Source organism: Rattus rattus, chromosome 11, assembly GCF_011064425.1.
Source record: "Rattus rattus isolate New Zealand chromosome 11, Rrattus_CSIRO_v1, whole genome shotgun sequence".
Lineage (NCBI taxonomy): Eukaryota > Metazoa > Chordata > Mammalia > Rodentia > Muridae > Rattus > Rattus rattus.
In genome coordinates, this window is record NC_046164.1 from 7918200 (window position 1) to 8062378 (window position 144179).

The 144179-nt window shown below is 41.9% G+C and overlaps 1 protein-coding gene across 1 annotated transcript; it reads right to left on the reverse strand.

Annotated features, from left to right (window-relative positions):
• Positions 1 to 64480: 64480 nt before the first annotated feature.
• Mrpl1 (mitochondrial ribosomal protein L1) lies at positions 64481 to 120184 on the reverse strand. Its single transcript, XM_032916260.1, has 9 exons — positions 120060 to 120184; positions 114766 to 114892; positions 102882 to 103143; positions 100874 to 100957; positions 99694 to 99765; positions 95010 to 95121; positions 87621 to 87727; positions 66662 to 66743; positions 64481 to 64696 (listed from the first exon to the last, which is right to left on the reverse strand). Exons 1-9 carry the CDS (start codon positions 120088 to 120090, stop codon positions 64575 to 64577), a joined length of 999 nt encoding a protein of 332 aa, XP_032772151.1. The 5' UTR covers positions 120091 to 120184; the 3' UTR covers positions 64481 to 64574.
• Positions 120185 to 144179: the final 23995 nt, after the last annotated feature.

Here is a 144179-nt window from a genome sequence, read left to right on the forward strand (position 1 = left end):
CGAGCATGAGCCACAGTCTGGTGTTTGAAAGAACTTGTTTCCGAAAATAAAATTATGGATTGAGAAAACGCTTACAAGTGGCATATTTAATTAAGAAATTGTATCCAGGATATATAAGGAAATCTGGTAACTAACCAATGAGAAAATAGACATCCTAATTTTAAAATAACCAAAACATTTAAACAGAAACTTCAAAACTTATTTGACCATGGTAATTTCATAGGTAGATATTTAACGATATATGTCACCGGGAAAATCCATAGTAAACCTCAGTGAAGTAAACTATGCCCTGACTAGAGCGGTTTAAATTAAAGCCTGAAAAAGTCCGTTGCCAAAGACAGTGTGCGGCCCCTGGAGCCCTCACACAGTGCTTGGCGGAGTCTTAAGCACAACCTCTTTAAAAACGCTTTACGTTTTCTTTCCAAGTTAAATCTTTACTCCACAAATAACCTACAAACCCCACTCCTGATGTTTTCCCAGGGTTAGAGAGGATGCAGTGTCACAAAGATTTTCCCAGATATTTATAGCACCAGAATAAATGAGAGCCCAAAGTCACGAACGATACAAATCTTGAACTAGTAAATGGGTCATACTAGCAAATTGAAATCTATCCATAAAATGGAACACTGCTCAGTAATTAGACAAACAAACCAACCAACCTCGGGCTGTGGAGACCGTCAATAAAGGACCTGTCTTAGTCATGGTTATGGTGCCTATGATGAGACACCATGAACAAAGTAACTTGGGGAGGGAAGAGTTTATTGGCTTATTACACTTCCACATTGCTGTTCATCTTTGAAGGAAGTTAGGACAGGAACTCAGACTGGTCAGGAACCTGGAGGCAGGAGCTGAGTCAGAGGCCATGGAGGGTGCTGCTTGTTCATCATGGCCAACCCAGGGATAGCACCATCCACAATGGGCTGGGCCCACCCCATTGATCACTAATTAAGAAGATTAAAATTAAGACTAATTAAGATCCTGCATCGGGATCTTACGGAGACATTTTCTCAGTTGAGAACCGCTCCTTTCAGATAGCTCTAGCTTGAGTCAAGATGACAAAAGGAGCCAGCAGAGGGCTTGAGGGCCGGAGTCCAGAACCCCAGCACCCTTGTGAAAAACCGTGCACAAAGGCGTGAGTCTGTCATCTCAGTGTGAGGGAGGCGAAGTCAGGTGGCTCCCAGGTGCTCATTGGTCAGCAGCACACTCGAATTGATGAGCTTAGACTCTGTGAAAGCAGAGAAAATGGAAAACACAGATATTGATCTCCAGCTTCGATATATGGACTCACAGATACATGTGTATGCACTTTATATGCATAAATCTATACATCACACACACATGTGTGCACGTACACACACACACACAAACTGAAGTACCAATATCGTGAGTACACCTCCATAGCACAATACTAAGCTGAGAGGAAGAATCCTCTTACATCTACATCTATCTTATATGATTTAACTTCTATGGAAGAGCAAATCTATAGGAACCGCAGTCAGAACAAAATCTGGTGCTAGGAGGATGGGACTCACTGAAAGGTGTGTGTGAAAGAATTTACTGGAAAGCCGAGTGAAAATATATCTTATTTGTCAAAGCTCATTGAGAGATGTACTTCGGAAGCCTGAATTTTACTGTGTGAAAAAAGAAAAAAACCCTCTGAGATGCCTCGAACAGGTTTATCTAGTCAAACAAAAATATACAACCATCCCATTTGGCTTCCGGAAGACGTAAATTGTCCGTAGTAAAAAGAGAGAGGGAAGAGAGGAAAGTGGAGGTGAAATTTCACAGTTTGGGTTTTTGGAGCAGACTTTGATGCGGAGTTTGCTACACGTCCTATTATTAGGAGGATATGGGGGAGAAAGCTGAGCTGTAGTGTGACTCTCCACTCTGTGCGGTCTTGTGAAGCACTCTGTAGAAGAGTCCTCTGCCCGCCTGAGATGAACAGTCTTTCAGTCCCCAGCAAACGAAGCTGGTGATTACTGCAGCTACTATGCGCCTGCCCCTGACCCTCTGCGCTCACATGGGGCTGGATAAGGGCATAGAGTGGCCGTGTGGGCTGTGGCTTAACCCGCATCATCAGTGTGCTGTGCTAGAATCTACTGAACTACAAGTTCCTGATTGGTACCGGGGCAGTGCAACCCACAAATTTCATGGTCGTGAGCTGACTCCTGCGCCTTCTGTACTGATGGGGAGCGGGGGTGCTCCCCTGGTCTTGTGCAGTGTCGAAATGCCTTCCTGGTGAGCTGAAACTTCGTAAACTCTCTGATCGCCTCACTGATTAAAATCTGTGAGCAGAAAGCATGTATCAGCCCCCATAATACTTGGTGTTTCCTGTTAAAACAAACGCCTGGCTCTTCCAGTGAAGAAAGAGACTGATACTCAACTCACACCAAATGACTGCCTAATCTCCTTGAAGAACAGTGACATACATATTGGGGACTTACCATTCCTTTCCCTCACTGGCAGTGACAACCACCTCGTGTTATCACACAGGAACGAAGCTGTCACCTCTCTCACCCTGACCACTCCAGGAGCCCATCTGCTGATGTCAAATGGCCAAGTAGTTTTACCTACTCATTTGTACCTCTTCCATGATGAATGCTCTTTGATGAGTAGTGTGCATGCGTGTGTGTGTGTGTGTGTGTGTGTGTGATCCCAAGCCTCTTCATCAGACAAGATGCACAAAGAGCTTCTCTGCCCAAACCCCTATCCTTGCTACCTTTCAACTCCTGTCTTGCACACCCAGCTATGACACTTCATTGGCTGAAAAGCATCTCACAGGCAACTATAGGGATGAATGGAAGGAAGGTCACTGGAATTAGGGTAGTGGGTGTCGCTGGGTCCTGGTGTACTTGTTTATGAAGATTATGAAGGTTATGTCCACAGGTCCTGGTGCACTTGTTTACGAAGGTTTTGCGCACAAGCTCACCCTCCTTCCTGTATGCACTATTGTTTCCTACAACAAATCCCTACGGAGCCTACCTTACCCTATAGTTCAGTAAAGCAGAACTTGGTCCAAAAATGTAATTGGTGGCTAGAGCAATGGCTCAGAGGCTAAGACACTTTTTCTTGCAGAAGACCCAGGTTCAATTCCAAGCACACACCTAGACATGCAAGTGGTACACAGACATACTTGCAGGCAAAACACTTCATAAACATAAAATAATAAAACAAAGATAATTTAAAAAGGAAGCGTAGTTGGAATTACTTGGTCTCTCATGGTACTAGACACTTCATCTCGACCAAAACCCAACTGTTAGCCTCAGAACCGTCCACGGACAGCCAGAAGCTGTTTACAGTCAGCTTCAGAACGCAGCGACAATGTCATCCCTAGATGACAACGACCCTTCTGCGTCTGTTACCATGGCACCCCCTGCGCATGCGTCGCTGCGTTAGTTACCTGTGTCACCTGCATTACTACGTCACGGCCTGGATAAAAGACATGACCCTGACCCACTTCTTCCCCTCACTCCCCTTCAGAGGCGTCTCTGTCAATAAAGACCTCTCACAGGAGATCTGTGCTGGCTTGGTGTGATTTGTCCAGGAATGCGCTGCCCCATCTGCATAGCAGGAGTCGATTTTCAGAAGGCGCGTTATTCTCCACAGAGGCTCCGTCTGCCTCCATTGCCCCAAGGGCCTGCATTTTTTTCCCACCACAGTGGGTTGACCAGAAGCTCCACTCAGCTTCGGTTTCCCCCACTTAGCCATCTCTAAAATCATAGACTTGCCAGATCGCTTGGTCTCAGCAACAGGAACGCCTCCTTGCAGTGGGGACCTACTGTACAGTTCTTTCTTGTTCTAGACCTACTCAGTGATGGCGGCTTTGGGAGTAGTGTTCCCAGGTATAGAACATGCTACCTCTTGTAACTCAGAGAGGGCTTTGGGTATTGTTTTTCCTTCCCCATGATAGAGGGCGCAAGATTCAGTACTTTGTTTTTTGTTTTGAAGGGATATGTTGGCCCATCCTGACTATTGAGTTTTCGAAAATTGTTTCCAATGTAATATACTCCTGAGACTTGGTAAAGTTTGTCTTTGGCCTCAAGCACATACATGCTTTGCCAAGACCCCCTAGATGCCACTCCGGTCACTCCTCAAAGCACAGTAGGTCAGTTCGTTGTTTGGAAGCCAAAACAGTACAATGCAGTCTCTTCAGAACATATTATGATGCATCATCCTCTGAAAGATCACAGTAAATTTTAAATAGCCCTGATTAAAAACTGTAAATATACATGTTCACATTCTGTGTGAATGCTCACAAAATCCGAATTTTTCCTACAGTTGGATTAACAGAGAATACATTTAGCAAGTCGGTGACATCTTCCGTGTTGTGAGACCATGCTAATTTGTTAGCGAAGTGGTGTCACATTTGGCTCGACAGCTGAAAGAGTGGCTGCTAGCTGGTGGGGTTTGCCCTCTTCTTCAGAAATCCTCTAGGAGCCATCTGGTTTCTTTGGTGGCCAGATTTACAAATTAAGTGGATGCAGATTCTCGTATATGTTCATTTCCTACCTCTTTTATAGCAAACTCACAGAAACTTTGTTGAGAACACAACACACATGTGTTTACATAGTTGCAGAAGTGGCCATCTAAAAATAGACTTTGCTGGGCCCACAACAGAGTCGTTGTTTCTTCTGGAGAGTCTAGGGAAGGAACCATCTCCTTGCCTTCTCTACCTCCTAGACATTGCCCACATTCCCTCAGCTCATTGCCCCTTCTGTCCTGGAAGCCAATGGAGCTGGTGAACTCCATATCCTGATACAATATAGTCTGATACTATTATTATCATTGTTGTTATTGTTATTATTGTTGTTGTTGTTATTGCTATTGTTATTATTGTTGTTGCTATTATTATTATTATTATTATTATTATTATTATTATTATTATTTTACTCTGGGCATAACCCAAACTACTACTAAACTACTTCTTTTTTTGTTTTGTGAGGTTGAGATGACGTTGTGTGTAGTCCAGGCTATCCTCAAACTCAGAATGTATTGGATAATGAATTGCTCCTTCAGACCCCACCTTCCAAGTGTTGAAATTATAGGCCTGAACCAACACACTAAGCCACTCGTCTCTTTACCTTAAAGTGTGCTGATTAACTACTTGCTACAACCTGACTGTGTCTTCCAAATTGATACTGTGAAGTTTAATGGCCAGTGTGATAATATTAAGAGGAGGGAGCCTGGCAGTTTCCTCTGAATTAAAACATTCCCTGCAGGATGGAGGGAAAGGTTCTAGAGAGGAAGGTTTCTGAACCTTCCTAATGCCGAGACCTTTTAAAGCAGTTAGTCATGTAGTGGTGACCCCCCCCAGCCATAAAAATATTTTTGTTGTTGCTTCAAAACTAATTTTGACGTTGTACATCGTAATGTAAGTATTCGATATGCAGGATATCCGGTATGCAACCCTGTAAAAAGGTTTGACCTCCAAGAGGTCTCCACCCCACAGATTGAGAACCCCTGTTCTAGAGACAAGATGGCACAAGAGAGAACGAAACCTTAGAATTTTCTCAGGACCCCAGTTTATGGAAAGGAGGAAGTCTGCTAGGAGAGAAGGAGTCTTAGACTGTCCCCTGATGAGCTGCATGCGGGCTGTGCAGAGAGCTGGGGGTTGAACTGTCATCAGTTGCAGGTGGGCTCTTAGTGATGCGGCTGCTTTTGAGTTGTCCCTGCTCCATTTAAGTAACCCCTCATCCAGATCCCAGTTAGTAACGACAATAAAAACCCATCGGCTCACCCAGCTGAATAGTGGTCTAGTTGTTACTATCTCTCATAGATTCTACTTCTGGAGTGACTAGTGGTGTGTGTGTGTGTGTGTGTGTGTGTGTGTGTGTGTGTGTGTGTGTATGTGTGTGTGGTGAGTGAGTGTGTGTGTTTCTGTGTGGTCTAAGTGTGTGTGGTATGTGCTTATGTGGTGTTTGTATGTAGGTCTGTGTGTTGGTGTGTGTTGTTTGTATGTGTATATGTGTGGTGTTTGTGTATATGTGGGGTGTGTGTTTGTGTGTGTGTGTGTGTGTGTGTGTGTGTGTGTGTGTGTGTGTGTGTCGTGAGCACCTGGATCCCCATCTCCAGAGCAGCAAGTGGTCTTCCCCAAACACCAATCTGCTGGTATTTTGATCTTGGATTTCTCAGCTCCCAACTGTGAGGAATGAATTCCTACTGTGTATAAGTGGCCCGGTTTGTACTGTTTTGCTAGTTCAGCAGGAATGGACTAAGATAAGTGCTTTGGCATGAGACAGAATACAGTTATGGCTTTGCCTATAGGAACTCCTCTTTCCCAGAATAGACTCTTGAATATCCATGAATCTTCAGAGAAGGATTGGGAGGGCTACTATAACAGTAATTGTCATGAGGTGGCAAGAGCCATCTTCCCGTGGATCCAGCCTTGTCTTCAGGCAATGGGCTCCTGGTCTAAAAGCTGGTTCGGTCTGGATTTGGACAAAGGATTATTGCTTTTTATTATAGTCCTTGCCCACAGCCTTCTGATGACTCATTCTCAGTCTGCTAAGACTGCACAAACTAAGTAGTTCCCATGTTGGCTTTCATCTGCTTTGCCCGTGGGGTAGGTAACCTGTTCAATTAGCCGTCTAGATAACCCTCTTTGGGTCAAGTCCCCACGGCTGTCATTCCAGACTCGTGGTTCATTATGATAATTGCATCCACCTGGCTTCTAGAAGTCAAGGGCTGCCACCTGGCCTCTGTTATTCTGGGTTCTGATCAGCCTGTAATAGCCTCGCTGCCTTCCATCCTGGCTTGCAGAGCTGAGGCACAACTAAGCATTTTCCATGCAGCTGGTGACCTCTCACCAGAGTGTTCTCTGCAGCCTTGGTAGGTGAGGGGCACTGGGGTGCCCCTGAGGGAGATGATTCTCCAGGGATCTCCCAGACTTCTGTTTGGACATTCCTCACAGGGTATACCTCATGGCTTCTCCTGTACCTAAGACAGCCACCAACTGTGAGTGACTGCAGACACTTTGGCTCTGTGCTCTACTGCATCTGAACTCTTAAAGAATGTGTTCGTGTGTCACTTGAATGACTTTAAATTAATTTATAAAATAATAAAAGGGAAAAACAACAAGGACATTTTTTTCTTCAGGCCAAGAAATCATAGTATCTTTACACTTTAATGACAGAAAATATAGTTAAGAATACTCTGGTAATGAGTCAGCCAGATAGCTCAGAGGGTATAAAGCTGCTTGGAACCAGGTGATAGAAACCCATCTACCTAGTTTGCTGTGGCACGTGTGTGTGTGTGTGTGTGTGTGTGTGTGTGTGTGTGTGTGTGTGTGAGAGAGAGAGAGAGAGAGAGAGAGAGAGAGAGAGAGAGAGAGAGAGAGAGAGAATAAAGAACATTCAGATAAGGACTGATAGCTTTAGAAATAAATTCCTCTTTTACAGATCCCAAATAGCCACAACTCGGATTTAGACTTTCCATCTTCATTGCTGAAAAGCAATGAATTCTAAAGGAAACTTATTTTGAAGCTAATACTCCATACAAATTTCACACAAATGCATATAACTACCAGACGATAAGACGAATGAAGATTTGTTTTTATTTAACTGGAGATTCATAAAATTTACTTCTTATTCAATCTCAAAACCTCTAAAATATATTCCTATGGATTCTGATTAGTATAAAGAAATAATAATATAAGACTTGAGAATCATGACAATGGAAAAATTTAATGCAATTAAAATTAAGGAACTGATAAATTTGAGGTAAAGGATTAACTAAATATTATTATATGAGTAATAAGTTATTATGTAATGTTTAGGGGTACCCAAACACCTCACAATGTACTCCATAAGGAAACGCCATTGTTATCTGACAAAAATAAATGTTAAAATAAAAGCTGAAATAAAATTGCTTTGGGGAAACTGGTGGTTTTTAGGAGAATAGACACAAACTGAAGGTGGTGCCATGCTGGGGAAGCCATGGCCACTCTGACAGGATGGGAGAGCCTTAGCAGGAACGAGCCCCTCCTCAGCCAGCCTTCACCACCAGACAGTTAAGTGCTCCAGGTAACCAGCCTGAGTTCACTGACCTGTCCATTTCTTCAGCAGTGGATGTATGGACACCATGCGTAAACTGCACATGGAGTCCGGAAAGATGTTTGCTAACGACAGAGAAAGAAAGGAAAGAAAGAAAGAAAAGAGAGAGAGGAAGGAAGGAAGGAAGGAAGGAAGGAAAAGAAAAGAAAAGAGCCATTTCAGGTAGCCAAAATACTCAAGTATCCCAGACCACCACAAATGGGACAAGTCACTAAGAGCAAGAGACAAGAAATAAAGTCAGTGAATACTGGAGAAGGCGATATAAATAAATAAATAAATAAATAAATAAATAAATAAATAAATAAATGGACCTCACAAATACAAAGTGCAGTCTCTCCTGTGCCTTTTGCCAAGACTGAGTGTAGAGGAAGCATAAAGCAAAATGGTCAGAAGAAAATCAAGACATTAATTAAGGCCCTGTGTTTGATTCCTAGCAGTGCAAAAGGGAATCACAATAGATACAAATGGATAGAGCTTCCTTTTTTAAAAAAAAAATGACTTCAGCTGTGTCCTACATATTAGTTATACCTACTATAAAATAACCACAAAAAGGGCACAATAAAAAAGCAAATAGCCATGGCAAGAACATCCCACCAAGGATTTGGAGTGGTAATAACACAAAATTTAAAAGGACAAAAGATTAACATTAACCAGAGAAGAGGAGCAGTGTATGCTGATAAACAGTGAAAGGTGTGAGTGTGCAGTTCTGTTGGCCAAGCAGCAGAACACGAAAAGGCATAAAGGAAAACAAACAAACAAACAAACGAACAAACAGTGTAAATACTCTTAATTTTAAAAAAGAAAGGACAAACCACATGGTTTTCAGTTCATCATTGTAATTCTTTATATATGATTAAACCAAGTGAAAAGAGGGATAAAGAGATGGTATTTGTTTATTAAGAGATGTGCACCTAAAGTGTGTGCTTCTCATAATCATTAAAGTGAAATTTGAAACAAATCGAAGTTCTGTTATCACTCAGAAGGCCTTCAGGGCTAGAGAGACAACTTGGCGTCGAAAGAATTAGATTCTCTCCAAGCCCTGAATTCAGTTCCCGGCACACACGCTGGCCAAACTACAACTGCCTGTAACTCCAGTTCCAGGACACCAACTTGTGGCCTCCTCAGCACACATATGTATGTGCATATACAGGCACACACACACATATATAAATATCCACATGAATAAAAAAGGAGATAAATCTAAAAAAAAATTTAAGTGAGTAAAATTAAAATAAGAGCCCTGACTGAAAGCCATTTATGAGTTGTAAAACTGCCTTTGAGAGCACACGTGTGAACAGAAAAGGGGCTTATGACGTTTATTATTCTTTATCTTCGCTCATTGCTTTTAGCTCAGGCTGTAAGACGTGCTTACACCTTCGTACGGAACAGGGTGAATGAGTGATAGGTAAATGGTAAGTAGGTAGAGAGACGATTGATTGGGCGTTGAGACTCCATTCTAAAATAATTACATCATTCTTTCCTACACCTACTGTCAGTATTGAGAAAGTTTGCTGCGAATATCAACATAACATTTTATGAGCATCTCTTGCTTATGATCTCTTTTACAATTTACTTAATGAATCTGAGTTTGAGTAAAAATAATATTCTAGATAAATAAATTTGAACCGAGATTGATTCTGTGAGCCTTAAAGACTTAGTTTGCAAGTCACACAAATTAGTAAGCATAGTGTCCATAATTTCACTTTCTGTGGTTGCAATTGCACAGAGAGAGAAAGAGAGAGAGAGAGAGAGAGAGAGAGAGAGAGAGAGAGAGAGAATTTTTATTACAGTAGATTCTTATAATTGTTTTGCTTTATTGGTCACTAATCTCTCGCTGCTTAGAAACAGTAATAGATTAGGATGGTAACTTAAATTTTATTATAGATATATGTATATACCAAAGTAATGCAGTATGCATCTGAATATATATGGCTGGTGTTTTCAGGGATCTTCTGGGGGCCTTGAAATATTCTGTGTGATGGAGAGAACCACTGGAGAGAAACCAAGCAGAAGGAACTTGATCATGAAAGGAGTCATGCTCTCACCATGGAAATTTCCAGTACCATTAGGATTTGTGCTCTTCTTTTGGGTTCAGAACATCCATGTGATTTAGACACATGTGATTTAGACACAGCACAGCATGTGCTGTGAAGAAGAGTGTTCACAAAGATGTAAAAATGACACCATACAGAGAGCTTAAGCCATAGCTCACAAGGATGACATTAAAGTCCCCTTCTAGTTATATGATGTGGGCTCTGGTTTAGTGGTAGAGCATTTGTTGAGTATGTGCAAGGCCTTGGCTTCAATTCCCAGCCCTGTAAAAATAAACAGTGAAATAATTAAAAGTTACCTAAAACCAAGATCTAAGCAATAGCTTCTCTCCAGAAAGTTCCTGTCCACACACACACACAATGCTCTGCTCTACTGTTAGTTTAAGGCTTGAGAGGTTGATACAGTGGGAGTTTAATACAGTGAGAGGTTGATACAGTGAAAGGTTGATACAGTGAGAGGTTGATACAGTGAGAGGTTGATACAGTGAGAGGTTGATACAGTGAAAGGTTGATACAGTGAGAGGTTGATACAGTGGGAGTTTGATACAGTATACCATCCTCAGCTTGTCCTGAGGAGCCTAGTGAGGAGGATGGACAGGTGCAAATGAGAAGAGACTGAAGCACAAAGAAAGCAGAGGGACAGTGAGGAGGGAGGGGGACAGTCTCAGGAAGGAGAGGCTGCAGTGCTCATGGGAAGTCTAGCAACAACCATCAGCTGTGTGCAAAATGGCTCTGGGCAAGCATTTAAGAGACTCCTATGAGGATTAAGGGTTAATTAGTTAAAGCTTAATATAGCTTAGAAATCTGTTTACACAAATAAACATGAGAGGCCCCAGGGAGTGGGGTGAGACATCCTCTTGGAGACGAGGAAGGAGGTTTGGGATGAGACACAGTCAGAGGGCAGACCAGGAGGGGGATAACCAATGGAGTGTAAAAAAGATTAAATAATAATAATAATAATAATAATAATAATAATAATAATTAATAATAATAATAATTACTATAGACCATGAAGTGGGCAAAGAAACATTTTAAATGGTAAATTGTTTTTAAGCCAGGCCCTAAACCTAATCAGCCACCTCTGTTGTAAAGGAAAGATTTGGTTCATGGTTTGGGGATGGGAAAGTGAAAACAGGATACATAAAGTCAGCACTGGAGGCCTGCCCAGTGCTACTGCTCTCCTGTCTGGCACTGCTCCTCTTTACTATATCGATCTAACATTTCTATAACAGACCAATACCTTTGCATGTAACACAGATTAGGGGTGGGCTGTAAGCGTGCCAATCATGAGGGTACACATCTGTTAGCACCTGAACTTCTAAAATACACACTACTTCCTGTGTGTATTGATAATATCTTGTTATCCTCTGAGCATATTGATAATCTCTTGTGCTATGGCTCTTGCTTAGAAATTCCATTTTCTTTATCATTTTCTACTCTATTTCCGTTGACTAATTTTTTTCTTTATGATATGGGCCACATCTCATTTCTTCCTAAGTGTAATTTATTTTTGATTAGATTTGGGACGCTGAGCGCCGTATAGCAAAAAATCAGAGCCTCGCTCCTTTGGTTTAGGGTTGAACTTTGGGTCTAGCATCCTCTTGAGTTACTAGGTTAGAGAGAGCTGTTGCTGCAGATCGTCTCCATCTCGCTGGGGTTTCTCGTGGGTCTAGAGCAACCAACATAAAGAAGTTTCCAGAGAGTTTCCACTGAGGACAGAAGGCCCACGACACAGGGTGGTGTCCCATACTGAACAAAAAGAGACGATAACCAAGATCTCGGCATGGGCATTCCCCTTCCTGTGCTTCATTTTTGGCACCAAAGATCAAGTCACTTGCTCCACCTTGCCTTCCCCGACAATGGTAAACTATGTTCCTCTCTGAGCCAAATACCGCTCCCCACCCGCCCACCCCAAAACTGCTTTGACTCATTTATTCTATCACAGCAAATGAGAATAACAATATATTATGTAGCCCAAACTGGCCTCAATCTTGAGACTTTCCTGCCTTAGTCTCTCAAGTTCTAGAATTATACATGGTCCCATCACTCACACACACACACACACACACACACACACACACACACACACACACACACACACTGGCATCAAGGCCTCTCCATTCAGATAATGTGATTCCAGTGCCTCCCAAGTGAATGTGAAATCTGTGTACCCTTGGGCTTCCCACCACACCCTTCTTCTAGTTCTTCATTTGCCCTCAAGGAGCCATTGTTCATTAACATACAATTGGCCATTCAAGCGCTAACCCAAGGAGGGAGAGCCTGTTCACATTTGTAGCCATTTTGGTGAAGTAGCTCTCTTTTCTCTACCATTGGACTACAAGTTCCAGATGCCTCTGTTGCCTGCAGTTCTTGAACCCAGCCAGATCACAGCTTTCCCTGCTTTCTCTCAGAATACTTCAAGTTCTAGAAAAGACTCCCAAGTAGAAACTCCTGGCTTAAGAGCCCATTTGTCTGATTCCTCCTCTTGAGAATACGTTGTTGTACAATGTCTAGCCATACTTCCATGTGTGTGTTTGTTGAGAGTTTTAACTATTCGAGCAGGATTGTGTGGTTCTCCCTTATTCCCCTCAGTCCAGAGATGGAAGTCTATATAATGTGTTGTAAAGAAAAGCTTCTGGTATTAAATTTTAATATAACTAAATTCTCAAAGTTGTGTTATTGGCTCTCTGGGTTCCATATTTGTAATATTTGTTTTGTAGTTTGCATTCCATGCTGTTTGCTGGTTACTTTGGTGACTCATCTAGATTTTTATCCTCATTTAAAGCCCACTGTTGCCTTTCTCTGCCCCGAAATGCCTCTGCTTATCTCACTTCGATTCATCTTAAACTCCTCTGGGTAGAATTAGACCATTTTTAATACTATAACGTTGAATCACAATGATAGCTTCATGATCTTCTTTTAGGAAATTGCCCACAAGGGAGGCTGACTTTTGTTAATCTGAAGGGTATCATCCTAGAGTCATGAGAGCCCTTTCATAGCATCTATCACAATCCCCTAATTTTACTCATAAGGATATTGTGGGCCGTGAAAGTTCGGTAATTCACCTCGAATTATCCAGCAACTGCTTAGCGGGATTAGGAGCTACATTTTTCCACTTAAATTTGTTTTTGTTGTTTCTTTTTCCTCCTCAGTGTGATTATTTTACTTCACGATGATGTCCTGCTCAGAAATGGTAATTTTAAAAATCATCTTTATTTACAGAAGTCAGAGTTGTCGAGGACACCAGGAGAACATGGCCCACTGAGTCAACTAATCCGGCAGCACAGGGACTCTGACTGAAGCAGCAACACGGGTCCTCCACAGATCTGCACCAGGTCCTCTGCATATGTGTGTGGCTGTTAGCTTGGTGGCATTGTAGAACTCTGTCTTACTTAGGGCTTCTATTGCTGCAATGAAACAAAAAGCAAGTTGGGAAGGAAAGAGTTTATTTGGCATACATTTCCACATTGCTGTTTATCAGTGAAGGAAGTCAGGACAGGCACTCAAACAGGGCAGGAACCTGGAGGCAGGAACCATGGAGGGATGTTGCTTACTGGCTTGCTTTCCATGGCTTTGTCAGCCTGATTTCTTATAGAACCCAGGACCAGGACCACCTGCCCAGGGATGGTACCACCTACCCCAGGCTGGACCCTCCCATATTGATCACTAAGTGAGAGAAAGCCTTACAGCTGGATCTCATGGAGACATTTCCTCAGCTGAAGCTCCTTCCTCTCTGATGACTCCAGCTTATGTCTAGTTAACACCCAAAACCAACCAACTGCAGACTGACTGGGAGTGGGTGCGGCTCTGACTCTCTGCCTGCCCCTGGGACTCTTTCCCACCTGTCGGGTTGCCTTGTACTGCTTTGGTATGAGGGATTTTTGCCCCATCTTATTTTGCTTTGTTTCATCATGTTTGGTTGTTGTCTTTTGAAGGCCTGCTCTTTTCTAGTGGGAGACAAAAGAGGAGTGGATCTGGAGAGAGGGAAAGTGTGGGGGAGGTGGGAGGAGTAAGGGATGGGAAACTGGTTGAGATGTATTGTATGAGAGAAGAATTATTATATATATATATTATATATAATATATATGTCCCAATTTACTTTATTTGCTTAATAAGATTAAAGGCACTGCAGACCAACCATGGTGGCATACACCTGTACTCTCTACTCCAAGAAGCTGAAGGCCCTGTTGGAGCACACAGAGAGACCATGCTTCAAACATAAATTGTTGCCCTTCCTAATTCTTTATATGCTTTGTTGTTAAGACATAGAGATGCAGCTCCCAGGCAGGGTCAAGTAAGGACTGGTGACAGGTGCCAGTAGGGGCTGGAATGCTGCCCTTGAGAAGAAAATGTTTTTCTCACTTGGCTTTAAACCATGTTCTGCTGTGTCCTGTTTCTGTGGAGGCGGTCCTCACGCTCTCTTGGTAATGGCGAGTGTACTTTGATAATAAGAACAGGGGTGATTTGTTATGTAAATATTTTGAGAAGAAACCTTTGTTTAGTCATATTTCTTTGTTTAGTCTTGCCTCAGTTGTTCCTGGTATCATGGGAATAATGATCTCATGGTATCTTGCCAAAATGGAAATTGTAGTAATGCATATTCATATCTATATAAGGATTAATAAAGCTTGCAGCTGTGTGCAGTTGCTTCTGCCTTTGCTCTGCATCCCCTGTGTCCTGGTTGTGTGAAACCCCACCCAGGGCCCCCAACGCACTAGACATTGACACTTTGTAAGGTTTTATTACAGCTAAAACTTCTTTTTTGTTTGTTTTGTAAATGAGTCCAAGCCCCGATACCAGGTAAAGCATCGTACTCCCCCTGCTGGAAGAAAACGTAAGTACAGGCAGTAAAAAAGAATCCTTCCCGGTACTTTCCTGTCAAAGAAGAAAACACAGAGGAAATCTCGGAGGCAGGAGAGGTAATGCACAGTTGTAGACCCAATACTTGGGATCCTGAGGCGGAAGGGTTGCCACAGTTTGCAGTCAGCCGGGACTACCCAGTGAGACTCTATTTCAGAAAAGACAAAACTAAATAAACAAAACGAAATGAATGGGGTGACCAGCAGGACACAGAAAATATGTAGAATACACCATGGGAATCAACATGTAAGTGAGACCAAAAACCTTTGCTGTCGTTCCAGAGCAGGTATTTGACTCTGGGAGGGGGGGACAAAAACAAAACAACAAACAAACAAACAACAAAAAGCTAAGCTGTGATCTCCAAGACTCAGGGAACAGCAGGGTAGAAGAGGCCGAAGGAGGCAAGAGCTGGCAGATGGGAAGAAGATATGAAATTCCTATTTCTAGATATGGTTTAGCTATTGCACACATTAACTAAGGGCAACTGTGGTTGCTCGAATAAGGCCCTCAGCAGATCAAACCATTTAAAGATTCCAGCAGAACCTATGAACAAGACCATGGTAACGCATATAAGACCTGGACAGGTTCAAGCCAGATGTGACCCAGCACTGACGGAAGGAAGGGAACACAGGGTGTCATCCCTAACCAGAAGCTCTCTGCAACTGATAACCACTAGCAAAGGGAAAATCAATTTTCTCCAATAGAGCGTCACTCGGTATCAACCACACTCCAGGGCAGGCCCCAGGCCCATTCAGGAGTAGTTGGGCCAACACAAAAGGAACCCAGTGATATTTTTGTTGAGTTTTTGTTTCCTTTTGCTTTGCTTGGGCTTTTAAAATTTTTGCTCTTGTAGGATCTTTGTTTTTCTTTTTGTTTCTTGCTTGTTTTGTTTTTTCTTTTGAGAGTGAGGAAGGACGTCAAGTTGAGTAGGTAGGGACATGGCGAAGGTCTGGGATGAATTGAAGTAGATAATTGAAATATACTATATGAGCTTTGTTCAAAAAGTATAGAACTGGGAGGGATTCCTGCTCTAGCTGAAGAACCATTGGCAGTCGATGACTGCTAGAGGCGGGGAGGGAAGGACTCACTTTTCATTTGGACAGTTACCCATGTCTCCCCATTGGAAGACTCCATACACTGATGCAAATATAGGTAGCATTCATTGAACTCTGGGGGGTTTTGTTGTTGTTGTTGTTTTGTTTGTATGTTTTTTCGAAGGAGAAGGAGGAGGAGAAGGGGGATGGGGAGGAGGAGAAGGGGAAGAGGAATGAGGAGGAGGAGGAGGAGGAGTCATGATGTTGAAAGGGAGATATATTGGTGAAAGTCAGAAGGAATTGGAGGGGTGGGGTAGGGCGGACATTAAGACACATTGTATTTCCTAGGAGATTTTCAAAGAACAGCTAAAAATTCCTTGTGAGGAGGCCAGTGGTGTATGTTGCTCAACAGGAGAGCTCTTACCTAGCTGGGTGTAATCCACAGCTCTGGTGGAAAAGGGGGAAAAGGGAAGGCCGGGAAAAAAAGAAGTGCAAAATACGGTCAGGCATGTGACTGACACGCACGGCCCTCTTGGAAGCTGAAACTTAGAATGTGGTTTATTCCTGCAACATCCTGGAGAACCACTTACCAAGAAAATAAGGTCTGCACTGCTGACCGCCACTCACAGCACAGCATCCATATGTTACACCCTCACGAACTGTTCCCACCAAGCAGGGGCTCGCCCTTGTCCTGATGCCTCCTACGTTACGTCCAGAGTTCACTTGGTTCCTTTGGGGATGTTAGCACAGGTACATGCTTACAAGTGTGTGTGTTTTTCCTTAACTCTCGATGTAGACAGCTTAAGTCATTTTCAAGACACACTAATGAGAAAAGTTCCACAAGAATTAAAAGTGTACTGCCTTCTGTTTGGTTAATAATTGGTTTCCTAACATCAACAACGGGCAGGGAATTACTAAAGGTATCCCACAAACAAACCCTTGAAGGTAATGTCCTTGTTAACAAGACATAAAAGTGACACTCACTTGTTTACAAGGTCATATAGGAAAGAATAAATACTTTATTAAGGTTCCCAGAATTACTTATCGACTGTCTTTCCCTTTCTCTCCTTATAATTATGTGGCATTGCTAATAAAATAAATCAAGTGCTACACAGCCATTTATAGTCCTTACCCCAGATTTACTTGGCTCACCCTGAAAGCCAAGATATAGTCCTTGATTTTGTTTGGTTACAATCTAACTAGACTTTATGAGGTAGGGTGGGGAGGAACATTTTTAGAATTACAGATGGTATCAAATAACATTGAGCACAGCTTGCACATAAGTCGCTGTGCTAAACACTTCTATTTTATCTTAGGCAATTGTCACAGAAACCCCACGAGATGGGTACTGTTATTATTATTACCCCCTATTTATATAACGAGAAAACTGAGACCAGGAGGGAAAATAACCCACTCAACATTGCAGAGCTGGTAAATGGTGGAGACCTGGCCTCAGCCTGCGTGATTTAAAGCCTGGGACACAGCCATGTTCTCAGCAGGAACTGTAGTGCTGTTCTGTAGACAAACTCCTGTCTGACTCTTCAGCTGGTAGGAAGTCTCTAGACAGTTTTTAAAAGACCAAGATGGGCTCTTACCCAGATCCAACAGGAAATAGACAATGCAGTCCAATCAATAGCAGACATTGTTGTTTAGTTTCCTAAATATCAGTTACTCTTCACGCTTTTGTACATAAGTGTGTGTGTGTGTGTGTGTGTAAATGTATGTGTGTGTGGTGTGTTAGAGTGTGTGCAGGTGTGCGTGTATGTGTGTGAGCACGCACCCTTCCCGTAGGCCAGCCAGAGATTGACCTCAGGTGCTCTCCTTAGTTGCGCTCTCTTTTACTGACGCTGGAGTTTCCTGATTTGACTAAGCTAGCTGGCCAATGAGCTCCAGTCACCCTCCTGTCTCTGCCCCACGACACCCTGGTTACAGATCCATGCTGACTCACATGGTTTTTCTGCAGGTGCCAGGGAACAGAACTCAGTTCCTCATGCTTGTGTGGAAAGGCCATTACTGAATGAGCCATCTCTCCAACCCCTCATAGGTGTTTCTTATATAAAAGAAGGCATGGATGAAGGCAAAGAGCTGAGAGTGGTCGTATTTAGAAGAAACCATGGATTGTGGGATAGATGGCTCACTGCTTTCTGTGCATGTGTAAGGAACTGAGCTCAGATTGCCAACAGCTCTGTAACAACTGGGTGTAGCTGTATGGACTTGTAACCCCATTCCAGTTACAGGCTGGAAACAGGCAGATCCTTCTTGACCAGTCAGCCTAGCCAAAGTGGTGAATTTTGGGTTCAATGAGAAACCTCATTTCAAGGGAATAGGATGGGGAGCAAAGGAGAAAGACACCAGATATCCGCCTCTGGCCTCTGTCTGAATGTGCATATATGTATGAAGTATGAGGCACACAAGTATACATACAATACATGCTACCCACATGATCAAAAATAAGTACCTGAATCTTAAAATCCATAAAACTTCTCCTGACTTAATTTTAAAAAGCAATTTTGCTGGAAATGTTAATATATTTATTTATTTTACTTAAAATTACTTTGTACATTTACTAATTATGATATATCACAGCGTCTATCTCTTGAGAAAACTAGCTCAAAGGGTTACTGAATATCATTCAAGCCATCATAGTATTTAGATGTCTGAAATCCTGGGTTGTCAAGTCCTGTTTTCCGGATAAAGGTGTGAAGGACCTTGAATAAGCTACTTATAATACTGATGGCCACACCAGAGTGACTTGGTGTGCTGATTAGATGTGATAACCAACATGTAAGCCCTCCAACATGGAGTTCCAAGTTGTAAGGGTAAAGGTATGGTGTACAGTGATCCTCTGAGGGGACGGTAATTTAAGGTCCTCCTTGTGGTTTGTCTTTTGCTCCATACTACTGATGAGACCCATGGGACTAGAGAACAGATGGTTGTGGACTGGAGAAAGAGCTCCATGCTTGGTGATGCCTGCTGCTCTTGAGGAGGGTCTGCATCAGGTGCCTGGCAGCCTCTTGTAACTCCAGCTCTGCAGGTCCAGCGCCCTGTTCAGGACTCCATGGTCACTTGCATGCACATGCACATACACACACATAGACACAATAATAAATAAGTATCTTTGGTTAAAAGAAGGAGGAGGAGGAGGAGGAGGAGGAGGAGGAGGAGGAGAACAAGAACAACAAGAAGAGGAGGAGGACAAGAACATGAAGAAGGAGGAGGAGGAGGAAGAGGAGGAGGAAGAGGAGGAGGAAGAGGAGGAAGGAGGAGGAAGGAGGAGAAGAAGAAGAAGAAGAACAAGAACAAGAAGAAGAACAAGAACAAGAACAAGAACAAGAACAAGAAGAACAAGAACAAGAAGAACAAGAACAAGAAGAACAAGAAGAACAAGAAGAACAAGAACAAGAACAAGAAGAACAAGAAGAAGAACAAGAAGAAGACGAACTAGAAGAAGAAGAACTAGAAGAAGAAGAACAAGAAGAAGAAGAACAAGAAGAAGAAGAACAAGAAGAACAAGAAGAGGAGGAGGAGGAGAACAAGAACACGAAGAAGGAGAAGAAGAACAAGAACCAAGCGCAAGACCCTGGGTTCGGTCCCCAGTTCTGAAAAAAAGAAAAGGAAAAAAGAAGAAGAAGAAGAAGAAGAAGAAGAAGAAGAAGAAGAAGAAGAAGAAGAAGAAGAAGAAGAAGAACAACAACAACAACAACAACAACAACAACAAGAACTAGAAGAAGAAGAACAAGAAGAACAAGAACAAGAAGAACAAGAAGAACAAGAACAAGAAGATTCAGTAAACACTGGGGAAAACTCACAGGAAATTTGCTTTGGAGTCACATCAACAAGATACAGGACCCAGTCTTTTGTCGTAGCAAAGGCAGGTGTAAAAACTGGGAAGATAAGACTGTCTTAGTGTTGGAGGTTAGGAGGGAGTCAGAGGAAGTTTTACTCGAGTTCAAATCTATCACTGAGACGTTTGTTAAGTCCTGTACTTCACTGTTTCCTCAAGTATTACAGTTGATAAATAATTCCTATTTTCAGAGTCAAGGGAAAGGCATACAAATATTTGTGGGCTTAAAAGAATTCCTGAAACAGGAATAGGAACCGAACAATTGCAGACAGAATCTCTTGAAACATGTAAGTCGTGGATTTATGAATAATTGGTGAGAACCACATTCTCACCTCATTCACAGACACTGACACAAAAACCTCACCATGACAGAATAATCCTGATGAGTAAATTCCTACTGATTAAAGTCCTATGTAAACGCCAGACATGCTGCCTCAGACCTATAACCCTAATTGGACACAGAGGTAGGAGGGTTAGCAGTTCAAGGTTATCCTTGGCTACATAGAGAACTCAAGACCAGCCTGGCTTACATGAGACCTTGTCTCCAACAACGATGACGACGACCGACGACGGCAACAACAACAACAACAAAGCATAAAACAAAAAAACTTAAAACCCAAACCCAAACCCACTGTTATCCTATAAAAATTTCATTGATAAAAAAATACAATCCAGCCAATCTTTGTATTTTAACTATAAACCTAGGACAGTATTGGTTACTGCCAGAACCATCCCTGAGTGTGGCTTTTTGGTTCAATCTCCTTTCCCCCTAAGCGTTTCCAAGTGCGGATGGCAGTGACTCTGCCCTTTTTCATCTAGAAACTCTTCTTCTCTGGGACTCTCTGTTGAATTTTCATTCTTTCTTTAGCAAAGTAAGATGGTCTGCCTCCAAGTTTAATATAACTGAATGGACTCGTGGCTATCAAGTAAGCATATTAAAAATATACCCATGGCCTTCTGGGAATATCCGGCGCTGGTCATTAAGTCGCCATCTTACAACTCACGGTGCCCAGAAATAGCACGTTGTATCTTATTACCTGAAGGGATTGAAGCAGAGCTATAGATCCGAACGTCGTTCTGGGTTGGGGTTGGAAGGTTTCTGCAGTTTTAAATAACCTAAAACCCCTTCCAACTCAGCTAAGAGGGATCAAAGTTTTGGCGCGGTGGCTTTGAATATCAGGTGAATTGCCCCCGTTCAGTCGGCTTGATGGCTTTTCTGTAGCTTGATTGTTTCTCTCTATCACCTTGTGCATTAACAGAGAAATTAATCTTTGAAGTCCTAATGGCTCAGCGTTTTCAATTATTCATCTCAGCCGAGGAATTTTTTTTTTTTTTAAAGAAAAGCTCAGTGTTCTCAGTTACGATAAGCCTGCGGGCAGACACCGATACCCACCCCGCACTACCACTCCCGAGAAGCATCTTTTGCACAGAGAAATTTTCCGAGGATTTTAAAAAGAAAATCTCTTTTACTGCTTATTTCCTGTCTTAGAGTCCGAATTCATAAGCAGCCTAAAGCATAAAAATGCTTAATAAGCATCCTTAGCATTTTTTTCCCCTAAAGACATTTTCAGAAGGGAAAGGGTAGGCACAAGGAGAAAGTGTGAAAAGGTAATGCCACAGTCATCACTCTGTTCGAGCGAGGCTGGTGCCAGCAAAGCCTCAGACATCAAATCCAAAGACCTCTGCCATCCAGGGTAGCATTTGATCACAGCCTGTACCTGTCCTCCTAGACTTTTTAAAATATATATTTTTTAATTTATATTTTAAATTTATATTTTAAAATTATTTTAAATGTTTTCATTTAATTTGTTTACGAGGCCCCCATATAGCACCTCGATGTATGCATATATGTCATGATTAGATCAAGGTAATTGGCGTATTTGTTACAGCAAACAGTTGCCATTTCTTTGTCCTGCATAGACTGGGAGTCCTCCCTGCTAACTGGTCTAAGAAGTGCAACTCACTTCTGTCAACTGGAGTTACTCTACTATGCTATAGAGTGCATAATGCTAAAAACGACTCCTCCTATCCAGCTCCATCCCCACCCAGAAATCCTCCTGCCTCCGTCCCTTTCCCATGCTATATACTTTCCACTCACCTGTTCACTACTTGTAATACATGATGCAAGGTATATGCAATGCAAATGGTGATCATATTGCACTGTCTAGGAAATAACCAGACGAAAGTCTATACATGTTCTGTATAATAAAAGCAACTGCTTTTTAAGAATATTCAACCTGTTGGTTGAACGTGTGTATGTGGGAGACACAGACACAGAACTCCTACTGATGGGCTCCACGGTCTTCTTAGGACTAGTACCACTAGCCCTGTGACCTCAAATATGCCACACTGACACACTGCCCTAAATTTTGACTGGTTATACCTTAGGAATGCATTAGGTACTTCCAGCTGGAGAGCAAGGCTCAGGAAATTCTCGTTCCTACCAGCTCCTTCCCTGGACCGGTCTGAGCTTTCTTCGTTGTATTGAATAACTCTTTCTGCTAATTATCATCCTACTTTGATGAGAGGTTAAGGTCCTGTTATCCCATTAGCCCTTATTGGCGTCCTTTAACAAAAGGACTGTCGATGTGTAAATAAAGTGGTGGTGGTGGCATTACTGATCTAACTCCGGGAGGCATCGATACTGTTCTGCTGACTTTGTCAAGGCCGGGATGCCCTTTGGCTTCACTACACTATACTTGCAGTTTTCATGTTTTAAAAATAAAGATTAGATTATTTTTATTTTATGCGTACGGATGTTTTGCCTGTGCGCGTGTCGGTGCTCCATATGCACACGTGGTTAGCCATAGAGAAAAGGACGTAAGATCCCCTGGAACTAGATATGGTTTCAGAGTATCTTTGGGTATTCGCCGTTGTGAGCCCCTGTGTGGGTGCTGGGGATGAAACCTGGGTCCTCCGCAAGATCAGCAAGTGCGCTAGCCATTGAGCCATCTCCCCACCGGACTCCTTTAAGAGCGATTACTAAGTGAAAATTGAACGTTCCCTTGAGCTGTTTATTAATTCGAGACATATGTGGCTTCTAAAAGGCATGTCGCTACTGCAAGACCCTTCAGAAACAACCAGCAATAAGTTTTTAAACACCTCTATGGTGATGGTTATATATGGAAGGTGTAAAACCTTCAGAATATATTAAGGAAAAGGATCCGCTAACCAGTTTGAGAGATTTCTCATTTAAAAGTCCTGTTTCTGCAACCCTGGCCAGCTTCTCACAGGCTGCAGTAATGCTAGCATAATCTTCTAGTTATAATTCATTTGAGTAGTGCACACAGTGGCAAGGACTTCAATCTCCAGGGACCTGTCTTAATTCCAGGTTGGGGAAGACTGGAGGTGCTGGGAAGACTTTCCCTGTGGTCCAGCTTAATGCTTGCAGTAGTAAGGCCATTTCTCCTCCGGGTCCACATGAAATGACAACAATCCACACAGGTTTTCCCTACCTCTCCTCTCTAGCACCATGTCACATTACTTTCTATTCGTCCCCCTCCCCCATCCCTTAGCGCAGAGCATTCGTCAAGACGTGTAGGTACGGCAACGTGTTTATTGATAGTCCTAACCCATTAGACTGCAAGCTCCTGAGAGGAAGTCAATGGTCGCCTTCTCCAGTTCATTGTCCCAGGGGCCATTTGTATGAGGATCAAATGAGTTCGTATTTGCATGTTATTGAAATGAATGAGAAAGGAAAGCATGAAAATGCTCTGCTTCCTGCTCACTTCCTTTGATCCGGATCACTGTCGGAAACCCTGTCTTCTATCCCACAATGTCCTTCTTCTGAGATACACTGAGCACGCTTCCTTCTCCCAGAAGTTTGTCTGTTGTTTGAGGGTTTTTGCTTTTAATGTGTATTCACGTGGGGGAGTGTACCCGTTTGTGTGTGGGTGCATGTACATCTAGAAACCAGCAGTTGGCAGAGGGGGGCCTTCTTTAGTTGCTCTTCGCTCTAGATTTTTAAACAGGGTCTCCCACCGACCCTGGAGTCCCCTGGTTTGGTTAGGCTCCTCTCTGTTTTCCCAGCACCAGAATTACAGGTCTAAGCTGCTGCTGTTCCCAGCTTCTTTTTCCCCACCAACCTCCCCATCGTAATGTCAGTTCTGGGGATCCAACTCAGGCATTCATGGTCGGCAGGCATCACAAATGGAGCTATCTCCCCATCCATATTTTAGGTACGCGAGTTGTTTCCCCTCGATTAACAGTTAGTACATGCTCATTTGGAGGAGAAGCTAGGCTATACAAAAATAAACTTGGAGCCTGGCGATACCGCTCAGTGGCAGAATGCTTGCAGACTGTATACGAGGCCCTAGTTCCAATCCCCAGCATTTGTACGCACACACACTCAGGTAAGGCTAGGGGCAGAGCATGTGTGACCTGCTCTGACATATGTGAGGATCTAGATTTGATACCTATTGCTTAAGAAAAAGAAAAGAAAAAATGGCTTGGTGTGATCAACCACTCCAGTTTATCCAATATGGGGGAGGATTCAGGAAAAGGCCGGATGAGCTGTCTCCTGTACATTTCACCTTTGACACAATAGTTAACGTTCCAATTTAATCTACTTTCTTCCAGTATTTTATGTATATCATGCAGAGTTCAGAGTTCTGTCACACAGGCGATTTATTTTTAATTGTTGAGGTTTCTATTTATTTAAATTATTTTTTCATGTGATTATTTTATGTATGTGTTTATGTGTGCCTTGGTTGTATGTGTGCCCACAAAGGCCAGAGGAGAGCACCAAGTCCCCTGAAATGGAGTTGCTGCCCGACGTGGGTACTAGGAAACAAACCCTACAAGGGCAACAAGTGCTCTTAACCACGGAGCCAGAAGAGTATCCCTCTTAGGAACCGGAGTTATTGATAGTTGTAAACTAACATGTGGCTGCTAGGAATCAAACCTGGGTCCTCTGAAACGTGCCCAGTGATTTAACTACTGAGCCAAGTCTCAAGCCCCAACTTGTCCCAACGAATAGATAATATTAAGTTCAGTCTTTCCTCATTTTATATCATGACCATTTCCCAATAATGATAGAGAGACTGCTTCCGACCACTTTCAAACTTGCTTCACAATTTACATTATACTTCAGAAGTATTGTAATACAATATTTAAGGCCCTATGCCCTCGAGTCAGACCTCAGGGTTCAAGTTCCACTTTCCTGTGGGTAGACACTTGGTCCTTTCTGTGCCTTGGTTTCCATTTCTCCAGTATGGGAGTGAAGAAGGTATGAACGTAAGTTTGATTTTTAAAATGTACATTATACAGGGCTATTGTGACAGTTAACTGGGGACTCGGCTGAACGCTATTAACACCGTCGATTGATTTTTCTTGCCAGATGGCCATGTTGTATGACAGAGAGCATCTGCAAACTATCTCCATTCTTGACAGACAGTGCTTCTTCCCTCCTTTATCTTTCAAGGCCACTGCTACGAAATATCTTCCTACCTTTCAGGAAGAGCCAACCAATACAAAGGTTTTGCTGACTTGACATGGAAGGAGCCATTAACTCATTTTAAATATAGTGCTTTGCTTACAGTCGAGCATTTATTTCATGCTTTCTCTAGTGTCTGAAACAGCCTTCCTGTGAACTCTTCTTCTTTGAAAGTTTTCCTACAGGCGTCTTAATCTTTTCCTTATCTATTTGTATCAGCTCTCTATAGAGAGACGCTATTAGCCCATTGGGCTTAGCTGGGTTTTCATACTCAGAAGGTTTGTCCTGTTGCATAAGCAGATAATGAACAGTTTATAATTTTCATCTCTGCTCTGGTGCCAAGGGGACACACTCTCTTCCAGCGACCAGTCACTTTCAGTCTCTGTTTGTTAAAAATTTATACGTAGTCCTTTGGAGTAAATATTCACATATCATAAGCTGGAAATCCAAATTGATTTTTTTTCCTCTTACCACATCTCCCCAGACCATTTAGTGGACAATCTTGACCTCTTGGATTGATTGGTCATGTCTTCCAACATTGTCCATTAAAATTGTATAGATGCTTGGTTCCCTTCCTGGTCTGTGAGTTTGTGTTTCTGCTGTACTTTGTGCTTGCTAAATGACTGTAGTTTTATTATCTGTTTTAATCTTTGCTGTGTTGAGTCTCCATCAATAAACTTTCCAGCCTTCTGTGCTTTTTCCAAAATGCAGTTATGGTACTTTAAATTGTGCCCATGCAGGGTCACTTTATCTTTCTCTTACTGTCCCAAGATTAGAAATATGTTCTTGCTGAGGCGAGTGGAGATGGTAATACAGGGGAACTCATAAAGTCTCTCCATAAATGGGGACGAGCTAATTTTGTGAAGCAGAGCTGCTCGAAACGCCATACAAATGTGATTAGAATGACCTCCTTCGCCTGGAAAGGAGCCCGCCAGCTTTATCTGTCTGTGCGGTGCAGAGCAACCTCACAGTCTCTGGTGGAGGATATACTAGTAGCATTCCATAACCCCAGGGAAGTGTATTCCTCATGGCTATGTGAAGCAATATTTTATGGGGAATTGTGCAGCCAGAGGCTCTGCCTGCTCTCAGTGGAAGGCAATAGTCATATGGACAGAAAGGGGTATGGGAAGAATATGATGAACAAGACTTGTTTGGTGACCTCTGTTACCTCTGAGACCATCCTTTCAATAATTCTGGCCAACATGAGTCCTGGATGGGGGAAGGGACAGAAAGTAGAAATGACAGCATGAGCTATAGGCAGTAGAGTGCCAGCCAGCAACTCCTGCAGGATTCCTCCTTGGTCTCCCTCAGCATAAATACTGCTAAGGAAGACGAGGAGGTCTAAGAGCTTGAAAGAACTTTAGAATTCCTTTCCACCAATGTCCTCTTTAGCTGTCCGTGATTGTGCTTTGGTCACAATGTCACTTAGGGTGTAATTACGGCTTTGCGCTGTTGCGCTGTAATCAGGATTTTCTGCAACCGAGATTTCCTTCACCTCTGTGGCAGGAGGGAATGAGTCATTCTCCACTTCACCTTTTTTTTAATTTTATTTATTTTTTGTTACTACTGGTTCTGTGTGTCTTTGAAATGAACTTAAAATAATTAAATACCTTTAATTCACTGAGGTGGACACATAGGAAAAGGAAAAAATGGGCAAGAAACTCAACAAGAAGGGGAAAAACGTGTAGCTGAGGCTTGTGTGTGTGAAGTAGACTCTAAAGACTCGGTACATTAGGGTTCTCCAGGGAAACAGGAAAATAGAATATCATGGGTGCATGAGATGAAATTTAGCATGACTATTGACCCACCCAATTATGGAAGCCAAGACCGCCTACCACCAGCTGTCCACAAGCTGGAGAACCAGGGAAGCTGTCGGTGTGCTACTGTCCAAGTCTGAAGTCTGAGGAGAGAGCAGGATAACTTCCAAGAACCAAGGCCTAATGACCCAGAGCCCCAATGTCTGAGACTGGGGATAAAATAGATATTCCAGCTCAAAAGACAAACTAAATGTGCTATTGTGTAACCAGCCTGGCCAAAATGAACATAGTCTAGGGAGATACTCCGTGTCTCTGAATCTGACAATCAGGCTGTTGGCACAACACATCCCCACTGTGAGAACTTCCCTCCCAGAGTCTTATGCTGGGAGAAGGAAAAGGGGCTATTCAAAGGGGACCTTGTCTCCCCCAAGAGATGTCACACAGTCCTAACAGTTTGTCAAAGCAACTTATAGAACAAGACTGTAAATAATGATGGGTTGAAGTAGGGGACCACATCTTTTCTATGAACTGATGTACATATATATATATATACATATATATATATCATATACATATACATCATGTACATATAGGTATATGTATATACACATATATCCTGAGCCCTTTATCTAAATTTTAGCATCACTTCAGAGCCCCCAAGGCAGAATTAGGTAAATTCCCGGATCTTTTTGTCCCTCTCCTTAATGTGGCTACATTGATCAATCTCCATATTCTTTCTACTATTCTTTTGGCTATCACCTAGCTTTCTGATGGTCAGCAACTAAGCCTGGTCTGGGGAATACTCTGTAACCCACTGCAAGTGCAGTAGCAGTCACTCCAATGCTGTTCTGTTCTGGCCCTCAGCAGATTGGATGGTGTTCACTCATGGGCAAGAGTGATCCTCTTTATTGTTTACCTTTCCAAGGCTACCTCTTCCTGCAACACCCAGAAATGATGTCTTTACAACTACACTATCTAGGCATCCGTTAGTACGGTGAAGTCAACAGAGTAATTAACCACCACGCTATGGGGTTTCCTTTAAATCATCAGTTTTGGCCCAGACTTAGTTCGAGAAGACTATGAAGAAACTCCTTTTGAGAGGATCGATGCCTGCCTTTCTGGTTATGGGGTCTTCTAGCCCCACAGATGTTGAGTATTGGCAGGCTACCTGTAAAGCTGAGCTTCAAAGCCACCTTTCAGAATAGTCCAGGAAGTGCAGTGCTAAACGCCAAGCTAGATCAAGATCGGCGAATTATTTGGTGGGGGATAGTGTGGTCCCAGCCACCATCAACCCATTATCAGTCTCATTCTGTAAGGTGGTCTGACAAGCTGTTAGAAATGAGTGAAATCTTTTTTAGAGAGAAAAGTTACTCCTCTGAATGGTGCCCTTTCCTTCTCCCAGCGTGACGTTTCCGGGGATAATTGTTCTAATGACATATAAAACTAGTTCAGAGATAAAAGGATAGCCCAGTTGGTAATGTGCTGCTATGCAAGCATGAGGACTAGAGTTCAACTCCACAGAACCTTAGCTTTAGAAAGATGAGTCGATGGCAAACATTTGTAGCCTCATGCTGGGGAGGAGGAGAGAGGCCAATCTCTGAGGGTTACTGGACAGAAAGCCTAGTCCCAGGCCAGTGAGAGACTCTATCTCAAAAATCTAGGAGAATAATAACTGCAGAAAAATGGTACCCAAGGCTGTTGTCTGGCCTTCATGCACACACACATTGTTTACATGAACACACACACACACACACACACACACACACACACACACACACACACACACACAACTCTTAGAAGTCATAAAACATCATCTCACATTCAGACTAGATAATAAAATCCAGGATCAAAATTATAAATATTGCTTAGAATGGAGAGGCATAGAAGCCCTGGGTAAAGACACTGTTTTTGAAAAATGAAACCATGTCATTCCAGAAGGCATAAATTAGCACATTAACTCAACACATGGATCCTGTGGTCACACAGGCCCAGATCTGAATTTGCTACCCTCGAGCTCTGAGACAAGCGGTCTCTTCATCTGTGAAGTGGAAATGTTGGTATCACTTACCTCACCAGCCTGTCACAGAAGTTTCGTGACGCATGCCCAGAAGATGGTCCACCGCAGGTGTTCTGTAAACAGCAGCTATTCTTTGTACTGTTCTTATTGCTCAACATCCACCAGACACCAGAAGATGCTGGGAAGGAGTTGCTGCTAATTGGGTCACATTTAAATACTTGTAGAAAACAGAGTATGTTCCTCTCCTATTTTATTTTGTCTAAGATTTATTTGTTTGTTTGTTTGTTTGTTTATTATGTATGCAGTGTTCTGCCTGCATGTATACCTGCACACCAGAAAAGGGCACCAGATCTCTTTATCAATGGTTGTGAGCCACCATGCGGTTGCTAGGAATTGAACTCAGGACCTCTAGAAAAGCAGCCAGAGCTCTCAAACTGCTGAGCCACCTCTCTCTCCCTCCTGTCCTATTTTCGGTTAAACATTGGAAAAGGAGAGAGCATGACTACCCATACCAAGTCTGTTTTGCTCAGAAGCGTTCTCTAGATTTTCTGGAAACCCCTCCTATTCAACCCAAACCTTTATGCTTTCCTTAGGGACCTGCTCGGTATCACTCTTGGCAAAGTTACAGCTGGGCTCTCTGCTCCACTTCTGCTCATGCACCCAACCCAGGTCCAAAGCTAATTTCTCTACCGCTGTCAACTCTGGGAGGGAACAAGGGAAACGATATATTTATGATTTGGATTCCGGTTTGCTGTAAGAAAAGTCCGCCATCCTAAATCCCAGAGAGTGACACCCAGATCTGTTTCCTGTACATCAAAGAACGGCTGTGGACCAAGAACAGCAGCAAAGTCGAGCATCCAAACCACAGTAATGGATCACGCACCAGAAAAATCAGACACCAGAGGAAGCTAAAGTCGTGACAGAGTGGCCAGGGCTGAGCAGAAGAAAGGTTTTGATGAAGAGCTTGATTAACTTGAGAGTCAGTGTCTAGGCTGCCCAGATGGCTGTGAAGAAACATCCGAGGGTGGTAGTTTATCAGGCTCTTCCCCGTAGTTCGAGAGTCTGAGAAGTCCAACATCCAGGGCCCAGAAGATTGGGTATCTGGTAAGAGTCTTCCCTGCTTCTTCAGTGATTGTGCCTTCTTGCTGTCTACTGATGAAGGGAGAAGCCTTAGCCTAGAGAGAGAAGAGAGGGGTTACATGCCTGTAAGAACTGGTGGCTCAGTGGTTGAGAGCACTGACCGCTCTTCCAGAGGTCCTGGGTTCAATTCCCACCAACCACATGGTGGCCCACAACCATTGTAATGGGATCTGATGCCTTCTTCTGGTGTGTCTGAAGACAGCTACAGTGTACTCATACACATAAAATAAATAAATAAATCTTTAAAAAAAAAAACTGGGGGACCAATGGCCAGCAGCTAACTAAGGAGGGGCACAGGAACAAAGAGAACGGGGGCACTGAGCTGCGACACTGCAAGCAGGGGACGGAAGCATGGGTCTAGGAAAGCCCATCTCCCAGCTCTCGTGTGTGTGTGTGTGTGTGTGTGTGTGTGTGTGTGTGTGTGTGTGTGTGTGCCTGCATGCATGCGTATGTGAACATGTGTTGAGGTGCACAAGTATGTGTGGTGTGCACACTTGCACACCCACATATCCACCCGGGGAAGCCAGAGGTCAATGTCCTGTATCTTCTCTCCACCTTGTTTTTGACACAGGGTTTCCAGGAATCCTCAGGCTCCGCCTGTGTCCACCACCCTGGGACTACAGGCATAAGGCTGTTATGTGGCTGCTGGGGGCTGGAACATGGGTCCTCCAGTTTGCACAGCAAGCAGGTCACTCATGAGTCATCTCCACAGTCCTCTGTTTTGTTTTGATAACCTAAACTAATTGTACATACTTATGAAGTATGATGTGACGCCCGTACCTACTGTACAGTGATTAAACCAGGACAGTTAGCACGTCCGTCACCTCATACTTGTCATTTCCTTGTAGCAAAAACAGTTTAAAAATTGTTCAGCTATTTTTTCTTAGATGTGTTTGGGTTATTCAATCTTCTTTGTTTCTGTAGGTATTTTGAAATACTGTATTGCTGCTAACTAGAGTCGTCCTTCAGAGTTAGAGAACATCGGAGCTCAGCCCTACCAGTTAATCGCAGGATTTGTAACTTTGTACCTATTAGCCAATCTGTATCCCACCTGCCCCTCCCTCTCTTCTTCCCGTGGTCTCTGGCCACCATTTTATGCTCAGCTATTGTGGTGGTTCGAACTAGACATGACTCCAGCCTTTGAACCCGTGCCTCCCAGCTCAGTTTGCACACTCTGCTTTGTGCCTGCAGTATGTGTTTGCTGCCATCCATGTCCACCATGATGGTCTCTGAACCGGTAAGTGGAAACAAACCCTTCCTTGTACAAGGTGCCATGGTCGTGGCATTTTATCACAGCAAGAGAAAGTAACTAATGCGCTAATTCTTTGAAATTCACTATATTTAGCTTCCATGTGAATGAGAACATGGGTTATTTCTCTTTCTGCGCCTGGCTTAATTTATGTAACATAACATCTTAAAAGGCTCACATTGTAAAGGACAGGAATTCGTGGGTGAATAGTGTGTTCTATGCACAATCTTTTCTTTCTCATTTACCCATTGATGGGCATTTAGGCAACATCTTGGCAGTTGTAAAAGTGATGTATAAACCTGGGGGTATCTGTCTCTTCCACGAAGTTCTCTCATTTCCTTTTGATGTACAGCTAATAGTGGTTGAGTCCAGGGCCTCATGAGATATATATATCCTTATCGTCGACAATTCTAGACCCTCGAGACTATTTTCTGCATGGCTATGCCAACTAACTTACATCTTTTATAAGACAGGGTTTTCTACTCATATAATAAAGTTAAAGCCTTATTACAAGTATTATAATTTGAATATGAAGTGTCTCCCACAGGGTCACATGTCTGAACATTTAGCCCTTGCCTTGCAGAACTCATTTAGAATATTTTTGGAGTTTTGTGGACACAGGCAGAACCAGCTGTAGGACTGTAGAGAGAGCCTCTGGCAAAGTTCTCTGCTTCTGAATTACCACCACAGTGTAACAAACCAAACCATGTTCTTACATTACAGCCATGAGCTGCACCTGACTCTGTGCCTTCCCCCTAAAATGGATGTTATCTCCTAAAACATGGTCCAGGATAAACCCTTCTTCCTCCCCAGTTTGCATCAGGCATTCTGTTGCAGCCAGAAGAAAAGTAACAAATACAGAAAACTAGTAATGAAAAATGGGGTCACTACTGTAAAAATAAAAACTGATCGTATCATTTACACATTGTTGGAACTGGATTGCTGAGGGGGTGTGGGAAAGTCTGGAACGATAGGCTAGAGAAGGCCCTGAATTCTGAAAGAGAGATTAATGGGTCCTTCTGGTGGATGTGGGCAGTAATGGCCATAATATATTACAGACCAACAGTTAAAATCATGCCAGATGAAGAAAAGATGAATTATATTCATCTAAGATTTGGAACGAATGAAAGATGACCACTTTCAACATTTCTACTTACCATAGTACTGGAAATTCTACCCAAAGCAACTAGACAAGAAAAAGAAAAATCCAAAAAGGAAAGCAGAAGTCAAACTATTGTTGTTTGAAGAATTGATCTTAATATAGAAAACTGAGCAGTACATACCTTTCATCACAGCATTCATGAGGCAGAAATAGACAGACAGGCAGACAGACAGTCAGTCAGAGACAGAAAAAACAGACACCAAAATATGTGAGCTCACTATGTTTTCAACTATACACTATATATTTCAACTATTTCACTATATATAGTCAGTGTACAAAAATTGACAACATTTTCTTTGCTAATAGTGAATTATCTCTAAAAAAGAAATAAAAAAATTTCATTTACAATAGCTACAGAAATACCTAGGAATAGTTTAAGGAGGTGAAAGATCTCTACACCAAACACTATAAAACATGGATGAGAGAAACTGAAGACAAAACGAACGAAACAGAAATACCGGAGAGATGTCTCTGCATTGTGGGTTGGTGGAGACAATCAATTTAATTATATGACGTTTAAATAATACCGGACCTTTGCTTTTCAAGTGTTAAGTGCAGTCTGTAGACAATACATGAAAGTATGTATTTTGATTATGGGATGGACAATGAATCTCATTGATCCTGACAGTGCGAATGTGCTGTGTTTGTAAATGGGTAGGAATGGAGATGGACCAAAGGTGAGAATAGAGGCATTGATGGCCTCACCTTTTAAGATGGACCATCAAAGATAATGCCTCTGGTTAATGAAACTAAAACTGAAGGTGTGGTAACGAGTCTTAAAATACTAATATGGTAGAGTGTCAGGAAGCATCTTACTTCTCCCTATAGGAGAGCTCTAGGTAATGCCCAAAGTGACAAGGGACACAATGACTGAAGTGGCTGCAATGCCAGGAACACATGACATGTGGTTGACCAGAAAGCCATACAAGGAGGAGATGGGTAGGGGGAGGAACATTACTCCCAGTCACAGGCCCACATCACTGACATAACCATTATATATAGGTAAGAGGGACAAGTGATCAGGAGAAAAATGGATAGGCTGGACTCTTTTTTAAAGCTAGGAAATTGCAAAGAGACAAAGTCAAAGAAACAAGGGATACTATTGCTTCCGGACATCTGGCTCTCCTGTCAAATCATAGGTCTATTCTACAAGGCCTCATGTTGTATTTGGTGACTTATAACTGTGACTGTTTATTGCAAAGCACAACACAAATTTCCATAAAAATCATTCCAATCAAAATACTTTTAAAAAAAACATCACAACCACGATGAGATACCACCCCACACTGACTAAGATGGCTATGGGGATATAGTTTATTGCATAAAACACCCAAAGATCTGGGTTTGATCCCATATACAAGAGAAGGGGGAAAAAAAGAGAAAGATTGACTAGGTTAAAAAATATTATCTTTGGGAAAATAAGTTTGTTTTTTATCAATAGCATCTTCTTTCATGCAAATTCCATTGTATGGTATATAAAATTAAATTTCAAAAAATAGGAGATAAAAAAAAAACAGAAAGAAAAGAAAGCCAAAAGATGCTTTTCTTTTCTTAAAAAAAGAGAGGCTGTTTTCAAAAGGGACCTGGAATGTGAAACATCTCAATTTGGCACATGACACGCTTTCTCCTCCCAAGTTCATCTCATGCCTTGATCTGTCTCTATGCCAAGGGGCTGGAAGACAGGGCAGCTCTTGGACACTTCCCAGTTTGATCTGGATTTGCACCATGAGAATTCCTGATCTTCATCATCCTTAGCCTATGTGTAATTCTCAGCACTTACTGCTTATCATTGCAACGTTAGGATAACGAGACACCAGTTGCCATAAACGTCCATTTATTTTAATTGTGTTGAATAATTTAGAATAAATAATTCCTGCTTTGCAAAGTTTTGGGGAGTAAAGTTTATGTATTTATGTGTTTGAATAAGTTTCCATCTTTTTAGAATAGATGTAAACGCTACTCACTTTTTTAAAATCACTTTGTCCGTTGGATTCCCTTCTCTTTTTTTATTCAGAAAATTGTACTAGGGAAGGTTGAAGTCATAGGCAATGGACAGGTTAAATTTAAAATCCAGGGTTTTACTCCAGGTTCAACATTTTTCTTAATACTGCCCAGTTACCTCAAAGGATTTCAGGTTCTTTCTTGGGAGTCCCTGAAGTTGCCCCATGTAACACTTGTCTTTCAAAAGAAGGAAGGAAGGAAGGAAGGAAGGAAGAAAGGAAGAAAGAAGGGGGGGGAGGGAGGGGGGGAGGGAGGGAGGGAGAAAAAAAAGGAAGGAAGGAGAGAGAGAAATAAAGAAACAAACAAAGAGAAAAATGTTCTTCATTGGCTAAAAAGTAGAAGAGTGGCTCCTGCTAGCCAGGAAGAGAAATGCAGCCTGTGTTAGCTCCAACGAGGAATAGATAAGGAATGAATAAATAAATAAATAAATAAATAAATAAACAAACAAACAAACTAACAAATAAAATAACTGTGTAGCTGGGCTCCTGGACAGGGACTGATATGGGACTTTTGTGAGTGATTTGTTTTGCTCTTTTATTTAAAGCATTCTTTATTTTTAAACCATTTGATTTAAAGCCAAATTACAAACTTGGCAAATTTCATACTGGGCAATTTTTATATCCCAAAAATGTCCTTCCATTCTCATCACCAGCTTCAAAAATGAAATCAACCCTTCTTCAGGACACTGGCCAAATCGAGGGCATCCAGAAGCAACCTAAGACTTCCAAATATATCCAAACCAATCCCTTCATGCTCCGAAAAAAGCAAATCTTCTCTCCATACCACTGTCCCGAGGAACTCCTCCAGTGCTCCTGAGGTCACTTATTTTCAAACTTTGTCAGTTTCTGGGCTGGTTACTTTACAGCAATTAAAATTAGTCAACCAGCTGCCTCAGAAAATTTCCCATAGAATATTTTTAATATTTCTGTTTTGCCTAGTCATAGCTAGTGTACATAAATTATACCCTAAGGCCAGTGAAATGGAAAAAAGGAGGAAGACTGAACAAAAAGGAGGAGGAGGATGGGGAAGAGGAGTGAAAGGAGGAGGAGGAAGGGGAGAGAGGACAGGGAGGTGGAGAAGAATAAGGAAGAGGAAGGGGAAGAGGAAGAGGAAAAGAGGGGGAAAGGAAGAGGAGAAGGAAGAGAAGTGAGGGAAGAAAGAGGAGGGGGAGTTGGAGAAAACGAGGAAGTGGAGGGGAAAAGGAGGGAGAAGAAGAGTGGGGGGAATGAAGAGGAGGAAGAGGAAGAAGATGAGGAGGAGACAGATAGTGGTTTAACAAGCTGACACCCATGAACTTTGACAGGAGTTGCATTTACAAAAAGAATCTGTATAGGGACAGAGGAAGAGCAAACAAGTCCTGCTAAAAGGCAAATTTGGCAACTGAGTGAGAAACCGAATATTAAAACCTAGTGCCTGTGAGGCATGTGGTGAGAGCCACACAGACTGGGTCCAGAGTCAAGAATGGAAGACGGCCTTTCTTTATGATGATAAGGATTATGCCATCTACCTACTGAGGACCATCTTTACCTCAGTCAGCACGGATACGTTCTTCTGAGCTGCCTCTCCCACCAAGTGCAAGGATTGAGGAAACACCTTAGTCCAAGCCAACCTATCCATTCTGTCCCTTGTCACCATGGCTGTTTCTGGTTGATCAATACCAGTGGTCCTGTGATCTAGACTCCCTTTGGTTGAACTTGTGAGGAACACCATGGCCACCCATAGAACAGCTCGTAGATCCTCAGGATGGGGCCATCACCTCCCTGGAGCGTAGCCGAACACCGAGAGAACCTCAGTTTGGCTAGCGGTCCTTGGGCTACAAATCCAAATCCAAATGAAACTTCTGGAGTTTTCATTCATGACCTAGGTATCCTCCATCTCTGATTTTTAAAAAGTAATTAAATAAATTTAGCTTTTGTATTCCATCGCTGACAACGGGAAGAGTCCAAACCAATACACGACACACACTTCATTTCCATGAAAGCCTTTGGGTCAGCTGTAAGATATGAGAGCAGAATTCCGGCCTCTTCGGTTGAGAGGTAACTCCCAGATTCTGTTGAACGAGGCCTTGCTGATATGTAGTCAGGACAAATGGAAGCAATAACGTTCTCTGTAAAATACGAGAGTCGGCAACATCACTGTACTGCTTGAGGACGTTATTGCGATCGGAAGCCCTTCACACGCACGTCACTGACCACCAGTGGGACCACGAGTGTTTCCAGCAAGCGGAGGTCAGCAGTGCCCACCAAGTCACATGGAGAGAGAGCAGTTTATTTATGTAGACAATCAGGATTCAGTAATTAAACTGAGTCACGGATGGCGTTTCACTTCATAGGCAGTGCGAATCAGTATGGAAGTAAGTTGCCAGCGATTCGGGACTGATAATAAAACAACATGGCTGTTTTTAAAAAAGTGGATGGAAAAGTTAACAGACCGCTCACCGTAGATGAAATGCACCGTATCCTGTTGGCTTCACGGATCGGCTTCGTGTTTTAACTCCACCCCCACCATGCTAGGAATTGAGTAATGCAGGACTTCACGGGTGCGAGGCTGGTGCTCTGTCACCGAGCTGGTCGTTAATGCCCCGGATTAAGTCTTGATCACTTTAAGGACAGCATTGATGGAAGGAAAAGCAAACGAGTATTTCTTTCTCGGCATCTGTTAATTTATCAGCTACAAGGCTTTCGGGAGCACCTACATGATTTAAACTGAGATGACTCAGAGACTGAGGGCATTTGCTGATTCACATGCTAGGGAGACCAGAGGGAAAACTTCAGGGTAAACCGACTCAAAGGTTCATAATAGAACCAGGGCCATTGCTTCTGCTTAGTCAGTATTGTTTTCTGTGCATGGGTAATTTGCCTGCATGAATGTCTGTGTACTATATACATGCCTGGTATCCAGAGAAGCCAGGAAAGTGTACCAAATCCCCTGAACTGGAGTGAGCAATGGTTTATAGATGCCCTGTGGGTGCTGGGAGTTGAACCCGAGTTCTCTGGAAGAGCAGTCAATGCTCTTAACAACGGAACCATCTCCCCAGTCCTCTTGTTTCCATTTGTTGCTGGTTTTGTTTTCTTCTGTTTTCGTGGTGTTTCTTAGAGTAGCAAAGTGGAAAAACTAAAGGCATTCTCATTTACATGGGGTGGGGGATGGCTTCTCTTCCTTTCAACTATAAAACCAAATTATGTTTCACACTGACTAGCCTTGCCCATTTCTTTAAAAAAAAAATTAAAAACTTTCCATGGACAAAGACATCACCATATGAATTTTCAGCTGGGATAAACTGTCGGTGCCCGATTCAATGGCATGGAGAAGTCTAGGCTAAAGACAATCCACTTCTGGAGCTGGGGGGAAAAATTGACCCTTTCATCCATAGAGTTCCTACCTAAAGCCAGGATGAAGAGGCCGATAAGAGAGCAGCTATCAGACACTTTATGACCGGGTGCCTGGCTGGAGCTGAACCACAAGCTGGGCTGGCAGCTCTGCAGATTGCCCTGAAGCCAAAGTATAGAGATTTCAGTGAAAATGTACTTTTCTCTCTAAGTCCATTTGGAGAAAGTTATGCAGAGTCACCTCCTGTGAGAGCCACAATCCCGAAGCCTGGCACAGCTCCACGGTGATTTCCCCACAGGAACTAATGGAAACAAGGGAGAGATGGATTCTCCTAGGACACGCATCTATTACCATTATTGCATGATTTTATTATAATGTTATAGTTTCTCAAGTTTCTTATTTCATAGTATGCCCTCTTCAGAACGACTAACACAATGTTAAGGTATCTGGTCTTATTTTTTGCGTGTCTAATTGCTATTCCAAACACACTGAATTTAGGCCTATTTTCTTAGCCCTATCATTTGGACCACCTTCAAATGGGTGTCCAGACAAGACGACTTTTGGATGCTAAGAACATTTCAGATCATAACAGTGAATGTAAAAGCAAAACAGCCGTAAACATACAGTATCTATTAAAGACACCTTTAGTGCCTTAGAATGCTTTAGTCACATTCCTTAAATTCATTTCTAATTACTATTGATGAACAAAAGAAAAATACACCTTTGGTCATTGTTGCTGGCTCCCAGCCCACTCCTAAAACCTGTATAACTCCCTTGGAAGCATGGACATTAGGGTATATTTCGTTGTGCTGTTTGGTGCTTGGCCCTCGTCCCCGACCAAACCAAATCAAAACCAAAACACAAAAAAGGTTCTTAATCTTTTGGAACGTCCCAGGGGACAGGAGTGTTTTGTTTCAGCGAGGTGGTTCTTGGTGACTCCTTAAGTAGAGACCAGTCGTCAGAAAGACCATGGCTAGAAGCGTAGGACTTTAATCCTTACCTCTCGTCCTTTGGAGGGAAGAGAGGAGCTGGGAATGGAATTAATAATCCACTGCGCCTGTGCAATGGGTCCCCGTGAAACCTCAACCCTTTGAATCCGACAGCTCCCAGGGGAAGTGGGCACAGCAGAGAAGACGTGAGAGCTCACTGCCCATCCTGAGCCCCTGTCGGATGCGACTCTTCAGCGCGGCTTCCTAAACGGTACTGCGTGCATTAAGCTGTCCAGCAAGTGAACTGTTCTGTGTTCTGAGAGGCACTCCAACAAACGGCAGGCCCAAGGGGAGGGTTGCGAAAGCTCAATTACATACGGCCAGTTGCTCAGAAGTGCAGATGGCAACACCGCCTTGTGGTCGTATCAGGATGGGAGAATCTTCTGATAACCGCCCCTTACTGGGGATTGGCTGCGGTTAGTTTCAGAACAGAACTGAATTGTAAGCCACCTGGTTGGCGCCTACAGAGAATCCAGCAACTCTGCAGCGTGGTGCACCTGGATCTATGGAAAGAGAAGGGAGGTTGTGGAAATATTACGGCTGAGATAAAAAGCAATGCCTTCCTTTTTCCTCTGTAGACCGACTTGGCTTTTTGTATTTCTGTGTTTGGGTCTCCTTCAAACTGTTAAGCTTACCTGAACTACTAAGTTGCTCAACAAAGACTTGTTGGATGAATGTATCATTGTTACACAGTAAGTGGCAAATTGGTCTGGAACCAGGATGGAGGCCCCATCACAACAATCTGAATTTCTTAGGACCTGAAAATACTGTCCAGATTTAATATGATTGCTGTGCAATCTGACAGCTACGGCCCACAGGTAGTTACTGGACACTTGGAATGTAGCTGGTGTAAAGCCACTAAATGGAACTGTATTTTTAGCTGATTTGCATTTAAATACAAAGAAGCAGATTTGCCCGGTAACTGCCAGAGAGGACAGAGGACTGGCAATTGCTTCCACAGAGGTCCTCTTGTTCTTTGCCATGTTCTACTGAAGTATCTATTCAGTAACAGATTGTAGATGCAACTAATTATTAGTCTGTCTGGGAAGCCTGGGCTTAGCGCAATCCCAACGCCAGGCACTATACCAAGTTTTTGTTTTATTTATTTAATTTGTTTTATTTATCAGAGTTAAGGCTGAGAACAACAGGCAGGTGGAACCAAAAAGTTATTCCTGGTGTGGTTTCCTTGGGGCGTGTTTTTGATGAGCGCTAAGCACAGATTTTTTTTTTTTTTTTTTTTTTTTTAACTGCTGGTTGGTTTAGGCGAGCTGAGGGGCTGTGATTGAAAATGCATGTGACAGTTTCTAACCCAGGCCTTTCAGGTTCATTTACATGTAAATAAAAGGCGAAACCTACTGCTCTGAGACAATCATTCGTGTCTATGAAAGCATCTTTAAATCTTTTATTATGTGACGATTCCGTTTATAAGTAGAAAAAGAAATACGCTCCTCCGCGCCTGTCCGTGTTCAGGTTGTAAAGGTGGAGCCTCTGGTTTCACGTCACTAAAATTAAACCTGCTTTGCCGGCATACACCTTGTTCCGGGTGGTTTAACACTTGCGTCACAGGTGAGCAGGTGCCAGGGGTTCTATTCTCAGCTCTCCCTGACTCAGACTCGGACCTCAGGAAGGTTCAGGTAGATTGAGACACAGGCTCCCGAATGTGCAATGAGAATGAAGGGCTCGCTCCAGGCTTTGCGCCTCCTCCTGAGAGTCCCACGGCGTCCAAGGAACAAGCTGGAGTTCCGCCACACGCCATGTTGACAAATTCCTGGGGCTTCCCTGGAACCACTTTCTGGCATCACTACCCCAGAGAATCGTCCTTCATTTCTTCTCTCCCACGTGTGCCCCTCTCCTCTCTCTGCTCATGCGCAGTGGTTGTTTCTCGGACATAGACCAATTAATTAATGCCAAGCATGACGGCAGTATCCTTCCAGGTCTTCGTGTAAGTAAAAGCAGGTGAGAAGCCTGCTATATCATTGCTTCAACCTGAAGAACGCAGCTGAGCACACTGATCCTATTCTTCGTTTGCGCAGAACTGGCGTTAACCAGCGGACACACACATATACCTGATTTGCGAGAGACACTCCCCCCACCCAGTCCCGACTTCAATTTACTGCTTTCCACTCTGCTTCCAGTGAGATCCAACTTGCGTCTACTCCTTTTTCTTTTTGTTTTTTTTTTTTTTTTTTTTTTTTTGGTTCATCTTTATCAACTTGGGTATTCTTTGCCCCTGACTTCTTTTTTACATTTTATCAACTGTTATTCCCTTTCCGGGTTTCCCTTTCGGCCAACATCCCCTAACCCTTCCCCCTCCCTTCTGTATGGGTGTTCCCCTCCCCATCTTCCCCCCATTACCGCCCTCCCTCCAAAATCACGTTCACTGGGGGTTCAGTCTTAGCAGGACCAAGGGCTTCCCTTTCCACTGGTGCTCTTACTAGGATATTCATTGCTACCTATGAGGTTGGAGCCCAGGGTCAGTCCATGTATAGTCTTTGGGTAGTGGCTTAGTCCCTGGAAGCTCTGGTTGTTTGGCATTGTTGTTCATATGGGGTCTAGAGCCCCTTCAAGCTCTTTCAGTCCTTTCTCTGATTCCTTCAACGGGGGTCCCGTTCTCAGTTCAGTGGTTTGCTGCTGGCATTCGCCTATGTATTTGCTGTAATCTGGCTATGTCTCTCAGGAGAGATCTACATCTGGTTCCTGTCGGCCTGCACTTCTTTGCTTCATCCATCTTATCTAGTTTGGTGGCTGTACATGTATGGGCCACATGTGGGGCAGGCTCTGAATGGGTGTTCCTTCTGCCTCTGTTCTAATTGCATCTATTTCTAAAGTTGACCTGTGATTGAAGCCTTCTACCTGTTCCAAGACTCTGGGTTTGTGGTCAGAGCTCTTGCGAGTCCTAGGGAGCCAATATGTCCAGTAGCATTAGGGAAAGCACCGTCCTTGTAGACTCCAAGGATCAGACAGAAGCCAAGAACAAACTGGTCCCCATAAGCCAATTTTCAAGGGCACGTCTTTAAAAGTTAAATTTCCCAACCACAGCGTTTATGCTGTGTGAAATGAGCTGCTGCTGGCAGCTTATGAACAGAAGAACAACAAATTAGACTTAGCTTTTAAAGTCCCTCTGGGGGCTGGAGAGATGGCTCGGTTGGTAAAGTGCTTACTACACAAGCGTGAGGACCTGCACAGCATCTCTAGCACCCATGTGAAAAAGATGGGCAAGCAGTACGAGGTTGTCTGTAATGTCCAAGCTGGGAGGCACATGTTATAAGGGCTCTGGGGCTCCCTGGATAGTGAGGAAAGCCAAATCAGCAAACCCCAGGCCAACGGAAGAGCTCGTCTCAAAAACAGGCTTTTGAGGTGTGACACTGTTCTTTAGTTTCACTCTCACGGGTGCACAAACACAGACAAAACAAACAAATAAAATTCTGATTTCTGGGGTTTCTGGAGTCTTCAAGTATTAGTTATCCCTACACTTCCTATCACTGTGTGTGTTCCTAAGAGTAAGCTTTCATTCTTCCTCTATCTGCTGACTTCCTCTTCTTCCCCGTTAGCGGCAGGAGCCATCCCAACTTCCGCATCCTCCCTCCCTTTATCTACTGGCTCCGCCTGCTGACCAAGCACCTCTCTCCTTGGCTTCTTTGCAACCAACGGTCAGAGTCAAGCACAAACGACTCCTTACAACATTAAAGACGTATTGATACCTTGTCCTCTTGACTCGGTATTGAGCTCTGAATTTGTTTGACTTGACAGTCACTCCTTTCTCCGGGCTGAGGCGGCTCAAATCTGTGAGCACTCCGTTCTGCACACTGGTGCCCTGACCTCTGCTGAGCCCATCTCTCTTGCTTCTCACTTGCACATTCACGTCCTCATAAGGACTTTTTCCATGGTTTTCTGTGTGAGTTTTGGCTGTGCTAGCCTATTGTTGTTGTTTAGCTCTTCCCATAATTATAGACAGCCTGGAAAATACACTTAGGTTTAAAGAGGATAAGTATTCAAAAGCATCTATGATCCGCCAATCAAATACAAACATATTTTATAAAAATTATGAGCATAAACATATAGTTTTGTAAAATTCAGGAAAGCATAAACATTTTTATCCTGCCTTTTACCTTCACATTACACGATGTGTACCTCTCTAATCTCGTTAAGTTAGTGTGGTTGCGAGATTCCCCTGTGGTTCTATCACTATCGAATCAGCCTCTGATGTAAGAATATTGACTACTCCAGGTTTTATGATATTGCAATCATATCATAATAAGTGATTCATACAAAGATGACTGGATGTTATCTCTGGCGATATCATTTTGTTAAACTCTTATAAGTAGACTTACTGGCTCAAAGGATAAAAATATATTAAGGGTTAAGGGTAGGATAAGAATAAAAATATATAAGGAATATATTATATCTACACACATACACACACACACACACACACACACACACACACACACACACACACACAAAAAGGATAAGACTCTAAATGAAAAAGTTAACTATCACAAGAGGATTGTCAGGACCCTCATGATCTCCTGACCGAGGGCACAAGTCAAGTTGAGGAGGGTTCTAGAAACCTTTCAGTAAGGCATTCAGCCCTTTAAACTAATTTCTAAAGAGACCTGCCCCTGTCAGAGTATGTTAATTGGCGATGACTTCGACTATCAGAGCAGCAGATGGAGAAGCACACCTGGCTTCACACGGTTCCTGGCTTCAAGTTCTCCTTTAAAATTAGCAGCAGACGTGGCAAAAACTGTAATCATTTCCAACCTGCCTCAGTCGGGGCAGTGAGGTAGCCGTTGACCTTTGCTCTGATTCCTAATTAAATTTGAAGGTTATACTAACTCTGAAGAGCAGCTATTGAATGGACATGAGAAATCTGTAAAACATTAGCGCCGTATAGATCCCAGAAAGGGGGCGGCACAGAGAGCTCAGGCACACGCACTGTCAGCAAAACAGGGCGATTTTATGCAGACACGTCACAGAGAGAACCAGAGGGGGTTTTTTCCCTTTGAATTTTCTATGCTAATCGCTTCTGTATGATCATTCTCCTACCACTGCACATTGATCCTTGGAAGATACCCAGGATATAAGTCAAAATACCTGTTATTTTTCAGAGACGGCAACACAATTTCCTGTGTCTCGACTCATCTATTTATGTGCAATTCATTCCCTTTTACTTTTACTTGAAGGCTTCCTATGAAGTAGACATTGTGCTTTATTGATTTGCAAAGGGAATACAGACAGAATCTCTGACCTGGAGGGAAGGCAAAACTCTCCTCACAGAAGCAAAGGCTACGTTGCTAATGTGTCTGAGCACACTTAGGGGGCAATGAAATCGGTAATGTATTTGGGAGGAAGTGAGCTACACAAAGCCCTGAAGCCAGCACCTAGGAGGCCAACAGGAGAAATGTACTAGAATGTTTACAGGCCGTAAACCGTAATCTGGGAAAACGGTATGAGTCTACAGTCATATAATCTAATTCAGAGTCCTTCTCAGACACACTCACACCCAAACCAAAGCTTGCAAAGATGAGGATGCACTCTTAGACCCCTCTGTAATGAAATAATCACTCTTTGTAAAAGCTCAGGGTAAACAATGGTTTTTGCGTACCTATAATCAGTGACTTCGTTTGCATAATAGAATGCCATATCATGCATGAAACTAACTGGTCCAAGAAAGACAGATTTAAATGAGCAGATCTGCATGCAGTTGTGGCTGCCTTAGGGAAACCATCAACACTGGACGATTAGGTGATAGGCTAGAGGGTTTGAGGGTGACGTAGACACTTTCCCTCCTTTTCCTCATGTGCTGTTTACTTCCACCTGGATGTAAAGTAGGGATGGAGAAGTCGTAGACATCTATTCCTCAGCTCTGTACAGCACTGATGAAAGCCTTTCTTGGGAGATAATATTGGCATATTCCAGGTATGATGCTTATATATGTTACTTCCGAGTCTTTTTTCTTAACCTGAAGCATGCTAAGTAGATATTGCTGACATTAAATACTCATAAGCTTGAGTCTCCCTAAAATGTAAACATCTAATTGCCACTCACTTTTAAGCTGCTAGTCTTTGTGGGTGTCCAGACAATCTGGGGACCATTGCAGCTTCAGAGACATGAATGGATGTCCCTGTAGCCAAACATGTTTGTGCTCTAACTTTCGCTCAGCTGCTATATCACAGCTGAAGCAAATCTCTCCATGCAGCAGTTAGAGACACTGGCCGTTTAACCCTCCCAATCGCCCTGACTTTGATCTATCAGGAAGTGAGTCTTAAGAAATAAATCAAGTTCACAGAATAGATACTAGCGGGATCAATAGGATAGTCAGCATCATCGTACTCCTATTGCCTGCCGCCGAGAGGCTGGCGTCTAAAGCAGAATGGTGACCAGCGGCACTTCTGCCATTGAAAGGCCTTCCTTTCTGGCCGTGTCATCTATCTTTTGCTGTAGATCAATTTTTGGTTATCTTCCTTCCTGATACCACCTGTGGTTGAAGGAGTGCGGCCCAGCAAGTTGGGATCAGCTGGCCTCTTGAAGCAGCTGCTGCTGGGTTGGTATGGGCAGCCACATGTACAGACACTTGACCCCTTCAAGGAACTTGTTCTCACAGTGCTTGGTGGGAGCTACTGACTCAAAGGGATCATCCCCAACCCTTGGAGCCATTCACTGCATGGTGATGGGGGGTCCAGTCAAGAAGACTAGACTCTCACCTCAGCATAATCTTGTAAGTCAAGTCCCAAGTTGTGTGGACTCCCACTTCATTTGCTTTGCAAGAAAGGAAGGTAATGTGCTTCCCTTTCTCCCTCTGGAATTACTCAACTTGGACTTTATAGTAAACCCACATTGTCATACTGTTTAGAATGGGGGAAACCACACAAAGATAAAAACACTCTTTGAGTTGGGTGGAGGGTTGCAGGCAGAAAGATTCAAAATAACTCTGAAGGAAACTTCGTTTTCCCTGACTGAATAACTGTCCATTTCTGGGCTCCTTTGATGACTTCAATACAGTTAAGACGTCTTTTTTTGGTCTCCCTTGGAGCTGGGTAAGGTATTCCTAAACTAACTGCTCAACTTAATGCTTACTATGCAAACAGATAAGTGAGTGTGTGTTAAGATTTTATGACTAATCCCAAGAAACAGTGATCCTTGTAGAAACTAGGGGTGTAGCCCAGGGACAGAGGCAGAACTATTATGGTGCATGTAAAGCTGTGGGTTACTCCCTAGCACCACAAACAATGCTTGATATTATGTGAAAATCTGCTCCAGTCCCTTGCTCGGGCTCCCCACATCCCCGTCCTGCACAGAAGGAAACGGATACATCCCTGAGTCCATGACAGTATCATTTCTACTTGCCTGTGTAGTAACTCTCAACTCTCTCTTGCCCATCTCTACAGCTATATGGGATATATTATGTCCTCAATTTTTTCTTTTTTGGCTGTGTAGCTCTCAACCATGTGTAGATCTCTTTGGGTGACTGCACATCTGTCATTCCTTTTTTTTTTTTTCCGTTTTTTCTTTATTAACTTGAGTATTTCTTATTTACATTTAGATTGTTATTCCCTTTCCCCGGTTTCCAGGCCAACATCCCCTAATCCCTCCCCCTCCCTTCTCCATGGGTGCTCCCTCCCCATCCTCCCCCATTACCACCCTCCCCCAACAATCCGTTCACTGGGGGTTCAGTCTTAACAGGACCCAGGGCTTCACCTTACACTGGTGCTCTTACTAGGATATTCATTGCTACCTATGAGGTTTGGGCCCAGGGTCAGTCCATCCATATAGTCTTTGGGTGGGCTTAGTCCTGGAAGCTCTGGTTGCTTGGCATTGTTGTTCATATGGGATCTCCTGTCATTCCTTTAAGAGACTGGAGGCCCCGGGAAGTTTAAAGGTCTGGTGGGGTGGGTGGGCTGGAGAGGGGACATCCTTGTGGAGACCAGGGAAGGGGAAGTGTTGAGGTGGGGGAGGAGGTATGGGATGTGGAACCCTTGGAAGGGAGTGGGTGGACCAGGAGGGTAATAAAATCTGGAGTGTTTTATATATATAAATGCTAAGCTACCAGCGGCAAGAAGTTTTTTTGGTGCATTTCTCTCTATAGAGTCCCGACAAATGCAGCTCAACTACACAATGTAAGGCGGACCAACATGTGCATGTTGTTAGTAAAGAACCTTTCATCCCATGTCCTTTCACATGCTTGCTTTAACAGAACATCCTCTCTCCTGTGTCTGCATCAGTGAAATGTTCCTTCATGAGTCTGCCTTGGTCTTTCACACCTGTGTCCACGTTAACAAAACGTTCCTTCACGTGTTTGCCTCAGCAAAACACCATCCAACCGACTTCCCGAAGAACTCTTACGTTTTCACTTCACCCACCCCTCAAGATCCAATCACTGAACCCTTACTTCTAAACATTGTTGTGCTAGGAACCAAACCTTCAATGCCTCACCTTTGAGCAGACAATTCCCATGCAAATCGTAATACAATCCTGTAGTGGGACAAAAGGTCAAGTAGATTTCTATCAAATGTCTGGCTGGTACAACACAGCTATAAAGAGACTGCTTGGTCATTTCTGCTAACTAGATATATTTTCCATATCTGGTTTATTCTATATGAGCCTAAACATTTACTAGGTCATTTAAGTTCTTCTAGAAGTTGGCATGCTTAGACTAATAATCATACCTGACTTATGTTTTGTAAGTGACTTATCCGCAATGGGAAAGCGCTGTAAGTTCATAAGGTGACAACATCTACATTTGAATGTTAGGAACCTTGAGACGATAAGAAATTATCTCGCAGCAACAAAGTTCAAAGGGAAACCTCATCTCCTAAGGCATCCATTAACAGTAAAAACAAAGGATGTTTTCCCCTCTAAGATGCTCATTGGGCTAAAAGACGTGCAAATCAACATAATGTACCCATGGCTCCCTTGGTGTGCTGACTTAGAAAGGAGCTGGGTGATAACACACCTTCCGAGAGGCAGTCGATGGCATAAGAATTCCCCTTACTCAGCAGCTAATATGTTATCCGGGACCGGTACTGTCTGGAGTGACGTGTACAGTATTTGAACATTTAACCACAGGGAGCCCAGTTCCTCCAGGCTTGCCTGTAAGTCAGGTGTTAAATAAATGGCAAGCCAGATCTGCACAAAGCAATTCTGACTTACATGGTTTTTATAAAGATATCTTGAAGTGACATGATTTTGAAATCAGAAGCATGCCATCAGTTTACATTTATGCTATTAACCTTATAGCTGTTAAATAAAACAGACGTTACGTTTCTTCAAAAACTTCTGACCTAACAGAGAGGAGTATGTGGAAGCAGGAGTACGATGGGAACATGACACAGCAGCTTCCGAGATCTGCTGGCTAGTTTCTAAGAAACTCCTAGCATCACACAGGCTCTATTAGCAAATAAATTAAATATTGTTCAGCTTCCCCCAGAGAGCTGTGAAGACCAAAACCAACAAAGCATTCATGAGTACAACATAATCTCCATGAATGCAGAGACTTACTTTAAAATTGTGTATTATTATTATTATTATTATTTATTAAGACAGTGTTTCTCTGTGTAGTCCTGGCTGTCCTGGATTACACTCTGCAAATCAGACTGGCCTGGAACTCAGAGCTGCCTGCCTCTGCCTCTGCCCTGAGAGCTGGGATTAAAGGCGTGGACCACCACTGCCTGGCCTAGTCATTTTTATTTAAACTGAAATCCTGGGAGTTGAGAATGAACATCTTTGCACATGAGCGTCCTGGAGACACCACGAGAAGTTCCAGTCTTGTGGTCCACCATGCTTTGCTCAGCTTCATCCAGGCCTCTTCGGAGAGTTGCTACTTCTGCTCTCAGTGATGCTCCTGTCCTAGGTTTCTTAGGACAGAGCCCCCGGGTGTGATTCATGGGTAGCTTTCTGAGGCTTTTGAGAATTGGGTTAGGCAGAACTACCTGCTTCCCACTGGTGTGTTTCTCCAGTTAGGATTCGGAATTCCAGAGTTATGGTAGCTATACCAGCTTCTGTTTCCACAGTAACCCTGTCCAGCTCCCACCATCAGCCTCCAGTGAAGTACTGGCCTTGGGCTTCTGCTGTTAAACCTGACACCTGCTGAAGCAAAGGCTTGACCTCTGCAGCTTAGGAACCGGCTTACTGTACAAGAGAGACTCATACGGTGGCCAAGGAGAAGGATCGGAGGTAGTGACCTTTATCCTTAGGGTTCAGAGAGTCGTCTTCAGTAACCAGAGGTGGAGATGGGATACAACCGCCTTTCAATGAGTCCTTTAAAGTGCTTTGACTATCACAATGAAGAGATGTATTATAAGTAAGATGTCATTAATACCTCAACCAAGGAGGCCAACCAAGACAGAGTCTAAGGGATTTGCATTAAAACCAGATTAGAGGCACATCTCTTGACATTTCTTTGTTCGTTTGAGGGCACATACTCTATGCCAGGGATGACACTGGGTGATGAATAATACAGTGCTAAAAATACACACGGTTGTCAGAACACAGTCCACGAATGGAGTCCTGTGAGAGTTCTGAGTGCTTGTGAGAAAACACCAAGAAAGCAAGAGTCTTGGGATGACCTCAGTGTCTTCAAAACACAGGGTTGTTTTGGGAATGTGGGTTCCTGCTCCTCAGGTGTAGCGGATAGGTGTGAGCCTGCTTTAAATTATTCATTACAACTGGAAATTGCTAATTGTTTATCTGCCTCAATGGAGAAACATGTTTTTGCCAGGTGCAGCTTATCCTTGTGATTGGACACTTAACTCAGGGGACACTTTACTGAGGCGACCCTCAGAGTATAAACGGGCTGATGCTCTGTAGTGGACCTCATTTTTAGACCCTGCTCTCCCAGGTTCTCTGATCAACTAGAGCAATAAGCACATGGGGGTTGAACCTATATGTAGTGTTAAATGAACACATGAAAAATACAAATAACAGTGAGGAGAATACCAAATGAGAAAACAAACCAGGAGCTGGCAGTCCTCGATTGGGGACACCTATGCCACACTCTCCTCCCAAAGATCAGGGATCATAGTGAAGAGAGGTCAGAAAGATTGTAAGACCAAAGTGGTGGACAACTACAAGGAAACTGTTTTCTGGACCCAGTGGGGTAGCTGCATATATGAGTCGACAGCAGTGTTAATAGTGTATACAGACTAAGGCCAGACAGAATTCCTGCATGAAGAGGGAAGGCGGGCATGAAGTCCCACTTCTAACAAGAGTTCCTGGCAGTCGCTGGCTTCTAGGAGAAGGGGCGTCAGTTGACCACCCCCTCCAGGGAAGGCCATGTGTACAAGAGTACATGGACAGCAAACTGTACTGGGTTTTAAAAAGGGTGGGGACACAAAGTTGAGAAGAATGAGAGCTGGATCTGGAAGGAGTGAGACAGGGGTTACTATGAATTAAATAAGTTGTATGAAATTCTCGAAGTCCTATTAAAAACAGAGAAAGATTAATACACACGTACATGCATACCAAAAAGTGATAGTTCCTTAGTTTACATCTAATGTGCAAACTAACTTTTATTTTTTAAAAAATCCACTCACATGATGAGGTGGGTTGAATAGGTGCCCCCGTCATGGACTCATGTGTCTGAATGTTTGGCCCATGGGGAGTGGCACCATTAGGAGGTGTGGCCTTGTTGGAGTGGGTGTGGCCGTGTTGGAGTAGGTGTGGCCTTGTTGGAGTGGGTGTGGCCTTGTTGGAAGAAGTGTGTCACTGTGGCAGTGGGCTTTGAGTCTCCTATGTTCAAGGTCATCCAAGGCTGACTCCAGTCTCCATTTGCTGCCTTCAGATCAAGATGTAGGACTCTCTTGTCTCCTCCAGCACCCTGTCTGCCTGCACGCTGCCATGCTTCCTGTTATGAAGATAATGGACTGAACTTCTGAAAGTGTAAACCAGCCCCAATGAACTGTTTTCCTATAGAATTGCCTTGGTCATGGTGTCTCTTCACAGCGATAAAGCCCAAACTAAGACACATGATATGTACTTTCAGAGAATGTTCACTTATTGCTATAAATCCCCATTTCCAGCTGTCACTGTTAAGAGAAACCGTAAGACTCATCTTGAGTTAAGCATCTGTTCTAAGTGGAATTAGAGGAAACCAAAAGCAGCACTGAGTACTCTTTATTGTTACAGTTCTCACAACCGGGAGCTCGGTGTCTGTAACCTCAGTACTGAGACGGAAACCTCAGAACACACCTTCGAAATGACACACGATGGCGCTAGGCAAGCTGACGCACAACTGTAACCCCAGCTCCAGGAGGCTGAAGCTTATACTGTAAGTCTGAGGCCAGCCTGGGCTACGTCGAGAGAACCTGTCTAAAAAGTTATGTATGGGGTGTGTGTGTGTGAGAGAGATGGGGGGGTAACTGGCTTATTCACTGCTTAACTTTTATTGTGTACCCAGTGGGTTTTACTATAGTGAATTTCCTTCTCTTAAAATTTGAAGGTTATGACTATGATATATGTAAACACTGTTTCCCCAAAGCAACACACATTTATTAAATGATTATCTTTCTCATTGAAACTAAATTCTGTTTCGAAGCTACAGAAACATAGTAAAAGCTATGATTTATTAATTTTTCTTCAGTTCTGAATGAAGTCACATGACAAGCTCATCTGCTTTCAACGGCTGAGTAAAGCGTCAAGTCTATGCAGAATTGCTTTCTACCTTGCAGGCAATATTGAAACAAAAACAAACAAACTGGGAGTTGAAACCAAATCCTCTCTTTTCAAATCAGCATAAAATAAGAGAACACTGTCTTTTAGGCTTTGAAACAATGTTGGTAAACATGGTCTTTTAGTCTGATGTAGCCAACGGGTCAGGTTTGTCTAATCAATAGCTCTTTAAAACTTAAAAAGCCAATGGTAGAAGAGTACCACTAAGGCATTAGCACTGGGAAGATTGCTCAATGGATAAATCACTTGCTATGCTACCCTGTAGACCAGAGTTCAGATTTCCAGTACACTTGCAAGAAGCCAGGTAGATGGCCCATCCATAACCCCAAAACTCAGGTGGATCTGGGATCCATGGGCAAGCTGAGCAGCTGGACAAGTGGCATGAACAAGCTCCAGGCTCAGCCAGAGACCCTGCCTCTGTGAATAAAGAGGAGAATGGCAGGGGAAGACACTTGCCATCAACCTCTGGCCTCTACATGCACTTGTGAGTATGTGCACACACAACCACATGCATATGAACATCCACATACATGCAAACACACGTGCATGCATGCACAAACACAGAATTAAGGAGAAAACAATATTTACATAACAAGCAGAACTGAAATAGGAACATGAACTTATACATGTTAGAAAAACGTGATGTGAGGCTTCAGACATGTTAGTTTATTATCTAATTTACTTCTTAACTTCCCCCAGAATCTTTTTCTACTTTATGTTTTTTTAAATTTTTTATAGTGTATGTGTGTGTGTGTTTGTGTGTCTACATATGCATGTGCATGTGTGCAAAATCAGAGGGCAACCTGTAGGAGCCGAATCTTTTCTTCTAATATATAGGTTCCAAGGATTAAACTCGAGTCATTAGCCTTAGCTCCTGCTGAACCATCTTGCCAGTCCTCAAATCATTAATTTTATAAGGGAGAAAAACATTTGGGGTTGCATTTGTACTTCAGTGTACTGCACACACACACACACACACACACACACACACACACACACACAGAGAGAGAGAGAGAGAGAGAGAGAGAGAGAGAATAAGTGTCTACTCAAAGAAATTCAAAGAATACATGAATTTCTACAATTTGTATATGTATTTCTAAAAGCCACAGCACTTGTAAATCCTCTCAATAAAAAAATGTAAGAGAAAATGGGATAAGGGGAGTAATATTTATTTCATTGATACATTAAAAACCCTATTTCCTTATATTATCTACTGAAAGAGTGGCACACTAGGACATGTAGAATGGGCTTCTAGCACTCTGGCCACCAATAGCAGCACACAGGTTCTCCTCAAATGTACATGGGGCACTCTTTAGAACAGACCACACGGTTGACAAACCTTGGGCACATAATTAGAAAGGACTAAATTCACACACAGTATGTTCTCCAGAAGTCAGAGTTAAGTGACTTACAAGCCATTAGCTAGCATTTTGAATTTTAACACAAACGAAATGATGGGCAATTAAATAAATAATGGACCAAAGAAATTGGGGAACATTTTAAGATGAATGAAAAGAAAGATATTTCTATAGCAAAATACATGGGATTCTATCAAGTAGTGTTTAAAGGAAAATTTTTAGTCCTAAGTGCTCACATTATAAAGAAAATAGGGAATTAATAAGCTCTTCCCTTAGACACAGACTACTTAAGTTCAATAAAGCATTTAAAAATAGCCAGAAAAAAAGAGCTTAGGCTGCAATGATTTTTCTACAACATTTTTACCAAAAATGTTAGACAGAATTAATAGTAATTCTTTGTTAGTTCTTCTAAAATAGGACTGAGTTTCATAACCCAGCCTATCTGGTCAGTATTGCCCAAATACCAAAATTACAGAAAAAATATTTCAAGAATGTTTGTATATTCTCTACACACAGTATTTTTATCAATTATTTATATTCCAAATCATGCTCCCCTTCCTGGTTCCTCCTCCACGAGTTCTTCACCCTACCCCTTCCTCTTTGTTTCTGAAAGTTTGCTTCTCTATCCGCCCACCCACTCACACCTCACTCCACTAGCATACCCCTTCCCTGAAGCATTAAGTTTCTACAGGGTTAAGCATTTCCTTTCCAACTGAGGCAGACAAGGCAGTCCTTTGCTACATCTGTAGTCTGTGGGGGTGGGGGCATGAACCAGCCCATATATGCTCTTTGGTTGGTGGCTTAGCCTCTGGGAGCTCTGAGGGGTCCTGGTTAGTTGATAGTGTCTCAACATACAATATTAACAAAGTGAATTAACCCATGTGCAAAAAAAGGAGTTATGTAATGTAACTATGTGGAATTTATCACAGAAATACAAGGTTGGTTTAACATACAAAAATTAATTAATGCATTTTATGTCAATAGAATAAACAACAAAGTCTATAGTACACAAGATGTGTAGAATAAGCATTCCTAAACAATTGAAAATTAGGTCACAATAAACACATGAACATACATACTTAGCAAACAAAGACTAATACAAAACACCCTCAACAGAGCAAAGAACATCGTGCCTTATGGTAGAAAATGTGAGTTGCTTATTCCAAAGAGTAGAAATACAAGGTTGTCCACTCTGGCACTTTGTTCAACACTGTACTAGCAGTACCATCGAGAGCAATTAGGAAAGAAAATAGAATAAAAGACATAGATTTAGCAAAGTGGTAGTTTGTAACTTCTCCCCCAAGATCCACAATAGACCTGGATAGTTGGCTAAGTTTCCAGTACCAGTCATTGTCTCCTTATTAAGTGGGTCTTAAATCCAATTAGAGAGCTACTGGTTACCACCAAGATATGTGGGCCACTACTGCACCCTTAGGGTTGTCAAACTAGGCTGGTGGTTGCTATTGTTCATAGGTATCATAGTCGCATAGGCCTACTGGCTGCTTTCAATCTTTGGAAGCTTGCGTGCACACACTCCCGTGTAGTAAACTATTAAAGTTCAATCGACTACACTATCAATCTATACACTATCAATGAACAAAATTTTAAAAATTAAATTGAAAAACCACCCCATTTAAAACATCCCAAGAGCATCCCCAGGGAACTAAGTAGGTCCTCTCCTACAGCATTCCTTCCTTACCTCACCTCCCTTCATCTCACCTCCATCACCCAATGCAGTCTCTCCCTGACCAGGAAATCAGGTCATCAGTTTTTACTCTCCTTCTCACACTCCAATTCCAATTCCCAAGTCTTCTCCTCAGCTTTGTACCAGACCATTTGCTGTGTCCCTTTCTTCCTCTCTACCCAAACTCCGAGGGACTAAGCAGATCTTCCCCTACAGCCCTCCTTCCTTACCCCATATCTTTGTCTTACTCCCAATATTGGAGGCACTCTCTTTCTAGAAATCCACTGGCCATGCCCTCCAGAGAATCAGATCCTCCTAGAAGACCCACCTTTTCTTCTTCCTGTAGACCCTGCCCTTCCTCTCAGATCCTGCCCTTCTTTTTTTTTTTTTTTTTTTTTTTTTTTTTTTTGAGCTGGGGACCAACCCAGGGCCTTGCTCTTCCTAGGCAAGCGCTCTACCACTGAGCTAAATCCCCAACCCCAGATCCTGCCCTTCTAATCTATACCCAGTTCTGTGGGTCTGCTCCCAATACCTAGAAACAAGTTATACTTAGGATCCTCATTGGTCACACCTGACAGGGACTCAGAAGCATTCCCTACCATGAAATCCGCAGCCACCTCAAGCTTGTAAAGGACAGACAGGTAAGCAAAACCAAGGAGTGGAAAACATCACCCAAAAAGACTAGACAAGACTTTAATACCAAGAATTACAATCATCAAAAACATAGATACCCAGACAGCGGGTATAAAAGATATACATAAATCCATTAATTAAATCAACAAAAACATAAACAGTAGAATGAAGAAAACTGCTCAATACATGAAATAGAAATAGAATTAATAAAGAAACCTCAAACTGAGGGAAAACTGGGAATTAACAACTTAGGAACTTGAACAGGAATCTCAGAGGGAAGCCTCGCCAACAGGATACAAGAGATGTAAGAAAGGCATTGAAGTCAGGATAGAGGAAATAATGATATATTAGACAAATAAAATGTTAAATGTAAAAAAAAAAAAAAAAACAGGAAATCTGGGACTCTGAAAAAAAAAATCTGCAAATGGTAGTAATAGAGGAAGGAGAAGAAAACCAGATCAAAGGCACAGAAAATATTTCCAACCAAATCATGGAAAACAATTTCCCTAACCTAAAGAAGTATGTGTCTATCAAGGTACAAGAAGCATATTAAATAGACTGTACCAGAAAAAAATATCCCTCACAACATAACTAACTAAATGTACAGAACAAAGAAAGACTATCGAAAGCCGCGAGGGAAAAGACGAAGTAACATATAAAGACAACCTACTAAAAGCCAAAGGGGCCTGGATAGATGCTCTACAAACTCTAAGAGAACATGAAAACCAGCCAGCCCAGACTAGTATACCTTCAAAACTCTACATCATAATATATGGAGAAAGCCATTCCATGAAGAAGCAAATTTAATAAGTGCCTATCTACAAATACAGCCTCTACAGAAGATACCTGAAGGAGAACTTCAACCTGAGAGGTTAACCACACCCAAGTATAAAGAATAAAAATATACAAGACCAGAAAATCAAAAGGAGTGGAAACCCACACAACAACAACATAACAGAAACCACAAACAGTTCTCATTTAGAAATCTCAACATTAATTGTCTCAATAATTAATTTCTCAATCAAAAGACACTGGTTAAGTAGATTAAAAGAAAACCAGGATCCATCCTTTTGCTGTACCCAATAAATATACCTAATATCAAGGATAGACATCATCTTAGGGTAAAAGAATGGAAAAAGATATTCCAAGCCAATAAACCCAAGAAAGAAGCCAGTATAGCCATTTTAATATCTGACAATACAGACTTCAAACCAAAACTAACTGAATAGAGAAGAATACTATACACACATCAAAAAATGGCTAAGATGCCATTGTTAATTCTAAACATCTATGTACCAAACACAAAAGCCCCCCAAGGTTAAAAAAAACCCACTCCTACAGGTAAAATCACATACTGATACTGTGCGATAGTGGGTGACTTCAGCACACTACACTCACCAATAGACAGGCCATCCATACAAAAACTAGACAGAGAGCTGCTGGAGCTAACTGATGTCACAAACCAAGTGGGCCTAACTGACACTACAGAACATTCTACCCAAAGTTAAAACAATACACTTCCTTCTCAGCAGCTCATGGAAATGTCTCCAAAATTGTGCACAAAGCAAGTCTCGACAGGTACAAGAAAATTGAAATAACACCTTCCTATTTGATCACCAGGAATTAAATCTGGATGTCATCATCATCATCATCATCATCAACAACAACAACAATTCCCAGAAAGCTTGGAAGCTGAACAACTAAATGAAAAATGGGTGAAGACAGAAATTAAAAGCTTTCTAGAATTAAGTGAGAATGAAAGCACCATGTACCCAACCTTAGGAGACAAAGTGAAGGTGGTTTTAAGAGGCTTTAAGAGGCTTTAAGTTCATAGTACTAAGTGTCTACATAAGAGCAAAAACCAAAGACTGAAGAGAGGTAGTAATTTAACAGTGCACCTGAAAGCAACAGAACAAAAGGAAGAAATAATGCCCCAAAGAGTAGATAGCAAGAAAGAAAAACAAAACAAAACACAACACAACACCCAAACTGAACAAACAAACAAACCGGAAAAACAAAACAAAGCAGAACTAAGTCAAAAACCAACCCAGGGCTGAAAATAGATAGAATAGAAACAAACAGCAACAAAGCCGTTTTTGGAAAAATCAAGGAAACAAAGAGTTAGTTCTTTGAGTAAATGAGTAAGATTGGTAAACCCTTGAATTAAAGGAAAAGGTAGATGGAGGAGATCAAAATCAAAGAGATCTTGGAGAGAATCCTGGGCTTCCTGTGACTTGCTTTGTTGGTTTCCATTCATAAAGATAACACAATGCCTCCTTTTCAAAATTAGAAAAGAGTTGGGAGACACATTTTGTCATCCCTAATCACTCAACAAGTAGAGGTCAAGTCCTCTGCATTATGGGCAGAAGTAGTTAGGATAATTTTGCTTTTACTCCAGTTTGAGTTTTTACACACCAAGGTTCACAATTACCTAGTATTTATGAAATTTATAAAATTCTTTCATTTTACATTACCCTATATCTTTAAAATATCCAGCCCTCAACCAGCCGGCACAAGGAGCAGGAGTTTAGTGTCAGCCTGGGGTTTTTGTTGAGACCTTGTCTCAAAAGTAAAATCAGGACGACATACAATAAATAACAAAATAAGCAGTACACCCCCAATAAAAGGGGGATTTCGTATGACCTTCCCCCACAAGAACTAAAGTCTACAGAGGCAGGTGGATTCAAGGTACCTACCTAGGAAGGATGAAGCTGGGACTCAACGCACCCCCTTCCCTCCCTCCCTTTATCCCTTTCAGGTTTTTTATAACCTTTTAGGAGCTAATCATCAGCTTATTTTAATATGAACCGACCTTTTAAATGAAATTTATTCTTGTTTTCACTTTGACAAACACCATTTTTAATTACTCGTGAATTCTGTCAGTTTGAATTTTAACCGACAAGCTGTTATCCATCTGAAGCATGTCATAGCCAAGACACACTTCAGAGCATCAGAGCCCTGAAAGTTCCACCCTACCTAGCCCTGAACCCACCAGCATCAGACTTAATATAGAACCCATATCATCTCTTCTCCTCCATCAAATCACTTCCGCTAAGCTATTGTGACTGCTGAAACTTAAGCAAAGTTCTGAGCATTTGGCTGAATCTAAATTTTAAAAAGTGATTATGAATTAAAAATACAAAGAGGTTAAAAATAAGCTAAAACATAACCGAAAGGCAGCCCGCCAGCTCCTTGGTGTGAGTAAGCAATAGACTGAAATTACAGCATCCTAAGAATGAGTCATCTTCCGGTCAGTCTAATTTGGAAACAACCAACAAAGACAATTCTCGAGAACATTACAAGACTCGGCAGATTACCCTGCACTTTGAAGCACAGGATGAAGTGTTTCGATCTCCCATCCTGCTTCTAATCAACGGCGAGACCGCTTGGAGCTGGCAGAAATAATGACCCTGCATATCAACTATCGAGTGATAAGCTGTCATGCTGTGCCTTATGAATTTGTGAGAATGAGTCACTTACAAACCAGCGCTAAAAGAGCCACGACGTCATGGAAATCCGTGGGAAGAGGTGTTAGTTAGTGTGCTGCGGGGTGATGGGACATCTGGTGACAAGCAGCTGAAGGAAGCGTTTGTTTTGCGCCACAGGTACATTCTGTGATGGCAGAGAAGGCCTGTGCAGGAGCAGCTCTAGTTGTGGGGAAACATGAGGCAGAGGGTAACTATCTATGACCCAACAGGTCTTCTCTTGGTATATATTGAACAGTAAGGCATATATACTCACCAAAAGGGCTGGAGAGGAATGTTAATAAGTGTCATGGTTAGATTATGTGGCAATAACGGATATTTGTGACACATTCATATGAGATTCTTTACAAGAACAAACTGTAACCGCCCACAGCATGGATGAACTCCACGAAGATAAATATTCAATGAGTGAATGCCGTCAATCTCCAGTGATATTTTTAGCAAGGTTCAGAAACAGGCGGAAATCACAATGGTATTAATTGGGGAACAGACTCTACAGGATCAACAAAGGGGTTTCTGGGCACTGGCATGACCGTCCTTTCGGACCTGTATGGTAGGCGTGTATTCATTCTGGGGAATTCATCGTGCTATCCACTTATCATTTGATCATACTTACAAATTTGTAACCTATATCAATAAAACAGTTCATTCCTGGGTAGCATTAAGAATGTACAGCTGAGGGGTTGAGGATTTAGCTCAGTGGTCCTCAGCTCCGGAAAAAAAAAAAAAAAAAAGAGTGTATAGCTGCATACAGTTGGTCTACAGCATGTATGTTCACACCACTGCGTGCTCATGCTCTAGTAATCCACTGGAGAGAGGCAGCTACTCATACTCACAGAGCCATAACAATGACGTTCAGCAAAACGATGTATGGGGAAAACCATAAACGTTTCCCGAAGGACTAGTAACATATATATGAGGCAACGCAGCCAGTGTTTTGAGTTAGGATTAATATAGGTATTAATTCCGTTTACTTACAGGAGACATTTCACTCACAGAATAGGTGGGTCTGCGTTTTGCTCTCTTTGGCTGATCTTCAGCTGGGAGTCACTGTAATATTATTCCTTTTGAGGAATTTCTTCTGCACGGTGTGTTTGCGTGAGAATATCAATTCTGCCCTCTCCTAGCCTGCAAGTCGGCATGCAAAGTAAACTGGACCAAATGGACGCTCTCGTCTTAGAACTTGATCCCGGTGGAGTGAGACAATCGACCTTGCCAGCTGCAATCTGAGGTGACACTCCACTCATTGGTGCAACTTAGATTTTAGTGGAGGTTTGTTCTGCGTTTTGAACGTTCCCCGTAGCGGTCTGTGTTTCTTCTCTCTCTGCGACTTAAAGACTCCCCTATCCTTATCACACACCCTTCCTCTGGTTCTGTTTCTGTTGACTGGAGCTAAAGAGAAACCACGACGCAGCTCTGTTCACCCAGACAGATTCAGCCTCCCTAGACTCCAAATTAGTTTGGCCAAGCTCTGCTTCCAAAGCCTCAGAGAAGTTCTCTCTCTTCTCCCACTGATACGTGCTGAGAAGTTTCTCAGTGAAATGACTTGTTTTCTCAAAACATATGACTACCGTACACGCCTACTGGCAGGGCTCAGAGGGAAAAGGCACGCGGAACCAAAGATGTGAAGAGAGTGCAGCATTCACAGATGGGGCAGGAATGTAAATGCTAAACAAAGAAACAAGCAAACACTCTGGAAGTTCAGTAGTTCACGTAATTTATATAGCAATACTTTAATTTTTAAAATAAGCATAATTACCTACTAAATGCCCATTTTAGGTAATAATAACAACCGTTAAGTTGTCTTTATGTTCTAGTCTTCCTGCAGGATATTACAGATGTGCCTATTTCTTTCTTTACTTATTTTGTTGCAGTAGAGATGGAAACAGAACCACAGTCATGCTAGGCAAGTACTCCACCAGCGTGTTGTTCTCCCGGCCCCGTATTTACATAAAATATGGATCATTTATCATTTTTTATACCACCAAAGATTACTCTTTGGCAATTTGGCACCATCACTAGACTTTTCATTTAACACAGAAACCTCTTCTTGTTTATCAGTTTAAAGTGACTGAAGCACTGGATATGTGGGCCAAGGTGTCTCCTTTCTTATGCCAGGTGACTTGGTGTAGGAATATTTAAACACACTAGAATTCGGAGAAAGGTTTCCAGGCAACAATCATCCCAATTCCAGGTGCGAATTAAGCTTAAGGTGTGACTACATAGAAACTCCTTTACAAACTACATGTGACCCTGAGGAGACGGTTCTGTAGTGTAAGGGCCTAGGATCGGGTGTGGTCTCTGACCAACAAAGAATAGAGGTCAGCAGGCTATGAAGTACACAGGACATCTCCCCTAAGGAGCTAAAGACAAAGGGCTGGGAAGGGAGAGTGTGAGATAAGCGTTCTGAGAAATTTGGGTGAGGTCTGCCTCCACAGATAGCAAAAGGTCACCAGGTTAATAACAATATCCATTCTGGCCCCTGGGCAGAAAACAGCTTATTTCATCCTCTGAGGAAACACCCCCCGAGTGATTAACATTCCTGGTTTCCCCGGTGATCTGTGGACATAAGGACCTTTGTGCACCCAACAAGGGAAAAGGAAAAAAAAAGAAAGTACAACCAATTTAAGTTGCCTTAGGATTTCCAGGACGTTAAATCTTTCTTCGAACGTTTATGTCCCTTTACTATTTGACATAATCTGAAGCACTTCCATTTGTTACAATGCATTTTTCATTCGTCAAGCCCTGTGTGTGTATGTGTGTGTGTGTGTGTGTGTGTGTGTGTGTGTGTGTGTGTGCGTGCCTGCCCTGTTGAGAGGACAACTCAGTGGAGTTGATTCTCTCCTTCCACCTTTATGAGGGTTCCGAGGATTGAGCAATGGTTGCCAGGCGTGTGCCTCTATCCACTGAGCATCTTGCAACCCGCCACCCCCAAATTATTTTCTCTTCCTTTGCAAACGTTTAAAGATATTCAAACATATTTTCTATTCCTTGTGAGAATAAATTACAACTTTATATCTAAGAAAAATTAAGGGGAAACACCAACTTCTTATTTAAGCGTGACTACTTACACATTTTTTTGTGGCCAACTATGTTTTTATACTCAGAGTTCTCCAAGTACAGACTATTCTGTCCATTATTACATTAAAAACCCCTATAATTACCCAAGAAATAATAAGGATTCCCAATGTTAAATTAGAACATAAATATAATGGGTTTTGAAAAGTAAACCTAATGCCTTGTTGTAACTATTCTCTGGCTACTTTTTAAACTCCTTAGGCTGTACGAAAAATGGGATTTGTCATGAGAGGGGAGTAGGAAGAAGGCAGAGATGATGGACACCTGCAGAATGTTTGAGCTGCTAAATCTGGCCGATGTGCCAGTGTGTATTCATGGTTTTCTCATTTTCTTCATGCTTGAAATTGTCTATAATAACAAACCCTCACACTTCAAAATAGGGGCTGGACAGACAGACAGCTCTGTGGCTAAGAGGGCTTCTTGCTCTTCTAGAGAACCCGAGTTCAGTTCCAAGGACCCATGATGGACAGCTCACAACCAGCTGTTAACTGTAGGTACAAAGGTTCTGATGGAGTCTTCTGGATCCTGGGTGCCTGTACACACAGTACACCAGCACATGCAAAACATACATGTCCAGACATACAAACATACACATAAACTTCTAAATATCCACTAGACACCCAGAGAAACCTCTATGGCCTGATCCAAATAGAATACAAACAGACCATTCTCTCTAAAACAAAGCTCCCCATGGCATGCGCAGGACTGTCTTTGCTATTTCACCTGCAGTCGGGTGAGAAATCAGATCACCAATCTACAACCATTTAAAAGCCATTGGAAAGGCTGTTGTCGCCACCTGCTGGACAGCGAGTTTGGGTGCTTTGATGTAAAAGGTAGTGTCTAGTTTTAGCACGTAAGGAAATCCGTCTCTCTTGTGTATTGCATTAGTATGCTACTTAACATTATACTGCTCCACCCCCAACTACACGCTGCTTGCCGAGAGGCATGTGGCAAAAAGGCTTTCCATGAGGTGGTCATCTTGTCATGTTCTAGTTTGTCTTACGGGACAACTTGCTTTCCACAGGGCTAGCACAGGTTTAAATTATTTATAGACAGGGATAGACCAGAAAGTAGAAACTTGTCCCATATCTAGGTTCAGGGACAAAATCTTGGATCTGGAGAGATGGACCAGGAATTAGGAACACTTGTTCTTTCTAAGGACCTAGGTTCAATTCCCAGCACCCACAGGATGGCTCATAACTATTTGCAACCCCAATTCCAAGGGCTTCAGCACCTCTTCTGACAGGCCTGTATATGATATATACACAATATACTCATACACATACAATAAAGATAATTTTTAAAATATTTAAACAATTTTAATATTTAAAAATATTTAATATTTGTAATTACACATAAATTAGAATTGCAAATTAATATTTGTAATTTGTTGTATTTAAAATATTACAAACTTTGAGATCTTTTGTAAATTGGGTAGTGAGATACATGGTGACTTTCAATCTGGTACTTTAGATCACTTGTGGAATTCTAGAATAAACTGATGTTGGTCTGTAAATCGGTTTTTCTATTACAATCAGGGTTGACAGCATTAGTGTCCACTAGTGTCCCCAACGTCCCACTACCTGATAAGGCATGCAGAATTCCCAGATCAATCTCCCATTACTAGGTGAAGACTAGCTATTTGTTCTATGCAAAGCTTCTAAGTAATTCATATGTAAACCAACGCTTGGCAAAAACTCTGTGAGTGTAGTTGTCGTTCCTGGTTATTTGAGCTTCCTAGGCCACTGTGAGGACTTGCAAGTTGGGGACAGATGGGTCTAGTCAACCTGGGGAAGCCCATATTTAGTGTCCAAAATTCAAAGTGGAGAGCAACTTCGGAAGATCTCCAACTTCAACATGTCCCCCAACCGCAGCACCACACACGCAGAACCCTGCTGGTGATGCAGCCTGGTGGGAATGAGGATGCTGCTGTTACTTCCGATGGCCATGGCCCCCGAAGGAATGTCAGAAAACTAGAAAGCACTCCTAGACCTGGATTCTACCAAAATACAGAACACTGACGCTAAGGAAGGATTGAGGGAGCTAGAGCGGTCAGAGACATCACAAGAAGACCTACAGAGTTGACTAACATGTATCCCTGGGGCTCACAGAGACTGAACCACCACATGCATGGGCTGGGTCCAGGCCACCTCCACCTCTGAAGCAGATGTGCGGTAGGTCGCCATGTGGGTCCCCAAGTGGAACGGGGGCTGACTCTGACTCTTATGCCTCCCTCTGGATCCCCTTCCCCTAACTGGGCTGCTGTATCAGGCCTCAGAGGGAGAGGACGTACGCAGTCCTGCTTCAGCCTGACTTGCCAGGGCAGGTTGGTTCCCATGGGGAGGGGGCAACAGGGGATTGTGAGGGTGGGATGTGGAGGAGCGGAGGAAGCGAGGGCTGTGATCCGAATGTAAAGTGAATAAATAAATAAAATTAATGAAAAACAATAAAAAAAATAAAGAGGGGATGGGTGTGTGAGTATGTGTATGACAGGATCCAAGTCCAGAAAAATCTAAACAATAAAAAAATTAAAAAAAAAAGTAACAGGATTTTTAGAAACTGACATTTTTTCCTCATTTTTGAAACTGTAAAAAAAAAAAAAAGTGAAAATTTACTTCTAAATGTACTAATTAAGAAAACATGAGGAGCCAAAAGAGAAATTATACAGTTTTATAGACGTCTTTGTTGTTTCTTGACACACAATATTGGGGGTCTACACATCCCCAATAATATCACAATACAACACTTCTAGGCAGCTTCTGTGGTTCCAGCTTCTGCGGTTCCAGCCTCTTTGGGTAAGAGCGAGTCAGTCTTCAGTAGCAAACCTTCACTGGTGGAACTGCGAAGGAAGGCACGGACCACAAATGGACCTAGAACAAAGACCAGAGCCAGCGTGACTTTCTCACTTAGAGCCCTGCGGATCAGAGCTAGGCACAGGAAAGCTGACTGACGGACTCCAGTGCTGCTGTCCTGGACAGCTCACTGCCCTAGATAGTGGTCCAGGAAACGCAGTCGCCAGAGAGCCTCAGCTTCCGTCCAGAAGGTGGTCAACACTGAAGGGAGTAGGCAGTGCTTATATCAGATGGAAATACTCTGAATATTTCTCTGAAGCAGTCAGCTCAGACAACAATGCTGAGTTACCAAACAGTTGATAAAACTCTCCACAAGTTAAGACTCTTCCTAACAACAGTTAAAGGGCTTCCTCTCAAATGGCAGAAAGAGAAAAATAGTTTTTAGAGAATTTATAGTCTATTACTCTTCTCTAGCTATCTCAGAAGAGCAAAGTTCCCTGTGGCATAAAAGAATCTATGTATACACCATGTCTGTGGTGGTATTTTGGATGAAAGAATTAACAGGATATTCAATCACCAATGTGCTTAATTCTCCAGGATGGCTACAGTGGTTTGCATCTGCTTAGCCATGGGGAGTGGCACTATTTGGAGGCGTGGCCTTGTTGGAGGAAGTTCATACTGTGGGAATGGGCTTTAAGGTCCTGTGCTCAAACTCCACCCAATGTGGAAGAGGGCCTCCTCATGTCTGCCTTTGATCAAGATGTAGAACTCTCAGCTCCTCCTGCACCATGCCTGCCTGGATGCTGCCATGCTTCCTACCATGATGATAATGGACTGAGCCTCTGAACCTGTAAGCCAGCCCCAGTTAAATGTGCGTCTTCAGCTCTGTGCCCCATTTTTTAATTGGGTTGTTTGGGTTGTTGGTGTTTAACTTCTTGAGTTCTTTATACATTTTGGATTAGTCCTCTACCAGCTACAGGGTTGGTAAAGATCCTTTCCCAATCTGTAGGCTGCAGTTTCATCCTATTGACAGTGTCCTTTGCCCTACAGAAGCTTTGCGGTTTCATGGGGCCCCATTTATCAACTGTTGACCTCAGAGCCTGAGCCACTGGTCTGGCCTCCGTGGGAGAGGATGCACTTAGGCTTGCAGAGACTTGATGCGCCAGGGTGGGGGACACCTAGGGGTCCCCTCCACTCAGAAGAGAAGGGGAGGGGAATAGAAGGAAGGTTTGTGGGAGAGTGTAACCAGAAGAGGGAATGAGTGGGATGTAAAGTGAATAGTTAAAAAATAATTAAAAATAAATAAATAAAAAGGAGGAAAAATTCATACAATACACAAAAAAAGTTTGCCTTTATAATAGTGCCTTGGTCATGGTCTCCTCACAGCAATGACAAAAGTAGTTCAAATACGTGTTTTAATTAACTTGATTATTAACTAAATCCTGTAAACGCCGAGCACGGCAACTGTATGGGCAGTGGGTGGAGCCTGGCACCACAGTTGTAGTTCGTGTGAGGAACACAGGCATGCTAAAGGCACGGAAGTAGGCTGTGTTCCAGCTACTACAGTACCCATGTTCTTCTCCGCATGGCAAAAGAATCAGCCAATTACAATGATGACTCTCTTCCCATGAAAAAATACCTCCTTTCTTTTAAAAAGTAAAGATTAAGAAGGCCAACTGGCTTCAAACCACCATTTAATAAATGGTGTTCTTTCCTATTTAACCCATTGTAACTTTAAAGCAATTAGTTTTCTTTTAAACCTTAACACAGTTAACAGTAGAATATGCAAAGGTACAGAGCTTTGGGGGTATATTCTTTGCTACTAATAAAGACATTTTTATTTAAAACCTTATTTAAGGCTCTCAAACCTCATGATTCACGAATACAGTAATTAAGAATCCTTTGGAAAAAATAAATTTTACTTATTTAATCCCTGGAAGGACTGCAGCTATAGAACTTGTACGTTAATGCTTTGTCTCAGTATTTCATAGTTTTGAAGCATCACTGGGGTTTAAGGATGTCCTACCTCACCCAGCTACTCACCCAGATTCAGTGGTCTGTGCCTGCACACCTCATTTATGACAGCTTGAAGATTGGCAGCTAACTGGTCACTTGGCATATCCAACTGCAAGAACCAGACACAGACATCACAATCCGGGAACTGTCCATATGTATTCTAGATGCTGTTTTCTGTGTTTACCTAATGCAATGGCATATTAAAAACTCTACTATAAAAGCAAACAAGAGCTCTACCTATGTATCTTTATATACTTACAAGTCGACAGTTACATTATACAATATATCATAATGGGCTGTTTGTACGTTTTTCCACTTTAGGATCTGCAGTTTCCAAGTAATTTCCTGAAAGCACATCCCAAACACACACACCATGCGTTCACCCCAAACTAGGAATGTTCTCTTTAACTTCTGTGCGTGTGTGGGGGTGGGGCTAGCGCATCTGTGCACGTGTGGGCTGAAGCCAATGGCCAACATTTGATGCCTCCCTTTACTGCTCCACGTTATGGAGTCTCTCGATGAAGCTGAAGCTCACCAGTCTGGCGAGGTTGGCCGGCCACTGGGCTCCAGGAGTCCTCCTGTCTCTGTCTTCCCAGGGCCAGAGTTAGACATGTGACACCAGGCTTGAGAAGTAATGCTATAGTTCATATCAGCAAAGTATACTCAGGAACATGTCTTAAACGTTTTAGGTCATGCAAACTTGTTCAGGAAAAATGCCTACCAGCATGCAAAAATGAAACCTCTGCTTTAGGGTCTTCAGAGATGTCTGACTAAGAAAGGTGAAGAGAGAAGAAAGACTCCTGAAGAAACAGCACTCCTGGGCCACTGTGAGAGCCACTTGTACTAAGTTTGAATATTTTCTGGGACTGTGGATTACAGTGGCAAAAATTATTTCAACCTTTGCAGAGAATAAAAATTTAAAAAGACACATATAAATTAACTTTAAATAATGCACACTCCTTCTGAAAGAGCTAGTTTCTGTATGTTAAGTGTAACATGAGCAAACCACAGACAGGCTATTATTCACAGCTTTGACATTTGCACTGCTATAGGAACCACTCTCTGAGACGGCTCGTCCGTCTGTTTCTAGTGTCTGAGGTGAATCACTAGAAAACAGAAACTCTGACACCCCATTTGCTCATCAGGTTTCAGTCTTTCTACATTTGAGTATATAAAGCAAAGTCTCAGGGCTAAAAATTATCACGGAAAAAAAAATAGCTGTTTCACCGCCACAAGACAAGCATTATACATAGTATTTATCTTTATAAGAACAAAAATAAGTAGTTTTCCCGAATTAGTTTTACACAAAACACTTAAGTCAATGTATAGTATCATACCTGATAAAGTGATTTACGTGTATCATTAAGTTTAAAGTAATTTATATGAAACTTCTACAGCAAAGATGGTATAATTTTTAAACTAATTTCCCATTTGAAAGTATTACAATCAGTTATTTATTGTCAGATTATTTCATGGTATGTCATATCCATATATCCATGTACTTTCTCTTCCCCCCCCTCTCTCCATGTATATTATAAATCAGGGTTAGAGGGCTCGGCAGTTAGACGCTCAACTACAAATCTGATGGCCTGAGTCCAGCCCACACGGTGGAGGAGAATTGACTTCTGCAGACTGTTCTTTGACCTCCACGAGTGTGCTGTGGCATGTTTGTGTATGTACACATACACATAATGCATAAATAAATGTATTAAAATTTATAGATTTTTATTGCACCAGAAGAAAGGAAATATTAAGTCTGACTGATGTTGACTTGACAGCTGCTCATCCAGAAGGCCCAGCTCCAGGTCTCGGCTCCCATCCATCTGTGACTCCACTTCCAGGGGATCTGATGCCCGTCTGACCTCTATAAGCACTGCATTCATGCCCACCCACATATAAGTAGAAATAAGTGTTTTTAGAGTGGCCAGCTCCTGTGACTATGAGTCCTAACATGGTTCTGATAACATTATATAATCTTCAGGTGACTGGGACTGCAGAGGATGTCACCGTGGGTGAGCACTACTAACCATCTGACTCCAAACCCACTCCAAATGCAATATTCTAGAATTAAGTCAAGTGTGGTTTAACAGAGCATCTACTTCCCATGACCCACAACAGTGTAAACTGAGACCACGTCTTTACAGGACATTAACTGAAGTTGTAAGAACAAGAATTGATTGCATAACTCCATTTAATGGGATCTTACTTTGGGTTAAGTGTTTAAGCATCTACACAGATTCATTCATTTCTCCAAGAACTCAGTGAAGCAGATATTATTATTATTACCCCTCACTTAATATTAAAAGTTGAGAAGCAGAAAACAAAACCAGTTTATGCAAGAGCATGTGCAAGTCAGGACTGGAGGCACATTATGTAACCCTGCACTGGGGAGGCTGAGGCAACAGGATCATTAATTTGAGGCCAGCTTGTTCTACACAGCAAATTCTAGGCCACCCTAGACTGCACAGAGGGGCCCTGTTTCAAAACTAAAGCAAACGCAAACACCAAAGCACAGGCATGTGAGGAGCAGCCCCGAAGCCCCGTGTCTATGGCCTCCACTCCCACTACTCGGTGGCTTGTGATCCCAAGAGTTACAATGTGCAAGTGCTCTGAAAAGCAGATGGGTCTGCCGTGAGACAAAAGGAGAGGGACTGTAAAGGACTTGCAGTCTAGCCACCATGTGCCTCTCTAAGTAATGAGTAGGCACCAGGAGGGACCAGAGGAAGAGGTGAGGACACACTTCAGGACAAACCAGAATCTTAAAGGATGAAGAGTTTCCAAGGACAGGAGGGATGCTCTGGTCCGAAGAACCTCAGGAGGTGGATCAGGTGACTGTGGAGGAGGGTGTGTGTGCTGATGTCCCCACAGAGGTGGAGGACTTCCACTCCAAAGTGTTAACTAGCTCTTAACACCCTGGCTGCAGAACCCGTGCAATTCCAAGTCCTCATCTGTCAACAAGTCGCAAGCCAGACTTCCATGTGATACCTTCCAGCTTCAAAACACTAATTTCAGTAAAACCAAACCACTATTTGGGCTCAACAAAATAAATCCGAGAACCAAAGTCTTAAAGCCAGCCTTTGCATTTTCCCATGAAAGGGTTAGGGAATAGAGAATTGGAGATTGATTCTAATGAGAATTAAAAGCAAAGACTTCAGGATTTATGTTTCCAACAGTAAGGGATGACTTAGTGTTGCCAAGCAGATGAACCACACTTCTTATCTGCTTTACAAAGGATTGTGGAGGAAATGCATAAAGGCAGGACTTGGCACACTATCTTTGTAAATGGTGACATAGTAAATATGTGTGGCTTTGCAAGCCAAATGGGCTCTGTTACAACTGCTCAAGGCGACCGCTGGGACAAAACAGAAGTTAAAACAACACATAAAAGAGTGCAGCTGTGTTCCAACAAACCCTTCCTTACAAACCAGGTGGACAGCCGGGCTCTGCCCAGAGTCAAGCTTGCTGGTCTATGGCACTGAAAACAGAACTAAGAGATATTTACGAAGTGATTGAGCAAAACAACCACTGCTGTCTTCCAGAGCATGTCTGTGCCGTGTTACTATCTTTTTAAATTTTTTATAACACCATGTTTTTTTATTCAATAGACTTTTAGTTTTTAGGCTTTTTGAGACTTTTTTTCCTGTCTACTATGCAGATGAGGCAAAATATGTTTTATTTGGCTAAGAATTGCATTGCAATTTAAAAATAATGGTAGGAAAAATTCCTAGCAATAGCTGTTATAAATTTATACGTGCATTTAAAACAAGCTCTTTAGGGTTGATGACAGGGCCCAAATCTAGAAACAAAAATAGAAAATGTAGTGTCCTATATTCTACATATAAGAAAATACCAATAGTTGAGGCCACCCTACTGCCTTCTCTACCAATTCAAGTAGAATCAGAAGTTAGGAGAGATGGCTCCAGAGACCTCACTTGTAAGAAAGAGAGACTCTCAGGAGGATGAGGCTGCTGGTAGAATGTGGTATGTGGAGTTCAAGCCATCAGGAGACGGCTAGAAAACACCGACAAACCAAACAGCAACTCCCGGATAGGCAGAAGCACCCACCTTTCCCTCCACACACTCTGCCGAGCCAGTCTATACTGGAGCCTGGCGAGATCAGGCCCAGAAGAGGTGCTGGATGCAAAGGCAGCTTAGGCCCATGCACTCCAAGGTCTAGAGCAAGAGAAGGTGAGAACCTAGTAACCCTCTCTATTCAGGTCACTAAGGCATAAAAGCCGCCTCTAAATTGGGCAAAGGAAGTCTCTAGATACGAAACTACTATTAGAAACCAGACAAACTACTCTTCAAATCACTAACAGCCATTAGGGCCATGATGTCTGCCTAATGGACAGGGGAAGTTGTACTAGGCACAGCTGGAAGCAGTGAATGGGAAAAAATATTCCACATTTTAATTTCAATAAATGCAGATTTCTTTTCAATAAACTACTCATTTATACACAGGCAAAGGATATATTCTGCATGTACTAGAAATGAAAATTTATGTTCATTGAAGCAATTTAATAGCAATGAGATATTAGCAGCAATCTAATGCCCAACAAAAGAAATAAGGTTGAATAAATTATGATATATCTGTCACAAGAGACTATAAAACAGCCATTAAAATTCTTTGCAAGAGTTTTTATGAGTAGGAAGGAGTTTAAGACACAGTGTTAAGGACATCAAACTCAGTATGTAATAGGAATACAGAAACCAAAATAGTAGATGCTTGGGTAAAGGCAGTAATGAGGAGCCTGAAGCTACTACAGTGATTACAGGTTTTCAGTCATCTTTGTATTCTTCCCTATGCTATTTCTCAAATACCCTTTATGTACACATATTCCCCCGATAAACATGGTCTTTTATTCAGTATTTAAAGCTGCAGAGGGGCTGAGCAGTTGAGAGCACTTGTCTTCCCGAGACCCTGGTTCTGTTCCAAGCGTCCACACAGCAGCTTGCATCCTCCAGGGTACTCATGCGGACACACTTCCTGTCTGCTCTTCTGACCACACACGTGCAAAGAGAACTGCAATTGAATATCCGACATATCGTTTGGTGGTGACTGAAGTATTTCATTCTCACTAGCAATTTGTAAGAGCTCGTTTCTCCACATTTTCACCAACACTTACTTTACACACTTACACACACATTGACGACAGCTATCCTAAAAGGTGTAAATCAGTGTCCCACTGTGATTTTAACCAGTACTCTCCTGAAGGCTGCTGCTGCTTCTGTCTTCTTCGCTTTTGGTCATTTATGTCTCCTTTGGAGGCAGATGTGTCTGAAGCCGGGGTCACTTTAAAACTTAGCGGCTATATTTTTTTATAACAGTATAGTATGTAAAAGTATATATAGTATGTAAAAAGTAGAGAGGGCAAAATCCCCTCCATCCTTTTTAAAAGCAAACACTGTGTACACGGAGATGGCAAATACTCTCCCTGTGCACTGACATGTCAAGTTTAATCTTTATGAATCCAATTTGTCTTTTTTGTTGACTACATTTTTTTATGTCTGTATGAAACCTTTTAAATGTTATCTGAGCTTTTGTGTCTATCAAGAGTTTATAGTTTTTACCACTGAGTCCTGTCACACTGTATGACAGTACCAGAGATGGGTTTAGTCCATCTACACAGGACATGCATGGGTTCACTTTGCAGTTTCAGGCTGAGCGCCACACAACGTAAAACGTGGAGCTGCGTTTGCGGTGTAGTTGGTCCAGGGCTGGTACCACACACAAGGTGTGAGTGTGACCGGAAGCCCTTCCTTCCTAAGCCAGGCATGGCAGCCCAGTCCTGCAGCCCAGCACCCAGACAGTGGAGGCAGGGGACAGAAACAGCAACTCATACACAATTTCAGATGAAAAGGTCTTTTGAGGTCACTCTGGGCTACATACAAAAGAGCCCGTCTCAAAAACAGTAAAATAAAATAAATCCTGAAATGCCCCCAAATCGTTTTTCTTTGAGCCAGATGGACACTCTTGAGGGGGCACTGACTCATCAGGTGGCCTAGGCTGGTCTTAACCTCTCAAAGGCTCTTTTACCGCACTGTCTCCTGAGTGCTAGGATTATAGATCGTACACAATCACACCCAACTAAAAATATCTGAGACTTTGGACCAACAAAGTGAAGATGCTTTAAATACTGCATTTTGGAACACACTAGATTTTCTGGTAATGAAACTCACCTAGTAAAGTCTTCAAATATACCAAAGAAACAAAACAAGCAAAAACTGCAGGTCACTAAGCATTTCCAGTAGGGTATACCTGACTGACAAGTAAGCACCTATCTTCAGATATCTGTGAATCTGAGATTTCATTTACTTTAGAAGGTAATCTCCTGGGTACAACAGCTGGCCAACACCAGACAGGCCAGTGTGTGGTTAGCTCTCTAGCACAGCAGCGAGCTGTTCTCCACAGTGGCTGCCCTCTGCGTGAGCCTAGGCACAGTTCTTACCCCTCCACAGTCCCACGTTAACGTCCATGCGGTGCTCCTTCCGGGCTCCACTGACAGGGACCTCTGATCTCTGCCACTGTCCCTGAGCTGTCCTTCCCTTTGTCTTTTCTAGGGCGGTGCCTATCTTCAGACTGACTGATCTCTCTGATCTATAGACTGACTGATTCCTATGATCTATAGACTGACTGATTCCTATGATCTATAGACTGACTGATTCCTATGATCTGTACTCAAGTTCTTTGACTCCTCCATTTGTAGTCCCCACTTTTATCCTCAGGAATTTCTCGTTCATCCTAGGGCCGCACTCATGTGCACTGCCTGAACGCAGGCCTGATACCAATGACAGGAGACACGGAGGACGCACGGACAGCGTCCAGGTTTTCCCACAGCTACATTCAGTGGGAATGACCAAGTGCACAGGACAGTTACACCATCCCACCTGGACCGAGAACCGCTCAGGCTTATATGTATGTATCTAATAGTTTAGGGTTGGCAAATGTGTTTTGGTAAAGGGCTGGATCATATTTCAGTATTCAGGACTTCAATTTTAAGGGTCATATATGATTATTGCTATTGAATTTGTTAAAAGACCACTTTTTAAAGTTTTTTTTTAAAATTATGTGTCAATTTATGTGTTCATGTGGCTATATGCATGTGAGTAGGGATGTCCCTGGCCACCAGAGCCCCTGGACCTGGAGTTACTGGAGTTGTAAGTAGCCAAAGTGGGTGCTGGGATCTTGGGTGAATACAGTTTCTCCTGTTGTAGCACCACACCCTTGAGATTTCAGTTTTACTTCCGACAAGCTTTATCTCCTGTATTTTACATTCTGTGGTGAATTTTCTTATCTTTGTAATCTCTTCATTTATCACACGTACACCATACTGTACAAAAAATAATACAAGGAGACGTTAGTTGGCTGGAAAGAAAGAGGGAAAGAAGAAGATGTGATGATGAGTCATGAGTCCATGGCTGGCTCCCTTTAGCAGAGGTATTTGATGGTATCTGACAATAGATATTCTTTCCTACCACTAATTTAATTTATGGACCTCGTTACTGTAAAACAAACCTTGACATTCCAAATCCTACCACATTCACACCTTGTTTAGGTGAATTCCATCCAGCACGCTCACTTTTCCTGTTGTGACGTGCTCCTTCCCTGTCCTGAGAGCTCACGTTCCGACAGAAGACCTGACTGTGTTCATGGCCCTGTCTTGCACTTGTTGGTTTTGCTACCTTACAGTTCAGCTTTGATCAGATGCCAGGCTGAAAACATTCTCGCCTCAGGACATCTCACCATTATATAAACACGCGGAGTGATGCCCATGAACAGACCATGTCTACAACGTCAAACGTGTCTTTTACTTTAAAAAGAAGGCAAAAATAGCACATCAAAGGTGCTACTGCTATACTACACAGTTCAAAGCTCCAAATATATCTGAAACCCAGACAAGACATGCTAGTTAAATTAGGGCTTGACATCCTCTGTGTAATCAGATTTTAGTTGTCTGCCCTCTTTCTTCTTTCACAGCAAACAAGATTAGGTTTGATTATTTATAAATACATTAAAAGCATATTCTTCATAATTTCACCCATTTCTATTAAAGTTTTTTGCAATTTATTCTTAAATATTCTGGAGCTTATATACTAATTATATATTAATATAAATTAAATAAATGTAACTTTTAGAATAAAAACAGTTGTATTCATATTTTTAAAATATGCGCTTTCTTTTTGTTCTTCTTTTGTCTTTTGAGACCAAGTTTCAATTCTGTAGCCTTGGCTGTGCAGAAGCTTGTGATTCTCCTCCATCAACCACTTAAGCTCTGGGGGGGGGTCACAGGCAGGCACTAGCATGCCCAGCTCAGGTAACTTCTGAATACTACTTTGTTTTGTGTCATAGACTTGAGTTCATGTGTGCATGTGTGCATATGTGCAGGATGTGTGTACATATGGGCCTCTGTGTGGATGCAGGCAATGTTGGGTGTTTCTTTTAATCATACTCCGCCTCATTTGTTGAAACAGTTTCTTACTGAACCTGGAGCTCAACAATTTGGCAAGACCAAAGTAGCCAGAGCCCCAAGGATCCTCCAGTCTCTAGCTCCCGGCAAGTGCTACTATGTCAGGATTTTCAAGGGGGAGTGGGATCTGGACTCAGGACTTCATGCTTGTACAGAAAACACTTACCAAGTGAGTCATCTTCCAGACCCCCGACTTAAGTTATTTGCTAGTCCACTAGTAGGAATCTGTCTAGCGATGTAAGGAAGCTGTGGAAAAGAGAGACTCGCTACAAGAGGAAACATGCATGGTGCTGCTGTAATCAAAGCCGGTTAAACTGCATGTCACCAAGAAGGCAAGATCTACTGCCAACTATGAAGTGATAAAAACTTCATACTAGTCCACATGCATTTCCCACCAAACTAGTTCTCTTACATCTTTCTGACATGCTGTTAGAAAACCAAAAAAGAGAAGACAGTAAAAGGGGTGGACGTGGAGTAGAGAAATAGAAAGAAAACCAAAAATTCAAAAGGTTTATTAACCTTGGGAAAAAAGATTGAAAGCTAAATCTGAAAATAAATATAAAAATTGATAAATTATAAATTATATTTGATGTCACATAACTCTCAGAGCATCAGAGATGAGCAACTAGCTCTTGAGTAAAGTTCCTACAAACGTCCAAAATACAAAGAGAACCAGTATGAAGCTGGTCTGGATGCTTTACCACACACTATTAACTTTGAGCCAAGCCTCTGTCTCCTCTGAGCCAGAGGATGAGGCTTCCTTTTCTATCCTGGGAACCAAAGACAAGAAACAGGGATAGAGGGAAAAGGGAGAGGGACCTCTTAGCCCTCCATATATGGGATATGTGCTTGAGAGTTATGGTCAGGGGTCATACATTCCAAATGTATGGAATATGCATGTGATGATTATGGTTAGGATTCACACATTCCATAAAGACAGATTTTTATCTATTTTGTTGACAAATTTGCCTCTACAATAGTCATGCAATATGCAGTAAATTAAGAAATGAGTCATGAGTCTCTGAGTCACGACTAATACACAGCCACTTAGTCAAAAGAAATGTGCAAATATATATACAAATGCTCTGCGTGCCATGGAAAGTCCGCTGTTGATCCCAAAAGGGTTTCCTGAGGTCCGGAGCATCTGAACAAAGGCTTTCCTATTAAGAATGAAGGCCTTTACAATGTGTAAACCATTTGGGGACATATTCTAAATATATTCACAGTTCTATGCATTGCTACATCAAAATAGTTTCTTACTTGTGTTTGGACATCTCAGAGTGTTTGAGCACATCCTCCTTTATGGGTTCTGTCTTTTAACTTGTTCTAACACCCAGAAGAAACACTGTTTCTGTAACATCCAAGCCTTTTCTTCCTCAGAGCCTTCACACCTCCTGGTCCCTCTCCCAAGAACACCCTTTCTCCTACCTTCTAAAAATCAGTTTCCATGTAAATGTCACTTCTTATGGACGCCCTCCCTAACCAAAGCCATATAAATAACATCCCATGCACACACACATATCACCACAACCATCACCTTCTCCTCTTCCTCCTCCTTGTCTTCCTCCTCTGCTGCTGCTTAAGCATATACGTACGTACATACATACATACACACATACATACATACATACATGTTTATGTGGTACCTATAGCCTCTGAAGGCATGCACGTTTGTGCTTATTCCCAGTAGTGTACTCCAGTTAGGAAGTGGTTACACTCAGGAGATGTCAAGGACAGGTGCATGCTTTGTGATGGAGAATAGTAAGGAAGGGGCAAACACTGAAGCGGGAAAGTATCACGTCGTGTCAGCCCGTGACGGGACACTAAAGAGATCCTTAGACGTGTACTAGCGTGGCTGTGTTAGTAGCCTAAGTCACTCACCACAAGACACAACAGAGGGAGTGAGAGCAAAACAACATGGAGGAAACAGAGCTTGGTTTGGACATACCTGTTACTAAAAAAGCCACACTTTTTGTGTTTACCTATCAACTTCTTGCTCAGTGGAACCCCAGGTAAAGAATTCTCTTTGCTCAGCATTCTCCTTTTGAGGAGGAAAGACATTAACTGGTGTTAAGGTTTTATAAAGCAACAGAGTCCAAGAAATGTATAGAGTTTTGTTCTAGTTTGTCATCTGAAATGCTGTGAGCAGGAATTAATTTCAAAGAACACAAGGAGTCCCCAGTAGTCTAAGATAAATGAAAAGCGCGAGTATTTCTGATCTTATATGTCAGGAAACAGTACAGTGAAAAAACTTATTAAAAATTCCGTTTGGGTGGAAATACACATTTGTAAAGAATTTAGAGGCTCACTGTAATAAAAACAATATGGCCTTGGCATGTAAACAGAGTAATAATTCAAAATTGAAGACCAAACCATGAGTATATATAACTTCTGCCATTTAACACTGCACAAAGATGCCAAATACATTGAAGAAAAGAACGTATCTTCAACAAGTGGTGCTGCGGAAACTGGACGTCCGCATGCAGAAGGATGAAATTAGACCTGCATCTATCACCTTGTCCCAGACTAATTCTACATGGAGCCCAGGCCTGACGCCTGAGACACTGAAGTTAACAGAAGGTACCGTAGGCAATGTCGACATAAGCAGAGGAACGGGCTTTCTGAACAGGACCATTCGTCGGAGAACCAAGGCCTAACGAGTGACAAGCTAGACTTCACGGAACAAAAAAGTTTCTGAAACAACTCTGAACAGTTTGAGAAACAATCAACCAGCTAACAAGAAGCAACAGAATAGAAGAGAAATTTTGCCAGCTATACATCTGACAGAATTAATATTCAGACTATATAAAAAACTTTTAAAAGTCAAAAAATCAAATTATAGATTTAGGGGGGGGGGGCCGGTGGCGCTGGGGCCTGAACAGAGAGTTCTCAGATGAAGGGAAAGAATGGCTAAGAAATATCTACAAAGACCTTCATCCTTAGAAATCAGGAAAATGCAGAGCCAAACCTTGGAGATTTCACCTTACCCCAATCCAAAGAGCAGAGATCAACACAACAGCCAGCAGTGCTGAAGGGGTGTGGGGAAAGGGAACTCTCATTCAGTACTGGCGAAACTGAAAACTGGTAGTGACTCTGCGTGATCGTGGAAAATCCTCAAAAGCTAAACATAAATCTACCGTGTGGTCGAGGCACACCACTCCTTGGCACACACCCCCAAAGGACACACATCCTGCTCTACACACTGCTCAGCCATGCTTACTGTTTCTCTCTTCACAAGAGCTAGAAAATGGAAGGAACCTAAATGTACTTCAACTAACAGACAGCGAAAATATGGTGCCCACGCACCTATTCAGACGTGACCTTTGCAGTGGGTATGGAACTAGAAAAGATCATACCGAGAGGAAACCCAGACCCAGAAAGACAGACGCCACAGGCTCTCATCTGATGCTCCTACCTCCAAATCGTCTGATGTGAGCATGTGAGTAGCTGCAGAAAGGGCCACTGGGGTGGGGAGAGCAACACAGAAGGTAAATGCTGTGCACAAGCAAGCTGGGTGGAGACATGGGGAGAAGGAAGGGAGGTAAACACAGAAGACTTCTAAGGAAGAATGACTGACGATATCTTAATGAGTCATAGTACTGACAATGCCTACATTTCCTGTACTACATGTAAGTCAGTACATACACATACATATATAAGTTAAATGGAAACATTCCACCTGGGCTGACAATGCTCCCTGTAAGAACCACAGGGCATCTACCAAAGTCCTAACACTGGGTGTGAAAAGCCCTCTTTTGAGTTGTCGGTCAGAATTGTCCAAGAGACTCTAAAACCAATCTGCTATTGCCATTGCCCTTCTTTGGCCCCTGCCCAGATGTGAAAGGTAAGTCCCTATGGCTGAAGACCACACACTTCATACACAGGGCCGAAGGGTCGGAATGATCTGGACGCCTACTCCCTGAGGACTGGTTTTCACCATACCAGAAGGTACCACGCAAGCATCCAAGGGATGGATACAACCGATAGCCTTACCTAGCTATGGGCTACCACAACCCTAAGGGGGCAATAGTGGTACACGTACTGTGGCAGTAACCAACAGCTCTCTAACTAACTGGTCCACTCAGCAAGAGAAAACCTATTCAAGTACCCAGTGCTGGCAAAGTCATGGATCTTGGAAGAGAACATACAGATCAATTTACTAAATAAGCACATTCCCTAACTATAGTCTATATATTTGTTCTTATACCCAGGTAAGCATAGTCTTCACCCCCTATCAAGAGAATTTCTCTTTGCAAGAAATGGAGACAATTACAGAAAACCAAGGCTGACCACTATTACTTTTTTTTTTTTTTTTTTAAGAAACAAAGTCTTGCTACACAGCCCAGACTGGCCTTAAATACACAATCCTACTACCTCGGTGTCTCTACTGTTAAGATTTTAGTAAGGTCCACTGTGTTCAGATTCAACTGGATTATTGGTAGTTGTGTGGTGGGGGCAGGGTGAGGGAGCAGCTGTGTACACACCGCAGCAGACTTGTGTGCTTAGAGGACAACTCTGGGGAGTCAGTTCTCTCCTTCCGCTTCCGGGTCTAAAGACTAAACTCAGGTGCCAGGCTTGTGTGTCAAGCGCCATTAGCCCGAGTCAGCTCACTAGCTCCAAATGGTTTTTAAGCTATTAAAAGTACACATGGGACTCAGTAAGTTATTTGAAAGGAAAAAAAAAAAAAAAGAACAAAGCATGAAGGTGAGAGAAGACTGTCTGGGGTGGGAGTGGGGGGAGGATATAATTAGCATGTCAAAGAATAAAGCACATTTTTAAAGTACATGTGAATATTTTACATCTGTAACTGAATTTGGTATCTTCTAAAACAGCAAAGGACCAGTTACTGTTAATGATAGACCGTCTGCCCATCATAAACGCAGGCGTAACAGGTAAGTAATGCACGGGGCATTGACTCAGATGTCTCCCTGTTACTTGTGAGAATACTGAATGCCTAGCCTCTTTTCTACAATGATGTGTATTAACTCTTTAAGTAAATTTGAACTTTAATTATGTAGCAAATTAACACTTGAGTATGATTGAACTCTATCTGACTGGGGAAACAAAAGCATGTTAATTTATTAAAAACATCTTTTCTACAAGCTCTAGTTTATATATATAAATAAAATACAGTGTCATTTATTCTAGAGAGGCTAGAAAACTGTTTTGCTCTTCTAAGTTTGGGGGGGGTTTGTGATTTTATTTTTATTTTTTAAGATCTATGATGTCATTCCTTGCATTCTTAAGAGAAAGGCACACATGAATTTACACCTACATCAATCATGCATAACCTACCAAACCGACAAAAAAGGTCAAGTTTGTTAATATCCAACAGCAGTGAGAATAAGAACTGTAAATTCATTCTTGTATGGATTATATATTAGTGTGCTCATTCCAGAATGAATACTATCTGGAATGATTACAACATTTTTATGCGCATTTGTTATACTTCAAGAAATTTACTTAAAGGTAAACTTGGAAAATGTAGACAACATTTGTTTGCAAGAATTTCATCATAGTATCATCTGTCTAGCAAAAACTGGATACACACAAAAGGCCCACCAACAGGAACTGGTTCTGATACCTAATGGAATAAAACAATACTGGCGTTGAGAGGTCTATGGTAAGGGTTGATACCAGCACTACTAAGAATGTGACAAGTGTTATTTTCATCCATACCAAGAAACTTACAGGGCTGTGTTGTCTGGTACAGTAGCATATATAAGTTAATTTTAAAGGGGTATTTATGTTTATACTTTAATATTTCTAGAAGGAAAAAAAATACACACATGTGTCTATGGTGTGGGTCAGATATTCCTGTTGTTTCCCCTACAGCATACTCTCTAATGTTATGCTTTAGAGCTTCACCTGAAATCTGATACTTTCATTTCCAGCCAATTACACTTCATGCTAAGACAGAAATAGATGATGATCAAAGGATAGCAATGGACGTGATTAAAAGAAAATACTCCAACAATAGCTTGTTTTATCTTCATTATATTCAATAAATAAGTTGAGTGATATTTTTTGCTGATAAGAGGGCTTGAGTTGATCCCATATACACATATCTAAATATGTAAGTTTTAGGTACAAATATGTAAGTTTTAGGTACAAATAATAGGAAAGATTCAGAAAGAAACTGGCTGGCCACAAAACCATTCACATAGTTCAGGGAATAAAGGTTGAGTTTATGTCACTAATCTGTAAGAAAATAAAGACACAGAATTCAGCTGTTTATAATTATCACTTTGATACAGAAGAAAAACTAGTTTAAAGTACTCAAACTTACGCTCTGCACCAAAGTTCTAAACCTAGTATTTGGTTCATAAAACTCGCCAGCACAGGACTGAGGAGCTGGGGGAGCAGCTGGGGGCAGTTACTGCTCGCTCGCTCGCTCGTGTAGAGGATCTATCTGAATATGTTCCCACATAGTGGGTCATATGCCTGAACTCCAGTTCAAGGCATCTGCCATCGTCCTGGATCCCTGCAGGTTCTCTCACGAACACAGTAAGTACACTCAAGCACACGCATATACACATACAAGGTTTTGAAAAGATTTATTTATTGATTTATGTATGTGGATGTGTGCGGGTGGGTGTACGGGCAGATGCCCAAGGTGTCCAGAAGGGGGCAAGTTGTGAGCTACCCTACATGGATACTGGGCATCAAACTTAAACCCTCGGGAAGGGCAGCAGGTGGTCTCAGCCACCAAGCCACCTCTCCAGCCCCATGACGCACATTCTTAAGCACACATTGTAGTTTTGACATATTTACACTCATGGAAACAGCACTAGTCGGGATAATTAATCACATCTAAAATTCACTATGTTGCTTTGTAATTCCTACTTCCTGCCCCTCTTGTCTTGCCAAGGTAACCACTATTTGTCTTTCTACCAATATAAATTAGCCAGCATTTGCTAGAACTTAATATAAACAGAATAGTACAGTATACACCCCCTTGCTGGCTTCTTTCACTCAGCATACATTAGCATATATGGAGTTCGTTTATATGGGTCCTGCGACAGAGATGTACAATGTTTCCCACTAGGGATTGTTATAAGTATCAAAACCTCGGTTTGAACATGTGTTTCCATTTCTCCTAAACACATGGCTAAAACTGGAATAGCAGAACTGGGCAGAAAGAGGACATTCACCTTCTTTACAAATCACCAAATTGCTTGTCGAGGACATTGCATCATTTAAAACACTGAATTTTCCCACGAACAGTGTGCGCATGGTCCAGTGTGCTGTGTCATCACCAACACTCAGTACAGGCATGGGAGGAGTAGTTTACCCTTCCAGTAGATATGTAATGATAATTCTGTTTTAATCTACATCGTCCCAGTGGCTAAAGATGCTGATCATCACCTCAGACTGTTTATCATCTGTCTATCTCTTAAGTGCTCAAATTCTGCCAATGCAAAAACACTGGGTAGTTCACCGAGCTTGGAAAGCTTTTTTATGCATTCAGGATTTACCAGACATGATTTGCACATAATTTTTTACAATCCATAATCTTTGCATGGTCTTTGCACTGTCTTCTAAGGATCAAGAGCTCTTCTCTCTATACAGACCCCCTGCCCAATCCTTCTCTGAGTAATGATTTTGTTGTCATATCTTAAAAAGAATAATTCCATAACCCAACTCTTTCTTCTAAAGTAATCAACTTTAGGACTCCTATTTAAGGCTTTGCATATGGCTTTTTACATATTGAGGTATTATATGTGCTTTGACATGAGAGTTGGTGTTGATTTGCTGCAGTCAAATACCAAACTGTCTTGGTGACTTTTCTTGGGGAAAGTGTGGTTTATCCACTCAGTGTTCTTAAGTGACGGAAGTCAGTTCTTCACACACCTCTATCTGTTAGGGCTCTCTATTCTTTCCATTGCTTTATTTCTTGACATTACTATCATAATGTCAAAAGAACTTTTATACATATATTACTTGTTTATCATTTCAGACATTATCATTCTGCAGTCTGGCTGGTCTGAAATTCAGAGATCCACTGGCCTCTACCTCCTGGGCACTGGGATTAAAAACATGCACCATCATGACCTGCAAGTTCTGTAAATGTTAACTTTGTTCTTACTCCAAGTTGTTCTATTTTAGGTCCTTTGTATTTCTTTGTGTGCATGTGTGTAGCATGTAATATGTAGGCACATGTGATATAAGCAGCATGCATGCACATGGAGGACAGAAGTCCATGTTGGGTGGCTTCCTCAATCACTCTCCATCTTTCTGTTACAAGAGCTCTCACTGAAACCAGAGCTCACTCATTTGACTCAATCTTCCTATCTCTGCACTGGGAGAACAGATGCATGCCCCCATGCCCAACTTTCTATATAAATGCCAGGGACCCAAGCTCAGGTCCTGTGCTATGCGTACGTACTCTCCCAGCTGAGCCACCTCTCCTCTCTCAGTCTTTTGTATGTCTATGTGAGTTTTTTAATTAGTTAGTTTTATGAACTTTCATAAAAGGTGACTGGAACTTTGAGAGTGCAACTAGTCAAGCAAGCTTCACTTCAGTAGAAGCAAATTCATTCTACAATTTCACAAAGTACAGCTCACCATTTATTTCATCCTCAATTTCTCTCAACTATGTTTTGACGTTTTCAGTATATGAACTGCTCACATCTTTAGATTTCTTCCTAAATATTCCTTTTGAAATTATAAGTCAAATTCTACATTACATTTTAAAAATTTAGAATGTTACTGTTTTATAGAAACACAATTGAGTTTTATACCTTGACCTGGCATTTCTAATCATATATAACTGCTTCCTTTGTTTTACTGCCTGGATCATATCATCTGTAAATAATGAGTCACACTTTCTATCTTGATGCCGTTAAGTCCGTTCCTTGCCTTACTGTACTGCCTACAACCAGCGATGTTCAACACTGGCGAATGCTGAACAGAAGCACAAAGCAGGAGTCAGTTGTTTACTACAAAGCACGATGTCAGCCTTTGGTTTTCCTGATTTCTTTATTAAATCAGGGAGACTGGACTCAGCATAGGACCGAGTTTGGTTCTCAGCACTGGCACTGAGCAGCTTACAACTGTCTGTAACAGCAACTCCACAGGGATCTGATGCCTGTAGATCCTGTCGGCACCTGAATTCATGTGCACATACCCCTTCACACAGATACATATAATTAAAAATAAAATCATTTTAAAAACTTAAAGAAAACTAAGGGCACTGACATTTTAGTGGAGAGGTTGTGAGACTGAACCTGGGATCTTGTGGATGGTAAGCATGTATTCTACCACTAACCAGCACACTGCACTCTAGGGGGTTTCTATCCACAGTGGGCTGAGACTACTTAACCAGCATTTTCATTCTAGAGTCTATGAAAATGACTTTCTGGTTCCAGCTCATTAATATAGTCAAGTATAATAACTATTAAATATTAATCCAACCTTGAATCCCTAAAATAACTATTTGGTCACTGCCAAATAGTTTAAACAGGGTTAGTCCCCTCCACGACTCTCGCTGAAATCTGACTGCCCTGTGGCAGGGTTGGATGCTGGGTCCCATGAAGTTCCTAGGTTAAGAGAGAGAACTGTTTTACAGGAGTGGGTTCATCCTGCAGACAAGGTGTAGTCAGGCAAGGCCCCTCCCTCCTCGCGCTGTCTCTTCAGCACAGCTTGCAGACCCTCCCGTTCTTCTGATGGGACATGATAAAGCAAGGAGTTCTCGCCTATACCAACACCATGCACTTGCACTGTGCACGTCCAGAAGAATCACACACTGACAAAAATCTCCACTTCTTGTATATCACCCGGTCTCAGGCATTCTTAGCAATAAGAAAGTGGATTTAAGGAGCCAAAATAGTTGTTAAAAGTAGGTTAAGTTTTGCCACTACAGGCAGAGATGATATTACACTGTCTAGTTTTCGTGTGCAGTTTTGACTTCAAGGTACTTTTCAGTGTTTGGATGGGAAGGTAAACCATGTCTGTTACTCTGTCTTAGCCAGAATATCTGCTAGAGAACTGTTGTCATTGTCACATCTGCTCCTCCTACCCAAGCAGCACACCATTATGATCATTCTGCAGATGGAGAAGCAGTTAACAGGGAAACAGAAGCCCAGGATGCAATAGAATCAGTTGTTATTGTTTCCAAAGCATGAAATTAAATCCGAACCACAACAACAGGCATCTAAAATCCACTTCACTAATCTTCCACTGTAGGCAAGCACTTCAGTAGTATTTACAGATTTCCTTTAAACACATAAACATCTTTTGAAAGATGGTGACGAGAAGTCTACAGAAGAGTCATACAGTGTGACAGGGGCCTGTCGCTATCACTGCACTGTCTGCTAAAGAAAAAGACGCTGTGCTTTCTTACACTCTAGAACACGCTGAAAATATACCTTAAGAAAAAGAAAATTCAATCCACCTAGGAAGAGTTTCTTAAGGATATTCTATGATCCTCAAAGACAAAATAATAACAGTGAAAACAGATACTGCCGTTTTTAAATTGCATCTTACCCACAGAAATACACTGTAAAACAGGCATTACTGTTATATACAGACACTGACGTTTGTATAGACCCGCGCCTCCCCTTACGCAGACAAGCCAGTATCAGACGAGCATCTGCAGCCCCAGAGCAAGCTCTGCAGTTCCGCATTTGGGCTTTTGTTTGTTTGTGTTTGATTACAACACTGTCTGCCTTAAGAAGCAAAACTCTGCCAACTCTGTTTGGAAACAAGGAAATTTCAACATCCAAGTCTAGCAGAGCTCAGGCCAAGCAAATGAAGCTGATCCTTGAGGATAATGTGACAAGTGGGACCTGCCAATGAGATCTGCTCTGCTTCCTTTCTAAGGCAAGGGTTCCCATCGGTAACCCAGCACAGTGCTTTGCCTAGATTTCTAATAATCTACAGTGGATGTGGTTCAGTTAGCTTAGGCTACCAACTATTGGCGATGGTGTGAAACTCCTCTTGAGAGTAAAACAAGGAGAGAAAGAAATCCTAACAGTTATTCCAATTATTTTAACTTTGTAAGCAGAGTAACTGAGCCTACCCATTTAAGGTTACCCTAATGGTCAAATGGTCAAATTTCCCCTCATTTCAGCTATGGGACCTTGAAAGTTTGCAACCCTGTAGCCTTGTCTACTTTCACCTATAAAATAGAGATGATGGTTTCACCTCTTCTGTGCTCAATACACAGACAACACGGTTCCTGTGCCTGAGGCTCAGGAGTCACCGTGGAAGACGGGGTGGGAAGATTGTAAGAGGCTGAGGAACAGGAAGGTTGCTATAGAAACATGTCTCCGAGAAATGTGAAAAGCCACACCCAGGAAGTCTCACCAACATAGCTACCCAGCCATGACCTGAAAAAGGATGACATCATCAGACATGCTAGTGCGGAACGGGAAAAGCTCACGAGGCTTCAACACTACACAGAGAAGTGTAGACGATTCATGTTGACGGGGAGAGAAATAGCCTTCCCCAGAGAAGAGCATTCCACTGCTTAGTCAATAACCAAATATTCAGCCCTGAAAACACACATACAAGTAACACTATATGACCCAAGAAGATTGGACTTATATATTTAGGAATATATATACACACTCATGTGCACCTCTAACACACACACCAATTAAGGAAAAAGAGGACATGACTTTGGAAGAGAGCAGGGGGTTGGGGAGCAACAGGGGTTGAAGGAGAAAAAAGAAGGGGAAAATAATGTAATGATAAAATAACTTTAAAAAATTGAAAAATTATTAGAAATAAAATACAACATAAGAGATTTAACAAACAAAATCATTTAGAATAGCACCAGACACTTGGACAGCATTGTTTAAATTTTGTTATCAATAAGTTAGTACCATTCCTATAATTATAAATAGGGAAAATTACATAAATAATTTTTGGAGATTCTTCAATATAAAGAATAGTTGCAAATAATATAATAATAACTTTAATGTTCTCCAATGCTTACTGAGTTAAAAACATGGTTCTATACTTCTAACACACCTATATTAATGTCTTAAAAATTGTATTAGAAACTGACATCAAGCATTTTCTATAGGTATGCAAGTAACTGTAAAACACCAACAGAAACAATCAGACACAATTAATTGAAATAAAGCAAATTAATCCATTATATAATTCCAAGTATATACTATGTGCTCAGTAATATACAATGTTCTTTTCAGGATTCAAGCCTTACAACTCTTTAAAAACTTAAAACATATATGATTTAAAATGCAAGTATATGCCACTATATATAACACAGGAAGAAATTAAAAAAATTTACATTAATTGTGTGTGTTTGTGTGTACACACATGAACACATCTGTGCATGCATGCACCTGTACTAGCTTGCCCTGAGGTCTGAGGTGCTTACAGTTGATTCTCCCTGACAGGAAGGAACTCTCGAGTACCACCAAACTTGGCAAGTTCCACTGATGGAGTAAGACTCTTTGTAAGGAGATTTGATGCTGGCTTCAAAGGAAAGTTCAAATGTCTGGTATGCACTTACAGGGCACCCAAGACATGCAGCCGTAACTCACCGTTGCTATTTTGGTGCTGAGGAAGTTCTGCCTTTCTTCATCTACCATAATTTCATGTGCAGTTTTAAATAATTCAAGCATTTTGGGGATGTCACGGCCAATAGAATCTGGTTAGAAAAAAATCAGAAAAATCCAAAATTACATTATCTAAACAAGTAGCAAAAATTAATGACTGAAATAAACATGAATCCTGTGTGAAGAAACAGCGAATAAGTCATGGCAGGCAGATGTTAGAATGGCCACTATGGCCCCCACTTCTAGTTCATAACCTTGGTTGCTCTTCTCCCATTGGGTGTGGATGAGGCCTGCAATTTGCCCTCTATCCAAGAGTCAGTGATATGCACGTAAGTTTGCATTATATAACCCTATAATGCCTGTCTTGGAGGAGACTCTCATTAGCTTTGAAGAAGCTATAAGGTTGTGTGCTAACATATGGAGTGGACAACAGACCAAGGAACTCCAAGTCCAGCAAGAATAACTGAAGCGTCAGCCCAGCAGCCTGCAAAGAACAGACCTCTGCCACGTGAGTCTAGAAGTAGATTCTCAGTCAGACTGGAAGGAGAGAGCCAAGTCCAGGGTTCCCTCTGACCTTTACACATACACGTGTGTCTCCCTTCTATCACGTACACATACACACAGACACAATTTACAAAAAAAGTTTTAGTATGAAATGTTAATGTAAATGCATACTGTATTATCTTGAAATTTTTTAATTTTCTTACTGAAAAATAAGATAATTTTCATACAACATATTTTAATCCAGGTTTCTTCCCCCTCATCTCTTCCCAGATCCTTCCCACCTCCCTACCTTTCCAACTCCACACCCTCCTCTCCTCCCTCCTCTCCTCTCTCAATATATCTCTTAATATATCTCTCAATATATCTCTCAATATATCTCTCAATATATCTCTCAATATATCTCTCAATATATCTCTCAATATATCTCTCAATATATCTCTCAATATATCTCTCAATATATCTCTCAATATATCTCTCAATATATCTCTCAATATATCTCTCAATATATCTCTCAATATATCTCTCAATATATCTCTTAATATATCTCTCAATATATCTCTCAATATATCTCTTAATATATCTCTCAATCTCCACCCGCCGCCTCTCCCTCTCTCTGAAGAAAACAAACAGGTAAATAAAAAAGACCAACAAGGATTAAAAACAAAAATAACAACTAACAAATATGCATTAAAAAAAAGAGGCACACTGGCATGCGCATGTGCACATGGAGTCCCATCTGGTTTGGAGTTATACAAGTCCTGTGTATGTTGCCACAGTGTCTGTGAGCTATGTGTCCACCCTTTCATGTCTGGAAAACACTGTTTTCTTGGTATCATCCACCCCCTATGGCTCTTAAAATCTTTCTGCCCCCTCCTCTGTATAATTCCTAAACCCTGGGTGGGGCATTTCACAGACATCCCAATTAGGACTGAGTGTTCCAAGGCCCCTCTCTCTCTACACATTGTCCAGTTGTGGGTCTCTGTGTTAGTCTTCATCTCCTGGAGAAACCTTCTCTAATGATGGCTGAACGAGACACTCATGTGTGGTAGAACAGAATATTGTTAAGAGTCATTTATTTCTCCTTTTCTTTCTGATACTCTTTCATACATTATGGGGTTCTGTCTGCAAATGAGTATGTCCTTTTATTACTATAGATTATCAATCTTTTCTCCAGCGTCTGTTCTCATTTTAAAGATCTATTTTGTCTGGCATTAATATAGCCAATGACATTCTCTTACTTACTTGTTTTCATGGGTTATAATTACTTAGTCTGTTTGTGTATTTAAAGTATTTCTTCTGCAGACCTTGTACAAACAGCCTGCTCTCTCCCTATCTCACGCATTGCATTTTGGTTGGAATGTGCAGTCCATTTCCAACACTGTCTCATCCTGTCTGCTCCTCTGCTTCTCCTACAGCCATTTTTTGTCTTAAACAAACAAAATCATGTTTCTTTTATCCCACTATTTAGATTTAAGCTATGTGCCTTTTAACCCGTCACCTTGTTTGAATCACGAACTACTTCGTCTTAATAATATGTGCCAGGCAATCTTCCTCTTCGCCATCTTCACTTTGTGATGAATGTCATGCTGAACCTGGCTTACTTCCTGTATGTTTGTATTTAGAACAATATCCACTATGCTACTTAAGACCAAAACTAGAGAATCAGATTCCTTTACACTTCATATTTAATCAGCAATTCTCAGATTCTACCTCTTCAACATCCCTCAATAATCTTCTCCTTCTGTCTTCACTACCATTGCAAAGAGTATATTCTTTCCTCTTTTTATCTGGTCTACTACAATAGCCTTCACGATGTTCTCCATGTAAGTTTCTACATCCGTATGTCTGTCCCATGACCTACATGACCCCAGGGTATTCATTCTAAAAAGAAAACCACATCTCATGGTTCTGAACTTAATTTTCAATGGTTCTCACCTTCGTGAGGGATAAAATCTAATCTCTGTGGAATGGTACAGAAAGCCCACTGTCTATCACTATCTAAGCCCAATATCTGATAACAGTCCATGTCCAACGACAGAAAGAACTTCCGGAGTACCCTCACTCTTGTTTGACTTTTCTACATTAATAAAGCCATTGCTTCTGCCTACAATGTAGTCCACATGTTAGGAAAGCAAACACCCACTCATGATTAACCTCTCAACCAATATCTTCTTTACAGATTTGACTCTAAGAAGTAGTTACTCACCCCATAAATATGTTGTATGTTTCCCAGTACCCACAGTACTTTAATACTTAAGTTTATTCTTCTGTCGTTTCTGTCAATATGTATTTTCTTAAAAATGTGAACTGGCTTTTAATCTTTCAATTTTCAGAACATAGTTGACAGTCAACAATTACACACTTACTTGACAAGCAGCCCATAATGAGAGAGCTGACATATTGGAAGCATGTGTAAGTTCCCTTAAAGCAATCATGCAAATGAATAACCACTTTTAGGAATCTTAGATCCTGGTCTATGCATAGTATAAACTTTTTGTACCTAATTTGTTCTAAACCCTACTTACATCATCAAAAAAATATTGGGCATTTGCCATCATGAAACACGTCTTGTAGATAAGAATTAATGGTTCTCAGTGATTGCTGCCTCCATTTCCTTGTTAGGAAGTTCACTTAAGGTCACATAAGGGACAAAGCCAAGGCTGGGTGGTGCGTGCTCTCTGTTACTCCACCCTGTTTCTCAGCAGGACAAACACCAGGTTGCTGTGCCTCCCATCATCGTACCACCATCCACCTGCTCCCACTTTCTTTTCTGTGTTTCACACTCTTCTCCTTCCCCACTGGCCTGTCTCTCCCTCCAACACTCTCTGCTGTTTCCATAGTAAGTGCACTTCAGTCTTTCATGCTAAAGCATCTTTTCTTTTTTCCTTTTACCAGAGAAAGCAAATAAACAAGGAAGCAAACAAGCAAGGCAGTCAGGAAGGAAGAACGAGGAAAGAAAGGAGGCAGGAAGGAAGCAAGCTAGAATTAAACATGCTTAAGTTTTAGGAAATTGTGGAAACCAAGAACTGACGTTTGAATTTGGGGGAAACTGAGAGAGGTGGCTGGAGGAAAAGGAGTGTTTGGTAAGGAAGGGAGCAAACAGCTGACTGAGGGCATCTGTCTAAAGACTGTGTAAAGACAAAGAACTAAGACTACATACACAGCAAGGGCAGCTCGGCCACACGAAGGCCTGAATGGCAGGGAAGCGCTCTTTGTCTACCTAGACAAATCTGGGAGTGAAGACAGGCTGAAGCTAACTGCATGAAGTACAATTGCCAGTCCATGACATCAAAGGCTTTTTCTTGGTGTTCAGAGTCATCACCAGTTAGACACACACCAGATGTTCAATTAGCATAGACACAATTATTTTTTAAAATGTATAAATTATACTTAATCCATGGTTAAGTCAAGTTACTGACTTAGAGTTGACTATCCTGGGCCATATGCTATGATAAAATTAATGTATCTTTACTCTAATAGTAAGAATTGAAGGCATAGTGCAGAGAGACACAAAAATGAATAAATAGTATAAATAAATCACCAAATAAATAAATCCAAAGACCCAAGAAAGTAAAGAATTCAGCATGTGCATGTGTGAAAAACGGCACAGCAGTCTCTAGGGCTGAAATAAAATGAACTTCACAGGAGTATTAGCCATGACACTCATAATTAATCCACTGTTATAACTGTGCCTACTCATTCATGAATTCTTTCATGGATGAATAGTTTCTAAACTAGTACAGGGGGAGCATGGAGTAGAAATTTGTTTTTGCACTTTTCCTCATATAACCTAAGAATTCAACTTCAGTAACAGAAGTAATACTTGGGAGCACACAATGTTCTTTCACGACCTGAAGAGTTCTTAAAGTTCTGTAGTTTAGCATTTATGAGTCTTCCCCATGGTACAGCCACCTCTTTACAGAGAGCAGACACAGGAGGATCCCTGGAGCTCACTGCCCCGCCAGCCTGGCCAGGCTGAGAGACAGAGCGTGGCTCAAAACCTAGGGTGGAGCGTGACTGAGGAAGACACCGGACATCTATCTCCCTCTGGCTTCCCAGGCATGCACACATGTGTACTCACACGCCTCACCTCACGTTAAAGGAACCGTGTCTACAGAGCTCTTGGAGAGGTGAAGGGCCTGCGAAACGAGGCCAAATTCCTTTGATGCAAGTTTTAAATATTTTTCATGAAAAAAAAAAAAAAAAAAGGAGAAGTACTGAGAAACCAAGCCAAACAGGGAATCTGGAAAAGTGAAATTGCCTATAGTTATATAAGAAATTAAAATAAGGGGCTGGAGAGATGGCTCGGCTTAAGAAATTAAAGTAAAACGTGCTGTGAAATATGCACACTGGATCTAGCCAAGATGGCCACACCCACTCCTGCTGGTAAAACTGAGGCACGATGGGAGTGGATGAGCTCAGCCGCAGTGCCTGGTTCTCACTGTAGCCTCCTCATTTCTGCTTTCTCTTCGTGTTTTTTGTTGGATCGAGGGGGAATCAAACATTCCGAAATGAGAATCGGAACGATCTCTAAAGATGCACAACACAAGCTCCATCTGTCCTCACGCACATCTGGTATGTTCTGTTTGAACAGTCTGACAAGCTGAGGTGGTTTTCATGCTTAAAGAACACAAACGTTTTACTGGGTCTGTTGAGCAGACCCTTTGGGGCTGAAAGAAATGTTAGAAAAGGGGGCACTGTCATTCTTCTAGGTGCCTTGTTAAAGCACCGTTGTGGGAGGGGTCACACACACTAAGGACACTCACAGCAGGTGGAAGGTGTGATCCATTATGAAAGCAGAAATAAAGTAAATCCCCCTGGAAAACAAAACACTTTAACAGGAAACTTGCCATTTGGAATAAAGAAGTCATTTGAACACCTTCTTAGACTTAACAACAGGAGAGCTAATGTAAAGAGTAACAGAAATGGAACCCAGTGGGTTCTAGAAGCCGAGCACTACAGCAATTAGTGCCTGACAGACAGCTGAGCCAGACGGACGGCAACAGCAGTGATCACGTGGGCGCAGGTGGGCGCAGGTGGGCGCAGGTGGGCACAGGCGGACACAGGCAGACACCGTGAGCCTCATCTCTCACTGTCTCCATTAGGGCCACTGGCTGCAACTTGAGCTTAATTAGAAATCAAATATGTTTCTGGGAAATATTTCCTCTAAGTTGGATGGAAAATCTCCTTTCCCCCCACCCCAATAATATTCAATTTCAGGCCTCACTTAAGAAAAATGTAAATCTGATTCCATAACAACAAAGGCAGCTGTGACATAAGTCTATCAAAAATGACGAGTCCCACCCACATCTAATACCAGTGCGACTTAATGCAGGCTACAAAAATAACAAAACCATAGGGCAATAAAAGAACTTGAGTCCATTTGAATCGTTCATAGTTAGACCATGAGTAGATGATATCTTAATAGCTAATATGTATGAAGAATTTTAATTAACATTTTTTCTTTATCTCTACTAGAATTGAAATTTGAAAAAAATAACTAAAACAGATTTTTAAATACTTGTTTTTTTCTGTAATACCTAATAGAAAACATACCAGACATCCAGGAGCCTCTACAACACACGCCCCGTTCTGTGCGTGTGCTTGTACATGTACTCCAGCCTCATTACTGACATCACTCGTCAGGGGAATGCACAGGGCACAGAGCAAGCCTTTCCCTCCCTCTCAGTCGCCCTCTTCCTATTCAGTCATAAGTCCTGTCTTTAACACTGTCTTTCCTGGTACTCACCACACAGAACTGACTCTGAACACTGTCCCTATACATCCCCTGTCCTTGCAGCCTAACTGGGCTCCCTACTCCAGTTCCAGTCCAAACCAGTATGTCTCCTGCCACTCTAAAGAACAGATGATGTCACATCACACCTTACAGCACCTGAATGATTCATGCTGAATAGACAGTAAGCCCATGCTCACTAACTCCTAATTCAAAGACTTCCTCAAAACGACTGCAATCCACCCCAACATTGATTCCCATTATTCACTTACGGAATCAGTGTCAGCCAAAAGGACCTAACTGACACTTCTTGGAGCCAGCCCATCCTTTCTAGCCTACTTCAGGGCCTGTGGTTAATATATTCTTTCTACTTAGGTCTCAGTCAGTTCATCCAATTATACTAAAATACCTTCATTCATGATACACTGCTGAGGTCCCCACCTAGATTATAAGCAAACCCCAGACAATATCCACAGTACCTTAAGAACTGATCAGTTTGTATCTCTCATTTTATAACACTTATCACATTAACATAACAACATTACTTCTCTCACTATACTTCTTTTTTGTTGTTGGGTGTTGTTTTTTTAGAGACAGGGTTTCTCTCCGTAACAGCTCTGGCTGTCCTGGAACACACTTTGTAGAGCAGGGTGACCTCAAACTCACAGAGATCTACCTGTTCCTGCCCCTGCCCCTGCCCCTGCCCCTGCCCCTGCCCTGCCTCCTAAGTGCTGGGATTAAAGGTGTATGTCACCATCTCCCGGCCTCTCTTACTGTATTTATTAAGAAGGAAGTACTCATAAAGAAAAGTTCTACTAGTTGGAAACATTTATAGAGCCAAGCACTCATGTATATGTATTTATGTACAAGCTGACATGTACACGTACATGACATGTACAGAATGTCATGACGATGATGTTCTCAGCAGCTATTACATTCCAGTAAGGTACAGCTGAATTACACTCCAGCAACATCAATGCCAAAGAGGAAAATAAAACCTACATATTCTTACAACAGCAATCTCAAATATCAGACATAATATTTAGTCTACAAACATATTAGCAGCTTTGATTTTTACAAACAAAAGTATAAAGAGAGTTGCTGATAAGATTGAAAAAAGAAAAAATCCCTCTTACTTCTAGTAGCCTTTGGAAATCTTTTTTTCAGTTTCTTCCTTAACGGGTTAAGTTCACCCATTATTTCTGGAACAGCTACATAAAAGTCCACAACAACCTCGTCATCCAAGATCTAAAAACCAAAGGAAGAATACATGAAATACTTTAGCTTTTTGGACATAAGCAATTTCATAATGATTCAAAAAAGAACTATTATGCACATTTTTCTTCAAACACAGAATGATATAAACACAGTCGCCAGTTTCTGAAAACATCAGAAGCAAAACACTTTGTTATATTGTAAAAATAGCTGTGTGTATTTTTAAACAAAATTAATGATTTTAATACTGCTGTGAGAGTATGCAAGGCCAATGCTGCTATAAGCTCAAGCACAGCACCAGTGTGTCTGCTCACACACCTCCCAAAGCACAGCACCAGTGTCCGCTCACACACACCTCCCAAAGCACAGCACCAGTGCGCGCTCACACACACCTCCCAAAGCACAGCACCAGTGCGTCCGCTCACACACACCTCCCAAAGCACAGCACCAGTGTCCTCCACACACACCTCCCAAGCACAGCACCAGCGTGTCGCTCCCATCCCCAAAGCACAGCACCAGTGTGTCCGCCAACACACCTCCAAAGCAACCAGCTAGAGCACACCAGTGTGTCTGCTCACACACACCCTCCCAAAGCACAGCACCAGTGTCCGCTCACACACCTCCCAAAGCACAGCACCCGTGTGTCCGCTCACACACACCTCCCAAAGCACAGCACCAGTGTGTCCGCTCACACACACCTCCCAAAGCACAGCACCAGTGTCCGCTCACACACACCTCCCAAAGCACAGCACCAGTGTGTCCGCTCACACACACCTCCCAAAGCACAGCACCAGTGTGTCCGCTCACACACACCTCCCAAAGCACAGCACCAGTGTGTCCGCTCACACACACCTCCCAAAGCACAGCACCAGTGTGTCGGCTCACCCACACCTCCCAAAGCACAGCACCAGTGTGTCCGCTCACACACACCTCCCAAAGCACAGCACCAGCGTGTCTGCTCACACACACCTCCCAAAGCACAACACCAGTGTGTCTGCTCACACACACCTCCCAAAGCACAGCACTAGTACCCGCTCACACACACCTCCCCAAGCACAACACCAGTGTGTCTGCTCACACACACCTCCCAAAGCACAGCACCAGTGCGTCTGCTCACACACACCTCCCAAAGCACAGCACCAGTGTCCGCTCACACACACCTCCCAAAGCACAGCACCAGCGTGTCTGCTCACACACACCTCCCAAAGCACAGCACCAGTGTGTCCGCTCACACACACCTCCAAAGTAAGCTAGAGCACACCAGTGTGTCTGCTCACACACAATGCACGCCTATTACAACTGAAGGCAGGGGGACATTTCTCAAGCAAAAAGCTCCAAGTTGCCAAATTCACTACTAACCGCTAACTTTCTAAACTTAGTGCGTCAAAAGAACTGAATGTTTCAGATTTACCAAATTTGTGGATAAATCCAGCTAATGCCAAAATAATTATTATACCACCATACTATACTCCACTTAAAAATCTAATTGACAATAAAGTAAAATAACTTTTTAAAACAAAACATTGCCAAGATACAAATCTTTCATCAGTTCAACTGTCATTTTACATGAAACCTTACCTATCCAAGGCCTTGTTTGGGGTTAATGAATTCAGAAAAACTCAAGTCTGGAAAAATTAGGCTATGTTCTGGGACTCTATCTTCCTGTTACTAGTGTTTCTTTGAATAACATTCTATGCCTCTCTTAAAAATATTGGCTTATTAAGTGAGAACTTGTGTGTCGTGAATTCTGCACATATTTTATACAGTTTAGCTCATCCAATCCTTCAAGGCAGGTGTTAATATTAACTAAATAATTCAGATGAGGAACATGGGGCCTTGTGAGAAGGAACCAGCATGTGTCTCCTAAGAAGCACCAGGATTCAAACAGGCCATGGGGTTCTAGAACCAGGGTCCCATCCCAAGAACACAGAGGAAACAAAGACAACTGAAATGCCAAAGAACTGTACGTAAGGCTTTCATTAACAGGTTTCCTAAAACTAACTCTACAGCACGTTCCTTTAAGTTAAAAATTATCTGTGAATGCTGCACTACAATCCACCTTAGGAACACAGCTTAGAATAACACAAGAAAAACCATTACATTCAAATCTCTCTGAGCCAAATATATTTGTGACATTTCAAAATGAAATGAATTTAATAACTAAATTAAGATCTTAGAATGATTCAAAGTTCAGTAAGGATAGCCTACTTTACAGTTTCTTTCTTTTTACTTTTATTTTTTGAGTGTTTTGCTTGCATGCATTCCTATGCACCACATGCATCCCTAGTGCCAATGGAGACCAGAAGAGGACATAGGATTCTCTAGAACTGAAGTCACAGAAGGTTATGAGCCACCATGGAGTGCTGGGAACTGAACATGGGTCCTCTACATGGGCAGCCACTGCTCTTAACTGCTGAGCCGTTTCTCTAGCTAAATGCTAAGGAGGACAGAGTACTTATATGGCAGAAATGAGGGCTTGGAGTATTATTGGTCTTACAACAGTTGCCTACCTGGGTAAGGCCCTGGGTTCAACCTCCAGTATTGCAATAAATAAGTAAATATAAATGTATAGAAATGTGCTTGAAAATCAACAGCCATGATAGTACCTGTTAGAACTTCACAACCTGAATGGATACCTTCTAAAAATACCACGGAAAGCTTTCACACACATGACATAAGATAACTTACCCAAACAGAACTGTTTCTCTAACTGTTTAGGAACACTAGGTCTCCTAAAGAAAAATTATGTACCTATAATATTTATATACCAAAAGTCACCATTAGATTTTCTTATTTGGGTTTCTTTTTCCAGAGCTTGCTTTACGAACAGTAGGGCTGTGTACTGCATTCTCCCCCCTTGTTTTTCCCTTGAGAAATGAGTAACCTCTGGCCAAGGCTGCAGGGCTGCCGTGACAGCTGCTGCACTCTCACAGGTCGGGAGAGAGGCAGCACGCGCTTGCTGAGGTTTGCTGGCTGCAGAGACCAAGCCCCACGCTCCGACTCCCAAGCGCTGCAGTGTATTTACTCTTTACTAACTCAAACACTGCTAGTACTTTGTAAAGAATTAAAATGATATGCCAGAAAGAACAAGATACCACATTTGGACTCGGCCAAAGCCCTGTTTTAAAGTAAGCTCCTTAGCTACTTTCCAGCAAGCTCATGGGAAATGTTACCTACGGTTCTACAAAGGCCTACTGGCCTTTCCTCCTGCTGCTGGACTGCATCAGCAGGTTCAAGGCCAGGTCAGGACAGGCTAACATCATGACCTTAAAATAAAGGAGGAGTCTTCAAAGCACCCCTCAAGGAGAAGCTGGGCTCCAGCTTCCTGCGTTCACACCTCGGCTTCGTGGAGGGTCTTTCTCTCTGTATCGTGGGTGTATGTGTTTCCTCACCCCAGAAAAGCCTTTCTCCAACTGCTGACTGTGTCTGCTGCTGACTGTTGCCCTTGAGAAGTTTCCTGCCCTTTAATCCTTTATCAGGCAAAGAAAAAGAACACCTGGCTGGAAACATAACTACTTCTACATGGGGACATAAAATGGGGGGAACCAACTCTTGTGTTTCCTGGGTCTTGGTCAAGTCTGACTCTCAGATAAACTATCTCCAATTCCCTTAAAAGGAAATTGAAATCACCATCAGACTTAGAACACTACTCGGCTGCCATGTTCCCTAAGGACCAGCCCAGCAAGTCAAGCAAAAACTCTACATATTTAATAAAGGACACATTTTCAAATCTGTTTTCCGAGCACCATTTTGCCCACCTCTATCCATAATATAATTTAAGAAAAAGAGGGACCTTTCTTAAAATGTGAAGAAAAACCTTTTGTGACTTTACAGATAACTGTAAGCCTCTTCCTACCTTCCTTCAACAGGGCTCCTCGGGCTCTTACTTCCCTAGGCGGGCTTCTCACTCGCCCTCAGTGAGCTAAGTCCACCTCAAGTGGACAGGGAGTAAATGCTCACAGGAAATACCACAGTATGGAGATTAAACACCAAGTAAATGATACTTTCACTCCCAGAAAGAAAAACACACTTCGTCTTAAAAACATGAATGAAACATTCATGTATACTAATATTGAGATTTCACTTTAAATTTCACATTCAAAACCTGAATAACATCGGCCTGTATGCTTTATGCACAAACCTTTCATAACAACAGTAAACTATAAACAAATCAAAGAATAAAGTAATCAAAGATTAAGAGCTTCAGTGGCTATTTTAAGATTTGAAACTGAACTGTACAGAACGTTTCCCCCTTTCTAACGCCTACCAACTGTTTTGGAGACAGAGACCCGAGTGACCCTGTGCACTAGGAAACATTAGTGTAAAGGGTCGGGAGACGGCACAGCAGCCGAGAGAACTGGTTGCTCTTCCAGGGCACCTGGATTCAAGTGCAAACACCACACGGTAGCCAGTATGTGTATGCAACTGTGCTCCCAGGGACCCACACCTCTGCCCTCTAAGGGCACCAGGCACACATACGAGGCACAGATTTACATGCAGACAAAACCTATGAACAATAAATAAATAAATAAATGAAGAATGAAGGAAGGAAGCAAGCAGAGCTATCAGAACAATCTTCATAAGAAACCAACATAAACACAGTACCTTCTTAACTAGATCTGCTCCTCCTGCAAACGCAGCTCCATTTTCTTCTGCTATTTTAATTTCTGATGCATTCTACCAAAACACAACAGTTTACACAATATTTTTAAACAGATTCATTATATTGATAATAGCTGTCAGAAATATCAATTAAAAATAAAAATTGTTTTTAATTTTATTTTAAAATACACCAATTTTTAAATGTATACATTATATTCAGAAAACTTGAGTTTGTATGTCCCTGGAGTATTGACTGACAGCAGAAATGCACCTTGATGTCATATAAAGAACCTAGAAAGTGTCGGGAAGCAGAGGCAGGAGGATTGCTGTGATTCCAAGGCCAGCCTGGTCTACGCAGCAAATCCAGGACAGCCAGGGCTCTGCAGAGGGACTCTGTCTCAACAAAAGCCAAGCAAACAACCTAACAAGTAACAAGTAGCTGGTCCACCATACACATGCCTCCCAAAAGTAAAACCTTAAAGTACGGCAAATCTCATTAGCTTACACTTTATAAAACTGATGGGGGGGAAATTTGACTCAAGAAATCAAAACACAAATGTAGCCGCACCTGCCAACTTCTACAGAACAGCACATGTCCCACTTCTATCATTTTGTCTTCTGGGAACATACGTCACTCCCTTAGTTACTGCAGCACTGTGGCTCTCTGACAACTCTAATCCCCACTCACTGGAAAGAACACACTGTCTTCCTCCAGACGAAAGCAGAGAAAATTGGTAAAGTCTCAGTTATGAAATTCAGATAGTAAAGAAGGGAAAAACTAAGCAAACTCATTAGCACATCATAAACACATGTCAGCAACACAGAAGCCCGCCAAGCCGGACCCCATGCCTGCCATGTGGTGTCTGCTGGCACCGTGAGCAGGCATCTGTCTAAACAGCATGGAGATGCACAGCACTGGTCACTGTTGTGTGCATCGGAGGAGCCCGAGTAGGAAGTGGGAGACGCCTGACAGAGCCCACGGCTGCTGCCATAGCTGCTAATGACCGCAGCAGTGCTTGGTGTATCTATTTCTCCCTCAGGCTGGAGGCTCAACTACAAAAAAGTAACCTTAAAGAACTGACACGAATTCAGGATTCTCTCTAATTACATCCCATTACTCTCTTTATTGACTAGTGTAATCTCTTATAAATTAAATTGTAAAACTGTAGACAAAGTTACTTACCCCTGTAAACACAGCGACTTTGTTGACTTCTGACGAGAAAGGGTGCGGGAGAGCAATAACACTGGCAAATGGTTCCACTTTTTTCTAAACACACACGGGGAAAATAATTACAAAATTTACCTTCTCCATTATCTTCTGCATTCTATAAAAAAACAGGACTTTTTTTTTTTTTTTTTTTTTGAGGTTGCTTTGGTTGTTTGATTGGTTTGTTAACTGGATAGATAGGGCTTTTCTGCTGGCCTCAAAACCAAGATCCTCCTGCCTCAGCTTCCTGAATGCTGGGACTATAGAAATGCACCACCATTCCCAACTCTGGCTTTTAAATCTTTCAATCTATGATAAGCCTGCCCCTTTATTCCTTACTATTTTCTGACCATAATTTAAAGCTCGAGATTATCTATTTCCTTTTTGAAAAATAAGAATAAGAATCTAACTCTCTCTTGTGCATACCATACCCCCCATCTTGTGAGGTTTCTAGCCAAACCATTTATCATAGGTTCTCAAATGCTACAAGTGTATTCACAGCTGTTCCTCCCTAGCAACTAGTACAGCAGTTTCCATTTTCTGGGTGTCAACAGATGTTTGCTACCTTGAATTAAAAGTATAAATGTAGTTTACAAACTCAAGGAAGATGATGAAAACAGCTAGACATCTTAAACAAGGGCAACTGACCTGCTCAATAGCTCACCCTTAGTGGACCCATGGCTCTGGGCAATTATAAATAGAAACCCTAGATCCACAATGGAATGCCAAGACTGACAGTGTCTTCTCATCAGTGATCTCCTTTAGTGTAGATCACCATCGCTTTCAGATACAATTAAGAAGTGAACTGAGAATTCCAACAGAAACAATGCATCGTTTGACACACACACAAGTACAGTCCTGTAAGTGCCCAGAATTAATATTCTCAGTCATTCTGGTGAAGAACAACAAGAAGCATAGGCTGCTTGCCCGGTGCTCTAGGCCCTGGTCTCAGTTCCCAGCACAGAGGTGACAAAACAGAGCAAACTTAAGACAGAGGCCACATCTTTAGTGTCATGAGCTACATGAGTGACTGGGGACTTCCTGAGATTACGGCAGATTTAAACGAACACTGAATGCAAAGCACTGCTAAAGAAAGTGGCTGACTGCGACGTTTCCAGTTGCTCATGGTATCATGAGCACTACTAAGCTCTGGTATGTATTATCGAATTTCAACGTGAATGGAGCCATAAGAACTAACACTTTGCCTTTGTGATAAAGGTGAGCATGCTGAAATAAAAATCAGCAAAGCGATGGATCCGAGGAAAGCAGGCCAACTCCCCTGCATGCTTCCAACTATCTTATACCTGGAAAGTAATATTTTCCATCCTGAAGTAGAGAGATTTTTAGAAAATCTGATGGTGGTACAGGAATTTAATCCCAGCACTTGGGAGGCAAAAGCAGGCAAAGATCTCTGAGTTCAAAGCTAGCCTGATCTACAGAGAGAATTTCAGGACAGTCAGGGCTATGCAGAAAACTTTGTCTTGAAAAACCAAATGGAGGTGGGAAGCGATTTTAGGGAATTCTAAAATTGTACTTGTAAGCAGCTGACAAAGCAGCTGGTCTCCCTGTGACTTTGGTACATCCTTGGTGACTCCTCTCCACTCCCCCTTCACAACCCCCATCTTTGTAAACTAGTGTTCTCAATCTTTCTAATGCTGTGACCCTTTAATACAGTTATGGTGAACCCTAACCGTAAAATTATTTAAACTATTTGTGTTGCTACTTCATAACTGAAATTTTTTTTTTACTGTTACAAATCATAATGTAAATTATCTGTGTTTTCTGATGGTCTTAGGCAACCCCTGTGAAAGGGTCATTCAACCTCAAAAGGGGTTTTTTTTGACCCCCAGGTTGAGAACCTGGGGTAAAGTATCTGTGCTTTAACTTTCAAATCACGTGTCCTCTACCCGCTTCTCCCCGTAGAATTTTAAAAATTAAAAAGATCAGCTTATGTATCTACTTTAATAAACACGGATCTACATACCTTTTTTCCCAATGCCATATCTAATGTTAAGTCAAGATAAACACCTTGCTTTGGATTGGTAAAGTCCAGGACTTGAAACTTCTTAAGTAAGTGAATAGCTTTCTCTACTTCATAGATCCGCCGTGGGTATAAGCGTTTTAAATAGACATCGTCTTCAGGCTCACTTTCCATGTAGGTATATGACTTTATTTTCTCTATATCATCGACTGGTTTTTCATCTGATGTCTTTTCCTTGGCACCTTTTTTATTTTTTCTTGCAGACCTTAAAGCAAAATACATTAAGGTCAGTTATATCAGAATATATTCAAGAGGACCTCTTCTAAAAAGCCATTATATAAGACAGAAAGACTCAAAAGCACACACTGCTTTACAGTTTCCCTAACTCAATAATAAATACCAATGAATTTGTGCTTTTTCCAGTCAGCACAAGGTGAAGGAAGCAGGGTTGCTAGTGTCCAGAAGCTTGCAAAGGGGCAAGGGGAAATACATGTGTAAAGAGATAGTTCAACCTATTGTGTTAGTATAGACGCTTAGAGATAGTTAACACACTGTGTTAGTATCGACGCTTAGAGATAGTTAACACATTGTGTTAGTATAGACACTTAGAGATAGTTCAACACACTGTGTTAGTATAGATGCTTAGAGATAGTTAACACACTATGTTAGTATCGACGCTTAGCAGGGTCTTGTGGCGACCCTTAGCTCAGCCTAGGTATTAGGGAAGAGCTGTGAGAGACAAGACTGAAGGAGCAGGAAGAAAGACAGTCTTGATATACACCCAAAAGAACTGTTCATACAAGCTGGTTGTAGCAGTATACGTCTTTAGTCCCAGCACTCAGAAGGCAGAGGCAAGGTGATCACTGTGAGTTCAAGGCCAGCCTGGTCAACAGAGCAAGTTCCAGGACAGCAGGGGCTACACAGAGAAACCCTGTCTCACAAAACAGAAAAGCAATGTCCAAAGCAGCACTATTCATAACAGCACAGAGGCAGAAATAACTCAAACTTGTCTGCTGATGAGTGAAAACATAAAATACACCATTTCACTACGACGGGATGCTTCTGTTCAGTTTTGAGTTTCAATGTCATTGACATACAGATGTCACTGTTTTCTATTTAGTCATACCTTCTACACTACTCTCTTACTCCTCTTTGCCCCTTTGCTGGTCCACTCTAAGAGAGGCCATCTATTTTCTGCTTTCCCCTCAATGCATTCCATTGTCTTCTCTAGTTCTAATGATCTCTAGTTCCATCATTTTCCTGCAGACTGTCATGATACCTTTCTTTTAATGGCTGAGAAAAAAATCCATTTTGGATAAGTGCTACATTTGTTTTATCCATTCATAGACAACTAGGCTGATGCTGGGTCTTCACCACAGTGAGGTAATATACCAACACCCACAGAGAGACGGACACAATCTCTAGAATATCTATTTAAAATCTCTGTGGGTAAATACTCACGAACAATATAGCTTCAAATTCTGTATTACGTTTTTATTCAATGTGCATGTGTTGCTATACATGCACATATATGAAGGTCAGAGGACAACTTCCAGTAGCTGGTTCTTTCCACCATGTGAATTCCAGGAACTTGAGTTGTGAGAATTCATGGCAGGAACCTTACCCACTGAACCATCATGACGGCTTGCAAAGCAGTTTAATTTGCACTTTCCTGATGCCTAAGAACATCGAACACTTCCTCAATTCATTGACTATATCATATTTTGTGATTTATTTTTTTAAATTCTTTATAGATTCTAAATATTGATTCCTGTCTGATACATAGATGAAGAAGATTTTTTTGTCCAATTCTAAAGGACAATTCTCTAGTGTCTTTTCACTCTAGTGACTATTTTTTCCTTTGCAGTGTACACAGAATCTTAATTTCACATAACCCCATTTGTCAACTCTTGGATGCTACTGGAGTCCTTTCCAAGAAAGTCCTTGTCTACATGTTAAAGTATATAATGGAACATTAATCAACAACAAAAGAATCAAGTACTTGATTCAGGCTACAACATGTATTAACCTTAAAAACAGTATACAATTGCACCAATAATGAGTCTGCTATGTAATGAGAGTAAAGTCACAAAACAACACAAGTCACTGCATTTGTACACATCGGTATGAGGAGGAAAATTGTAAAGTACCTTCTACACAAGCACGGGGACCTGAGTTCAGTGCCCAGGGCACATATTAAAAAGCCAGGTGTGGTGCCAAGCTCTTCTAATCCCAGTGCTGGGGAAGCAGGGACAAAGGCTCTCTGAGGCTCACTAGCCAGCCAGCCTAGCCAGTCAGTTCACTCTAATCAGGGACCAGTGAGACATTCTGTCTCCAAAAACAAGATGGAGGGCTCCTAAGGAGGGACAGCTGATGGTGATCTCTACCCTACATACACAAACATGATCACACACATACAAACATGGTCACACACATATATATGATCACACACATACAAACATGGTCACACACACATACATATGATTACACACATACAAACACGGTCATACACATACACATAATCATACATATGATCACATACATATAAACATGATCACATACATATACATGATCACACATATACAAACATGGTCACACACATACACATGATCATACACATATACATGATCACATACATACAAACATGATCACACACATACAAACATGATCATACACACAAACATTAACACACATACACATGATCATACACATGCAAACATGATCTCTCACAAATTAAAGTAGGTAAAATAAGACTCTCTTCGCTTCAGATAGTAAACCAGCTCTGTCCCACTGACCACAGTTTCTGACTCTGGAATTCAAGGGTTAAAACAGAAAGTGGGAAGATGGAAAGTAGACTTGGAAACTCCACATCACAATGAACAAAGGCAAAGAGAAGCCAGTGAGTGAGAACGATGTCTAAATTTCAAGTTATAAACTATTCCAGCTGTAATAGGAGACAGATCTGAAGGAAATGAGGGGAGAAGCAAAAGCATATTCCCTCTTTTTCTTCCTAAGGAGGGTGGCCAAGGCTGAACAAATACTGGCAAGGCTGAAAAGATAACAGACTAGAAAAACATTTACAAGGTAAACACAAAAGATAGGGAATAGAAAGAACCATCTGCAACACCTCCTGTGGTGTAGGCTCGGGAACCAGGTGGAAGGAATAGTTTATCATTAACTAGAACCAGGAGCAAATGTGAGGCAGTTCTCTGCAGAACCCAACAGTCAACGGGATGAGTGCGTGCCCAACAGGTTAAGCGCTCTTTATCTTCCCCCTCTCTCCCAGGGTACACTGATTTGGCAATGTGACTGGTTTGGGCTGACAGAATAAGGAAGTGACAGCTTCCCTGCTCTAAGTTTAAGCCAGAGGAGGCTTCCTATGTTTCCATATTAAGGTTTTTATTACTGTCATTTTTCATAAACATAAGTCCAAGCTAAGAGCATGAAAGACACATGGACCAGAGCTAGTCCCACAGAGCCTTAGGCTAAATTAGATGATGCTCAACTGACCTGCAAACTTGGCAGAACAGCAAGTCTGGGCCACCACATTCCCAGTCTCGGTCGGAAACCACATATGTGCATGCAGTGATGAGTAATTGTGGTGAGGTCCGTTGCATACAAAAGCTAGTGAGTGCTTACAAAATACCAAAGGAAGGTCCGAAGGGGAAATGCAGATAAGGGTTTAAAGCTAAGAAAACAAAACCAGGGGTGAGATCTTGAATCACAGTTGTTCAACATTTATTCAAATCACCAAAGTCTTCAATTAGTAAAACACTATTTTAGAAAGACATCTGGGCTCTGTGGTAAGCAGAACAGTGTCCACAAATGTGGCTTGTGGGTTAAATGTCCCCAACAGGCTCACATGTTTGACTGCTTGGTCCCCAGCTGGTGGCCCTGTTTGAAGACACTGAGGAAGCTTTAGGAGATGGACCGCAGCTGGATTAAGTGATCTCCACATGACAGGTCTTCGGGTTATAGCTCAGCCCTCCTTGCTCTCTGGACGCTTTTTTTATCAATCCAGATGTGAGCGAGCAACCACATGCTCCTCCCACCACAGTCAAAGGCTGCTCCTACCACCATGCCTTCCCCGACAGGCTGAACTGTACCCATAAATCATGAGCCAAAAGAAATGTACGCACCTCCTTAGGCCGCCTGCCAATGTAAGGTATTTTATAATTGATATGAGAAAAATAACAAACCCCAAGACAACCATGTCATGATATGTGACAAAAGAGTCATGTGACCACGGTTAAAAACCTTGAGGTGGAGAGATTATCCTAGCCGATCATGTGAGTCCAATGACACAGGCCGTTAAGAGTGACCCACCCCCCTCCTTTCCCAGCTAGATCAGATGGAGCTGAGACACTGACGATGTCCAAGTGTGCAGGGCAGCCTACCACTGTTCTAAGACGGGGAGAGGCACACTGTAAAGAAGGTCAGTAGTGTCTCAAATAGGGGAGTAACTAGCAAACTGACTCTCCTTACAGTCTCCAAAAAACAACCAACAACAGCCTCATTCTGGTCCAAGGTGCTCCATGTCAGACTCTGAATCTAGACAACTATAAAACAGAGGGTTGCATTATTTTGAGCCTCAAAGTTTGTGCTAATCTTCTAGGGAAGTAACAAAATAAATATAAAGCCCTATAAAACAGATGTGAAAGAAATAAGTTTTTAAAATCTCAAACCCAATCTAATATAAAATTTCATTCTTGTTCTTAACAAGCCCAATTATCACCGCTAATAATAGTATCCTCCAAGCTAATAAGCAGCTGAACGCACTAGCAGACAGTGATAATCTTCATCACAGTGTGCAGCCAGCCTTTCAAACTGCGGACAGCAAGCTTCAGCAAGTGCCCAAGTGGAAGGATGTGCTCTCCTGGTACCTACAGAATTCTTAAACCTCCCAAACTGGAGAAACCACATTTTAATCTTATATTTACTCATGGAGTAACAAAGCCAACAGAAGACCAGACAGCCTGTTTAGGAAGAGAGTGCTCTATTTAAAATTAAACAAAAGCTCTAGCTATAGCCATCAAACTTACATTAAATAAAATCTTGATTTCACAGCTAATTTTTCAATCTTTTAATATGCAATTAATATAAAATCTCGAGATTTCATTTATATTTTATTATATTTGTAATTATAAATATTTGTGGTTTGATAATAAAGAGCAATGTACTCACATATGGTTGGGGCTTAGCTTCATAAATATTTGAGTTGTTCAATGAAAACATTTTTAGGTTTCAAATGGAACAGGCTTCAAATGGTGCTTTAGGAGACGCTAAAGTCTGGAATGACATCATCATAGCCCAGAACACATGGGACTCTCAGGAAAGTGCACTGACATATAAGCTTACAAGCCCAGCCCTTGGGAGGGAGACAGGAAGATCTTGAGTCCAAAGCTACCTGAAGCTACAGCCAGTCCAGTCCAGCCTAAGCCACTCATTTGTTCTGGGGATAAAGTATTTAGTTGCCCAAGGTCCTAAGTTTCACCTCTACCACCACAAAGGGAGGTGTTAGTGAAATTCATTAATCAAAGAAAGTAAAAGCGCAATTCAACCAATTCCTGCAGTAACAAAGCGCAATTCAACCAATTCCTGCAGTAACATGGTACAAACTAATCTGACAACCCACTGTTTCCTTCCATAGCTTCCAAAACCAACTGCCTTTACTGCTCTCCTTCCATAGCCTCCAAAACCAACTGCCTTTACTCAGAGCCACATTAAGACGTTTTGTTGCTTCTGCAACTAGGCAAGACCATCAGAAGAGCTTAAGAGCTGTGATTTTCAGATCAGTATGAATCATATTCAAAAGATTGGGGGAGGGGAAGGACACCTGGCAGGCTGCACCAAGAAAACAGAACTATCTACAGTTACCTGGGTAACTAAACCACACAGATTAAATGAGTAACAGGAGACTGTATTCAGCTAACAGCTCTCACCCAGCCACATCTGTCCTCTCACTACAAAATCATGAAAGGAAAAGTAATCCACAGTCAGATGCAATAAAACTAGATAAGAAAAACAATGATAAAATGAAGTTCACTTCAGTACTCAAAGACCCGTGACCCCAAGAGACCAATCCAAGTATTTAAAAAGCAAAGAATCTTTTACATTGAGGTGAGAGTTTTTTGTTTCGTGAAACTGAGCTGAACTAAACAATAACCCTTAAGGCTAATACGAGAGAAACTCAGTAACATCTCTGGCGGTGCTTTACTCCTTCCTTTTCAACCTAGGTGCAGTTCTGCTCCACGTAAAACCGAAGAGCTGAAACGAGCACTGTGCAAGGGGGGAAAAGGGGTGTCAGCCTGCCAGCCTGCCACAAACACCGGAGCTCAGAACTCCACAGGGCTGAGAACACCGCAGGGCTGAGAACGCAGGTGCCCAAGCGCCAAGGAGAACGGGCCGCTCCTTACTCTCATCATGTCTCCCAGGGACAGAAGAAAAGAAAGGCAAGCAGGTAAGGAAACTGCGAGGCTAGTGTGGCGATGTCACTCCTCTGGAACACATGGAGTTCACACCTTCGCAGGCCTTTCCACACACCTTCTCCACCAGGTGATCCCGGGAAAGACTCCAGCAGGCTGGGGACTGGAGAGCCTCCTTAGATGGTACAAGAGGAAGAAAAGGCCCAAGCGAGCACCCACGGTTTCTGGTAGACGGGAAGAAAACTATCACTAAAAGTTCTACCACCAGAGTCAAGGCAGGAAACAGTACTGGGCCCAGCCTACTATCTATCCAGAGGGAGGACCAGAACTTCCCCAAAACCTGCAGCAGACGTAGAACAGGGAGAAAAGACAGGTGTGCTCAAAAACCTGTCTCCAAAGCCTAGCGGCCTAAGTGGAATCCAGGCTGCAGAGACTGCCTCTTGTCATCCATTTCTACCATGCAGTCACTGGGTAATAAGCAGACAGCCTATGTAGGGGAGGGCAAGCCCCCACTGATGACAGCCTATGTAGGGGAGGGCAAGCCCCCACTGAGATGCAGCTGCACAGCAAGAAACAGCACCAAGCACAGCACTAAGAAAAACCCAGCAACTCAGCCCCTGTACTGAGCATGAAGTACAGAGAAGTCTGCTGGTGGTAACCATGGAAACCATAAAATCAAACCTAGGTCAGCCCCTGATTACACTGGCTCAACATGACACATTAAAAGACAAGCCTATTTACTATTTACTTTCTTTCATCTTGTCTATTCTTTATACTTTTCTATTTTTCTATTTTTCGGAGCTGGGGACCGAACCCAGGGCCTTGCTCTTGCTAGGCAAGCGCTCTACCACTGAGCTAAATCCCCAGCCCCTCATCTTGTCTATTCTACACAGAACATTTCAGCATTTAATTTAATACCAACAACAATAATAAAGATATGTGAAGAAGCAAAAAAAGACTACATTGTCAAGACAGAAACGGAACCAGACTCAGATGAGCAAGTGGCAGAAAAAGAAGAAGCAGCAGCAGGATCTGCTATAGGAAACAGAAGATGGGTCCTTGCACATCAGTGAGGTGTTCAGAACAAGGCAGCCCATGGTACTTCAAACAAGTTAATCCCAGCATTCAGAAAACAAGCAGGCCTCTGTGAAGTCAAGGCCAGCCTGGTCTACATGGCATATTCCAGACCATCCAGGACTACTTAGAGAGACCCTGTCTCAAACCAAAACAAACCAAGGAACTACAAAGAGGTAGTGGGGGATGCAGCTGGAACAGAAGGGAACAGGAGGGAACAGGAGGGAACAGGAGGGATCAGGAGGGAACAGGAGGGAACAGGAGGGAACAGGAGGGATCAGGAGGGAACAGGAGGGAACAGGGAGCATCAGGCATGGTGAGGATGGAGGGAGAGTACTGGGACAGACAACTGGAATGAGGGGCATCTGGGATAAGCTAGAAACTTAGGGCAATGAAACCTCCTAGGGATCAATGAGGTGGCCCTAGCTAAGACTCCTAACAATGGGAGAGAGAGTCTGAAATAGACATCTTCTGTAACCAGGTAAGACTTCCACTAGAGGGACTGGGACACCAACCCAGGCACAAAATCTTCAACCTACAATTTGTCCTGCCCACAAGATGTGCTGGGGTAAAGGTGGCACAGAAATCGTGAGGGTGGCCAGCCAATGACTGGTCCAGATTATGACCCATGCCATAAGAGGGAGCCTACCCCTGATTAAGTTAAACAGAAAAATATGGAAAAAACTGACAAACAAAAGCAGGCACTACCAGGCCTCAGATCGTGACTCCATGAACAATTTTTAGTAGATTCTGATGTCAATGCATTTAAAAATAAAGATTACAACTAAAATTATGAATGTATCTCATTAAGTTACAAAATAATCTTTTGACAGATTTTCATAACTTTCTGAAGAGGGCATATTTCCTATGTTATGATTTTTAGGCGGTAAAAAGTACCAAACTGTACTACAGTACAATCTGGGGATGATGTAATAGGAAATTTTAGGGGATAAATGAAAATGTTTTTAAATGTTCTTAAAAATTAATAAGCCTAATAAATAAATACTTGCACACAGCAAAAATAAAAAGGCAAATAGCCCAAAACTAAAATGGGCAAAAGAGGAAAATAAGAAGTACAATATAGAAACATAAAAATTGGTAACTTCTAATGTGGAGAACTGGCACTCGTCTGGTAGGATGTAAAAAATAAAAACCAACCTGCACTCCTCCACCTTCTCCACAACCAGTCAGAATGGGCACCATTCACACCCAAAACAGGGTGCCGGGCCAAGCTTGGTGACAGGGAAGTTGCCTAGCCTGTGTAAGGCCCTAGGTTCCATCTCTGGCTGCTCCTCGTCTGTCACACCCAAAGAAAGCCTCTATTCTAACAAGGCATGTGCTAGCTCTGAGTGTGTCCATATGGAGCTGTAATACACTATTCAACTGCAGTAGTAGTCATAGCATTTGCTTCCAGACCTTGGCACCACTGACATACATTTTCTCTAATTCTCTTGTAAAACTCCAACTTTAAAGACCCAGTCAAACACTGCTGGCCCTGCTGGCCTCAGGTCACCTTAATTCCCACCAGCAATCCTATCACACTTGAGCCATTTCTCAAATAAGATAGTCACAACATTTAAGGGAAGTTAGAGCACAAACCTAATTTATGATATAGTAAGAAATCTTACTCACAACAAAAAACCCATAAATAAAAAAGTGCTCAGTTAAAGAAAGAAAATAGAAATGGCCCATAACCATGTTAAAAATCACAATTCTATTTATTACACTTGAAACTAAAAAAGATAATAGTTACCTATGCTAAATATAAAGAAATACATTCTAACAATACTTGCTAGTAAGGATATAAACTGACAAGTTGTTTCTTTTCTTTTTGCTTTTGGTACTGGGGGTTGAACCCAGGGCCTTACAAAGGCTAAGCAAGAGCTCTAGCTTATATAAACTAACAAGGTAAGTTTGGATTATCTATCAAAATTCTACTTATTAGAACCTACACTTCAAATACCTCCAATATATATGACAAATACACGGTTATTCAGTACAGGGTTAATTATATTAATGAGATATTAGAAAGTTAAATTACATAAATTACAGTATATTTATACAGCTAACTATTATATAGTTAAAATAACTGAACAGCACCATCAGAATCGATTTCCACAACATAGATGCTTACTCCATGCACTACCACGTATACAAACAACAAGAAACACACAGATTAAAATGCATATAAAGGGTACAACTAAATGACTAAAGAATGGATACAGAAAAGCCACCCACGTCTCACCAGCTAACCTTCACGTACTTTTAACTGCTTATTATGAACTAATTCATTTAAAATAACTACTTTTAAAGATTAAAAACTGACTATTTGTGTTACTTCCCATTTATTTTAAAATGCTCAAGGACAGAGGAACAAAACAAGTAGCTTTCTCATCCTCACATGACCAGCATCTTGCATAGTGCCCCACATATAGAGGACAGAGACTGTGCCATGCCTCACATAGAGAGGACAGAGACTACGCCATACCTCACATATAGAGGACAAAGACTATGCCATGCCTCACACATAGAGGACAGAGACTATGTGGGCTAAGTTTATAAAAGTGAGAATAAGTTAAACAACTAGGAATTTAAAAATTCCCCTAAAATTTCCCAATTTTTATTTTGGATATCCCATAATCTAAGGATTGTACTCCATGATTCTGCAGCTTGAACTATGATAAATCCCACCCTCCAAAGCCATTGACACAACTCTTTGAGACTAGATAATAGTCCTGACAGCAAACAGTAAGTCTTTCCACCAACACATCCACGCCGCCTAACCCTGAGCTACACTGTACTGTTATTCCTAGATTATGTTGTTCATGAGTACTGAAATTTAGATTCCAAACACCCACATAAAATTTAATCTTTGGCTTCCCATTCCTCTATCTGAAAAATGTTCACCAGAGTATCCATTCTTCATAACTGTTACAAAGTTTGAATGGACAAGCACCTGAAGTATGCTCAGTTAATTATTACTAATTATTACTATGTGGCACATAGGATCCTGTAAATTTTAACTGTTAATGGTCTATAGCTTTTTGGCATTTAATTATTACTCCCTCAGCCATTTCTTCTAACTATGGAAATGGTAACATTAGGGGAAAAAGCATTCAGAAAACAATGATAGATAGTCCTTGGGACTATTAACATCAATGTCCTTGGGAAAAATCCAATGAGGGTCACGTCAGACACCCAGATGGCATAAGTCTCAAGTCCGAGAGCCAACATTTGCATTTCGGTCCCTTCCCTCACTCACTTCAATGGCGGCAGCATCTATGGACAAAAACACCGCGTTCTAACTCCATACAAAGCCAGCTTTTAACAAATTTCATCACTTTATATTTCCATATGCTGAAACGCTACATAAAAATTATAAATATGTGTGTGTATTTCTGCATAACACATGAACACTGGAAATCTGGCTATTTTATTTCATTAATGATTTATTTATATGAGAATATGAGTACACAGTAGCTGTCTTCAGACACACCAGAAGAGGGCATCAGATCCCATTACAGATGGTTGTGAGCCACCATGTGGTTGCTGTGAAGTGAACTCAGGATCTCTGGAAGAGCAGTTCAGTGCTCTTAACGGCTGAGCCATCTCTCCAGTCTGAACACTGGAAATCTGAAATTCCAATATATAATTCTAGTCCTGGTAATCCTTTAACATCTAATTATAAGGAGCACCTTGAAGAAAAGAATATAATTTAAAGAGCAGAAATACTTTCAGAGCTAAACTCCTTGAGATCAACTCCTCATCCTGACATTACCAGTCCTCTGATCTGGGCTGGTTCTGTGACCTCGTCTTGATGGTGAGTTTTAATTGTCAACTGCGAAGATCACCTGGCAGTCTGCGTGAGGAGTGTTGTGCTGTGCTGGCCTGTGCTGTGCAGCCTCTCCAGAAGGTTAAGTGTGTGGGCAGGCCCCCGTACTTTATGGCTGGGAGCCTGACCGAGTGAAAAGAGGCAGCAGGTAGGCACAGGAAGGAAGAACACACTCGCTCTCTGCTCTCGTCAGAGGATGTGACTGGCTTCAAGTTCCTACCACCTCCATTGCCCCACAAGGACGGGCTGTAGCTTGGAACAGTCAGCCAAATAAACCCTTTCCTCCTGAGTTGCTCCTACCCGGATGTTTTATTATAGCAATGAGAGAGAAACCTTTATTTCCTTCTCCTAAAATGAACAGAATACAGCAGCTGTGAAGGGCAGGAGTGAGTGATTCGCTCCAGGTACTGTCAGCACGGCCGTTACTAAGTCTCACTTTCCTTCAGACCTCTGCAGTCAAAGGAGCGCAGATAACCAGCTTCTCTACGACCTTTCCAGAACCGTGCTTCTGAATCACAGCTTTAAGGGGGAATGAAGTAACTAACAAAACACTTACTTTGCAGCAGCAGCAGCAGCAGCAGCAGCAAAATGTCTGTTGGGCAAGAGACTGTTTAGAGGACAGGGGTAAAGAGCTGCCTGGTGAGCCATCTTGCAGAGACTATGCCTTTGATGATGTATCAAGACTAGGAAAGAAACAAAATAATAACATCAAGTAATCATCACGTTCACACACTTTTACATTCTAAAAACCAGTATTTTTTTTTAAGCAACTAATTTTGTGATTATGTAAAAATAGGGGCTAGGGATTTTTTTTCCATATAATAATCAGGGCTGCCGCAAAAGCAAGCGGATCTCCGATTGGATCTTCCCAGAATGCACAGGAAAGGCTGGGTGTGGTGGCACATGTAATCCTGGGAACACTGAGATCCAGGTGGAGACCAGCAGATCCTGGAAGCTGATGGACTAGATAGCCTGACCCACACAGTAACGTTCCAGGCCAATCCGAGATCAAAGGAAAGAGGACAGGTGTCTGAGGAGCAACCCCAGGTTGTCCTCTGACCTCTACACATGCAATGCACATGCGCCCATCCCCCACCGAATGCGAACACAGGGACACACACATGCAAACATACAAGTATCTAAGAATAGGAACAGCGCGTAGTAGGTTAATGATGGAGTTCCTCGCCTAACGCATGTGTTCCAGGGCAGCGTCACTAAAAAGGAAAGGTAAAATACAGAAGTCCCACTTAGAGATTCTAAAAGCAAGGGGAGGCATCTAATACCTAACTCCTTTCTCCTTCACTTGTCCTGGACTTTGAGACAGGAACTCACTATAGATTAGCCTGACCTGGAACTCACTAAGTAGCCCAGGCTAGACTGAACCACAGGCAACCTGTGATTACAGGCATGAGCCATTACACCCTCTCCACCTATTTTTACATGAATCTCATTTCAGCTTAATAGACTATTTTATGTTTATTAATAGGGAATATGTACATATGTACCCCTAGAATTTTAAAAATAATTTCTTTTTATTATTAATTTTTAAACATACATTTACAGAATTGTCTGAGATCTTCTAAAAGCAGAAATAGTGAGAAATTTACCCTACCAGATCAAGACTTGTGATTAGAAAGAGCAGGGGGGAGAAAAGGTAGAATAGAGGGTGAAAAGAACAGGCCGATTATAACTGTATATGCATGGAAATAGCTCAATGAAGCCCATTTCATTTAAGCCAGGTGTGCGACACGGGAGGCAGAGGCAGGCAGATCTCTGTGAGTTCAAGCCCAACCTGATATACAGAGCACAGCTATGGCTGTTACGGGGAGAAACTCTGGAAACAAAAACTTTAAAATTCCACTTTTTAAAAGGCATTATAAAGTTATGGTGGTTCTTTATAATGGTAGTGGCACAAATCAGAAAGACAGATTAGTAAAACAAAAAATGGCTTGGCAATAAGATCATCCAAAGCTCCCACTACAGAAGGGGAAATCCCACTCATGGTGAATGATAACAATTAAAAGCCTTGCAGGATAAAGGAAAATGTCCTTACAGCTTTAAGGGAGGGACAGTTTCACAAACAAGGCCCTAAGGCCCTAGATAAAAAGTGGTTTACTAAGTGTTAAAAACTTCTGCTTATCAAATATACTTTTTACCAATTAAGAACTGAGGCTGTGGAGAGGGCTCACCACCAGCAACGTGCTTGTCATGCAAGCATGACGACCTGCTTTCACCCCCAACACATGTGAAACACTGAGCACAGTGACTTTTCCCTGTAATTCCAAAAACAGGAGGCTGCTCGCTGGGACTCACTAGCCAGCCAGCCTAGACTAATCAACACACCCAGGTCCTAGTGAGACACCCTGTGTCAGAAAAATGAGATGGATAACTCATGAGAAATAACACGCTAGATGCATGCACAGATATGTGCATTCCTTCCCACATGCACATACACTGAAAGGATGAACCCAAAATGGGTAGAATATATTTGCAACATGTTCAGTTAACAAGAGTAGTATTACCTCATTAGTAAGCAGGGAAAGGCCAATTTAAAACAGTATAGAATCCCACATCAGCACTACTGAAAGGGTGCTCAGCAGACCTGTTACAGTCTGCAACCATATAAAGGTTACACTAGCATGTGAAACAAGCAAACCACTAAATTACATTGTTCAATGCAACTGACAATACTTTTAATAATGGGCATGTTAGAGACTCCCATCCCTCAACACGTGGGAGCCTGGCCTTGTCTCAAATTATTTTTTTTAATAAAACTTAATCAAGAAAGCTGAAGATGGCCTTGTCTGGCTGGCATCAATGGGAGGGGAAGCCCTGGGTCCTGTGAAGGCTTGATGCCCCAGTGTAGGGGAATGATAGGGCAATGGGGCAGGAGTGGGTGGGTGAGTGGGGGAGCACCCTTGTGGAGGCAGGGAGAGAGGAGTGGAGTGGGGGCTTTTTGGGGGCTACCAGGAAGGGGGATAACATTTCAAATGTAAATAAAATAACCAATTTTTTAAAAAAAGAAAGCAGTGTCTGGTTTTATTGTGGAAAGAGTTTATTAACCGGATAACCTAAGTATCATTGTTTTACAAACACCGGAATAAGAAGCCTCTAGGTTATAGAGCTTAGGTTCCTGGTTAGTGGGGAGACAAGAACAATAATACAGGAAGGAGAAGGATTACAGGATAAAAGAAGGGAGAGGTTGTTTGCATTTAAAAGTAAAAACAGATTTCATAAAAAAGGTGATAGAGTTCTTGCTATGCAAGCATGAGGGATGAAATTCAGATTCCTGGCACACACACAAAAGCTGGATAAGCACAGTGCCACGCCTCCACCTCCAGGGCCTTCTCAAGCTCCAGGGAATCACAAGCTCCAGGTCCAGGGACAAACTCTGCCTCTGGAAACAGACTGGACAGTGGTTGGCAGAAGAGAGTCAACATCAATCTCCGGCCTCCGTGTGCACACACACATATACACTCATACACATGTGAACACACATGTATACCAAGTACACATACACATGAAAAAAATCTTAGAGTGTATATGACACTCTGAATTCGTATTTAAAGTACTCAGACATGAGTACACAAAATTGACAGTGCAGTTATAGATCATTGAAAAGACATGGGTGGGGTGGTTTTTCAGAGTTCTGAGCATAGGAGTACCATGATTAAGTTGTTTTGTAAATATTCCTTTATTTACTTAGAGCCTGGTGACAGGGTCTCAGGCTGTAGTCCTATATGGCCTAGAACTCACTGTGAGTCCAGGCTGATCTCAAACTTCCATCATTCCTCCTGACTTTGCCTCCCAAGTGCTGGAATTAGAAACATGTGCCACCACGATCAGCTAAAGGTCTTTTTTATTATCTTTTTTTAATTCATTAAGTTTTTATTTTATGTGTATGGGTATTTTTGCCCTTAGAGGTCAGAAGAGGGTGTCATATCAGGTGGAACTAGAACAGTTATGAGCCATCATGTGGGTGCTAGGAATCAAACCCAACTCCTCTGGAAAAGCAGCAAATCCTCTTAACTGCTGGGCCACCACGATGCACACATACTCCAGCTTAAGTTCTTAAAGAACCAATTCAGTACATATTTAGAGTATGCTACAGAAGCATCCAGGTGAGAAATGCTGTTGATTTAGAATAAGACAGTTGCAGTCTTACCATGAGAAGTCAAGAGTTTGGGTTAACAGCATTAAGAAGGCTGAGGCAAAAGGACTTTCTCAAGTTCAAAGCCACAAGACCAAGCCATTCAGAACCACAAAGCAAGACCTTGTCTCCAAAAATCCTCAACACACACACACACACACACACACACACACACACAAAACAAATAGTCTGGATCAATTTAAAAGTAAAGCAAACAGGATTTGTCAACTATTTAATGCAAAGTGAGGAAGAAAAGAGTCAAAGATACTGAGGTTGTGGCCTGGACAACTAAACGTATATAACTTTTATCAAATGAGATGAAGGTGCAGCCTATGATTATAAACTTGGTTTTAAACCTGTGTGACATACCCGTAAGTTATACACATACAGCTCTAGAATTCGCACATGAGTATAAGGCTGAACTTCAGGAAAGAAGTCCCAACTGCATTTAAATATTTGATAGCCATTAAAATATCTGAGTTAACAACAGATGAGGCCACTAAAGGGATGAATTCACACACACACACACACACACACACACACAAATTTGATGTTAGATACAGAAGAAACGAGAAGGAAGAAGGTGATCCTGGGACGCTTCAGGGAAACTGGCTGGGGAGAAGATAAGCTGACTAATTAATGTGAGAAGTAACAGGCAGACTAATGAGAAAACTAGTATGTAACCTGGACGCTAAGAGGACAAGTGACGGAAATGTAAAATCTTCAGTTCTCTTCTTGGCTTCTTCAATTTTGTCTCATGTGCTTTCTATCATATATGAAGGTAATAACCCTCAATTTCTTTTCATTAACAACATATTCTGGTTTGCTTTAGTAGTCATCGGGATGTGTTGTGACCTCTTGTCATCCCTAACGTTGGAAGAATGATTCTAAGTAAGGATGCTGATCTTGACAGTGAACTTTCCTGAGAAAAGTTAAAAGAGAAAATGGATACAGCGTTTGTTAGGAAGAGTGGAGAGCTCCTAAGGTGTGTAGTTCACGGGTAGAGATTTACCTAGCACATTTGGCGTCCTAGATTCCATACTCAACGAAATAAATCACAACCTTCACTTCTTCCCTGCCATTTAATAGGTGAATTTAGCCACGTGCCAAGTGGGATTGGTTTCTTCCTCTTAAAATGGAATGGTCCAGGCTGTTTCGTCCATTTAAAGACCTGATTTCATTGGATTTATTTAAAAAATAAAAAGGCATGGTACTAAAGGGGCTGTCATACTAACCAATCAGACCTGACTTGTTACTGAAAAAAGAAACACTACAGAATTAATGTCCAAATAATAAACATGATAACCTCTGTAAATTTAAGATCTGGAGTCTTTATTCAAAAAGCAACAATTAACACTCCAAGGTTCAGATGTTTTACAGATGTAAACCACTTCACATAACACCTTTCCCTTCACACACCCAGTATTCCACACACAGGACAGAATCCTGCCTTCTGTTCCTCGTCCCTGACTGAAAGGACTGCCAATGTATTTTTCCTCCCATTTCATCCTCAGAGTGACAAGCTCCAAAAGAGAAACCTTGCGTTAAGGGTCACTTTTAAGCAGTGATGGCCCTCTGGGTTGTGGAGCCCAGAAGTACCTAGAGCTGACAGGTGCCTACGAGAGTCTGGCGTGTACACTGCGGCAACAAGAGAATCGGCCCTAAATTTACTTTCCCTGTAAGAGCACCGCTTGTCTTACCTCTACCGAGGTACCTTGCGGCCGCCGCCATGTTGACTGTTCCGGATTGTGCTGCCGATATTGGTCCCGGGTTTCAACTGCACCGCAACGTGAAAAAGGTTCCTCTCGGAAACTGGCAAAGGGGGGAAGGTGTTGAAAGGAGCAGAGGAGCAGGGCGGGACGACCTAGCTTCTGTGCCCTCGTGGCGCGGTTCGCCTAGGACTGCCCTTCGTGGTTCCGGTTCAAAGGCTTATCAACCTGCAGGGGGGAAAAATGGCTTTGTTAAAAACGCCGTAATTATTCGTTCCTTCTTATTTTTAATTTTTGGCCCTGCAAATATGCTCAGAACAATCATTTAAATAGAGGGAACCTAGTTCACTGCTTAAAGTCTTGAAAAACCTGGAGTATCCCTGCCTCCTTCGCTACATTCTCAGCCCTGATATTAGTTTTGTTTTGTTTTCTTTTCTTTTCTTTTCTCTTCTTTCCTTCTCTTTTCTTTTCTTTTCTTTAAATGAACATTGCTAGGCCACCGTACTCCAAGCTAGCATAAGCGAGCCTCTGAGATAGATCTTCTTGATAGCAAACAGAAAACAGGATCCGTCAAACTTCGCTACCACCCAAGGCTGGCCAGAAGGTCCTGCTCACTCCCTCCCTTTCAACAACACCAGGCAAACCTTAATCTTTCATAGGTCTGCTTTTCAGTTTCCAGCTGCTTGTAAGCCGCGCAGGACCTAACAAGCAGTACACTACTTGGCGTTTTAGAAGCACGTCTAGAGTTTTGTTTTGCTTCTTGGTGTTTGTTCGTCTGTTTCATTTTTGTTTTACATAGCCATCAGAGACCCTTACACAGGTTATTCGGACCTTCCCCCTCCCAAAGACATCTGTTATGTCACAGCTGCCCGTGTAGGTTTCTCTAAACAAAGTCTGATCACGAATTAAACCAATTCATAAGGATAACCCACTCCAGTGATTGGCCATTTCCAAAGGCTCACTTATGGCCTCTGCCTACCTCCTCAACTAACAACCTTCCTAACACACATGCGAGTGTACACGCACGCGCGTACACACACACACACACACACACACAGAAGGAGAGACAGAGGGAGAGAGGGAGGGAGGGGGTGAGGAGGAGAAGACACACATTTCTCACTTATTTTTTTTGGTTCTTTTTTTTTTTTTTTTTTCGGAGCTGGGGACCCGAACCCAGGGCCTTGAGCTTCCTAGGCAGCTCTACCACTGAGCTAAATCCCCAACCCCTCATTTCTCACTTATGAGACATTTTTCCTCTGTGGCTTCTGCTTGAATTATCATGTATCACATTAACAGTATTTTTTTCCTTGAGATTTAAATTCAGACTTAGGTCAATGTTGTCAGTCTCCTCTCATACTTCCAAGACTGAGTTACGGCCACTTCTTCCTGTATAATAAACAGAAGTTGTAATTTTTTATTTGAAACAATTCTGAGACCTCTTTTTCCTTATAATACAACTTACCAACCTAAGTATACAATGTAGTGGGTTTTAGAGGACTCAGAGTTGTGCAGCTCTCACAATGTATCTCCCTACCTCTGTGAGCTCTTTGTGGGCAGCAACCATGCCACTCCTTTGTAACCTCAGCACATACTACACACAGCATCAGGTGGGAAGGAAGGTCTGCAGTAAAAGTTTATTGAAAAAACTGAATATGTGCATACATGAATTAGTGACTTGATAAGAGTTTCAGGTCTGCAAAACTTTACGTGGCTCATGAAGCTACCCACAGAAGATGGGCCAGATCAAAGCTAGAATTTTCCAGAAGCTTTACTTTATATTTATACCTAGTAGCCATCTAAATGAACAAGATTGTTACTTATTGACTGCTCTGGTTAACTTCTAAGCAGTTACTTCAAAAGCCCTGCGACTGTTAAAAAAAATAAATAAATCAAAACAAAAACTTAGAAGAACTTGAATCTACTGTGATAACTTTGTTCCTGCTTGCCCTTTTTTCCTTCTATGCTCTATTCACATATATGTGAGCAACTGCTACATATCATGTGTTGTACTTACATGCATAAATAAGGGAGAGCAGGTAAACTGGCAGTCACCTCATGGTACTTAAAGATAATTCAGTCTAAGGATCTATGCAAGTCCACCTGTTGCTGGCTCTTAGATTCATCTCATCTCCACAGCTGGCCCTCACCTGAAAATGCCTACCATGAGAACACAACCATTCAGTCAGAACTTACAAAATGTAATAAGCTTACAGACAGCAGTATTATTATTAAAACAATGTCCTGTATAACTTCAATGTGCCACATTCTCTTCTTTAGTCACCAGAATCTGATGACATGACTCAAGTGAGATCCAGATAAGAGAGATAGATAGATGATGTTCATTGGCTTAAGACTTTACAAAAGCTATAACTGAAATAAGCAGTCCATTATAATGATTTTAACTTCTATCTGGATTTAGAATTATGAAGGAGATTGAGGCATACCTCAGGGTATTTCTGTGAAGATATTTCTAGGGAGAATTAATTGGTGGGGAAAAACCATCCTGGATGTGGGTAGCCCTATCCTGTAGGCTGTGAGCCCTGTGAGCTCTGACAGAACAAAGGGGAGAGAGGAGAAAGGCAGCTGGCAGCTGAGTGCTGGCTTCTTTCTGCTTGCTTCTGGTCATGGCACAAACCATTCTGCTATGTGTTCTCCAACTATGATGGTCCGAATCCTGTAAAACTATAAGTCGAACTAAATCTGTGTTTTAAGACATTTCTGCCACAGTATTTTGGTCACAGTAAGGAAAAAAAATAACATATACCAAGCCTCTGAATATTTGATACATAAAAATTTCTTTTTGTTGAAGAAAACTATTTTGGTTAAGTGGGGATATTCTGGAATCAAGCTTCCTGCCTTTAAATTCCAATATTACCACTGTGAGTGTGTACAATATGGAGCAAGTAGCTATAACCCTCTGGCCCCGATTCCTTATTTGTGACATGGGGCTAATAATGAAATAATTTTCATAGACCCATACTATAGTTCCTGTCACAGAGTCAACCCTGAATGAACACTAAATGTCATTATTAAAGAACCAGATAAAATTCTTAGTCAGAACGACAAAATGAAGCATCTGCTTATTAAAACCATGCATACTATTCTTGTTCCCACACATGCTAGGAGAGAGCTTTTATTAGTATTTTCAAAGTCGCTTGTCTACATAGTTCGTCTTAAAAAGCAAGGTTTGCCAGTTGGTTTCTAGGAAGGCTTAGCCACTCCAGGAGCCATGGCAATATGCCAGCAGCCTCCCTACTTGGCTGATTTCCCTGGAGGGAAAATATTTAAATATGTCCTTAAGCCTGATGTTGTTTTGATCCATGTCCTCGGACTTCTTCAAGCATTTCCCAGTTGATCAGGACATTCGTATTTGAGGAAAAGTTACTTTCTGTTCAAGGTTAGAGTTGAAAAAAAATGATTTCTTTCATCTTACAAAAATAAGGAAATCTAATTCTCTCTCTCTTTCACTCCTGTGTAAGAGTTACTAAGGAGGCCTCATTGAACTCAGACTGGCCGCTCTCCACCTCATGAACCTCTGACCCATCAAGTCTGGAGTAGGAACCTGACCATTTGCATTCACAATGGGTTCTGGGGTGACACTGATATAGTGACCTAGGGACCACACTTACAAAAACTCCCTAAGTAACTAAGAAACATTTGCACATGTTTGACATTAACTTGGAAAGGAGGAGTGGTTATTCTGTATAAAAATATAAAATCACCCCACGGACAATCAATCTACTGTTATCTTCTCTAACTTTACACACCAACTTCTGTGTTTCAGCATCAAAATTCTGTCGCCAGTAGGCATAGTTTCCAAAGCTTTCCTTCCTACCTTGATTTTAAGAATTACCAATGCTCCTGTTCCCTCTCCACATTACGGTCATTTCGGAATCAGGTTGTGGTTAACATTTTTACTACCCAGAACAGTAGCATCTCAGTATAAAGTTGAAAGTTCTGTAAGTGACAGAGTAGAATTCATATTATCTTGTTTCTCAAAGGCAGGAGTTTCTGTGTTTCTCTAGGAGACTAGCTTGAATAGAGATTGAATTAGGAGATTCAGAACTGTGCAGTGATATGACAGGGAAAGCTTAACAATTGACTCTACAATACAAAGAAATTTGTAACACTTGCACGTTTCCATGCCGTAAATTCTCTCACAATAATTAATTTCAAGCTATTAATCTTAAAGTCAACCAGCTCACCAAACCCTTGATAATTTATAACTTGGTTCTCATATAGCCAGTACTAAGCTATTGGAAGTTTTCTAGTAAAATAAAAGCTTTTAAAGACCTCTAAACCAAACCAATTCTTTCTTGGTCCACATTTCTCAAAATGTATGAATACAAGTCACCAGGAAATCTGATTAAAAGGGTAGGTTGTGATTCAATAAATCTTGAACAAGATCAGAGAGGCTGATTTCTAGGAACTGACAATGTGGCTAGTCCATGGGTTCTACTTTAAGTACAAAGGTCCCAGAATACAGCAAACAACAAAGTCGTTATTTCTTTGCCTTTATTTGCTTGTCTATCTTTGTGTTTCACACTGTACATCAGGCTTGCCTGAAACTCACTACATCACCCAGACTGACCTCTATCTTGCAGAAGTGTTCCTGCCAGAGCCTTCCAATTACTGGACAAAAATCTACATTGATATCATTAATGCTAAACCATATTGTTGTGCACTGACTCTCTCTCTCCTCATAAGGAATAAGCTTAAGTAGATTCCTGCATTTCTGAGTCTGTACCTCATGGCTCCCATCTTCAGTGGAGAGAGAAGCCTTCCTGTCCCACCCACCTACATCTGCTCCTGATCTAAACTTCCTCTCTCACTTAGATAAAACTTCCCAGGCCCAGTTATTTGAAACTTGTTTTAATTCATGTTGAGGCTTAATTCTTCAATGATGCAATGTTGGGAGGGAGGGCCTAGTGGGGGTGTTTAGATATTCAAGAGAGTAGAACCCTCGCAGTGGGTTGAAGGTTTCCTTCTGGGAAGGGTTAAATGTGTCAGGAGTTTAGCCCTTCTATCTCTTACATGTGCCTGGTCTTCCCTTTTCCTTTTCCTTAGGGTCCCACTTGGTTTACTGGCACAAGACTCTCACCAGAAGCCAAGCAGATGCCATTTCTATTTCCTTGAACTTCCTGGTCTTCTTCAGAACTGAAACAAATAAAGGCCTATTTTTTATAAGTTGCACAGTCTCCGACATTCTTCTATAAGAAAGGAAAACAAATTAAGGTGCCATTTGACAAGGTCTGTTCATGCTTGATCCTAATTTGGCTTGAAGAAAACAAACAGCAAAGACAAAAGCCCTGAACTAACCATTCCTCTCTTGAAGCAGAGATTGAGAGATTGAGAGACTGAAATGTTTAGGTGGGCGGATTTAAGCTGGTAATGCCACAAAGGAGATTCAGAGCAAGGGAACCTTGAAAGACAGACGGAACCTGCCAGGGACGAAGCGAGCCTGGTTACATGAATCATTCACTTGCAAGAATAGAGATGGTGTGGGAACGGTGCAAAAAGAAAGCAGAGACCGATAATGGGTGGAGGAAAGGGATCTCCGGCCACAGCTGCCTCAGCTCCTATTACAGTGCCTGTCAAGATGCCGCATCCCTGTTCTTCCCCTCCGTTCTCGTGAGATCCTTTGTCTACCCTGTGCGCGTCTACAATAACTCTTTATCCCCTCAAAATAGTACCCGTGAATTTTATATTTTCTAAAAATAAAAAAGAAAAGGCAGAAAACCTACAGGAGTCCACAGGATATGAAGGCTCATGCCTGGCACTTAGGTGGTGGAGGAAAGACAACGGTTGCAGCTTGAAGGCCAGGGGATTCCTTACGCAGCCTGAGCTACAGAGTAAATCTACCCTAACCCTTCATTAAAACAAAAGGAAAGAAGGAAGGAAGGAAGGAAGGAAGGAAGGAAGGAAGGAAGGAAGGAAGGAAGGAAGGGTAGGGGAGAAGCACATTAACACAGAGAGAGAGAGAGAGAGAGAGAGAGAGAGACAGAGAGAGAGAGAGAGAGAGAGAGAGAGAGAGAGAGAGAGAGAGAGAGAGAGAGAGAGAGAGAGAGACACCCCTGTAGGAATCATCTCTTTGTTCTAGTATAAAAAAAAAAGTGTGAATGACAGCTCTACTCCAGATCTAGAATTAGGATTGAACCCTAACCTCAAAATCTCAGAATTTGAAAAGCTTTGGATGTCTTCCAGCTACTTCATTCACTGGAACGCTCAGACGAATTCTTGTGAGAAAGATAAGAATTCTGAGATGTAGTTTATCACATTTGTAGTCAATTCTAGTTGTTAGAAGGCTCTTGCTTATACTAAACCCGAAATCTCTCCATAACTTAAGCCTGTTGGAATGTTTTTAGCGAGTTCCGTTTCCACCTAGGGAACCTTCTGGAACATTAGAAGATCTATGTGCCCTCTTTTAAATCTGTCCTCACTTGACTGAATATGCTCCTAACTCTAGTTATCCAGTTTCTCCTTTCTTTAGGGGACAGCAAGAAACTCTCACTCTCCTAGGACCTCACCAAGGACTCCAGTTTGCCTATGGTACAAAGTATTCCTTAAAGAATAGTCACGAACTGAGCAAAAACACCCCAAGGCAATAACACTGATTCGGGAAATATTGCTGTAATCTAAAATTTCATTAACTTTGCTGCAGTTCTAACAGCTTCACTCACCACTTTGTAATTATCTTGTTTCTCTTCAGCATTTCTTCTTTTATGATGAAAACATACCACAGATATCTTGCGTTTTGAATTAAACTGAGTGGACGCTTTTGGATGAACGTTTTGCTTTGCTAGTTCTGTATTCTAAAAGAGCACTACCGACACATTTAGAGAGTAAAGAGGAATGTAAGGGCCAGTCAGATGGCTGAAGGGCTAAAAGCACTTGCTGCAAAGTTTGATAGCCTGCATTTAATCCCTGACCCAATCATGGGAGGAGAGAACTGACTCCTGGAAGGTGTTCTCTGACTTCCCCTCAACATATATCATGGCAACAGGTAGCATGTCCACACTATGGCTTTACCATAGATGTGTGTGCCCACCCATGCAAATAAATACATGTTTTAAAAAAAGAAAACTGAATTTAATAACTTAACTAAACATGTCCATAAGTCTAACATATATTCAACACAAAAATTGCCACATTTTGCATTCTTTTTACAGTAAGTAATTGCAATGTATTTTTCACTTGAAAGTAATTTTCACTTGAAGCACAGACTACATCTCGAATATTTATCTGTGCCTGCTTTATTGACCAGGACAACTTTGAAATCATAGTAAGCATTGCAATAGCTGGGCCTTACTAAATACTTATTTACTGTATTACAGGCACTGTTCCAAGTGAGTTGCATCATTTAACTCCTTAGATCCTCACAACACCCTTCTGGGATGGGCACCGTAATTATTCTCACTTTACAGATGAGGGGAAGAGTCACTGAGAAGTTAAGTAACTGGTCTAGCTAGTTAAGGTAGGACTTGAATCTACAATGACTGGCTCAGGGCTCACTTCCCTACCATGTATGTATCATACATATATCTCACACGGGTCTTGGTGCTAAGCACTATACATAAAGCATTATGGGTAATCACCTTTTACAGAGGAAGAAATAAGACCCCAAGATGTTAATTTCTTGCCCAGGATGACAAGCTGTTACTAGACCCGGACATCAGAGCCAATGTATCTAACCTTTGAACTTTCCACCTCCACTTCACTGCTACCCCCAAAACTCTGGTGTTTACACATATTTACACCCATGAGCCAATGTTTGTTGCTGGTATTTTAAATAAAAGAATGACGGGATAACATCAGTGTGTGGGGGAGAAAGCAAGCAAGGCATGAGCACACCAGCACTGTGTTTTGATCTTCAAAGCTAAGTATGTTAAGTCACAGGCACCAGCAAAACACTAATTAGAGTCAACCATTTATCTCAAGCACACGAAGAACACTCGAATGGGGTAAAAGTTGTTTCAAACATTTATCTAAAATATGGAAACATGCATTTAAAAGAAGCTTTACGCAACAAGAAAAATAACAATACCAACAAAGCAATTCTCAGGAAGACATCTTATTTTTATGGAAGTTGCTGGAACTCACAGAAGCAAGGAGACAGCACAGGTTGGAAGAATGTGACGGCCCTCCCTTTTGTCCTCTGTGGTGTTATTCTTTTGCAAGCCTGCCGTTCTATTGTTCCATTGTTATACTCCATCTAGACCTTGTTTTTTTCTTTTAACTGTTAGGTGTTTTGAGGTTGAGTCCCTCTCCAAATTCTAGCATTTGGGGTTAATAAGATCTTCCCAGTCTCTAGGCATCTCTTTCTTCACTGTTTTGAAAATTAGTCTGAGGTTTTTAGTGGAACTTGGGAAATATTTTTAGTCATTTTTGTTTGTTTGTTTGTTTTAATGACAGAGTCATCAAAAAGTCAGGCTGACTTTGAACTTTACGTCTTTCTGTCTCAGGGTTCCTAGGTGATAGAATTATAGGGTTGTGCCACCATGTCTTCCCGCGGTGGGCAAGTGGTCATGGGGGGGGGCATAAAGGGGGAACTGAGCAAGCCAGTAAACTGCCTTCCTCTGTGGTCTCTGGTTCAGTTCCTTTCTCCAGCTTCCTGTTTTGGAATCTTGCTCTAACTTCCCTCTGTTATGAACCTGGACACGTAAGATGAAATAAACCTTTTTTCCCTCAAGTTGGTTTTGGTCAGTATTTTATCATAGCAACGGAAAGCACAGCAGGACTCTGCCTGTTGTTGTTGTTGTTGTTGTTGTTGTTATTATTATTATTATTATTATTATTATTATTATTATTATTATCTCAGAACACTGATTTCAAATACTTTAGCTCTACCTGAGCACAGTAGTATCACATTTTTGTCATTCCTCTGATTTTTCTGTTGCTGCTCCTGGGTTTTGCCCCATGGTATAGCTTAGGTATGGAATATTTCCCCAAAGACTTATGTGCTCAAAAGGCTTGCTGTCCTATTTGTGGATTAAATAATTGGGTATCAACTGGGTCATAAGAACTCTGACCTAATTAATAGGTTAATCCATTGATGGATTTAAACTTTGATAGCATAATCAAAAATAGTGGGGGATGGGATGTGGTTTAAGGAAGTAGGTCACAGGTGATGAGTCTTCAAAGGCTGTTTGGTCCCAGCCAATCCCTGTCTTCCTCTTTTCTATCCTAGTTGCCAAGAGATAAGCATCTGTTTCACCACACCCTTTTCCATGGTATTCTCTCTCTAGATCCAGGAATATGAGTCAAAACTCACATTGACTTCCTGAAACTATGCCAAACCAAGTCTCCCTTCCCTGAAGTTGTTATCTTAGGTGTTTATCACAGTGACAAAATGTGTGATAACCATACCCTGGTTATTATGCGATAAAGGCTGAGGAATGGTAGAAAGCAATAGAAGAAAGAGGGTCTAGTAATTAGTTCTCTCATTTCAGTGATCACAAACCCCACCAGAAACAACTAAAGCAAAGGTGGTTTGCTTTGGCTCTCAGTTCAGAGGAACACAGTCCATCATCACCGATAAAATGGCTGGTGAGGGTTCCCGTGGGGGAGGGGTGAGTACTTTGGTCTGTGGTGCCAATGAGAAAGTGGAAAAGGAGGATGCCAGTGCTCAGCTGGACCCCAGTCCATGGACTGGTGACACTCACAATCGAGGTGGGCCATTTCTCCTTCGTTTACTCTGGAAACTCCCTCAAAGAAGTGCTCAGAGGTGTGTCCCCTAGGTGAGTCTAAGTCTGGCCAAGTTGGGCAATGGAACTAACAATCACAAGAAAGAAATGGACTAGGGAGGTTCAACAGTCAAGGAGACAGTGGTTCAAGCTAAGCTTTCCTAGCATGATGAGCTAAAAAGGCATGCCCCAACACAAGGCTTGGTTTCTCCACCATAAAACAGAAACGGAAACATTTTGTAACATGATTTTCCCGCTGCAGTTCTCAAATTCAGCGACTATCCTGAATGACTGTGTACTTTGCTAAATGCTTTTTTTTTTCCTTTCTTTTCTTTTTTTTTCGGAGCTGGGGACCGAACCCAGGGCCTTGCGCTTGCTAGGCAAGCGCTCTACCACTGAGCTAAATCCCCAACCGCGCTAAATGCTTATTTTTAAAGTATAAACAAAATAATCTTTGCTAGAAGCTGGAGAGATGGCTCTGTGATTAAGAGCATTAACTGTTCTTCTAAAGGATATGGGTATGATTCTCACTACTTGAATGGCAGCTAATGACTGTCTGTTATCTCTAGTTCCAAGAGATTCAACTCCCTCTTTTGGCCTCTAAGTTCACGAAGACACAAATGCAGGCAAAATACCCATACACATACAATAATTTTAAAGAAAATCTATTTTTCTGTCTTTTCTGGAAGACAGAGCAAGCCCTAGCAAAGCAAGGACCAAGGGGATACACAAATGACCAGGAATAGGAAGTGTTCAGCATTCTAAGTCATCAGAAAACTAGGTTTATCTAGAAAAAAATAATATTCAATGGTCAAAAGAAAACAATCATCACTGGGACAGGTATATAAATAGAATATAATTTTTGTAAAAACTTTAATAATGCTGTAAGCCCTAAGTTATACAACTTCTTAGTTTGTACCAGTACAGGTTCAAAGCATGTGACTCTTCACGATAACATCCAAATACACTTCCCTGAAGATTACCTACAGTAGATGAGAGAGAACAAGAAGCCTTGGTTCTCAAGATTCCACCATAGGTAAAGGCCCGATACCTTTATGGTTGATAATACCAGTGGGGAGTTTCCAGTGTTGCCATAGCTCACCATGGAAAGCACACAGTGGACTCAGGAATCAGTGGCTGAACAATAGGAACACACCACTCAGTACAAGCCTTACACCTCCTGAGACCCGGCGACCTGAGAATCAGCTACACAAATGACCACCTGGCTCTTTGCATGGCTCTGGTAAGGAGCAGTGGCTCCTGAGGTGAGCAAGAGCATTTGAAAGGCAAAAGACCAGTAGACAAGGGGAGGGGATTCTGGGTGTGTAGCTCAGGGCTCTGCTCTGCCCAGTGCCTCTCAAGGACCAGAGTCAGAACTCAGGAAGGAGAGACAATACAAATATGTGTAGGGCTGAGCGTGGCGGTGCACACCATTAATCCCAGCACTGACAATCTCCATGGCTCTGGTTCTTTCTCTTCAGAAGGTAACAAAATGCATACTTTGGAGAGAAGCAAAAAGACCGATGCCATGCAGGGGCAACTTGAGGAACAGGGCATGTCTTCCCTTGGTATAGGCATCAGGAGCTAAGGAGCCTTTGAAGGTGTGGAATACGAAGCCAATAATGACTGTGGGGTCGCCAAGGCAGGGACCAGTTTAGAAAACAGCAGCTGCAAGAGTATAGCCATCCGGTAATCTAAGCAGGCACAATTATTACAGTCACGTGACCTTCGGCAGGCTTTAATCACTGTTTCCTTTTCCTAAAATTTCTCCTATCGGGGGTAAGCAGTTTGTGTACTTGTTATCTTCTTAAAAGAGATTTTAATTTTAGGTTAGGAATTGAAATGACAGATTGTACCCCGTACCTTAACTAATTATTAACCAAGTTAACCGTGAAAACCTTTCCTGCCGTGTTAAATTGCATCAAGTCACCCACAGCGGTTGACTGTTTACCTAGCCTTTGCTGCAGGAGAATTAAATGTGGTGTTTGCTTGCTTTTCACCATTCCAGACGGGGGTTCACATTGGCCTGGAACTTAGTCCATTTTATGTTCATCCCCATCAGCTTCCCAAACCTAAGATTAGAGGGCCAAACCTGGCTAGCATTATGTAATTCCCATAGGCTACAAGAGGACATTATCAGGTTCATTGTAAATGCTGACTGAATTATATTCAAGGAATAAGTCTCCTTTGCCATGTATGCTGCTACCTCTTTAAGATAATTTAATAGGTCAAAGGTGCCAATTTACTTTGTGCATTCTGTCCTCATAGACAGCTGTAAATTTCTCTGCTTCATTGTCTTTAATCATTTTTTTCTAATAGGTTTTCCCATTCTTTCCATATTCCAGTGAATTACTAGTAATTTCTCAGTTTAAAAAACACTGTAGGACTGGGATACAGCTCGAGAGTAGAGTGCACATTTAGTACAGATGGTGTCCTTGGATCACTTCCTAGCATAAATGGAAAACAATGCAAGCAACCGGCACAAACAAAATCCAGAGTATTGTGCTGCACCCCTACAGCATCCAGTCTTCACCCTTGCCACCTTGCGTGGTATCCATGATGACATCTGTTCAAGTGGATAGCTTTGAATTGCGTACCCGATGACTTCTCTTTGAGCTTGGCCACAGAGAGAATACCTGAAGTAAATAAAATGCAGGATGAAGCCCGGTTGCTGAGTGGCTCTCTCCCCTCTGGTTAGCCACGGAGATATCCACAGCTACAGTACTCACCTAATTCCAGTGACAAGATACAGCTCTCCTTGATCCCGTGACCTGTGTGTTACTGGAGCTCCAACACCTGGAGTCAGCATTTATTTTCAATGTTAACTTCAACATCCTTTTGTAACTGTCCTTAATCCTTCCCACACCTCTGTGAATAGTCTATCCTATTAAACCCTGCCGAGTTAAATTCTTTGAATTTCCCTACTGGTTCAGTGGCCAAAAGACACATAGTCAATACAGCTAAATTAAGGTTAAACTGAGGGATAGGATAAACAAATGGAATTACTTATGTTGAGAAAAATAACTAAACCTTATACTGCTAATAATAATTTATCTAATTCAGAAGATATATCAGAGAGATGTTAAATTATTTTTGAGGTCTTGTTAAAATGGGCATTACTTCTTAAATATGTGTTGAAGTCTGTGCCTTGCAGTAAGAACTTGCTGCGTTCAGTGATCCATGTGTAGGTCTTTGCTAAAAACCCTTATATAGGGAACAGCCTTGGCCCGTGATTCGTTTCCCTCTATCATAGTACCTGTCAAGGAAAATGTCCTGAGAACTTCTAACAAAACTTCGTTATGCCCACCAGCACCTCCATACACATACACATTCAATCAGAGCAAGCGTTTGCTTCCCCTGCCTGAGACAACTGTATTAGCTTTCTCTTTAGCCCAAATCCTGGAGAAAAGCAAGTGGAGGGAACAAGGATTTATTTGCTGAAAGGTTCCAAGGTCTCAGTCGACCAGAGCAGGGACGTAGGTACAGCAGATCAGAACTACTCAACTCCTGGCAGCCAAGAAGCAGAATAAAGGGGTTGGGGATTTAGCTCAGTGGTAGAGTGCTTGCCTAGCAAGTGCAAGGCCCTGGGTTCAGTCCCCAGCTCCGAAAAAAAGAAAAGAAAAAGAAGCAGAATAAAGACAAGAAGGGGACCAGGACAAGGTGTGTCCTTTAAGGACAGGCTACCAGTTACCTGCTTTTGTTGATTAAGTTCAATTTTCTGCAGTTCCACCATCTTCGAATATAGAAAACATCCTTTAGGTCAGAGCTCTCATGGTCTAACTGTTGAAGTAGTCTCTGAATCTAATTGTTGGACAAGATTCTCACAGTGATAAAGAACCTATTCCAAACATGGTCCTCCTGTCCAGTGCTCCCTCTACTTCATCTTCCTCCCTAGGGACGTCCTTTCTTATACTTTAGTTCCCTAAGAAGGTTGGTTTGGCGTGGGCTATTCTAGCTCCTCTCTTCCCTGTATGATGCCATGCCTTGGATAAGTCTAATTTGACTTCCGGCCACTTTCATTTCCCCCAAATTAGTTTTCAAGTGGCAAGTGCATAGATTCAAGTTTAGGAGCACAAGACTCACAGAATAACGCTGGGAGAAATACGCCCATTGCTTCAAAATAAACCACGTAATTGTCATTGCATTAGCCCAAACCAATGAATCAAAGCTTTGAAATCACCACTTGTAAGGATCTTGTGAAACAAATAAAAGAGGAAAGGTATACCTCTTTTTATATTTTAAGCAAGTCTAAGGATTCTAGCATCTGAATGTTATATGTTCAATTGTATTGGTGCAATTTGATTCTGTTGTAACTAGGGGATAACTTTGATATCTCAATGAAAGCCTTCCCTACATTGTCCTAATCAAACTGCTTCAAAGGTTTTAGAAAATTGGTCAGAACTCACTAACATCATGCTGTTTAATGGAATAAGTTATTTGAACCCTATAGCATTGGATCCATTTTGAGTTAGTTTTATATTCTGTAGAATGTAATGTAGTTCCAGCTGATACATCCTTTGTCCGAAGTTCAGGATTTTGTTTGAAACCTATTTCCCCCCCCCTCCTCCTCCTCCTCCTCTTCCTCCTCTTCCTCCTCCTCCTCTTCTTCTTCCTCCTCCTACTCCTCCTCCTCTTATTATTATTATTATTATTATTTTTAGAAACATATTTTCATCTGACACATTATTTAAACAATTCAGTACTATATATAAAGATATATAATGCAATGGTATCAGTATACTATACTGTGGAAATGTCTAACTGGATTTTTGCCATTGGTAAAGAATTCTTCCTTTTGAAAGTGCTGTCTTTTAAGACAATACCCATTTAAACTTAGCCATGTTCTAGTCTCCATTGAGTTCAAAAGAAAAAAGAAAAATACCCTTCCTAATCAACTGGCTACACTCTCCAGTGTAAACGCATGGATGCACTCAACGCCATGGAAATTTACCTGCCATCTCTCTCTGATCCATCCATCATTTCTCCAAGGAGCAGTTTTATGTGGGAGAGTTTTTTTTTATTGCAAATTTGTCTATGGTTATTGCTGAAGCATGTAACACAAAAACGCTTTTTAAAAAAAATATAAAAACTAATTTGATAGCAATGAATATCCTAGTAAGAGCACCAGTGGAAGAGGAAGCCCTGGGTCCTGCTAAGACTGAACCCCAGTGAACTAGACAGTTGGGGGAAAATAGGGGGAGGGTGGGGAGGAACACCCATAAGGAAGGAGGGGGAGGGGATGTTTGCCCGGAAACCGGAAAGGGAATAACACTCGAAATGTATATAAGAAATACTCAAGTTAATAATAATAAAAAAAAAAGAAAAAAAAAAAACTAATTTGAGCGCTTTGGAAAGCCATGATACAGATTAGCTGCTACATCAACACCGTGGCTACCAGATTTCACAGAAGAGGACAACTGAGGTCATAACTGATAAAGGACTTGCCTAATATGTGTAAGGCTTTGGGGTCCATCTCTGGCAACACCCATGCCTGACTCACAGCCTCTGCAAAACTACTAGCTATGTGGGGGGATTCATCTTCCTATTGCCTCACAAGCACACGGTCTACTTCAATACCAACGTTTGTGTATTGACTAGATGTTAGACAAACGCTCCACGTGCTTCACAGAAGTCAGCTCATTTGTAATTATCTTATCAGAGGAACAGTGTTGCTGCTCTCATTTTATAGGTGAGGGAATTAAAGCCCAAAGAGGTTGGGTAGAAAGCTCTTGAGTTTGTGGTTTGGAGCCTGGTTTTGAATCTGAGAGTTCCATGTTGTCAAGGAAAAGGTAACAGTCCATCGCATCATTCGACAGAGCCATGTTAGAAGGAAGGTTTAGTAAGCGCATTCCTCAGACATTTTCCTATCTCCTGAACTGGGTAAAAGTCGTTCATTTGCAAAACCATGGCTTCTAACTGAACTAAACTTCCTTTAATCAAAAGAAGCGTATAACATTGACTCAGACTCCAAAGACGCTGTGACTTCTTACAGCATAAAATACAGAATTTGATATTAAAATTATGACCTTTCAGCAAATAGTGCTGGGATAATTGCACACCTACAGTATTGGAAATGAACTCTCACGCACACCTCACACTTTAAAAATTAATTTAAAAAGGATCATAGGAAGAGATAAGAAAGCATAATGGCCGGGGCAGGAGGAACTGCAGAGCTACTCTGCTGGGCTACTCTGTCACAATGAAACAAAGAGGGCACAGGGTTTCTCTGTGCTAGCCCTGGCTGTCCTGGAACTTCCACTGTAGACCAGGCTGCCCTCAAACTTGGAGATCTATATCCTGAGAGCTGGGATTAGAGGTGTGGGTCATCACTCACTGTTCAACCAGGATCTCGGCACTTATTTATTTATTTATTTATTTATTTATTTATTTATTTATTTAATGTATGTGAGCACACTGTCACTGTCTGCAGACACACCAGAAGAGAGCATCAGATCCCATTCCAGATAGTTGTGGTTGCTGGGATTTGAACTTGGGACCACTGAAAGAGCAGTCAGTGCTCTTAACCACTGAGCCATCTCTCCAGCCCCCCAGCTTTTAAAATTGTGTGCTTGTATTGAGCTGAGTGATTTTTGTTGTCGTTGAGTGATTTGCATGCTTTTTGCTATCTCCCCAGTCCAAAGGGTCTTAACTTAGAATTTTTGTATTGCATAGGGTATGTGCGAAGGTCAAAGGACAGATGGAAGTCTGTTTTCTCCTTTTATCGCATAGGTGATTTGAACTCAGGTTGTTCAGCATGGCAGCAAATAAAACTACCTGTGGGGCTTCTCACTGGACATTGGGTGAGTCACAGAAGAAAAAGGAGTATTTGGCTTACAAGAAACTTAATGCCTTTGCTGGGTGAGTCATCTTTTTAGCACCCGCCTTGTTTTTCGAGATAGGATTTCTCCTTGCGTGGAATGCCCTGATTAATCTTGGTTTGCTAGCCAGGGACCTGGAGGATTTGCCCATCTTTACCTGCCCAAATGTGGAAGCACAAGGGTGTGCCACATGCCCAGAAACTTTTTGTATAGGTTGCAGGCCTTCAACCTTGCATGGCAAGTACATCACCAACTGAGCTATCTCCCCAGCTCTCAGCAGATTTTCAGCACTTTTAAGAACGTGTGTAAATCCAAAGAGTAAGATTTTCACTACTTAGATTTACTCTCAGTAAACTGAATGTCAGGTCTATATAATGTTATCCAGAAGAATTTGTTCCATGAATCCAACATCACAAATGGATGTTTGTAACGCCTCAGATATATTCGTGTTTTTGTATAGAATTAAAGTCATAGTAAAAATAATAGGCATTTATCTGGGCTTTTATTGAAACACAATGCTAGCATGAAGGACTAAATAAAGCTAAGAATAAGAGTCAAGAATAGAAAAGCAAAGCAGAAATAATTCAAAGAACATTCACTGCTACACACAACTGTGAAACAAGAGAGATCCTGTGCCTTTCAGTCTAAAGCTATAATTCAACGTCGATGACAGCCATACTGCTCTATGAGAGCTAGGGGAGGCACCAGGGTAAGTGGCAATCACTAGGAGTAGATTGTGTTCTAACAATTATAGACTACAAAAGAAATTTGTAGTTTTGAGAACAGTTTGTAATGCAAGAACCCAATTCATGTGAAGGAAAACTGCTTTTCAAACCTCAAAGAAAGTAAATATCTAGAGCCAAATAAATGTAATAAGGTCTTGAGTGAACATCGCATAAACTGTGCATTGCAGTGGGTGTAGGGGCTCATTTCAGCTCAAGTGACGGGTTACTCCCATAGCAACTAGCTTAGTTCTAACAACAAAACAAAACAAAAGAGAAAAACAAACAAACAACCAGGGGGAGCAACAAACTTGGGATAAGACAAAGAAGAAAAAAAAAAAAAAGCAGGCTTTGGTGAATTGCCAAAAACTTAATTTTCATTTTTTTCTTCAAAGTATGTATCAACTTAAAAAATGTGAAATTCCGTAAAATATTTAAGCTGTATCTGAGTTTTCTAGCTCCATTTGAACTTTATTTTCTCTTTCTCGATCTTTTTTTTTTTTTTTTTTTTTCGGAGCTGGGGACCGAACCCAGGGCCTTGCGCTTGCTAGGCAAGCGCTCTACCACTGAGCTAAATCTCCAACCTTTCTCGATCTTTTTAATCTCTCTCTTTTCCTCTCTTGCTCTTTCCTGATACAGAAATGGTTGAAGGTGAAATTACCTCTCGGTATTAGAAAATAAAGGTCAACTTGTACTTTTAAGGTCTAGGAAGCCACAGTCACAGTAATCAAAACATTTTACTACAGACAGCTGTAGACTAAGATACTAACCCACACCTTCAGTCTGCACCCACACCACCACTTCTCTTTGAGGAGAACGCTGTGTAGCATTGTGTAGCTCTGGCTGGCAGGGACTCACTATGTTGACCAGGCTGGCCTTGAACTGATGGCAATGCTCCTAACCTGCAGCCCGAGTGTGCACTACCACACTGGACTCCCAAGCAGGCACTTATCCGACTTGCTCTTGTCATTTTTTTTTCTTGCCCAATTGTTACCAGATGCAAAACTTAGTCATTTATTCCTTCAGGGAAAAAAAAAATATTTGAAAAAGAAAAGATGAAGATTCCGGGGCTGTCTTTTTGTTCTGAAAAACATGAGGTTAGAGCTCAGGGAACCAAACAGAACTGGGGGAGATGTATTCAGTGTATATAAAACCTACCTTTGTCATTCCTTGCCGCTGGGATCTTAAACAAAGCACTTATTCATCCGTACATTCGCTGAGGTATTCTGTTTGAATTCACATGCTCACACCAGAGATGTTATGAAAAATAGCTAATTAAATAATATCAAAGAGCTTTATCAGGCTGGGGTATCACTCTGTGGTAGAGTGCTTGCCTAGCACTCATAAGACCCAGGATTTATCAACATAAAATCCCATTTCTTTGGAAACTGAAATACTCTATTTAACTCGTCTAATCATTTTATTATATAAACTGATCCTTGAATATATGTGTGCTGGCTAGTTTTCTGTCAACAATTGAGAAAACGCCTTCCTAAGATCAGGCTGTAGGTAAGCCTGTAAGCCTTTAGTGCATTTTCTTAATTATTGATTGATGAGGGAGGGCCCAGTCCATTGTGAGTGAGGCCATCCCTGAGCTGGTGGTCCTGGGTTCTGCAGGAAGTAGGCTGAGCAAATCATGAGGAGGAAGCCAGTAAGCAACACTCCTCTACGGCCCAGCATCATGCCCCTGCCCCCAGGTTCCTGCCCTGTTTTGCGTTCCTGCCTTAGCTTCCCTTGATGGACTGTGATGTGTAAGCCAAACAAACCCTTTCTTCCTCAAGTTGCTTTGGTCGTGGTGTTTCCTCACAGCAGTAGAACCCCTAACTAAAACAATGAGTAAGGGATTTTTTTCTTTTTTTACATATATAAGATACTTCTTTGGATGTACCAATGAAGAAGAAAAATAAAAATTATTTTCTCCCCAATGCTTATAAACACGAATCAAGATGGAAAAACAACTTTAGAAAATGGGGGATTTTTTTTCCCCATGTCACTAGGGATGGGGTCTTGCTTATGCTGAGTATGAGCTCTACCAGTGAGCTACATTTCTAGACCCCAAGAGAATTTCTTTTGCTGCAGTCTGAGGATCACATCCATTGTCCAAATTATCTGGATAACAAGCTTATTTTCAATTTTGAAGTTTAGATATAGCATAACAAAAGTAACATGAAGAACCCCAAAGAAAAGTGGATATATTTTCTCCCAATAACCTCCCTCTGCACAGAAACAACCCTGTCGCTGTACTTATGTGTCCAGACTTTTCCCTCCGTGCACTCAATTACAGTAAATGATCCAAGAAAGTGCAATCTTCCAAAGTCCTCCTAATTGTGACAGTCCGTCTCTTCTGTAGCTGATGAGAGCCTAGGAGAGCTGTAGTGAGCTAATGAAGTCCCAAGTGAGCATTGTCTGGCAGGGGCCCAGTGGGACAGCAAAGCCTTCCTCCGGTCTGAAGGCAGATGTTGATAGTGTGTGCACATGTGCACTTCCCTAACGCACACACCCATGTTTAACGACTGCTCCCCAACAGAGCATGCTCCTACTGAGATTAGCTGAACCTGACTCCTTGTTCAGCTGTATATATATTAACCCAACCTTCCTGGTCAGCTGTATCATTAACTCTGCCTCCCTCTTCATCTCTAGAGCAAACATGCTGTGCTTTCAAGCGCTGCAGCTTCTCCATCAGAAAATCCAGATTACCAGACCCCCCAGCTTCTGTGCGTCTGTGTGTCTTTTACCACCTTAATTATGTCAAACCCTGGAGCCAGACAAGGACACAGCAGAGAACCTTAAGCTAATCGAAGATTGTCACCGGTTTCTGCCTTCTCCAAGTGATCTGTAATCTGTTGTTCTTCTCTACCTTACTGGTAGATACATCCATAAAAGAAGAGTTGAGAACTTCGAAAGTTCTCACAGGTTAAGTTTGGTCACTGTTGGTAGTGCATTGTATCTACCTGTTAATGATTCCTAGACTTGAACTTCATCTAATACCATATTAGATCTTTCCAGTAGGACGGCCTTCAACATGTCCCCATTCCTGGCCAGTCTAGTAATGCTACCGATGTGAGAGGCTACTAAAAAGTCTGGCCTGGTGTGCATATCAATAAATGCTAATACCTATTTCATTGGATAGTTTGCTTTGTAGAGATAATCACTTATAAGCAACACCTGTCAATCAAAAAGACTGTGGCCAATGAGCTGAGGCAGAATACAGGAGGTGGGACACCATCCTCTCTCTTCCTGCCAGTGTCCCACCCCCTATTTCCGGTCTCAGTTCATTGGTCATAGGCTTTTTTATTGACAGGTGTTGCTTGTAACATATCCTCGCTACGTTGCTTTATACTAAAAACAAATGCCATGAGAGGACACTGAAGTTAAACTTTCCATTTTAGGCGTAGGGGCAGAGACAGTCAACCAGGATCCTGTGGGTCTGTGTTCAGGAGAGAACATATCTAGAAAAAAAATGTTCTAAGAACAAGTATAATCTCTCCAAGAAAAAGTAAGACATTTTAAGAAAAGTATATTAAAGGTAGTATGATTGGATGCTTAATCATCTTGTATGGCTTTCAGGAAATTACTCCTGGGAGCAGAAAAATGGAGGAAACATCAAAAGCAAAATGAGCAATTACTCTCTTTTCTGAGAAAAGCATTCTAAATTCTCCATGAAAACTACTCCTAAGAGGTTTTGTTTTTTTGTTTTTTTTTTCCTCAAAAGACTTTCTAATGACCAGAAAGAAAACAGTAATAGCACAGAATTCTAGTAGCTTGGACATCTTGGACATTACAACCTGTTCTGTGAAGGGGACTGACCTGTCTTTGTTATGGCCACACCACTCTGCAAATGGATGCTGTAGAAATACAACTGGATATAAATGGAAGCACAGTGGAATTTTAATCCATGTCTTTTGAAAAGCATTGTTTTTTATTTTAGGTGCAGGTGCCTGTGGAAGCCAGAGGCCTTGGATTCCCCTGAAGTTGGAGTGCCAGGGTCTTATAAACCATGTCGCTTGGATGCCAGGGATCTAACTCAGGTCCTCGGGAAGAGAAACAGCTGTTCTGAATCAGGAAACTATCTCTTCCAGTCCCTGATCCGCATCTGAAGAGACCTGCTGACTTTTGTTTTTTTTTGTTTTTTTTTTCTGGGGCTGGGGACCGAACCCAGGACCTTGCGCTTCCTAGGTAAGCGCTCTACCACTGAGCCAAATCCCCAACCCCTGAGACCTGCTGACTTTTTAAACCCGACCTTGACGATCTCATACTCTTGGGAGGACAAACAGTTCACAAGCACCTAAGACACAAAAATGAACAGTTATGCAACCATATTAGAATAAAGTCTAGAATGGCTGGGAAGATGGCTCCAGGGATAAAGTGTTTGTCCTGCAGATGTGAGGACTGTGGTTCAGGTCCTGGATCTCATGAGAAAGCTGGGGAGATGTGGTGGCCACTCGTTATTCTACCATTCAGGAGGCAGAGATAGGATCCCTGGACCAAACTGGCTAGGTGAACTAGCCAAGTGCCGAGGGTGAGCTCTAGGTTCAACTTGAGAGATCACACCAATAAATCAAGTGGAAAATAATCCAGGAAAACACCAATGTCAACTTCAGGCCTTTACGTGTACTCATGCACACATGCCTGCACATACTCTCATGCACTCTCATGTGCACACAGGCCCTTAGCTTTGGGCTTCCATTTGCACATGTGTATATATGCATACCCATGTGACCACACACACGCGAACACGCCCTCACACACGCACATGCCAAAAAGATCGAAACAGGCATGGTGGTGCATGCCAATAATCCAAGCACTTATGAAACTAAGATACAGGGGTTATGAGTTAATTAATGGCAGACTATGGTAAATAGTGAGACCCTGCCTAAGAAAACCAAACAAGTAATGAACTGTCGCTAAAAATGTTTTTGGCTGGAGGCTGCTCTTATGTGAAAGTTATAGTCAAGAAAAGATGTTATTTTTTTTTTCTTTGCCTTTATCTGGTTTTCAGTTTGTCAATACAGCAAAGCAGCAAGACCCATCTGAGCATCAGCCATCTATAACATACGCATGCGTGCAGCTGCTGGAGACATTTGGAAACAATGCGCCATAAGCCTTCCATTTTTATTTCGCTTGTGTACTGTAATTTCCATCTAATACTTCAGATTGAAAACTAATGATTCATAGTCACTTAGAGTTCAAGGAAGTTGTGAAGAATGGGATTGAAGCTCAGTGGGAGAGATGTGTGTGTGTGAGGTCCTGGGTCTTATCTTCAGCAGTACATACATCAACAGAAGAAGGAAGGAAAGACAGAAGAGAGGAAGGGAGGAAGGAAGGAAGGAAGGAAGGAAGGAAGGAAGGAAGGAAGGAAGGAAAAAAGGAAGGAAAGAAAGAAGGAAGGAAGGAAGGAAGGAGAAAGAATGAGAAAATAGTCAAACTATCTATCATATGTTATTCCATTGAGACAAATACCTTATCTCACAAAACGATGACTGAATGAAAAATCAGGTCAGGAATGGTAGCACATACCTGTAATCCCAGGTACTTGGGAGGCTAAGGCAGGAGGATCCTACTCAGATACCTTTGTGAGGCCTGACTCAAAATTGGAAAGCTTAAAGATTTTAGGTATGTATTGTGGTGGTGGAGTACTTGCCTAGCATGTACAGGGTCCTGGATACAGTGTTTGTGTGCCTATGTATGCATGTGCATACACATTGCTGGCATATTCCCTTTTCCCTCTAAGCTTTTATTTTGATACTGGCATTGGCATAGACAATCTGAATGCTCACTAATCCAGCCTTTGAAGCTAATGCCTTTGGATCTAATCCCATTATTTAGATATAGACGTCACTTTTCGGTTTTCTCCAGTTCCTGGGCTTCACGTAGCACTGTCCGCAGTAGTAGTAAGGTTTGAGCTCTACAGGATGAAAAGTTTAGGCCTCCTGATTATCATAGAAATAATTAGTATTATTTTTCCTATACCCAGGTTTAGTGAAAAGTGTATCTATAGTAGAAATTTTGGTTCAAATATTTCAAGTAGGTGCCTTTCTATTTTAGAGTGCTGTCCCTCGGTTTCAGAGGGTGTCTTGTAACATGTTGGGAACTCAGTGTGGAGCTGAGACTACCCTTGGACTCATCGAAGTCTCGCTGTCTTGGCTCCCCAAGTGATGAGACTTTAGACATATGTCACCACTCCCATTTAAAAGCACATTTGAACGTTAATATAAATGACTTGGTGGAATAACATAGCACATGAGAAAACAGAAGGCTTATGTCCTAAAAAATCAGAATGCATGAATTTGGAACGAGAGATGCCATATTCAGAGCTTTTTATGCCTTGGGAGATCTCCTTTGACCTCTATTCAACGGGGAGGGGCACGGAAGCTTGAACCCTGGGACTCACACTTCCCAATTGCACACTGTACTACTCAGCTCCTCTCCCAGCCACCTCTACATTTTTTTTTTTTTTTGCCCAAAATGATAGATAAGGTCAGGATGCAATCTTGTTATGAGTATCAGCTGAGCTGATTGAACATAAAAGCATTTCAAAAATTGTAAAGCAGCAGATGAAATCAGAAGGATAGTAATTGAATATCTGTTAAAATTCAAAGTACTATTTCATTTGTTCTTATACCAGAATAACTGGAGAGATTTGGAATGTCATTTCCCTTTTTGCCTTAATCCATTCTATTGAACCGTTGCTATATAGTTCAGGTTTGAAGTAACTATCATCCCTGTGGTTTTAGTTAGAAAATTCAATGTAGATTGCCTGTAAGAACATGCATATCTCTATCCTTAACCAGTTTCTGTAGTATGTTCCAGAGCCCCAAATCCACCAACGTGTTAGGACAGACTTTCATCTTCACTTATAAATGGTTTACTATTGGTATCTTAAAGGAG

Coding starts and splice junctions, on each gene's coding strand:
- Mrpl1 (XM_032916260.1), bottom strand. CDS start 120,090: ATGGCGGCGGCCGCAAGGTACCTCGGTAGAG. Junction 100,958..102,881: donor ATATGGCATTGGGAAAAAAG/GTATGTAGATCC, acceptor GTGTGTGTTTAG/AAAAAAGTGGAACCATTTGC. Junction 95,122..99,693: donor GAGCAGATCTAGTTAAGAAG/GTACTGTGTTTA, acceptor TTTGGTTTTTAG/ATCTTGGATGACGAGGTTGT.